General features: G+C 48.0%; 1 protein-coding gene and 1 pseudogene across 1 annotated transcript; both read right to left on the reverse strand.

The window, feature by feature from the left end:
• Window positions 1–18,821: 18,821 nt before the first annotated feature.
• Window positions 18,822–19,921, reverse strand: LOC147660682 (uncharacterized; annotated as a pseudogene).
• A 2,686-nt stretch (window positions 19,922–22,607) lies between these two features.
• Window positions 22,608–63,927, reverse strand: LOC147660683 (heme-binding protein 2-like). The gene is made up of 5 exons (XM_086951535.1): window positions 63,789–63,927; window positions 62,162–62,277; window positions 59,344–59,476; window positions 27,412–27,577; window positions 22,608–25,108 (listed from the first exon to the last, which is right to left on the reverse strand). The coding sequence occupies exons 2-5, from the start codon at window positions 62,234–62,236 to the stop codon at window positions 24,931–24,933; spliced, it is 552 nt and encodes a 183-aa protein (XP_086807661.1). The 5' UTR covers window positions 62,237–62,277; window positions 63,789–63,927; the 3' UTR covers window positions 22,608–24,930.
• Window positions 63,928–130,438: the final 66,511 nt, after the last annotated feature.

Below are 130,438 nucleotides of genomic sequence, written 5' to 3' on the forward strand. Positions count from 1 at the left end.
AGAAGGGCTGTTGTTCAGATTTTTTCCGTATACTAGTGGAAGGACACCATGTTTTTGGTGTATACTAGCATGCCACTAATGAGTGCATTTTTTAAAAGTTATGCCACAAATCAGTGCTTTATGGGTATTGTAGTATCTGTGCAATACATTAGTACACTGTGAGAAATATAGTATTTGCTTTACACCGGTTTATAAGAAACTGAATAAAAACTGCGATTGGTGTTGTGCAGATACGAGTGCTGGGAAACAGAGTCTGCAAGTCCCGAATTGAAACAAGGTGCAGCAGGCAGCGCAATGGTGCGGGCCTGAGCCCGGTACAAACTGAACATCGCCGCCGGCCTGCGACCAGGAAGTCAGGCAGGCCGGGCGGGACAACCGGAAACTGGAAGTAGGAGGGCGGGAGCCTACCCCACCTCCCACGGAAGAGCTGCAGCGTTTTTGAGCACCGGAGCAGGCAGGAGCCTACCCTGTGCCCCGGTGCCGAAGGAGGGAGGAAGAGTCCTGCTGCCGGGCCCTGAGGAGAGCCGCCGCACCAAGGAAGCCGGTGAGTGGGGCTTGTTGCTGCTGAGGGCGGGGGGCATGTGTGTGTGCGCGCGTGCGGCGGCGGGGGCTGTGTATGTGTGTGAGCGTGCGTGTGTGTATGTGTCTTGGAGTCTGTGTGTATGCGTGTGTGTGTGTGACTGTGGGGGGGGGGGGGGGGGGGTGCCTGTGTATGCGTGTGGCTGTGTAGGCGTGTGGCTATGCGCATGCGTGAATGTGGGTGCGCGTGCACGCAGTGAAATCCAGCCGGAGAGAAGCGCGTGGCACTTTCTTGTCCTCATTCCCCCGAGTCAGCTAGCTATAGTTCTCCACCTGGACGCATCCTTCAGATGCTAATTCCAGGCTCGCCCTAAAAAGGGAGGAAATCACATCATTGACGTAACCATAAATAAATGTAGGACAAGACGGCAAAATTATGTCATAAATGAGCGAAATAACATCATATAACAGTGTTCAATGATAAGTAGAATTAATTACAAAGGGAGACTCGAATTATGAATTAACGAGATCCCCAAAGTCAAATAACAAAAACGTGAAATCACAGTCCCTGTGGAAAAGTCCCAACATCACAATCTAAAGGTAGATTGTGTCTGAATTGTCTCATTGTTGATTTTAGGGCCTGTGGAAGCAGACTGTAGACGGTCAATGCAACTGCATTCCAATGTCATGAGAGTTCAGGAAATGTTAGTTGCTTTGGTGCTCTTCTGTACTTGTTAGATTACTTGCCATTTGATATCTTGTGCATTGTGGCCCATTTGTAGATAATGTTCAATTAGCCGAGCAGTCGTAGTTCCACAGCGTACTCTACTCTTTTGTTGGAGAATCCTGAAGCAAATCCATTGAGTGTCATTCCAACATAAATTTTGCTGCTTGCCGCAGGGGCACCAAATGAAATATATCACGTTTGAAGAATTACTATTCGTATGACAGGGTAGTATGACATTTGTCTTTGGGGATCTGGTAAGTCAAAATTTGAGTCTCCCTTTGTATATATTTGTACTTATTGTACATGGTTGCGTAATGTTATGTTGCTCATTTATTACATCATTTTGCCATCTTGTTCTACATTGATTGTTGGTTACACTGATTATGTGATTTCCTTTCTTTTTTACCCTTTTGTCATATTCTTTTTCTTTCAACCTTTTGTTTGAAATTTTTTTTACGCAAATACATTTCTACATTATGCAGCAATTATTCTGATATGCTTTTGTCTTTTTCTTTTACTACGTAATTGCTCCTTTTTATTGACCCTGTTGTGCTCTGTTAGGTATGTTCATGGCGTTATTTCAGCTATCCTTTTCCTGGCTCTTTCTTATGGGAAGGTTGAGGACTTCCCTTCCCAACTTCTGTTTGTAATCACCTATGTCCCTAGCAGTGCATGCCATCTTACACACACGTATGTTTCTTTAGGCTCCTCCCAGGCCGCAATACCTCCTGGACAGTCGGCACCCCCTTGGTTTTATGCCCTGGCTGACATTTGCATCCCCTTGTTACAGTGACTCTGTTTACAATTTCCAAGTACAATTACCCTTCGTTGAAGCCTAATCTCTCAGGGCCCCGCGAGCAGCATGCTTCCCAGGCAGGCTCCCTCTTTAATCGTTCCTGTCTGGTATACTCCATGTTTTTAGGTCTCGCCTGGCGTTAGCAGCACACATGCGCTGCTCTCGCCATGCAAAGGCTTCTTGGATCAGAACGATTCCAGAAGCTCCCTTTCTCCTCTGCCCGTGTTTTGCATTGGTGTGCGTCATTTTGCATCACCAATTATGCAAACCGGGTGTTACGATTGTCCAGGAGGCTTTTTAGTCCCTCCTGGTTACCACCCTGTCCACTTTTGACCCTGCCCACCGGGATTGGATCTTTTACTTGCCGCGGGAGACAGTGTCTTAATTAGCCACTAAGCACTATATTCTTTTGTTTGTGAGCCACTCTCACTGCAGGCACAACGTGCTTTTTTTTTTTTACGGAGCATTGCGCTTTAATGCAATTCAGATTTTAAATGCTGTACTGGGCTGTACAGAGCCCTCATTGCTGTGCATGCCCTATATGAACGGATATTTGTTTGTTGTGTAGTGTGCAGTACTGGGCTGTACAGGTGCCCTCATTGCTGTGCATGCGCTACATGAACGGATATTATAGGCTTTTGCTCTACAAGGTCTGCTGGCTGTTTGTTTAGCAAATTCATACAGCGCAAACTGAACTCGAGTAGTAGAGACCTTTACAAGACACCCAGTTACATTGCACAAGGGCACATTCACACATTGCCTTTTAGAAGCCACAGGAGATTAACTAATTTGGCCGGATTCACACATTGGTAAGCCAACGCCGTGACTCGAACAACACCAGTTTCCGCACGCGATCATCATGCATGATTAATCAATTAATCGCATGTGGTCATCATGCGTGATTAGTCAATTAATCTCCCCATGGTCCCCCTGTTTACTAAAAACGGGGTGCTAAGGAACATTCACATGCTCTATAAGAAGAGACCACCCAGATAAATCTGTTTTGTGTTCTATCTTCTTGCCGTGTTTTGTTTCTAATATTCGCCTCTTTCTGCTCTCCCATGTGCCCCCTTTGAGATCCTCCTCTGCTTCCGCATTCTGCCAGCACCCTCCTACCCAATAGTCATCCACCACCACCATCACATCCACCACCACCTTGTCCACCACCACATCCACCACCACGTCCACCTCCACCGCCAACACGTCCACCACCACGTCCATCACCACCACCACGTCTGCCACCACATCAACCACCACCACCATGCTCACCATGTCCGCCACCACCACGTCCACCACCACAATGTCCACCACCATGTCCACTACCACCACCAGGTCCACTACCACCACCACCATGTCCACCTCCACCATGTCCACCACCACGTCCTCCACCACCACTGCACCACCACCAACACATCCACCACGTCCATCACCACCACCACGTCCATCACCACCACCACGTCCATCACCACCACCACGTCCACCACCACCACGTCCACCACCCCCACGTCCACCATCACCATGTACACCTCCACCTCCACCATGTCCACCCCATCACATCCACCACCACGTCCACCCCCACCACATCCACTGCCAACACCACATCCACCACCCCATCACGACCACCACCACAATGTTCACCACCACGTCCACTACCACCACCATGTCCACCACCACCACCAAGTACACCACCACAATGTCCACTACCACCACCACGTCCACCACCAGCACCACCACCACGTCCAGCACCAGCACCAACACCAGGTCTACTACCACCACCACCACCATGTCCACCACCATGTCCACCACCATGTCCACCACCACGTCCACCACCACGTCCACCTCCACCATGTCCACCACCACGTCCTCCACCACCACCGCGCCACCACCACCACATCCACCATGTCCGTCACCACCACCACGTCTGTCACCACCACCACGTCCACCACCCCCACCACGTCCACCACCCCCACGTCCACCACCCCCTCATCCACCACGTCCACCATCACCATGTACACCCCCACGTCCACCACCACCATGTCCACCCCATCACGTCCACCACCACATCCACTGCCAATACCACCACCACGTCCACCAGCATCACATCCATCACCACCACCATGTCCACCACCACATCCACCACTACATCCACCACCATGTCCACCACCACGTCCACCACCACATCCACCACCACCACATCCACCACCACCATGTCCACCACCACCATGTCCACCACCACATCCACCACCACGTCCACCTCCACCGCCAACACGTCCACCACCACGTCCATCACCACCACCATGTCCACCACCACGTCTGCCACCACATCAACCACCACCACCATGCTCACCATGTCCGCCACCACCACGCTCACCATGTCCGCCACCACCATGTCCACCACCACAATGTCCACCACCATGTCCACTACCACCACCACGTTCTCCACCATCACCACCACCAGGTCCACTACCACCACCACCATGTCCACCACCATGTCCACCTCCACCATGTCCACCACCACGTCCTCCACCACCACTGCACCACCACCAACACATCCACCACGTCCATCACCACCACCACATCCATCACCACCACCACGTCCATCACCACCACCACGTCCACCACCACCACGTCCACCACCCCCACGTCCACCATCACCATGTACACCTCCACCATGTCCACCCCATCACATCCACCACCACGTCCACCCCCACCACATCCACTGCCAACACCAACACCACGTCCACCACCCCCACATCCACCACCCCCACGTCCACCACCACCATGTCCACCCCATCATGACCACCACCACAATGTCCACCACCACGTCCACTACCACCACCATGTCCACCACCAGCACCACCACCAGGTCCACCACCAGCACCAGCACCAACACCAGGTCCACTACCACCACCACCACCATGTCCACCACCACGTCCACCACCACGTCCACCTCCACCATGTCCACCACCACGTCCTCCACCACCACCGCGCCACCACCACCACCACATCCACCATGTCCGTCACCACCACCACGTCTGTCACCACCACCACGTCCACCACCCCCACCACGTCCACCACCCCCACGTCCACCACCCCCTCGTCCACCACGTCCACCATCACCATGTACACCCCCACGTCCACCACCACCATGTCCACCCCATCACGTCCACCACCACATCCACTGCCAATACCACCACCACGTCCACCAGCATCACATCCATCACCACCACCATGTCCACCACCACCATGTCCACCACCACCATGTCCACCACCACATCCACCACTACATCCACCCCCATGTCCACCACCACGTCCACCACCACATCCACCACCACCATGTCCACCACCACATCCACCACCACATTCACCACCATGTCCACCACATCCACCACCTTCTCGTCCCCCACCACCACGTCAACTGCCACCATGTCCACCACCATGTCCACCAACACATCCACCACCAAGTCCACCACATCCTCCACCACCACGTCCACCACCATGTCCACCACATGCTCCACCACCACGTCCACCACCACCATGTCCACCACCACGTCCACCACCACCATGTCCACGTCCACCTGTCCACATCCACCACCACGTCCACGTCCACCATGTCCACCACCACATTCACCACAATGTCCACCACCACATCCACTGCCAACACCTCCACCACCACGTCCATCACCACTACCAATACGTCCATCACCACCACCACGTCCATCACCACCACCATGTCCACCTTCATCACCACGTCCACCACCACCACCACGTCCACCACATCAAGTCCACCACCCCCACGTTCATCACCATGTCCACCACCATGTCCACCCCTACGTCCACCACGACCATGTCCACCACCACCATGTCCACCTCCGCCACGTCCACCACCATCATGTCCACCACCAACTCCACCACCATGTCCATCGCCTCCACCATGTCCATCGCCTCCATCATCACCACCACCATGTCCATCATCACCACCATGTCCACCACCACCACGTCCACCACCACCATGTCCACCACATAATGTCCACCACCACTGCCACAATGTCCACCACCATGTCCACCACCACGTCCACCACCACCATGTCCACAACTACCACATCCACCACCACATCCACCATCACCATGTCCACCACATCCACCACCATGTCCTCCACACCCACCACCAACACTTCCACCACCACCATGTCCACCACCATGTCCACCACCACCATGTCCACCACCACCATGTCCACCACCACCATGTCCACCACCACCATGTCCACCACCACCATGTCCACCACCACATCCACCAACATGTCCACCACCATGTCCACCATGTCCATGTCCAACATCATGTCCACCACCATGTCCACCACCACCACGTTCACCACCACCACGTCCACCTCATCCACCACGTCCACCACCACCACCCCGTCCACCACGTCTACCACCACCACGTCTACCACCACCACGTCTACCACCACCATGTTTACCACCACCATGTTTACCACCACCATGTCTACCACCACCACTTCTACCTCCACCACGTCCACCACCATCATGTCCACCACCACATCTACCACCACCATGTCCACCACCACCACATCCACCACCACCATGCCCTCCACCACCACCATACCCTCCACCACCACCACGTCCACTACCACATCCACCACCACCATGTCCACCACCACCATGTCCACCAACACATCCACCACCACCAGGTCCACCACCACATCCACCATCACCACCACGTCCACCACCACATCCACCACAACCAACACATCCTCCACCACGACCAACACATCCTCCACCACCACATCCACCACCACCACATCCTCCAGCACCACCACCTCCACTTCCACCACAACCACATCCACCACCACCATGTCCTCCACCACCATCATGTCCACCACCACGTACACCACCACCACAGCGTCCACCACCATCAGGTCCACCACCACATCCTCCACCACCACGTCTGCCACCACCACCACGTCCACCATCACCCTGTCACCACCACCACATCCACCACCACGTCCACCCCGACATCCACCACCGCGTCCACCACCACATCCACCACCACCACCACATCCACCACCAACACCACATCCACCACCATGTCCACCACCACGTCCACCACCATGTCCACCACCACGTCCACCACCATGTCCACCACCATGTCCACCACCATGTCCACCACCACGTCCACCACCACGTCCACCACCACATCCACCACCATGTCCTCCACCACCACCACGTCCACCACCACCACCCGTGACAGGTAAAGGTCACTGGAGGGCAGGGGTAATAGGAGTGTCAACCCCGGCTGTACATGGGACATTTAAGGATGCATTAGGTGCGAGAAGATGGGAATAGGGGCTAGAAGTATTACAAGAGGCGCAATGTCAAAGGGGCTCCTGTAAAAGCACTCGCAGCATCTCTACCTCACAGTGGCATACCTGCACGAGACACTTACTCAAAACAAGCATTGGCATAGCCAATAGGTCTTGCCTTTGGGACCTTATAAGTGTTTAGCCACGCAACACTTGATGTTGTACCAAGTATATCGTGCTGGATAACTAAACACTTATAAGGTCCCAAAGGCGAGACCTATTGGCTATGCCAATGCTTGTTTCATACATGGTCGGCTATTGGAGTTCCGTTTGTGTTCCCGGTGTGCATCCTGAGCCGGCATTTTACAATGATGTTAGGCCTGCTAGCTGCTGCAGTCAGTTTTTGAAAAGTTTTGAATTTCTTTCTTACTTTTCATGATTTTGGCTGTGTTTATTGTGTTTCATTTAATTTATTAGCTTTAGTGGTGCTTTCCAAGATTTGTGAATTCCTGTCCACGACAGGTGACCTTATGCAGTAATTCTCTGCTTACATTATCTCAGGTAGCCTTATCAATGTGTTCACATCTGAGACTACCAGTTTGTATTTTCTTGGTGTTCTGCTCAATCAGCCTTCATTTTTCTAATCTCTATAGGTGTAGCTGGTCTTTCTTGGCCGTGAAATATATATTTCTTCGTTTAACCAACTTTGGTGCTTCTTCAGCTGAAGCTTTCTGGAGAGCCTGGCAGTATTTTGATTCTCTCTTTTATGTTTTCTTTGTACACTTTTGGTGTTGTGTGTCTTTCTTTTCTTATAGGTTGCTTTCTTTTAAATGTCTTATTGACAACTGGTCCTGATAATCACCCAGGTCAAGTTTACCATAGCACATAACAAAAGAAATAAGCAAACCTGAAGGTGCCTCACGCGTGTCTTAAAAGCTGTTGCAGGAAAGCATGTCGTGTCTGCAGGAGTACAATATAATTTAAGAAAATAGTGCTCAAAGACTAAATAAACATATTGTGTAACCACAAAAGGGAAAAGACCAGTCCTCATGGGAGGCTACAAATGCAGACAAGGCATTGTAGGAGAGTAGGGTCTGCTTCCTATGGTTACCCCCACTTTTTGCTGTGCTTTACTGGTTTTTCGACTTTAGTATGGCTTTTACCCTGCTAATCAGGCCCACAGCCTAGCTGTACTCTCTCTAAATGTATACCATGTACTTTAGGTACATACCAGATTGGTTACTGGGTCAACCTTGTGAGCCCCTGTATATGGTACCTTAGGTACCCAGGGCATAGGTGCACCCTAGGCCTTCCAGGGGCTGTAGCATGTATTATGCCACCCCTGGTTAGCCTTCCAAACTGACACCACAGGTCTGTACTTACAGCCTGGGTAAGGTGGTGTAAGCACCCCTTACTTAGATATAGTATACCTATATCTACCGTATGTGTAGACACATAGTAACCTATAAGTCACTCCTATGGCAGGCCTTGACAATCCTGGAGGCAGAGTGCTTGGTTTTGTGTGAGAGGGTTCCCTAGCATGAGCTGAGCCCCTCTGCAGCTTTTGGAACCATTTCCTTATATCTGTTCTATGATATAGCCATACCATATACTCTTAAATGCATTATAATCCTTGCGGTTAATGCTAACTTTGGTTTGGCTTTATCAAAACATGTTGTGTAAGGTGTCAAACACTTTGGAATGCTACCCCCCACCCCGCCAGTTCTGGCAGCGGGGGTAGCATTCCACCCTTCTAGAGGGAGAAGACATGTAGTCACTGGTAAACCCGGTTAAAAGTTAAACAGAGCCCCAGCATCACAAAATGGATGCTGCTGCCACAGACACGAGTCTGCCCTCCTGACGCTGGACGAAACTCGGCAGGGGAGGCCTGGACAATAGGTTTCCTGTCCAGGGAGGTGCCAGCACCTCCCCAGACAGGCTTTAGTGTATTGGGGCAGGGTAGGTTGCATTCAGTGAATTCTTTTCAGGCACTGCCTGGGCACACAAGGTGCTCCATGCATTTCCCAGTTCAAACCGGTTGCTGGGGCGCTCAGCCCCAGCTCTGATGCGAAACTGGACAAAGGGGAAGGGGTGTAACCACCCCCTCCCCAGGTCCACCCATAGGAGGGACCTTAGAGTTAGTCCAACCCCTAAACTTACTATAAGTATAGAACCTCAGTGCCTAGGACTTTAGATTACCCTGGACAAAACTCTGCAACATATATCTTGGGCCTTCGACATTCCACATCGATTTGAAGACGGAAGAAATCTCCACTGTGGTCAAGGAGTGACCACCCTGTTCAAACCGGCACCAACTGCATCTTTGCCGGTCTGCATTTTCGAGGCTCCCGCTGGATTCCGAAGCATCTGCGACACAGGACACGGACTTCCAGACATCTCTGATGCTGACCTACGCTCCCAGCAAAGCTGAGACCTGTAGCAGACACGAGAGATGTGGGACCGGAACTCCTGGACATCTTGCATTTTTGCAACTGCACCTACTTCCCGAGGAATCCCAAAGTTTTAGATTGGGGTATCTGTAGCCTCTGCCCCAAGCACCTTTTGCACCGAAGCTCAGAGGCCTACACTCCACGAGTGTCCCAAAGGTCCGCTTTGTGCATTTCCGCTCGCAAAGGAGGAGTCCCTCAGACCTTGCTGGTCTGCACCGAAGCCAATTTCGACATCTTACGTGGGTTGCCATTGCCAAGGCTTGTTGGGTCCAAACCGGATTATAACACCGCAGTCAACTAGATCCTTCGTGGAAAAGCTGGAATCCAGCTCCTGGTCATCGTCGACGCCTCCTGGTCCTCGTGGCTGAAGAGACAAGCTTCACCTCTTTCACCTGAAACCACCCGACATCGGCTGGCATCTTCTCCTCGCCATCCTGGTCACTGGCTAGTGACCCAGAGTCTCTGCTTTCAGGTTCTTCACATCTCTGATCCACCCTTGGATCCACCCGGACAATTCTTCGCAGCTCTCCATAGGAATCGACGACGAAACCTGACACCAAAAGACACTTATGCACCCGGCTTCCCTGTATGAGGTAACACGAGTACTCCAGTGCTCCAGTGGGTCTTGACTCTCGAAGTGTCCTAGTCTAGAAGGGTTCCATCGTAGTTCACCTAGAAGTGCCCTTAATCTTTAAAATTGTAACTTGTTCGTTCTCCATTAAAAGTCAATGGTGATCCGCGGCCGAGTTTAGACACTGCACGCATCCCGTGGGCCTCCTGCATCCTAACCTTAGGTGGTTATAGGTAGCCCCAACGGTTCTACAGGCCCTAGGCCTGCTTTCTAACTCTAATGTGGTTCTTATACCACTATTTTAGTATATGGTTTGTAAGGCCCCTAGGGCATAACGTATACTGTGCAACTTATTGTATGCTAATTAAGTTCCTTATATTGTACTTTTCCCTCTGACTCCATAAAGAGTCCAGAGGGGTTGTGTTTCGAATAAATACGTATATATATATTTGATATATACCTGCTGTGATATGCTTTCATTTGATCATTCAAGAGATTATAATTGGTAAAATAACTAGCTTAACTCGCCTCTAAGTCTTAGCCCGAAGGCTGCTCTCCACAGCTATCACTAGGCTAGCTTTCTATAAGGTTGACTTTACAACCTACCATCAATAAGGGTCGTTTGGACTGGTGCAAGGTGCCCACTAGAATAGTGGACATCATATACTAGGCCAACTTCTCACAGGCATTACTAAGGCGGGACTAAAGCCTATTAACGAATCAGAAGCAACCATTTAGAGAGGACAGTAAAAGGAGCGAATTGAAAACATGGGCAGAGAGTGGACGGAGCTTTAAGTCTATACCTGAATACAGTATGCCTCGTAGAGCAGCTCATGCACTGCCCAGGCTCGACCTACCAAGCCGGCTTTAAGTGCCAGGCCAGGTCCTCCTTGAACCAGAACACAAGCAACCCAGGACCGGTTTCGCTCTTCTTATAGCTCATCAGCTGGGTATTTCTTGGCTCCTCTGGCACAGTGTACATGGGACCCACATTTGGGTATACCTGCCTCACTTAGGGCGACACAAAAGTGATGGATGGAGTCCTTGAATTAATCACAGCCACTGGTAATTACTCGGGCTGCATCCCAGTCCATTGTTATTTTGCACACAATGCTGCCTCGGTTTGGAGGTGGGGGGTATCTGTTCACGCTGCAGGACTTAGGCTACAATCTCAACAGTTTGGGTGGACTGCAGCCTGCCATGGTAGCTCATAGGGTTAAGATACCTGCTTTGGAGACCTGTGTGCTCATTGCACAGTATAGGCTGCAATCCTAAACAGGAGGTCCCCTTTTACACATGCACTTTTACTCTTTTCTGAGGGCACACTGCCTGCAGAAATTGCCAGTTATTGTATTTTTCCATCTCTTCCATCCAAAAAGGTCAATGTGTGTCAAATGACCAAAGCTTGTTTTTGTTTACCCCACAATGCCCTCTACTTGAACATTCAAAGGTTACTGGAGTGGGAGAAGGGAGGCAGCGGTGACTGGGTGGCAATCATTAACTGCCCACAAAAGACTGCTGCCAGGAGAGACATCCTGTGCTTGATTGAGCCTCTCTTCCTTGTGTGTACGGAGACATCCAGTCTGTGACTGTCCCAGAAGAGACCCCAGGGCAACAGACAGGACAAACCGAATCAACACTGTGACTACCACCTGCAAGAGACTCCCACCACTGGAGAGGCATCCAGCCTGTGACTGTCCAAGAAGAGACCTCACAGCAAGAGAGAAGACAGACTAAGTCCAAGCTGTGACTGCCACCTACGAGAGGCTCCATTGAAGAAGGCTGAGCGACATCCAGCCTGGGACTGTCCCAGAAGAGACACCTGGGCAATAGACAGGACAAATAGAGTCCACACTGTGCCTACAAGAGACTGCCGCTACTAGAGAAGGCAGAGGTATTTCCTCTCTGTGACTGCCCCCGAAGAGACCCCTCAGCAAGAGAGAAGATAGACTAAGGCCAGACTGTGGCTGCCGCCTACGATAGGCTTCCGCCATTGGAGAAGTCTGAGAGACATCTTGCCTGTGACTGTCCCAGAAGAGACCCCTCAGCAAGAGAGAAGATAGACTAAGGCAGACTGTGGCTGCCGCCTACGATAGGCTTCCGCCATTGGAGAAGTCTGAGAGACATCTTGCCTGTGACTGTCCCAGAAGAGACCCCTCTGCAAGAGAGAAGATAGACTAAGGCAGACTGTGGCTGCCGCCTACGATAGGCTTCCGCCATTGGAGAAGTCTGAGAGACATCTTGCCTGTGACTGTCCCAGAAGAGACCCCTCAGCAAGAGAGAAGATAGACTAAGGCAGACTGTGGCTGCCGCCTACGATAGGCTTCCGCCATTGGAGAAGTCTGAGAGACATCTTGCCTGTGACTGTCCCAGAAGAGACCCCTCTGCAAGAGAGAAGATAGACTAAGGCAGACTGTGGCTGCCGCCTACGATAGGCTTCCGCCATTGGAGAAGTCTGAGAGACATCTTGCCTGTGACTGTCCCAGAAGAGACCCCTCAGCAAGAGAGAAGATAGACTAAGGCAGACTGTGGCTGCCGCCTACGATAGGCTTCCGCCATTGGAGAAGTCTGAGAGACATCTTGCCTGTCCCAGAAGAAACCCCTCAGCAAGAGAGAAGATAGACTAAGGCAGACTGTGGCTGCCGCCTACGATAGGCTTCCGCCATTGGAGAAGTCTGAGAGACATCTTGCCTGTCCCAGAAGAAACCCCTCAGCAAGAGAGAAGTTAGACTAAGCCCAGACGGAGTCCAGACTGTGACTGCCTCTTATGAGAGACTGCCGCCACTAGAGAAGGCAGATGAATTTCCAGTTTTATTGTGCCAGAAGAGACCGCTCAGCAAAAGAGCGGAAAGACGGGGTCCCGACTGTGCCTGCCCAAGAGACTGCATGCATTAGAGAACACCTTCCAGTTTGTGCAGCAAAAAAATCAGAGCCCTTGTGGGAAAGAGAGCAGCGTGCCCGCTAATACTCTGTTCCTAGAGATTCCAGCTGGTGTCCGTACTCCTCTGCTAACCTTAACTCAAACCCAGAGCAACCAGTTCGCTATAATTAATTCTATGCCAAATATAAATACTTTTAATTTTCAAAACAAAACTGTACTTTTTAGAATCTGAATTAAAAAAAACAACGTAAAAAGACTAATAAAACAGCAGTAGGAAATATGCATGCAAAAAGCTCCTTCAGACTGAAAATAATATATTACGGTCCATCCAATCAGCACTCATCAACTAAAAGATCTCTCCGCTCACAAATAGCAAGTATAATCATTAAACTCAGTGGCGCTTATTTTATCCTTTCTGAAATGACAAAAAACAGCCGGTGCTCGTGGAATCTTGGGCCTGGCTGGTAGAAGCAGGTCTCTGCAGCAGGCACACCGCCTACCGACCTAGCCAAAAAGTTATAAGGTGTAAGATTTGAAAGGTAAACAGGGGACAAAGGACAATATACAGCCTGTTACATACACCCATGTCAGGTTTTTATAGTTGGCAGGCGAGGGTGGGTGCAACTGATGCACACCTCCGAAGGCCAATGTAATCCTTTGAGACGACACTCTTTATCCCGTTGAAGCATCCCCTTACATTGATGAGGGTTGGGTATATACATTGAAGTGGTTTTGGATGACTGTACCAGAGAAGACGACCACAAAAACCTGACTACGGTTTATGTAACGGGGTGTACATTTTCCTTTGCCCCCTGTTTACCTTTCTAAATCTTCCACCTTTTGTCGGCGGATGAAACGCCAAAGATCCAGCATGGACTATTAAGGTGTGAAACATGTCAACCTCATGACCTTTCTCACTCACTCACTTTTCATAAGTAGATCTAACCCTCCTTATTAGTGGAAGGTCAGACAGTTATTTTCTGTTTTTAACCATACCGAACGGATCCAAGAATAAAATACTATTAGGGGAACCGTTACAATATTTTAATTCACCTTCACACAGATCCCACTCCACCCGCACTTACCACTAGGGCGTAGTGCCAATATCGACCCGCACACCAGCCCCCCATCAAACATGTTGCACATAAATAAATAAACAGACAAGGCAACTTGTTGGTGGGAAGAAGTAGCTGCAGGTTTATTAGCATAAATGATGCCAAAACATGGTGGGTTATCTTACAGACGATCCAAAGGCAAGCCGCCCCTCGCAGCTTGCCACCTGATAGGCCAAGTAGCCCGGGGCCTTGGCCAGACGGTGCTTAGTGGTTGTGGTGAGAGGATAGCCCATCCCATATCCGGTGAACCATTGGTCCACCCTCTTGCTCACCCCCCCCCCCTACGAGGGGCAGAGCGTTCAAGCGACCCCCGGTTGTCCAGGTTACCAACCGCCCATAGGATAACGGGGCGCTGTCGCACCCCAGGGTCCACCGCACAGATCTCCCTGGGATATTGGGCCTCTGCAACCTTTGTGCTTCTGAATAGGGTACTCCTGAGTACCTTTCGCCTCTGGATGGTCCTGTAACTCCTCCACAGCCCTGGATGTGGCGACCGTCACAGCCAGGGCCCCCCACCTGAGCTCATCCTTCCTAAGCGCAGCCTGCTGAAATAAGGGTTTCCTGAAGGTCCAACAGGAATAAATCCATGCCTACCCTGGAGAGGTGAACTCCTTCCTCATCAAAGCATCCTGTGGATTTGGCGTGAAGTTCCCCATGTCTAATGAAGCCAAAGCCCATCAGCTCCGCGAATTTACGCATTGCGCAGTTAACCTTCCTTCGCGCCAATTCTACCGCTTGCCCAGAGCGTGCCCCGAGCCAAACCAGGCGTGGTGTGATCTCCGACCACAACAGCTCGCAAGGTCCTAATAAGTTGCTGATCTTGGAAATGGTCACTTTCATGTCCCTTAGTGGGAACCTTTTACATAAGATAGGCAATCCATTCCCTCCCAGGTGCAGGATAAGCACGTCTAAGGGATGGGGGTTCCCCTGCAATTCCTGTTTTAGAATGCCCAGCACCCCGTTCCAACGCAAGCCATTGATTCCGCGCCATACAAATTGAGTTTTGCTAAACCCATGATTCCACTGCCTGCTTTCAGCCCACAGAGCCAACTTGGAGACACCCTCGTGGCCCAGCACCCAGACCGTGGTTCCTGGTAAATAAAGAGAAGTGGTGAACGTAACTACTTTTATTAAACATGCATTTAAACCACACTGGCATGAAAACCACACTGCAAAATGATACATAACATAACTCAGTTTGTGGGACAGGGCCAAAGTGCCCAAAATTACAAGATACTGTCTACTAACCCTGGGCGGAGTTGGCGGAGTGGGGCTTCGCGGAGCTACGCGAAGTGGGCGAGAAACTACGCCCACCTCCGCACTCCGCGTAGCCCCACTCCGCAAACACCACTGGCCGCCAGCCCCGCCACCCGCCTCCCTCCCGCCCTCCCTAAATACTTTAAATTAAAGGAATCAATTAATTTAAAACGCACTTACCTTGCCCGCCGCTGCCCGCCGCGTCCCCGGGGCTCGCTATCTTCCGTCTTCCGTCTTCTTTACTAATGCGCATGCGCGGGCGGCCGCGCATGCGCATTTCTCACGAGAAAATGCGCATGCGAGGCCGCCCGCGCATGCGCATTAGCAAAGAAGACGGAAGACGGAAGATAGCGAGCCCCGGGGACGCGGCGGGCAGCGGCGGGCAGCGGCGGGCAAGGTAAGTGCGTTTTAAATTAATTGATTCCTTTAATTTAAAGTATTTAGGGCGGGCGGGAGGGAGGCGGGTGGCGGCCAGCTACGCTCCGTCTGCGGAGCGTGCGTAGTGCCGCCTGGCTCCGCCCGCTCCGCAAAATGCGGAGTAGGCGGCACTACGCACACTCCGTGCACGGAGCGTAGCTGGCCGCCCACCCCTACTGTCTACAGTCCCAGAACAAAACACTCATAACATTTGCTGCAATCTCTAAGAACTACATGCTGCTAACTGGTCTGAAGTACCTCTTTTAACAGTCCGAATTCCATCTCCCCACTTGCTTTATGCCCTCTCTTGTACCCCTTCAGAAAAAGCAGTGGTAGCTGCACCTATACGGAAAGAGTGTGTGCAAAAACGTTTGCCCTGTGTTGAAACACCTGCAGAAAACAAACATGCTTGCATGACATGTCCCACTTGATATTTAGTGAGCGGGGTGCCATCTGAATGCATGAGGAGATAACCATCACTAGTCGGGCGGATGGCTAGGTAAGCCGACAGGAGGCTCACTGGGCAAAACTTGGGCAAGCCTAGGCTTTGTAACCAAAACTCTTCCCCCCTTCCCCGCTGGTCAGTTTTGGATTGACGAAGGGTGATCTTGAGAGCATCACCTATTACTGACACATCCTGCAGTAACATGGCTACACCTGACGTGTCATTCTTAGATTTGGCCACCAGCTCGGAGATCCTGAAAGCGCCAAAGAAAGCTACGCTGAAAGCGGATGCAAACAAAGCCGCCTCGAAAACAGAGGAGGTAACCTGAGGCAAACACAAGATCATGCTTTGTAGTGTTGTGAAATCAATGGGCGATCTGTTCAGGCGCTTTGGATTCACCTCTCGCCCACCCATTTAAAGCTGCCCTGATAACAAAGGTCCTGGTCGGGTCAGCCTGCCTCTTCATCTTGGTGTTGTGGCTAATGGCTGCTAAGTGGCCTGTTATCCAAGAGTGGCTCTTTTTGTTATCTTTGGCCCACAGAATGAAGGCCTGAACTTTCAACTCTGCGGCTGCCCCAGAGTCCTCCCACGACCCCACAGTGGCACAGAATTTGTTCACACATGCCTAGTATCTCTTGTTAGTGTTCGGCGCCAACGACATTTCCCCCAGGGCCCTCATTCTGTTCACCACTTCAAAAGGTAGCAGAGGTGTGCTGGGAAGGGGGTGGCTTCCTCTCTCGCTCTCAGCCAAGCCTCTCGGAAACGTTGCCACTGAAAACGAGAGAGAGCGTCAGCCGCAATGTTCTTGGTACCCTGAATGTGTCGCGCCCTACATTTGACATTGTTGTAAAGGCAAGTTCGCACCAGTTCGCGCAGCAGACATAAAACTAGGGGGCAACTAGCAGAGTGAGAGTTGATGGCCTGTACTACTGCTAAGTTGCCTGACCACAGCAGGACCCTTTTGGCTGACAGGATAGCAGGCCATAAGTGAAAGGCCACTACGATGGGGAACAGCTCAAGTACAGTGATCTTTGCTGTCACCTTTTTCTTGATCCAAGCGTTGGGCCATTTCTCAGCGCACCACTCCCTGTCTGAGATGGCGCCAAAACCGTGCCTGCCGGACGCATCTGTGTAGAGGGCAAGGTCGGGGCTGCTAGCCCAAGGAGCCCTCCAAATCACAGCCCCGTTGAAGTTCAGCAAAAACTCAGACCACATGGCCAAATCGTGTTGAATGCCCTTGCTCAGCTTCACCATGTGGTGTTTCTTGAAGATATTCTCAGTAGCCCTAGCAAGTCTCCTGGCAAAGACCCTCCCAGCTGGGATAATTCTAGCCACAAAGTTGAGGAGACCCAAGATGCCCTGAATGCACCCCAGGGAGGCTTTGTCCAGCCCTACCAGAGCCTGAATCTTGTTTGCTAGGTCGCGCACCTTATCAGCAGGCAATCTGGACTCCCCTGCAATCGTGCCCATCTCTATACCCAGGAAAGTCAAAGTTTGCACTGGCCCCACTGTCTTACCAGGTGCAAGGTGTACACCCAGGTGGTCCGTAAGAAGAACGAAGTCTGCCAGAGCCTGGGAGCAAAGCTGTGTCCTGTCGCTTCCGATGAACAAAAAGTCATCCAAGTAATGAGTCACCCCTTCTACACCGTACGTGTCTTGGAGTGCCCATTGCAGGAAACAACTGAAAGCTTCGAAGTACGCACAGGACACAGCGCAACCCATGGGCATGCATTGGTCATAGTAGAACTTACCGTCTAGCTCGAAACCTAGCAGGGGATAGCTGCTCGGGTGGACTGGTAATAACCTGAAAGCTGATTCAATGTCTGCTTTGGCTAACCAGGCCCCTCTGCCCGCCCTCCTAACCAGGTCCAATGCTACGTCCAGCGTACAATATGACACCGAGCATGCTCCCTCCTCTAAACCATCATTGACCGAAGTCCCTTTAGGGTAGGAGAGGTAAAGAATGAGTCTAAAGGCACCTGGTTCCGTTTTGGGAACTACCCCCAGGGGAGATACAACAAAATTCTCAAGTGGTGGGTGCAGGAAAGTACCGCCTATTCTGCCCAATGCTCTCTCTTTTTCCACCTTCGCCCTAACCACTTCTGGTTGATCTGTCTGCTTCTAAAGGATATCGCCTGAGCAACGGTGTGATGTTGTCTATGGATCACGGGGGACACACCTACTGGCGCTTGCAGATGAAAAATTGGAAGGGGAGAGGGTGTAACTGGAGAAAGAGAGCGCCCAGAAAACTCGCTTAGCTGCAAAGGGGCGGAGTGTGAAAGCTTGGAAGGGGTAGCCAGAACAGGAGACATGCTGCCTATCTCAAAATGACTGTCCCCCTTTACTTGCTGGCTGTGGGCTCTGCTTAGAGTGGCATGAGGTTGCGAGGTGGGGTCCCCCACAAGTGTTACAGACATGTAAGAATTTGCATGTCTTACCCCAGGAGCAAGACCCATTGTAGAAGAGACGGCAAGTGCCCGGGGGGGGGGGGGGGGGGGGGATCGCTTGAAGCCACCTCTGTAACCATCCCCTCTGCGGCCTCCTCGAAAGGCGTGTTGACCCTTATCCCAAAACTGAAAGGACCCCCCTGTCGAAGACTGCCCACCGGAAAGACTACCTGGTGCGTTAACCGAGAGCTGGCCCCGTGCTCCCATGTGCTCCATCCAGAGCTGCACTTCTTTTTGATCCCAGTTCATCTCTGGGCATTGAGACATTTTCCTTCTGAATTTCCTATCGTAATTGATCCAACCGTTACCACCCCATTTCAAGGCCTCATTATGAATAATCCTAGAATATTGTACCAGGCCTGGGCCCTGTTCAGGAAATCTTTCCATGGTGACTGACGCTAAAATGGAAAAGGCTTCTAACCAATTAAAAATATTCTTTTCAGGCCATGGCTGATACTTTACCTTTTTGTCATCTTCCTTTGCCCCAAACTTCCTAGCGTCCATGCCTTGCTGACCCAACATAAGGAGTGTAAATATATCTATAAACTCCCTTTTCCAAATACCCTCTTTGGCAGCTTGTGATACCTGCCAAGCCAAGGAGTATCGCCCGGAAAGGAGCGGTGCAGTGGAGATCGCAGGAACAGGGGAAGGTAAGGGCGCGGGCAATGGGCTGGCAGCAGGAGGCACCCCTGCGGAAGCGTTTCTAGAGGCAGAGGGCATGCTGGGAACCAAGGGAGTGACCGGGCGGGGGGACTCCCCAAAGGCGCCACACTGCGCCCCAGTCACATTAGCCACTGTTGTGATCGCAGCCTGCACTGTATCCCCTTGCTTAGAAGTTTGCACAGATGACCACACAGTGGAAGCTGCCGGAGCAGGACTCACGCTAACAAAGCTACTTCCCCCACCTTGAGGCGAGCTAGCAGCAGTAAACCCCCCTTGGAAACGCCCCATAAAATTGTTCATGGTGTCCATCATTTTAGCCAGATCGTTTCTTGTTGCGAAATTACCTTGGGCAGCCTGGTTGTCCTTAGAGAGGACCGGGGGTGGCGGTGTAGCAATTGCCCCCTGCAACGGGACCTCACGGGGGGGTCGCCACCGTTTTGCTTTGTGTCTGCGGCAGAGATTCCTGGGGAAAATCCCTAACAGTGGGCTTTCTGATCCGTTTGGGCCTGGAGGGAGCGGCATCGGCACTGTTCTGGGTATCCGACGTTGGAGAATCACCCGGGGAACCAGAATCATCTGGCTCCGGCGTGTGCATCAAACTCTGTGCCCAAGCAAGGCCTTTAAGCTTTGCCATCTCCATAAAGTCTGCCCACTGTGCGTCCTAGGAGGTGCCCGGCAACGAGTCCTGCACCTGGGTAATTACTTGGAAGAGGGGGGGGGGACTTTGGCTGTCCATTCTCACTTCTGTTCGCCCTCACAGGATCTGGGGATAAAAAGTAGGATCAGCCACAGCACACACATGAAGAAAAGTACCCTGTCCGTCTTGTGTTACCAACTGGTGCGTGTCCCAGACCCCTCCATACTTACATCACAGCGTTGTGAAAAAGGCGGAAACGAAAAGTGCGATCGATGCGGAGTAAACTCAGCGAGAGAGGGCGAAAAAGGGGCTATGGAGGGAAATAGGTAACGTTAGTTGGTGCACTTGTAGGTGACAATCTTTCTGACATCACTCTGTCGTGCTCCCTCTCCCTTTCTGTGTGCATGCCCCCTCCCTCTGTGTCCACACCAAGGGCTGTTCCTTAACCATATACCTGTATCTGGCCCACCAATTGCCCCCTGGACCGATTCCTCGTCCTTTGCGCTGATTACTTTGCTTTGAATCCTGAAAGATAAAAGACATTGGCATAACGTTCCTTTCATTCCTTCAGCGGAACTCTTTAATCTGTATTGCTCCTTCAGCTTCAGGCGTTGTGCCACCATAGCCCAGCTTCCTTCCAGCCAGTCCTCGCCAGCCGTACACGTACCCATTTCCTGAAAGTACACACATGTTAGTGCCGACTTATACATAACATATGTCAGCCCTGACCGCCCTTATTTATTACTCCCTAAGCGCCCCAGGGCAAGTGCCCGATAAAAAAGGGAGGGGGGGTGGGAAGTTGCGGCCCTAGTGCCACTCTAAGAAAGGCCGCATCTACTTCATAGCAACCTCCCCACTTGGGAATGTGGTGTGCACAAGGCCTGAACGGATAACCCTAGGTCTGAGCGCCTGACGTGACTCAAAACGTCCTTCTAACGACGAACACAGCTCGCGGGAACTTCCCCCCGATCAGAATCAATTAGGTAACTATTGGGTATGACGCCCTAATTACCCCGAATTCTTCTGAAGCAGACTCCTACAAAGAAATCACCTTAAGCCTAAAAGTGAAGGAGTCACATTGCAGGCCGCCTAGAGGGAGGGGGAAGCCTAAATACCCAGACCCCCCACCCGCCGGAAGTGACGTGCCTGCAGCTAGCTGCTAGCAGCTGGCGACCTATAGGGCTGGTGCGCTTGCCATCTTGTGGCACTACGGTGTCCGCCCTCTTATGAGGGTCCCCTGCGGCGACGAGTAGGTCGGCCTGCATTTCTCTTAAAAAGATCTCCGTTAAAGAGCCCTCTAGAGGGGCCTGTGGGGTACTGCAGCACCAACCCCACGAGGAGCAAAAACGCCCTATGATGAAGCATGACACCTTAACATGTGTGAGGCAACTTTTCAAATTTGAGGAATTTCCCTGTTTACCTAACCAACCTGACACTTGTCTGTCTCAGATGAGTGATTCTCTACTTCTTTCCACTCTCTACATATTCCACAACAAAGTTCTCTGGAATCTTACAATAGGAACAGTTACCCTTCGGTGGATTCATTATATGATCTTGGGAGCATGGGTATTAGACCTCCCTTTTAAGCTCCCCGTCCCCCCTCTCTGCCTGGGGAGGCGGGTCACTGAAGCATAGAGTACTATTTCACATACTATTGGAAGCCTTTTGGCAAAAAGGCAAAAGAGGGCACAGCCCTTTCTATTTGTTCCAATTGTGTCTGAATATCCCCATTTTAAATGTTTTGGGGACAATTCACAAAGGCCTGCAAGGGTACATAAGAGTACTGCACGGATACTACATTATGTTCTCCAAAGTGCCTTTGTGAAGATGCTCCTTAGTTTTGTGAATGTGGCTCTGTTTAATCTTTCAAGAAACCAGAAGCATTTTCTGAAAAAAACCCTGCATTGGTGCCTCGTATCCAGGAGCCAGTGTACACCATCTCTCCTCCGAGGCCCCACTCTGCCCCTTCACTGCACCCCTACTTAATTGTTCATCTGCATGCTGGATTACTGCTTTTGTTCTGTTTCTGCCAGTACTTAATATTTCACCACTCTACGGTATGCCTGTGCCCATCCCTCTTCAATAGGCTGTTCTGTATCAGGCGGGACCTGCACACACCATCATTCGCCCATTGAGAAGATTTGCCAACCATGATTCGCTGGTTTATGATGGGCAGTTCTTTTTTTCGACAGTCCATGTGACTAGTTATGTGGACACAGTATACTTTAAGGCACCGCATTGCACTACTCACACAATAAGCTATGGACTTAAAACCTGACTTGCCCACCTGGGCTGCAAACGCCCAATCACCATAAGCCAGGCCACCCAAAGACTTTTCATTACCAAAGACAGACTTTGCACTCACAGACACAGCAGTTTTTAATAGAATACATGTTTTAGTTCATTATTCTGTACAGGAATGTTTTTAAAACTGTAACAAAGGAATATAAAAATTAGTATAGTAGACAAAATATAAAACAACTTTAAGGTTTTAGCATATGAATTTGCAGGCCAGTCTTTGCTGAAGTTGTACAACGTAGGGCCTGATTACAAGTAGGCCTGTCGGGTACAATAATTATAACATAACCTGTGTATTTGCAAAGCGCATATTGAGCTGGGTCTGGTGGCTCAGTGGACTAATGCGTCCATTACAGGGGCCTGTGTTCGACCTCATGGTCACCGGTTCAAATCCCGACGGGTCCACTCAGCCTTTCATCCATCTGAGGTTGATAAAAAGAGTACCATTGAGTTTGGTAACAATGAACATATGTTATTCAGTGCCAAGAGACCTCTGGGTGAACATGCGCTTCACAAATACACATGTTATGTTAGGTTACCCGTGGGCATCTTGGCTCTGAATAACAGATGTTTTATTGTTACCCAACTCAATGGTACTCATTTTATCAACCTCAGGAGGATGAAAGACAGAGTGAACCCGCCAGGATTTGAACCTGTGACCTTGAGGTCACACACAGACACCTATAACAGACGCATTAGTCCACTAAGTCACCAGCCCTGGCTTAATTATCACATCTGATAAAAAAACGACATTGATGTGTTTGAGATTTATCTGATGTGATTTATTCCAATGGTTTAGGCTTATATCGCCAACATCTACACATTCTGGTAAATGCTATGCATGTTCTACTTCTTACATTCTGGTGAGATTGTCCTGCCAGCATTTCCAAGATCATAATTTAACAGGCCCTTTGTAGTCTGGTCCTAACTTGCAAGAAAACTTCAGTCTATTCATATAGGCGTGGGTGCTGTGGTGCATCCATCTTTTGGAGGGATTCTATGGCAAGTATGTGTCAATGCCACTTGGAGGTAGTAGTTGCTGAAGGCTTGATTGACACTGGTGTTAAAAAAAAAAAGTTACTTTTACAAACTGCAAGCAAGATGCATAGAGCCTAAACCTTAATGCATATACAGTAGTTAGTACAACAATATACTTTCTAGGATTATGGCTGTAGTCTCAGTTTTCATGTCATATTAAAAAACCTATCTAGGTATCCCATGAAACACCAATCCAAAAAAGAGGAGCGAATTTAGGAATAATACTTGAAGGGATAAGGTAAAGTAGGCGTGCAGGAATTCAAAACTATTACCTTGTAGGTGTGAATTTCACAAATGGCCCCATCTGTGAAGCGGGTTGTTTGTGTGGAAGGCCGAACCTCGTCAATTTAAGCTCCCATGTTGGAAGTGATTTAAAAAAATAATTCTTCCTAGATATTTTCAAGGCATCATTACCCACACAAACCATGGGGGTAGACATCATACAATAAGTCAATCTTACTCCCCATTGAGACTGCCAAAATCCTGCTCGATTACACATGCTTAAGTAGTAAGCATTTTGGGTTTTATGTTGACCAACTGAAGTGGACTGTGACGTTTTTATCTAGAGAGCCCGTGACATATATTGGTATCAGATTCATTTGATTAGAGGTTCTGTAACTATGTAGAAACGTCTAGGGCTCTGAGTGTAGCACCAAAGTAGGAATGGAACAAATGATTTTCAATTATTTTTTTTAAGTACTTTTTTTTTCCAATAGTTTGAAACCGAGGTACAGAACAGTTGACGCACAAGTGAACGATTTTATATGCTTTAGGGTTTTTAGAACCATGAACACGGAATGCAGTTCTCCTCCTCCCGGGGTATATCCTAACATTGTTGAATACAAACCTTTTTTCCTCCTCTATCCTTCCGCTATCCTTCAGAATACAAATAACTGACTAACCTATCCCCCACTTAAAATGTATTTGCATGTTTCACTATACTTAATCAACACGAATCCTCTATGGGTCCCGAAGTAGCATGCTACTCACAGAAAAAAGCACTTCAACGCCTCGTCAGGGGTAGTAAGCGCTATACAAATGCAATTACAATACAATACAATCTACGATTGACCAATGAGTGAAATTATGAGAGGTTACATGTACAATAATAGTTATGTTTGTGAATGATCAGATCCCTGTGAACTTCAGTGTCCTTCATGACTGGATGAATGTTTTTTTTATTTTAAGTGTAACTCCCAAATCCAACTGAATTAGTAAAAACCATGAGAAGGAGGATGGGGAAGCGGAGACGTTCCACAAACAAAATCCTTTGCTCCCTTTCGAGCATGTCTCTGTGAAATTGAATTTGCCCCGCTCAGTCTTCTTGGCGTTGTTAGGGGATCGGCCTTTACTCCTTCTTGAAGTACCACACCTCATTGTGGCGGTTGAAGACCTTGAATGGGCTGTCATAGCCTGCAGAGTAGTAGAAGTCTTGATGGAAGGATTGCTCATCCTTTATCAGGCTCTGCATCAACCGCTGGGCCTCTTCTGCAAACTTCTCTGGAGACGCAAAGCCGCCAAAGGACCTACAAAGAGGACGAGAGCAGAGAGTAGGCTTGTAACTTGCACTAACTTTGCGACAATGCTAATAACTGTACCTGCTCTCTTCTGGGATGCTACACTTACTGTGTCCACTATTGTAAGGTGCACACCACTCCCTGTGTACATCACTTGATATTTTTGATCTCTTGTGGTACACATTGGGCCTCATGTACTACATTTTGACGCACAGCAGCAAAGCAAGCCTTCCTGCTGCACTGCCGTGCGTCAAAAGAAAAGGGCAGGATGCGCCCTATCTACAAGATACGGCGCATTCTTGTCCTTTTGCCCTGCGCTGGCGCACAATGAACTGCCATGTGCCAATGCAGTCACTCTTGCGCACTGGTGCAAGGGTGTCTGTGTTGTAGGGGGTGATTGTTTTTGTGCAGGAAGGGACATCTTTCCGCACAAAAACAATCATGAGAGGTGTTTACCTCTTTATATGTGTGCTGCAGTATGTAGCACCAAGCAAAAGGAAAAAACAATGAGAAGCTGCATATAAACAATCAATAATGGGGATTTGCATTCTGCAGCACACACAGAAGTAGCAAATTACCATTTCATGCACAAAAACAATCTTTAATGGTGTTTGCTCTTTCTAGACGTGCTGTAGAATGCAGCACACACAGAAAAGGCAAAAACAAGGAGAAATAAAAGTATTTCTCCCCGTTACGCCAATCTAATGCCAGCTTTTGCATGCCGTTTGTTTTTGGCGTTGCCTGGGCAGCGTCAAAAAGCAATGCACCGAACCATGCAATGGGTTTTGCGGTGGAACGCCCACAACAACACCCACTGCACGCCCCTTTCACTCATATACCTATGTTAAAGGGTACCATATTTGCAAAGCGGCGTTAAGTCACAAAAAGTGAATATGGAGCAGGGCATTGTGTCACCAGTACATTGATAAAAGTGACGTTCCAGTGGCGCAATCCCCTCATGCATATGCCCCATTGTTTTCTATATTTTCAAGTTGGCCACCACTTTGCGTCATCACTTTACGTCAAGTAACACAGTGGAACATCTTAAAAGTATAGAAAATATTCTTTGGGCAGAGATGGGGTGAATGAGAAGGGAGCAATGGAAAGTGAGCTCTAAAGAAAAGGATACATTATATACCATGCGCTCATACAGAGGGATAAACAACAACAGGAAGTAAAAACAAAAACCAGGCCTTCCATGGGGTCAGTGGTAGAAGGATATGCCCCATCTAATCACATACAAGGGTAAACAAAGTGGTGGGACAAACAAGATATCCAAAAAAGAGCAGGGAACCAAGGGGCATATTATCAAGGGGATTTATCTCCGCTTTTTTGGCTTTAAAAGCCAAGAAAGCGGAGATAAAATTATCTCCCTATTACCAAGCTGTCGCTAACACCAGTTAGCGACAGCTAGTAGGAGATAGCGACCATCTTGGGCCCCACTTTGCATGTCAGTGATATTTATCACTAATGAGATGCAAAGTGGGCGTGCCAAGATGTTAGAGACTGAAAACAGTCGCTAACATCGCTATCTCCTATTACCAACTTTTGGAGATATTCGCGCTAAGCGGGAATATCTCCAAAAGCTGACACCTGCCCTGAGCAGTTCTTAGCCATGTTATCCAATGGGAGGTGGATAACATGGCTAAGAGCATTTGCTCGATAATGCATGAATATCGCTGACTTTTCAGCGATATTCATGCATTTCGGCCGTTTTTTATCGCATTTGCGATAAACCTTGTTGATAGCAAGGTTTATCTGCGATAAAAATCGCCGATGTGCGGCGATAATTTTTGTCTCTAAACAAGTTAGAGACAAACATTATCGCTAGTTGTTGGTAATATGCCCCCAAGATTGTATACCATGATGTCTACGACAGACAGCTGAAGAAGTCTGCTGTAATACTGCAAAAAGTGAGGCTAATATGTAAGGCAGTGAACAAAAATAATCATACCCTGTGTTTTCCAATCCTGAGAGCAAAACAGAAGTCACACCAGGAAATGAGAATTTTTGAGTGTGCCAAACTGGGCAGAGGAAAAGGTGGAAGTGCTCAGCTCTCAAATGGGGAAAAACATACATAAACCAGTTCAAAAAACACTTCAGAAACTGGAAAAATGGGCATCATATTGCAATACTTTGATTTGCTTTACTTCCTGGTTCTTTTTTCTGGAGTCTTTGCCTTTCAGGATTAAAACGTTTTCAAAATGGGCCTAGCAGAAACATTGATGCCAGATGTCAATGATTTTCTGAATATATATTCCTATACATCCAAATCCTAACTTCCTACAACTAGAGCAGAGCCCTCTTCCTACCTGACAAAGATGGCGGCGCCCTTCCTCTCCTCGATGAAGACGTCTTCACTGGTTGGCTTTGGCGGGCATTCCTGGTGAACCGGCGGGACGAAAAACGACATGTGAAGGTCCGGACAGCCAGTTTTCACCACCATGGTCACTGGTACAGTCATCTCTATCTTGGTCTCTGGAAAGACAGGTTTGGTTTCAAACAAGGAAATGTGCACCCCTGAATCAATTAAGCAACCCTAACTGAAAACACCCTAAAGGAACAGGTGTGCCAGTCGAAGGGTATCAAACACCTTCAGAAAAGTACCAATGCCTGAACTATATACATGTCCAGCCATTTAAATTCCATTTTCTGTCCAGAGGTGAAACCGGCAAGGAATAGAGGAGGAACAGCCAGAGATGAAAAATAAGGAATGCTGTACCTCGGTTTCTCTAAGAGGTGGAGAGGTGTGGTGCAGCGGCCAGGGCAGCTGACTTCGGAGCACAGGATTCAGGATTCGATCCCCGGCACCAGCGGCAGCTCCACTCAGCACCATGCGACTGTGGGCAATAGCTCACTTAATTTCCACAACAGCCGCCAGCGCCTTGAGGACAGATGTGGGCATTCCGGGTTGTGAGAGTGCTTTGGGGACCTGGAAGGTGCCATAATAGTCAGTTACCTGGGATGTATGACGTTACAACGCATACCATTACAACTACCTACCATTACAACGTGACCATTACAACGCATACCATTACAACGCATAGCGCTTAGAGGTGCTGGATAGTGGTAAGTATAATTTACTATTCCAACTCCAGTCCCCGTGGACACTAGGGAAGGTGTTGGATAGTAAATTAAACTTATTCCCTATCCTAGAGCGCCCCCCAGCGCAATGCGTTGTAATGGTATGCGTTGTAAAAGTTGCGTTGTAATGGTAGGTAGTTGTAAAAGTTGCGTTGTAACAGGTGTATACCGTTACCTGCCAGTATGCTCACGCCCTTGTTCCTGGGCAAATGGCCTGTCCCTGTCCCTGTCACCTGTAATGAATCCCTGCCGCCACCACCAGTGCACAGCGAAATGAAAGCACTTAGGGGCATATTTACAAGAAAGTGGCAAAGCGTGTCCTTAAGCCAAGAAGGCTAACGACACGCTTTATCACTTTAGAAACGCACTATATTCACTAGAATATGGTGCAGCTCTGTATTTCTCCCTGCGGAGTAGTTGAGGGGAAGTTTGTATATGTGCAGGAAGGTCCCCCTTCCTGCACATAAACAATCTTGAAATGCCGTTTTGCAACGTCTATGTGTGCTGCATAATGCAGCACACATAGAAGTTGCAAAACGTTTATTTTTTTAAATGATTGTTTAAGTGCAGGAAGGGGGACCTTCTTGCACATAAACAATCATTGGCGTTTTGCTGTTTCTATGTGTGTTGCCCAAGGCAGCAAACATGGAAACAGTAAAAACAAGGAGAAATAAAGCATTTCTCCTTGTTTTGCCTGTTTAAGACAAGGTTTTCCCTGATCTTCATTTTGGAGCTGCCTCCTATTTACCCAGCTCTTGTAAATAGGGGGCTGTGTCAAAATCAATAGGTGTTGCAGTGGAACGCCCACCGCAACACCCCTTGCACGCCCCTTTCACGCTAAGTGTAGTGTGAAATGGGGCCTTACTTACAAGACATTGTTAAGCCACATTGTCTCTTAACACCGCCTTGTAGATAAGGCAAAGCTCCTATCGCCATCACAACGTCACTAAAAGTGATATTGTGATGGTGATAGGGGCTTGTAAATATGCCCCTGAGCTACCAACATTAAAAAACACACCATCCAGGACTCCTTGGCGCCACGGCTGCAGGGTTGCAACAGAACAAGGTGCTGCCTGTCAGAGCAAGACTTCCAGGAGCACCCAGTTAATTGAAGCAGCGTACTTAACTCAAAATACGGTCTTCCTGTTCTACTTCAGCCATCACTGCCTTCATCTGGGGTTGTGTGATTCTTAAAATACATGGAAAAGCAAGCACGGGCAAAGCCGATATGCCTGATGGCGGCTGGCAGTCTTTTGGCTTTGTCAATGTCTGTTGTTTGACGTTTCTTGCAAAGGTTTATTTTTGGGCCCTTATCAATCTGAGGGGAAAAAACAACTAAAATCAAAAATATATTCTGGCCTCCAATAGCACATACTGCCATAGTAGTCCCTGGCATTAAAGGGAACTACTTTGTGTGTGGGTGTGCTACTTGTCAAATATCTAATCCTGTCAATCACACTAAAGTTAACCAAATGATAGAGTGGGATGATCAACTGGCCCATACTGTATGCTACAGCAGGTGGTAGAAAAAAGTGAATGACGATAGCAGACCAATGCTTGAAGAGGACTGGCTGAAAGGCCTTCTAAGTAACTATACTATAGATGTAAATTTAGTGCAATCAAAATGTCTTAGCTAATGCCAGATCTAGTCAGCCTCGTGGTACACCCTCTTTTAGTTAGAAATGGGCAGCACAAGCAACTGTTTAAACAAGCACTGGCAAAGCCAACAGGTCTGCCTCACATTTTTAGTCCTGACCAAAACAAAAAAATAAAAAAGCCAGCAGAAATAAAAAAAACTAAACACAACCTTTTCTGTAGAGGCTGCATCTAAGAGATAAATAATTTAGTATGTGACGATTCAGTATACTTTTGATATGTAAAATAGTCCTACATGCATGACCATGCAAAAATGCCTTAGAAAGCGGAATTATACTTTAAGGCAGCCAATAGTATGTGGTGAGAGTGATACACTCCTATGGGCAAAGCCCAAGCCCACTCTATGAATGTTTTAAAGATTTGGTAGCAATAGGTCAGACAAATTAGATGTCACGCTAGACCTAGAAAGGGCCTATCGAATGATAAACGTAAAGCTGGTCTTCTTACCTAGCCTTACATCACCAAGAATCATTACCAATAAGTGTTCCAGAATGTGCTTTTGTTTTAGGAGTCTGATTGGTTTTTAAAACCTATTTGTTACATCACTGGATGGCCCTTTAATAGTACCAGGTTTATCCATACTGTACTGTTTTCTAGACGGTAATCCCTCTCCAATTATAAAATCAGGTTCTACAGACATGTAGCCATCAACCTCTTACACTATCAAAAGTGGAATTTTTTTGTAAGGTGTGTGAGGATGGCAATGCCCTGCAGAGTTCCTGAAGGTGGCAGAGAGGTAACCAACCCCTGCAGGCCTTTGAGAGTGGTAGTGTGCCGTTGGTGATTGAGAAATGGAGGGTCATATTTACAAGCCTCTATCGCCACCACAACATCACTTTCAGTGATGTTGTGATGGAGGCCTTACTTACAAGGCAGCGTTAAGCCACTTAAGGCTGCTTTGTAAATAAGGCCCCCTTTCACATTGCACTTAGCGTGAAAGGGGAGGGCAATGGGTGTTGCGGTGGGCGTTCCACCACAACACCCATTGATTTTGATGCTGCCCTCTATTTACAACAGTGGCGTAAATAGGTGGCAGCGCCAAAATTAAGACCAGGGAAAATCTAGTCTTAAACAGGCAAAACTAGGAGAAATGCTTTATGTCTCCTTGTTTTTGCTGTTTCCGTGTGTGCTGCGATGCGCAGCACACACAGAAACAGCAAATTGCCATTGATTATTTATGTGCAGGAAGGTCTCCCTTCCTGCACATAATCTAAAAAAAAAGAAATGAGATTTTGCATTTTCTAAGCAGCGCACATCAAAGTTACAAAACGTCATTTAAAGATTGTTTATGTGCAGGAAGGGAGACCTTCCTGCACATAAACAATCAATCAATCACTTATTTGTAGAGCACACTAATCACCCGGGAGGGTCTCAAGGGGCTGAGCCGGGGTGGTGGTGCAGCTACTGCTTGAACAGCCAGGTCTTGAGATGTCTCCCGAAGGTCATCAGGTCCTGGGTCTGTCGCAGCTGGGTGGGAAAGGTGTTCCATGTCTTGGCGGCGAGGTATGAGAAGGATCTGCCACCGGTGGAGGTCCTGTGGATGCGTGGGACGATGGCGAGGGCGAGGTCGGCGGAGCGAAGCTGGCGGTTCGGGTGTAGAAGGTGATCCTCTTCTTGACGGGGAGCCAGTGTAGGTCTTTCAGGTGGGCGGTGAGGTGGCTGTGGCACGGATGTTGAGGATGAGGCGTGCTGAGGGGTTTTGTATGCGTTCCCCTCAACGCAGGCAGTCTTGCACTATGGTGCATGGATGCCTGCATTGGCGCTAAGCTGCAAAGTTAAGCGCCAGCACAACAACATATTTATTGTTGTAAATATGGTGCAGCCCTGCGCTTCTGAAGTGGCGGAGTGCGGCGTGAAGCCAGGAAGGCTAACGCCGCACTCTGGCACTTCATTGTAAATATGTCTCGGAGTCTCTTGAATACGGGCGCTAACTTCTCCAAGGCACAGGGGCTTCAGCATCAGCAACATTTAATTTGAGGTACTTGTGAATGAGCGCACCCAAGTCAGGGATCTCATGGGCACAGGGACATTAGCAATGAGGCTTCCTTTGCATCTTCTCAGTTCAGCTGCATTCCCTTGCTTCTACTGCTGCACAGCATGACCGTAGGAGGGCTGGGAATTGCAATAGCACAGCCCATGGGGGCTTCCATTGTAGTTTATTTCTCCTCGTTTTTGCTGTTTCCATGTGTGCTGCGTTGCATTTTTTGCAAGCTCCATTGTTTGAGTGGAGTCTGAATATTCGTCAAAAAAGTGCTGGAATTCTAACATCTGTGCACGAAATGCAATCTTTGCCCTTTCATCAATTCACTAATTAAACTTTGCTTCAATGAATAAAGACCGCAAATCGCAAAGGAAACTTTTTTCTTTTTTACTTTTTACATAGTTGACAAGTGGCCCATTGTCCTGTGTGACACGTTGAGCTGGACCAGGTACAGCAATGCTGAATTCTGAGACTTGTTATTTTTAACAATGTAAGTAGGGGCTGGAAATCCCAAAACGGAAAGTGTTGCTGGCTAAAAATCCAGGACTGTCTGAAAGGGTCAAGTATGACAAAAGATCCTTTGATTTTTGTTAAATTTGTTTAATTTGCAAAGTAATACAGTAGAGGTTACTGCTTGATTGAGAGATTAAAAACAAATATAAACCTTGTTTACCTATTTTATGGAAGTACACCATTTCATTCATTGCATGCCCGAATATAAGCGTTAGTATATGAAAAGGGGGTCCCAGTTAGCACAAAATTAAACTGTACTGACTCAGAATTCTTAAAATAGACTATACAGAATTTCATAGACACAAGCTTAGAGAGATGCTATTTAATACACATCCTCATTATGCAAAATAATTACCATTTCTTTTAACAGAACACTTATGAAGTTCACATGCCCAGGACAGAGGGCGTGGGGAGGAAAGGAAAAAGGAAAGTGTAAGGTAGTGTAACAAATAAAATTAGTCATACAGAATTGCCTGTGGTCCTATACACATTTCACATTAAGTACCACACATGACATAATGTACATTGTCACAAATTGATTCATGTACTCAAGAGGCCTATCCTGTTATCAGCATACACAGTCACTAATGATCCATTTGTTAACAGGTAGGAGTAGACAAAGACGTGTCGACGTTTCGACCCCAGAAGAGTAGGCGACGCTATTGCCCTACAGCGGGGTCTTCTTCAGGACTAACAGTGTTGGGGTGTGGGGGTGGAGTGGGAGGGCACAAAGGAGATGGTGGTATCCTTAATTCCGTCTGGTATGGATGGTGGGCCAGAGGCTCCTGGTTAGAAAGAGAGCGTAAGCCTATTCACGCTAGAGCTCAGTTGTAACGATTTCCTTGAAGAAAATCCACTGTTTACATAAACCGAAAAACGGCTTCCAGTATTAAAACAAGGTTCCCCAAGTAAAGGAAAATAGATGGAAAGAATCCCCGTATTTTTCTTGTGCGTATTTTATTTTAACGCGCGGGCGTTCCAACGTTGACGGCAAATTTGCAGTCAACGTTGGAACGCCCGCGCGTTCACACTGGTATGCCGAGCACGGATTCATTCCGGTCCTAGAACGTCGCGATCAATACGTGGAACAGCTCCCGATTTATCAACGGAAGCGCTTAATATTTTGAGATAAAATACGCACAAGAAAAATACGGGGATTCTTTCCATCTATTTTCCTTTACTTGGGGAACCTTGTTACAACTGAGCTCTAGCGTGAATAGGCTTACGCTCTCTTTCTAACCAGGAGCCTCTGGCCCACCATCCATACCAGACGGAATTAAGGATACCACCATCTCCTTTGTGCCCTCCCACTCCACCCCCACACCATTATTTCATTAGTGACTGTGTATGCTGATAACAGGATAGGCCTCTTGAGTACATGAATCAATTTGTGACAATGTACATTATGTCATGTGTGGTACTTAATGTGAAATGTGTATAGGACCACAGGCAATTCTGTATGACTAATTTTATTTGTTACACTACCTTACACTTTCCTTTTTCCTTTCCTCCCCACGCCCTCTGTCCTGGGCATGTGAACTTCATAAGTGTTCTGTTAAAAGAAATGGTAATTATTTTGCATAATGAGGATGTGTATTAAATAGCATCTCTCTAAGCTTGTGTCTATGAAATTCTGTATAGTCTATTTTAAGAATTCTGAGTCAGTACAGTTTAATTTTGTGCTAACTGGGACCCCCTTTTCATATACTATTGACTACCCAGGTCCCAGTGCTTTTGGGTCAACCCGTATGTTATATCACGAATATAAGCGTTGACAATGCCATTTGCTGAAAAGTGATTAGGGAAATGTTCATCACAAGCTTCATTAAAGGGTAAGACAGGTGTGGCATGGGCTGCAGAAGTGCAAACCTTGGTAAGACCACACAGGCAGACGTGGACAGTGGGAGTGGGAGGGATTGAATGGGTGAGCGAGAATGTGTTTGTGAGGGTGTGTATGAGAGAAAGTGCATTGTGAGAGTGGGTGACAGCGTGTGTGTGTCTGAGAGTGTTATAGAGTGACAGTTTGTGAGTGTATGTGAAAGCATCTCTGCATGTGAGTGGGTGTGTATGTATGTTTTAGGGTATTGAGTGTGTTTCTTACCATGCCATGACATACTGGAGGTAAGTCTTGGCTTATTTAGAAGAGCAATAATGAAATGAGGCTGTTGGGAGGGGGGGTTATTTTTTGAAGTTTTCTGCCCTGGCAGACTGGGAATACTTCTGGGCATATGGGGGCATCGATGGAATGAGGACGCCCCATGGAAAATACAGGCCTTTAGAAAACAGGTGCAGTTTTTGCCATGGTGGTATATGGGGAGGCAACAATGGCAACATTCTGACAAGTTGTACGTAATTCTTGGTATAAGGCAATGTCGATGGCATATAGTTAGGGCCGGGGGCACCCAATACAAAAAGTTAGCCTTGGCATACTGGAGGTGATTCGTCACTCATGGGGCACACCGACCGAAAAATCTAACCATGGTACACTGAGGCACTTTCTGACATAGGTGTGAATACAGGGCAGTTTTTGAAATAATGGGTTTAGGGGCATATTATCAAGGACAGGCGATACATTATCGCCGCTTTTATCGACAGGAAACTGCCGATAAAGCGGCGATAATGGCCTTGATAATATGCTCTATGAATTCCAATCGATGCCCATGTTAGATGTGTTCACATCTAACATGGGCTTCGATTGGAATTCATAGAGCATATTATCAAGGCCATTATCGCCGCTTTATCGGGAGTTTCCTGCCGATAAAAGATAATGGCCTTGATAATATGCTCTATGAATTCCAATCGATGCCCATGTTAGATGTCTTCACATCTAACATGGGCTTCGATTGGAATTCATAGAGCATATTATCAAGGCCATTATCGCCGCTTTATCGGGAGTTTCCTGCCGATAAAAGCGGCGATAATGTATCGCCTGTCCTTGATAATATGCCCCTTAGCTCCTAGGAAGAGCCAGCTTCCTTTGTACATCATTAAAGTACTGGAATATGTCACGAGTTCTTCTCACGCTTCGTCTTCTTATCAAATTAATGAAGAAAATGATGCTAAAAAAATCCACCACTTGACCACATCTTTTTGAAAATGTTATTGGGATGGGCGAGTTGGGGTGACAGAGGAAGCACCCTCCTCCCCAAACCCTCTTAAGATGCCTAGCTCATTCACCCTGCTCAGTAGAATTCAAGACAAGCATCATGCCTCAACAGATCTACTGGTGGGGAGAGAGAGCAGTTTGTGCGCGCACAGCGGGCAGGAATACATATTTGGAAACAAAACGCACAGAACTGCATACACTTAAAATGGATCAAATTGCTTACATTTCATAACTAAATAAGCTTACCACTTTACCATCCTACCAACAATTCTTCCCAATTAATATTAAAAATTGGGTCATATGACCCGGGCCCCAGCAATAATTTTGTCATTTTGGCTCCCATGGACCTGAAGGTGTGTCAGTGTCACGGGAACCAGCCTATACAACAAGGGTTTTTACCACGCTCTAGTCTAGTCTAGTCTAGTCTGGAAATTTGTATTGCGCAGAACATATCACATCCCGTGAGGGAGTCTCATGGCGCATGCGGACAGTCCCAGAGAAAAAGAGGAGAGATCCTAAAAAAGGCAAGACCTAGCTGAAAAGCCATGTTTTCAGCAATTTTCGGAACCTCATGTGCTCGGTCGTTGCACGGATGTTCAGCGGAAGTTTGTTCCATAGGAGGGGTGCCATATGGGAAAAAGCACGTCCCCCATTTCTGACTGTTTGTACTCTAGATGGAGTGAGTAGGAACTTGGAGCTGGATCTCAGTTCTCGTCCGGGCTGGTACCAGGTCAATTTTTGGTTCCAGTATTTGGGTCCAGTGCCATGCATATGTTTATGAACTAGACACATGATTTTAAAAATGACTCTTTTTTTTATTGTGAGCCAGTGTAGGTTCTTTAGGCTTGGAGAGGAAGGGGATCGTTTTGGGAGTCCAAGAATCAGACGGGCAGCAGTGTTTTGAACAACTTGTAGCCTCTTTATATGGCACTCATTTATGGCAAGCAGGATGGAATTACAGTAGTCTAACCTATTTATTATGAGGCCCTGCACTAGAACTTTGCGAGCTTCTTTTGGTATCCATTTGAAAGCTCTGCGGAGGCTTCGCATGATTCCAAAACAGGTCCCGACAGTATGGTTCACATGGTCCTTCATGGATAATTTATTATCCATGTGGATTCCGAGGTTGCGAACGGATTCTTTTGGGACCGGACATTCCCCCAATTCCGGGGGCCACCAGTCTTGAGTCCAATGTGCACTCGCTTGACCAAAGGTCATTATTTCAGATTTTGCACCATTTAGTTGTAAGTGGTTCAGACTCATCCAGTTTTTAACCTTGATCAGACACTCTTTAAAACGTTCTTTTGTATCATTGATATCATGGTCAAGGGTAACAAGTATTTGCGTGTCATCCGCATATGATAACACGTCAAATCCATGTGCCCTAATGAGTTTGGCCAGAGGGGCCATATAAACATTAAAAAGCGAGGGACTGAGGATTGAGCCTTGAGGCACACCCCTGGTAACTGGCCGTGTACTGGCCAAAGTTTCATCAGTTTGTAGTGTGGTAGTTCGATCGGACAGATAACTGATGAACCACCTTAGAACCTGCCCCTTGACACCATACTCCCACAGTCGTCTGACTAAGATGTGATGGGAGATGGTGTCAAAGGCAGCCGATAAGTCTAAAAGTACCAGAATGCATGACTGATGTTTGTCAAGGGCACCTCTGATGTTGTCGGTCACCTCAATCAGGGCTGTCTCCGTGCTGTGAGCAGCGCGGAAGCCTGACTGTGAGGTGTCGAGTAGATTGTTCCTCTCAAGATAGCTTATCAGCTGCTCATTTACGAATGCCTCCAACACTTTCCCTGGAAAGGGTAGCAAGGAAATAGGGCGATAGTTTGAAAAGGTGTTTGCATCCGCACCAGGCTTTTTTAGTAGTGGTCTGACTCTAGCCGCTTTCCAGATTTGAGGGAATTCCGCTTCTATCAGGGATGTGTTTAGAAGGCAAGAGAGGGGATGGGCCAACACTGGGGCAAGGGTTGAAAATAGTTTGGATGTTAGATGGTCGCAAGGAGATCCGGATTTGATTTTATGCCCTAGGCGTAAGATTTTTTCATCATTTAACAATTCAAAAGTGGACCAATTTGTGGAAGAGACGACTTGGTTCATGTGTAGCTCTTTTTCAAGATGTTGAAGAGAGGTGTTTTCTATATTGAATGGTTGACATATTTTTGTGATTTTGTCGTCTAAGAACATTGAAAGGTCTTCCGTCCACTCTTGGGTTTTTGGGGCCTCTTGTGAACTTTTAACGGACGTAAGTTCTTTTAGTATGTGATGGAGCTCTTTGGACGAGTTTTTAGCTTTACTTATGCGTTTAGCTATATGGGTTTTTTTTGCCGCTTTTATTTTCCTCATGTATTCAGTGTGCAGGGTTTGATAAATTTTGCGATCATTGGGTTTTTTTGTTTTACGCCAGGTTTTTTCAGCATTTCTTGTTTGAGTTTTAAGATGTTTTAATTGGTCGGTAAACCATGGTGAGGTTTTTTCCCTACAGTGTACCTTTCGTAGGGGGGCTATTTTATCTAGTGTTTTATGGATGGCGGACTCCAGATGCATAGCTCCAAGGTGTACGTTTTCTTTAAAATTAATGTGGTCTATTTCGAAATTTTCTGAGAAAGAAACCTGGGTGATATTCTTCATGTTCCTGCATGCTTTTAGCTTTTTGTTTATTGTAGTTTTAGCTCTATGGCCACTTATGGAGAATTTTACCAGAAAGTGGTCGGTCCATAATAATGGGGTGGGGGTCTTTAATGTGACATTAGGTGAATTTGTAAATAAAAGAACAAGAGTCTGCTTTCACCATGCATTTTTTTATCACGTATGTTTTTACAACATATATGCCTTTACAACGTATGCCTGTACCACACATTTAAGGTATGTTCGGGGGCGTGCCCCCCCCCCACAAATACATTGTTGATATATATATATATATATGCAAAATATACAATGCGTGGTAAAGGCATACATTGTAAAAGCACATGCTTTTGAAAAAAGGCAGGGTAAAAATATTCGTAGTGAAGGCATGCTAAGTGTTTCCCTGTTTGGAATTTTCACCGGCCTCACGGTGAGTCTCTTCATCATAGCACACAATCCTGTACACACCGACACACCATGTGGCACTCACCTTCCTACCTTCCTGCATATGCCCCTCATTTTGGTCTTTGTTTCTTTTCTTTCTCCCCTTTTTCCAGACACCTCCGTATTACTCTGCAGCTCCATACAGGTATTTTCTTTCATGCCGCCACCACATTATTCTCACGCCCTTGGTGTTTTGACACTTGTGATTATGACCCCACACCCTACGGTCACAACCGATTGGCAGTCTCCCCTTTCGAGGCTACTCAGTCTCAACTGTCCAGCATTGATACTCTGTCTCTCCCTTCCATGGTCATACCCTATGCATCCAGGCAACTCTCCTAGCTTGGCATCTATCTTGTCCACACTTTGTACATGATTGTCCGCTCTAGTGTGTTTGAACTCAGGATTAATGTATTGTGTCAGCATGTACACCTACCCTGGTATGTCACTTTCACACCATTATTCACTACGTGCCAGGTTCATGTCACTTCATTGCCACAATGTTTTTCTCCTCCACGCAGTCACAATTTTGTTACCATGTCACCTGTACAGTCATCCATTTCACATTACTGCTTAGGGGTTCCACGTGTTAATGGTGAGATAATCCTACATGACTCAATAGTCATGGTTTCTTGGTTTGGCACTGACCAATTCCATATGTGTACATAATTTTATTCAATGTTTTGTATCTTCCCCAGCCCTGAAGAAGCCACGGGATAACTCCCTTGTGTGACGAAACACGTGTTGGCTGGTTGTTTTTCGTTGTTGCATCATTAAAAACATTTAATCATCACACTGGTGTAGACCGCAGATATTGTTATAATACGAGACTCTTCAAACCAGAATTTTATCCTAATTACATGTTCCCGGGACAGTGTTTCTCAAAGTATTTCCCTGTGTTGTTCGGTCATACAACCAATGTAACACATAACATTACACGACCAGACAAATACTCATTATCAGGGACATAAAATGCCATTTTGTACAATGTGAAGGAATGATCAACTTACCATACGCATGGGTAGTGCTGTGTCCCATGCGACTGTGTGGCATTCTTAATACACACATGGCGTCTCACTGTTTGTGTCAGTGCTTTTATGCCCATGTGAGTGATCCTGCCTAAAGGTTTACCTGAAGGCGTTCAGCTTTTAGGGTCCCATCATTGGGGGGGGGGGGAGTGGACTACTCACAGTTATAGCACCACAGGCTTAAGTAATACACTTGTATTCCTTCATATCTTCAACGTACTGAATGCCAGACAAAGAAATATATATATATACCCAGATTTACTAAACTTTCCTGTAATACAGCAATGGAACTTGCTGTGCTGTGTTACATGGAAGGGAAAGTGCAGAAATGCACCAGATATACAGAAATCCACCACATTTACTAAGATATTGTGCACTTCTGCTCCCTTCTTATGCTGGTGTCTCAACGTAGGCACCCTTGTGTCATGGCGCAAGTGTACCTGCGTTGTGGTCAAGATAGTTTTTGTGCAGGAAGGGATGCCTTCCTGCACAAAAACTATCTTAGCGGAGTATTCTTGAATACAATGAGGAAGTAACAAGGAGAAATGTACGTATTTCTCCTCGTTATACCAAGGTCGGGTAAGTGCACCATTTTGGCGCATACTCCGGTTTACTGATTTTAGGAAATCCAAGTCTGTGTCAAAATACATGGGTGGCTTAACGGGAACGCCCATGATCCACCCATGTAATGCCTTCTCAACACAGGGCAGCGCAGGGCACCCCCTTGCATTATTTTGTGATTAATAAGGGACGAATGATCACAAAAATATCAAGGTACGTGGCTTTATAGATGTCACTTAAGCGCTTATGTCAGCTTATGTGACACTAGCACAATAAAAGTGCTTAGAACTCTAGGTTTTGAGGGTGAAGCGGTCTTACAACTCCCTTACTCTCAAAAACTTTTGTGCAGATCTGCAGAACGTATATGTGCTCAGAGGCTACCAAAACGTATTTAAACACACTTTTCCATTGTAGCCAGGTCAGAGGGACACTGCTTGCGTGACCTGCAAGAAAACAGCTTCATGCAACCGTGGGTATGTCAGTGCTCTGGTCCTGGGCCCAGCTCGCCCCTCCTAAAGGCAGACACTGCAGTCCCAGTGGTTACCTGGAACTGGTTCGATTAAGCCTCCGGGGCCTGCAAGCGCCTGGATACCCTTTAGGAGGATTAGCCGTTCTTTATAAATCCTGATTGATTGAGTGATACTCTAATGGGTGTGGTGCAAAGTTTCAAGACCTGTCCTTTCCTCTTCATCCGCCATAACTAATAGGAACACACCTGCACTACTCAAGTGTGTGCATCCGCCTATTCCTGCAGGCTGCTGTTGTCTAAATTCACCAAAGCACAAAAACACAAGCTCACTGGCGATAAGGAACTCAATCCTGCACCCATGTTGCTCTTGATCCTCATTCCTGCCAGCCACAGCACTCCCAGCCACCCTTTTCCAGCTCCCTTTCAATAAGCTTGACTCAATTGAGTTTGAAGAAAATTCCCACTATCTAGTTACACTAGATGTGGTTTCGTTATATACTCAAATACCACAAATGGAGGGCCTAGAAGTAATCGGGAGTTTTCTAGAAAGTAGAGAACAACCGGCTAAAGTCCCATCAGATTTCATCATGGAACTGGCTACTTTCGCATTAAAGAAAAATTACTCTAATTTCAATGGAGAATTCTTCTTTCAAACTGGGCTGCCCTTTTGCCCCAGAATTGGCAGTTTTATTCATGTCAAAATACGAAGACAAATTCATCTATCAGAACAACAATCCATACTCAGAGTTTATTTTACACTGGAGTCTCTACATGGACGACGTCTTTATGGTCTGGTCAGGAGATGAACAACTACTTGTGCAATTCCACGAATGGTTAAATAACCGCACCCAGGAAATTAAATTCAGTTTGAATTTCTCAAGGTTACGAATGGCCTTTCTAGACGTCGAAGTGTATCCCACAGATGGTAAACTAGTTACAACACTGTATAAAAAACAGACTGACCGCAACAGAGCTCTGCATTACAGTAGTAACCATCCCAGAAATTTAAAAGAAAACCTGCCGTTCGGCCAATACTTGAGAATTAAAAGAAATTGCCACTTCAGAGACGAATATGAAATACATGCAAAGAATCTGACAGAAAATCTCCTAGAACGTGGCTACCCCAAGAAACTCCTGAGACGCTCAATGAAAAGAGCATGGTGGGCGCCAAAAGAAGTACTCCTAGAAAAGAAAGAAAAACCCCCAATGGAGAGGCTAGTATGTGTGTCAACTTTTTGTCCAAACTCAAATTTGTTCAAGAAAATTATTAATCAAAATTGGCATCTCGTAGAAAACCTGGAAGAGACACTGAAAAACAAACCCTTGTTTGCATTTAAGAAAGATCAAAACGTTGCAAACCATCTGGTTCGTGCGGCAATTCCAAAGAAAAAACAAGCTACAGTTAGAACGATGTTGGGATTGCCCCAGTACAAGGCCATCATAAATGTGGCACATGTGTCTGCTGTCCCAATACAGAGGAGGGAACGGTGTTTAAACACAAAACAATTTTTTGGAAGCACGAGGCTTTTACAAATTGCAAACCACGACATGTAATTTATGGAATCAGATGCCCGTGCGATATGTTATACATCAGGAAGACAGACCAAGAAGTCAGAAGCCGCATCACCCAGCACAAATCACGGATTAAAAACAATGTGCAGACGGCCCCTCTGGTGAACCATTGGAAATTAAAAAACCATACTGAGACAGACATCAGATGGACAGTTATATCCAAGGTAGAACAAGACCCCCGTGGAGGAGATATGGAAGAGAAACTTGCAAAGAGAGAAGCATAGAATTCATAAAATTCAATACAGCAGTAGAAGGCCTTAACGAAATCTCAGAATTATATAGACTGTCTTAGTCCCCCCCGCCAAAAGCTGTTGCAGGACCACTGTCCACAGTCCACAGCCTAAACCATGAAGTGCTACGCACAACTCAACCTCAATAAATCACAACTCGGAGACATGGCCCACATGTAACCGTCCCGGACTATGGTGACTAATAATAAATACTCAAAACAGAAGCCGCCACAATTTACAATCCTATACGTAAGGAGTTAGGAAAGTTTCCAGCATGGTCAACCGGACGACATGCAGCAATGAAAAACGACGAGAATAGAGTAAATAAAAAGCGGACAGAAGTTTGTGCATTAAGTCATGCTGAGTGAGATGCTTGATTTTTGGACTGGATTAGCGAGGAAACATAAGAGAAAACAAGCATTTACAATGCAATGGTTTCGCCTTTGGAAAATTTAGAGCTATTGGCATTGCAAATGACAACATTTGTATTTATGTGTTGGTTTTGAAAACAGATAAATAAATGGCATTGTCATTTACATTGCCATTAGCTTAATCTCTTGCAAATGTGACACCTATTGTACCCTGCGGACGAGCTCAGCAGACAGCAATTACTACCACACACACCCAGAGCCAGCCACACACACCCAGAGCCAGCCACACACACACACACCCAGAGCCACACACACACCCAGAGCCACACCCACCCAGAGCCACACACACCCACCCAGAGCCACACACACACACCCAGAGCCACACACACACCCACCCAGAGCCACATACACCCACCCAGAGCCACACACACCCACCCAGAGCCACACCCACCCACCCACAGCCACCCACCCACCCAGAGCCACACACACCCACCCACCCAGAGCCACACCCACCCACCCAGAGCCACACACACCCACCCAGAGCCACACACACACACCCACCCAGAGCCACACACACACACCCACCCAGAGCCACACACACACACACACACCCACCCACCCAGAGCCACACACACACCCACCCACCCAGAGCCACACACACACACACCCAGAGCCACACACACACCCACCCAGAGCCACATACACCCACCCAGAGCCACACACACCCACCCAGAGCCACACCCACCCACCCACAGCCACCCACCCACCCAGAGCCACACACACCCACCCACCCAGAGCCACACCCACCCACCCAGAGCCACACACACCCACCCAGAGCCACACACACACACCCACCCAGAGCCACACACACACACCCATCCAGAGCCACACACACACACACACACACACACCCACCCACCCAGAGCCACACACACACCCACCCACCCAGAGCCACACACACACTCAGGAGAGCAAGCACAGCGAGGGTGCAGGGAACTAAAAGTAAAATACTAAAAATAAAATATTCCTTACTCTCTGGGATTCCGCTGCCTGCAACATGGTTCTCTGATTTGTTTGGCTGGGATTATGAATTTTAAAAGCAACTCATATTGCCCAATGTATCCGGTCAGTTGGAACCCGTACCTTGTGTTACCTTTGAAGGTCAGCAGAACCAGCTGGCAGTATATGATGCCAGGATCAATGAAGGTCTTGTAAGCAAACAACTGTCTGGCAATCTGAACTTTCTGCATAGCAGGGAATTTGAGCAAATATTGAGAAACTAAACAAATGGCTTAGGCAGGTATGCAGGGATGAAAGAGCTGACATAAGCAGAGAGGTGTTTTGGTTGGACAGTGCTTTGGACCAGGTAAAGAGCCTTATGAAAAATGCAGTGGGCAATCGTGAGCCAATGAGGTAAAGACATAATGGACAGATGCAGACCAAATGGCCTTTGCATGGTGAACTTGTGAACACCCCAGCCCTGAGTACACTAATCCAGTGTTGACAATGTGAGGCGCCGGACCAGTCTTGTGACCTAGAGAGGCGCAACAATTGTGCCCTCAAGATGAACTACAGGCCCTGTCATAGGTGCATCACGTATAACTGTGATGGCAGAGTGCTGTGTTTTAGGATTATAGTCTGGCCAGATCTTTTTCTCTGTCTCACGAGAGCGTAATCTACTGATCCCTCTAGGGGGTGGTGTGGTATGTGTGTGATAACTGTATGGTAACAAAGCTCTATATCTGTGTGTAAGTATAAATAATGAAGCCAGTGGAATCCATTTTGGATGCTCCTGGACAATATGAGTTGAAAGTTAAAATAAATACACTTTAAAAAATTCGTTTTGCAAAATAAAAAATAGCTATTGAATAGCATTTCCCAATTTTGATCAGGAGTCTTCTTTTGGTTGAGAATTGAGTGTCTTAGAACAGAGTATCAGTATTGGCATTTTCGTTCTGTTGTCCTAGTTAAGCAAGGCACAGTTCTCAAATGCAGTCTGCTTTTTGTGGGTACTGCTCACGTTGGAGACAATCTGGTCGTCTTGCCCTGGACAGTCTATTCACCTGCAGGGGCAGTAACACCCCTTCTATCTCTCACCAGTCGGGCTTCTTAACATCAGGCAGACCCTCAGCTCGTTCACCAAAATGTGAAGCCTTCAGGTGATGTCCAGGGCTTTGAAAGGGGTGTGGCCTAAGAAGCAAAACTATAACTCTGTCCAAGAAGCATAGCTAACATATATAAGGGCATGGCTTAAAACAGGTGAACTAAAATCCTGTATTTATAATTGTGTGCCACTCTGTGAGTTTTCTGTTACTGCATCCAAACATATCGCGCATCAACAGGTACTGTGAGAAACCTTCACTACCTTCATCCTCCTCTCATCGTTGCCCATTATAACCACCCACTCACAACCTGAGCTCACACATACACCTAGAGGCAGCGTAATTCACAGTACACACTATATAAGAGCAATAAGCTGCATGAGAAAAATAACAGAAATATATTCTGAATACAGCAAACACTCTTAAAAGGATGCAGGATTAAATACAATATATGAAATGTTCAAATGAACTGCATCTCTTGCATGAATTACCTTAACAGGATTTACACTCATTGTTCAGAAATTGATCAGTGTTTCCCCTGTAAACTAAAGGCATGAATATAGGGTCGGCTAGGGGTCCATTTCAGGGTCAAGTTTGTAATTACTGCGAGGTCTGAGACATTTGGGTCGTCAACCCATTTAAAGCCCCGACTTTATCTCATTCTGTACCAGAGTTCTTGCATCTCTAAAGCATTCCTTGACTGTACAGCCACTCTAATCTTCGACAGTAAAGCACTTTATGATATTACATTCCAGCCAATGAGCACTGCAGCGGTGTACAAGAAGGCCGTTAGACCTCAGTGTTAAACTCTGGTTAAACATAAGAGAATTGTCCGAGGTGGGTGTTGTAAAAAAATACAAATTGCAACGTAATTTATTGTAACACGGCCAGAATTATACCATGTGACCAATAGATGACAACTGGTGCCTTAAAATGATGCACATCAGTGGAATGGTGATCACGCGTCAAGAAAATAATATGTAATAGTAATGTGGAAACTTAGATGGAGATAAGCAGCGGCCATTCAACATTGACTGCGCGCAGCTAGTAATTCCACTACTCCGAGCACCAGGTAAACCACTCCGTTTCTTCTCGAAAAAACAAGAGGGCCAGTGAGCTTCTGGAAACAATTGGGATAGGCAGTGTGCGCTTTACTAACAAAATAGGCATGAACAAACATAAAAGGGTCCCCTCTGCGCAGCCTTCAGGGCCCACTTTTGCCCTTGTCCGTTTGGAAGGTTATAAATATATAATCTGTTTTTTTTGGGAAGGCGGGGGTTTTGTGTACTGTTTGTTCTGTTCTCTGTAAATCACCTCAGGTGCGAGGCTTTTCACAACCCAGACACAAATGCTGGATTGTGATGGTTACCGTCCACTCACACAATCAAACACAGCATGACTGCCCCCGGGCCTGCAGGCACACTGGCCCCTCATAAATACCGCGAGAGGTGGGGGCGAGAAGGTTACAGTAAAGACCGCAGACACATGGGCTGTCCGGCCACACGCAAATTCATTTATGAGCCCAAAGAAGTACATGGAAGACAGGTTTCGACTTTTCACGAGCATCCGAATACCTCAGGGGATGGCTTTGTGCGACACAATCTCCGCGGCCGCACGAACCTCCTCACGGAAGAGTACTAGTATGACCCATTAAAATGTATGTCTCTTTAAGTTTGCTTGGGTTGTGAAAGTATCTATTATTAAATGTAGGCTTTATTTTTAGAATAGTTTTTGTAGAAGCTGAGTCTTTTCACAGCCAAGGAGAGGGTGCGGTGAAGCCCTTTTGCCCCCACCACACTCTCCTTCTAGATTTACATTTTAGCAGACTTTGTTTTAGTCCTGTTACTATTTACATATTTTATTTTCCTGATATGATTGTAAATAATGTTGCTTGTTTTTAGAAAGCCTTTTTCTGCTACACAATCCGTACTCTTCATTCAAGGCTAGGAACATGGATCGAGATATCCTAGTACATGCTTTGTCCGCTCAGAGACAGGTTCTAACATCAAGACACACCACTACATCAGAGCTGTACCACTAACACAGTGGTTTTATTACATAAACAGTGCTTAGTCCCTTAGTAGGTCCGTGGGTGATCTCCAGTCACAACGGTTCTGGGATGAAAGCTGTGTTCCATGCTGATCCTGCAGCGAGGGATTGCCAATCAAACTCCAAACCAATTCACTCAGGTATGGCGTCTCAGCCTATTCCAAGAGATCAGCCAGAGGATACACCCACTCTGCTCTCAGAAAAGGGGTAGCGTTAGGTAGGAATATAAATATATAGAAATAAGACTGTCACAGTTGGACTGTTTATTCTTTTCACCTGGTTCACAGTGCTGGTTACTTTTCTCTGTTTTATCTGCCTAATAATCGCACCACATTCTTTCTATGCAAGACTACGATTGTTTCAAGAAATGCATTGAAAACTTAAATTGTTTTCTTTCTGTGTTTTACCAAGCAAAAAGTTGAACTGCCTCAACTGCTCAGGGATAGACAGACTAGACAATGGAAACTTGAGAGCTTTGCACTGGATAATCATTACACCAGTCAAACTGAAGTAGAAAGCTGCAAAAGGCTTACTGTCACAATTGAACATTAAATGAAGCCACGCTCTCCAATTTAGTGTACACCTACAACTGCATGTTGTTGCTATATGTGTCGGAGCGTACCTGTAAAAACTAAGTGCCTTCTGGGAGTTACAACTCTCCCGAATGAGAAAGAAGGTGTCCCCGCGCGCGGTCCTTACCTCCCACTTGCCATCGGACCACCTTTGAAACCCGATTACGGTTGCCTGCCTTTTCGCCCCAAATGAAACTGAAAGCACGGCACAGCTGTTAGATGGCTAGTACTGATGATTGACAGACCAAGTTACGATCCCACTGAACGGCTGGCTCTGCGATTGGATAAGGAGAGCTAAAATACCCGGCCCCGTGAAAGAAACCTGGTCCCACCCTCTGCTCTGCCGGAAGTGATAGCACTCTTGACCCGGAACAGATTGATTAACTGTAATAGTAGTTTTATACGTTCAACTGTGGGGATTCAATCTTTGTAAGCTGTGGTCTTTTAAATGTCACTGTGCTCAGGCTCACTGACACCAGCAACTGCATGTTGTTGCTATATGTGTCGGAGCGTACCTGTAAAAACTGGGGGGCATATTATCAAGGGGGTTTATCTCCGCTTTTTTGGCTTTAAAAGCCAAGAAAGTGGAGATAAAATTATCTCCCTATTACCAAGCTGTCGCTAACACCAGTTAGTGACAGCTAATAGGAGATAGCGACCATCTTGGGCCCCGCTTTGCATGTCAGTGATATTTATCACTAATGACATGCAAAGTGGGCATGCCAAGATGTTAGCTACTGGAAACAGTCCCTAACATCGCTATCTCCTATTATCAACTTTTGGAGATATTCGCGCTAAGCGCGAATATCTCCAAAAGCTAACACCTGCCCTGAGCAGTTCTTAGCCATGTTATCCAATGGGAGGTGGATAACATGGCTAAGAGCATTTGCTCGATAATGCATGAATATCGCTGACTTTTCAGCGATATTCATGCATTGCGGCCGTTTTTTATCGCATTTGCGATAAACCTTGCTAATAGCAAGGTTTATCTGCGATAAAAATCGCCGATGTGCGGCGATAATTTTTGTCTCTAAACAAGTTAGAGACAAAAATTATCGCTAGTTGTTGGTAATATGCCCCTAAGTGCCTTCTGGGAGTTACAACTCTCCCGAATGAGAAAGAAGGTGTCCCCGCGCGCGGTCCTTACCTCCCACTTGCCATCGGACCACCTTTGAAACCCGATTACGGTTGCCTTCCTTTTCGCCCCCAAATGAAACTGAAAGCACGGCACAGCTGTTAGATGGCTAGTACTGATGATTGACAGACCAAGTTACGATCCCACTGAACGGCTGGCTCTGCGATTGGCTAAGGAGAGCTAAAATACCCGGCCCCGTGAAAGAAACCTGGTAACACCCTCTGCTCTGCCGGAAGTGATAGCACCCTCGACCCGGAACAACCCCCTCGCTCTTCAGCTCCCCCTCCGTCATTTCTGCTCCACGTAGTCTGGGGGTGGGGGGGGCAGGAACGGTTAGACGGACATCGGGAGGGGGGGGGGGCGGGAACGGACAGCGGGCGGGGCGGGGGGGGGTCGGGAACGGGATAAAAATAAAAAGGAAATAGAGAAAAAGACATTAAGAGCCAAAACGTCAAAATACGTAAACTTACAAAGTAAAAACACATTTATAAACAAAATGCTCCTTACCTGATTGCCTCGTGGGAACTCGAATCTTGCAGCCAACTCCAAAACAAGCACCACGAGCACAGGGAGGGAGGGGGGCGGGAACGGGCACAGAACAGCGGAGGGGGGGGGGGGGAGGATCACGGCGCACGCACATTTATAAACAAAATGCTCCTTACCTGATCGCCTCGTGGGAACTCGAATCTTGCAGCCAACTCCAACAGACACTTTGAAAAAGAAAAAAACAGGCCCACTCGAAAAAAAAAAATAACACACACCCACCACCGTGATGACGAACAGAAGTGGGTGGAGAGGGAAAAAATCTTGGGAACGCCCCCGAATCTGGTCCGGCCTTGACGGACAGATCTCTGTTCCAATGTCTAGCCTCCATTTATGGAGCTAGCCAATGGAACAGAGGGCGGGACTAAGAGTACACTGTAAGAGACATAAGATTTCTCTGGGGGCGGAGCTAACGCTCCGTGCCCCAGGCGAAACCTAAAAAATCCCCACTGGACTTTTCCCGGACTACAACTCCCAACCATCTCGGGAAACCGGCAGAAGGCGCAATGTCGTGACATCACACACGTGCTCTAAGTACAGAGACAGAGGAAACCGTTTTGATGAGTGACAACAAGACAAGCGAGTAGAGTGCACGCCACAGACAGTAAGAAAGAAAGCGAATGCCCGAGGAAGACCCGGTTTTAATTTTTGAGCTCGCGAACTTAGTGACCCATGCATGCGCTACAAAAAACTTGACAACATGTATAATTCACTTCCAGGCCCCAAACATTTCGACTGACGATCGTTCAACTACTTCCGATAACAGACAGAATCTGCACAACCTGTCATAGTTATGTGCTTTTATTTTGTTATGTGTAACCTTTTTTTATTGCAGGTGGTTGGTCCACGATGGTTTATGTACAATTTCCTCTCTAGGCCTATAATATGTTGGGTACGGGCTTGGTTTTCAGGCACAGCGATTGCTCTGCTCAGCCACCTCGTACTGGATGGGAGGCCAGATGCTCTCAGACGCCCCCCAATGGGTGTACACCGTTTGCGCGATCATCTCTTTGTTTTCAGTTGGGGTTGGGTTCTGGGGGGATGGGATGGCTTTTTGCGAGTTGGGGGCGCTGAAGTTGGGGGGGGGGGGTTGGAGGGTGGAGAGGTTGGAGGGGTTGGAAGGGTTCTTTGAGGGTATGGCAGAATTGTGTTGTGACTTAAGTATTCTTTGGTCCAAAAAACTTGGTTTCATCAGACTCACACTGTGTATACCAGGATACTGGCGTTTTTATTGATGATGATTTGTCAACATGACTAATCATACTAAGTTCCTCACCTGGAATGTGCGGGGACTCAACACACCTAAAAAGATAAGATCAGTTTTTGCATATTTGGATCGTGTGGGAGTGCACGTGGCCTTATTGCAGGAGACTCATCTCACTGCTGAATCAGCGAAAAAAGGTGGGAGTACACTGGGCGGGGGCTAAAGTCGCGTCCTCTTACTCTACCTACTCTAGAGGGATGCTAATTCTTATAAAAAAAAGGTGTCTGGTTTACTGTGATTCGCGTTGATACGGATGAACAAGGACGTTTGGGAGGCATGAGTGTATTGGTGGTGAATGTATATGGTCCAAACACAGACGATCCTTCTTTCTAATCCGATGTGTGGTGAAGAATCTCTATATTCCCCCAACCGCGCTCATTTGGAGTGGCGATTTTAATGTTTGCCTAGACTCAACAATAGATAGAACTGGCAGTAGTGAGGTGAGACCTAAACAGGTTTCGGAGGTGCTGCTGGGGATACGTGAGGCAGGAAACTTGCATGATATATGCTGACTTCGGCATCCTGCAGGTCGGGAAAGTACGTTTGTTTCCTTGGTCCATGGATCGTGGTCTCGTATAGACTTCTGGCTGGTTTCAGAAGAGGTTTTTACATGGGTTAGAGAGGTGAAACACAAGGCGCAAACACTGTCGGACCACTCTCCTGTAGTCCTTGACTTGCAGATCCCTACTTGTGAGAGGCCACACTTCACATGGCGACTACAGACCACTGAACTAACAGATCCTATATTTAACCAGACAATTACTGAGGCGATCAGGAATTTTTTCAGGGAGAATGAAGGCTCTGTTGACAGTGCAGGAGTGCTTTGGGAGGCTTTTAAAGGTCACCATTAGGGGGGCTTGTATTGGGGCACAGTCGGGAGTGTTGCGTGACATCCGGCGTCGCATCAAAAAGTTGGTAGTCGATGTCTCCACACTTGAACGAGAATATGAGGCCAACCCTCCTTCCGCGAAATTAGCTGACATGCGAATACTTGTCACGGAGCATAATGAAGCAGTTGACCAGGAGTTGTTACACTGCTCTCGAAGGAAGACGGCTCGCTACTATGGTGAAGGAGGCCACCCGAGTCGCTCCCTAGCGCAAAAACTGGCAGCGCCGCGCACCCAGGAACATATAACTGAAATGCAGGACATGGATGGGGTTGCTCACTACTCTACTCCGGAGATTAGTGCAGCCATTCTGCAATTCTACACCTGACTGTACGCTGCTAAAAGTGCCCTGTCACCTTAAGAGATTGGCACGGACCTAGATGATGTTGCGTTAGGTTGGCTCTCTAATTTACATCGAGAATAGTGCAGCCATTTGACGAAGAGGATGTTAAGATGGCCATAATGTCATTACCTACTTGCAAGGCCGCTGGTATGGACAGCCTGCCTAGCGAATTCTTTAGGTGTATGCGTCGGAACTTGCCCCTAGATTACTAGAAGTATATGCCAAAGCATATGAAATGAGAACGTTACCACCTTCTCTCAAGGAGGCTCTGCTGGTGACTCTATTGAAACCGGATAAGCCTTCGAATCAGTGCGACTCTTATAGGCCTCTCTCGATTAATAATATCGATGCGAAGATTCTTGCAAAAATGATCGCCACTAGGATACAACCTCTGGTTCCTCTCTTGGTTCTGCCCGACCAGTCCGGAATTGTCACTGCGCGTTCTACCCCACATAATCTCTGCACTATCTTTTCTACTTTACATTATTTTGACCCAGACTTCCAAGCAGTTGAAGTGCTGCTAGATGCAGCAAAAGCGTTTGACTCCTTGCAATGCCATACATGTTCACGGTTTTGGCTGGGATGGGCTTCCCTCCGTTTTTTTTATGGACCAGGATGCTTTATGAAAATTCAATCGCCCGGGTGCGAGTGAATGAATGGGTGTCGTCTCCGATCCCTATTTAAAGGGGGACACAGCAGGGGTGCCCACTATCACCAATACTATTTTCACTCGCACTTGAGCCCCTAGCCTGCAAACTCCAGCAACAGCTTGGTGCAGCTGCCCTGAGATTCCGACAGAGACGGCTGGCCGTCTCTCTGTATGCGGACGACATGCTATTATATGTACGGGAACCTGAGGTGTACTTACCAGAGCTGCCCAGGGAGTATATTATATTTGAACGGTTTTCTGGTCTGGGGATCAATTGGTCGAAGTCTGTGGTGTTTCCACTGACGGCGCACACTAAGGAGGTTGAACTGAAATATCCACTAACCTGGACAACGGACCCCGTGAAATATCTTGGGGTTTAGCTACATAGGGATCCAGATGAGGTGGTCTCAGAGAACTATGGCCACGCAGTCACGCGTATTACTGACCAGGCTGAGCGGTGGGCACACCTGCCTCTCTCCTTGGCAGATAGAATATCAATTGTTAAGATGGCCTTCCTACCTAAACGGCTTTACTTTTTCGTCAATATCCCCATCAAATTGAATAAGGCGCTATTCAAAACCCTTCGATCCTCATTTTTGACATTTGTTTGTGGCGGTAAGAAACCCAGGTGTAGGTGGGATCTTTTGGTGCAGCCATTTGAACGAGGAGGATTTGAGGCCCCAGATCTTAGACTGTACTACCTCTGTGCACAGGCGCAGTTTGCACATTATTGGCACTTCCCACAGCTGTATCAGCCTCATGTGGTGGTAGAATCTGATGCAGTCCTTCCAATGCCAGTGCAAGAGGCAACCCTGTTGGGGGGCACAGGTGGCCCACAGACTGAGATAAACCCTGTACAATGCACAGCGTGGGCCTGGCGTATGCTGGCGGAACAAGCTCAGTTATCCTACCTTTATGCTCCATCATTGCCTCTGACATCGCACCCCGATATCTCTGCGGCACGTGAGAGGCAGGCTCTCAGCGAGTTGGCCAAAGTGGGTATCTTGCAGCTGGGGGATCTGTATACGAATGGTCAATTTAAAACCCTGCAAGATGTGCAGAAAGGCACGGACCGTGGCTTTATGTTTGGCCGAGTGCGGCAAGCCGGTCTATCCGGACTACCCGGCGAAACCTACTATTCTACGGGCACTGCAGGCGATGCTGGCGGGAGAAGAGTGTCAGGGTCTAATAACTAAACTTTATAACGCGTCCTTGCGAGAGCAGGAGCAGAATGATCACCCCTCCTGTGTATTCGATGGCAAGCAGTTCTGGGGACTGCCCTCACTCCGGATGTATGGACGGCATGTTGTGCCCCCACCGGTCACCTCACGGCCAATTGGAACCTCAGGATAATTAATTTAAAATTTTTACACCAATTATATTATATCCCTGTACAGTTATATAGATATGACTTGCGAGAAACTGCAAATTGTGTGCGGTGTGGAAGTGCTGACGCATACGTTCTACATGTGGCATGGTAGTGTGCGGGTGTGTTTGCCTTTATGTCTGAAGTGACGAAACTGCTTACTGATATAAAATTGGAACCTGTGCACTGCACCCCGACTCTGCCAACTAGGATATGTAAAGCGCCTCAAGCCCTGTAATAGACGCATAGCTGCTGTGTCCACCTTGTTCGCCAAGAGTGCTGTGGCGCAATGTTGGGGTGTAAGAACCACTCAGACGATAAAAAAATGGCTTTGTGATTTGCTGCACTGTAAAACTCAGCTATTGACATACGAGGAGGATTACCTGAGACTTCTCGCCCCAAAGACTTCTGGGCTCCGCTCACTGCATACTTGTTGTCCAGACCGGACTTGCTGTAAACCTGAATAAACAATGCACTATTCCAATATGCACTCTGGCTAGTTCCAGGTTCGGACCCACACACTGTCCAAATTGCTGTTCTACTGTAGGTGTTCCCTGGTGTCCCGTGAGCTTTCATTGTTTGCTCATAATAGTAGCCCTATTGGAGGACTTTGCATAATGCTGTCATTGGTATTACTTTTGCATATGTGTAGCTGTTGAACCACATGTATTTCTTCAATGTACGGGACCTCTGTTTATTCTGCCTAAGGGAAGGGTGGGGAAGGGTGGGGGAGGGATGGGGTGGGGTTTGTTTCATATTGCTCAACTGTAACAGAACTTTGGTTCCTTGATGTCATTGTTTTGACTGAAATTAATAAACAAATAAGAAAAAAGAACAACAACAAAAAACATTGAAATGGAGGTCATTTTAGATGGATTAATTTTTGGCTTAAAAATCTGGAACCTCCCGTCTATATCAGGTGTATGCATGATGTGCCGATCAGAGGGCCAGTTGTATGAAGCATTTTACCAGTCCCAAACTGCCCATGTATAGAAGGCAAAATGTGACTCAGTAACTTGTTACGGAATAACATTTTGCTTTTGCAATTCGGTATTAGGAATGGGCGAATAGCAGTGGCATGTATGAATGTTTTGCGACCGGGAAGGCTATCGCAGATCATTCGCAGTTACCACCAACATCAAGTTGGTGGTAACCCATTCGTAAATGAGAAGTGTGAATGTGGGCACCAACATTTTTTAAGAGCAGGCGGTCATCCCACAGACCACTGCCTACTCTTAAAAAATTTTAAAGGTAGCTTTTTCTTTTTCTTTTTTTTTTTAAATGCATCCCGTTTTACTTTAAGGAAAATGGGCTGCATGACACACAAAAAATTCTTTATTCAAAAGGAAAAAACAATTGATGAACGGAATGTTGCACAATGGCAGAACATTCACCCCCAGTCACAGATCTGGGTTTAATCCATCGTTATTTTGCTCACCAGACCACCCCAGTTCAGACATTGCCATATGCAAATCAGTCTTGACCCTGTGCCTCTTGGGAACAGTCCAGCCCGAACTGCCAAGCCATGTCTTTCCTGGACCGGAACCAAGCATCCTTGGACCGGTTTCTGGCTATCAGCCGTCATCAGCCAGGATAGCTTGATTCCAGTGGCCTGGAGAGCGCGGGACTCTCGTCTGAGCATACCCGTCCCATTCGGGGTGACAAATGCAAAAACAACAATTGACGGACAGAATGTTGCACAATGGCAGAACATTCACCCCCAGTCACAGATCTGGGTTTCATCCATCGTTATTTTGCTCACCAGACACCCCAGTTCAGACATGGCCATATGCAAATCAGTCTTGACACCGTGCCTCATGGGAACAGTCCAGCCCGAACTACCAAGCCAAGTCTTTTCTGGACCGGAACCAAGCATCCTAGGACCGGTTTCTGGCTATCAGCTGTCATCAGCCAGGATAGCTTGATTCCAGTGGCCTGGAGAGCACAGGACTCACGTCTGAGCATACCCGTCCCACTCGGGTGACAAATGCAAAAACAACAATTGACGGACGGAATGTTGCACAATGGCAGAACATTCACCCCCAGTCACAGATCTGGGTTTAATCCATTGTTATTTTGCTCACCAGATGGTGGTCTGCTGACCCCAGCAGGCCATCATCCCTGTGATTGTAGCCATTCACAATGGGTCGCAAATTGCGACCTGCCTCATGAATATTGAAGAGACAGGTCCATTTGTGACCCACTGCGAATCGCTAACATTGGCAAACACTGTTGTACATCGCAGTTTGCAATTTCCTAATAGCGTATTGCAAAATTCGCTATTAGGAAATTGCAAGCGCGCAATTTCGTACATCTTGCCCTAAGCACCACATAAGAATTAAAATAAATTAAAAATATTGGTGAAGGAGGAGAATGGGGTAAAAAATGAGAAGGGGTTCTATGGAGAACGAGATTCTTAAAAAAAAAGTGTTAAGGGGAGGAATTGGATGGGGAATTAAGTGGGGAACCCCCTTAAAAAGAGAATAAGGAGAGAAAGCGGGGAAAGAACAAAGAAGGGGTGGGTGTGGGGCACCTTTAAAAGCAAACATTTGCAAAGCCAGTAGGTTGCGCCTTTGGGATGTCATGAATCTACTGGCACCTATGACAATCGGTAGGCCTGCGCATGCTCACACCTACTTAATGACTCAGGTTCCGGTTTAGTTACTGATCTAAGATGACGTATGCCACTTGGCACGGTAAACAGAAAATAATATCTTTAATTACGCTTAAGTGCATTTGTATAAGCAGAGCGGCCTGGTAGCAAGTGGGAGTTGCTGGGGCCTTAAGAAAGGCAAAGAAAAATATTAAAAGGACTGTGAGGGGCGATTGAATAGCAGGAAGTGAACAGGGAATGAAATAAAAATAATAATAAAGCCAGGTGGGGTAGAAGAGAGAAAGAAGGGACTGAAAAGCAGCACATGAGGGAGAGAGCAGGGAGAGACTAGCCCTAGAGGGCACCGGGCATTTTCCAAATGGGGCCGAAGGGTGGGGGGCCGGCTTTTGACCTGTGGGAGCCAGTTTTGTTACTGGGGCCTGGTTTTACAACAGTGCTGCAATATCGTCCCCCTGTAACAAAAGCGGCAGCGGTGCTTGACACTAGCAACTCCTCAGGGCCGGCACATCTACTCATCTAGTGCTGAATGAGAATGAAAAAGTCGTTTCCTAAAAGTAAGTAATGGAAGGTTATAGGTCTGCTTATTAAAAGCATGGTAAAGAGGCTGTGCTCCAGGGGAGGGACAAACATAAGAAGAGGAAGGAGAGCCATTGAATAAGAAGCAAGGAAATAAGACTGACCATAAAACCAACAAATGAAAGCAATGGGCATGTTGTACCTCGACTATATGTTTTTAGGATTGTCCACAAAAGGCAATTCCCAACCAAATAGCTAAAGCGAACTTGTGGGCAAAACCTAAAAAGAATGTTTAGTTAGGGGGAAAACTAACAGGGAATTTTTTTTTCACTAAGAAGGGCCTTTAACAGCTTGATTTTGTCAGCCTAATGGAAATCTAAGAGAAACATTCCTCAAAACAGGTTTGCCCAAAACAGTTGTCAGAACCGGTTTCTTAAAGTTGTGTTATATATACAACCAGTGAGTGATGGTGGCAGGATTCTTAGAGTGTGAGGGTTGAAATTTCAGGCAGCTGTGAGTGGCGAGGCTTTGAGGGTGTGTGAAGGGGATGGCACTCTTTAGCTTGGTGAGAGTGGCAATGCACTGAAGGTATGTGAGAAGAAAGAGTAATCCGGGGTAAATGGTCACAGTTCATTGAAGGAGAGGCCATGACATAACTGCAGCCTCTAAATGATCACCGCAGCAGAAAAAGTAAGGAATTTCTAGAAAAAAGAAGGAAGACCAGTTATTCCGCATTTACTAGATGACTGGTGAGATTAACAGAAGTAAAGGAGGAAAGTCTTCAACTAACACGAATGATTTCAAAAATAAAATTAGCTGTTCCTGCCGATTAACTGTGAGAGGATATAACATTGACTGGAGGAGAACTTATGATCGCCCACCAGATTGAAAGTAGACAATTTAAAAGAAGTGAAAAGGAAGATACCAAACACTATTCCATGGTGGCGTGTGATATATCCATTATAAACATGATTTGAACATCTTTCAGATATGCACCTTTATTTGTAATTTCCCCGAAAAGCTAAAATTATTGTTAACTGTCACAACCTTGCTCTCAATTCTTGCCTGTTGGAGGGACAGACTGAATCTAAATAGGTTGCTGTATGCCACACATGGACAGAGCTAAACGGCATTCAGGGCTGAATGCGAGTAAACCTGTGACTTTTGTGTGTGTGAGGGGGTCAGTGATGTGGAGGCGCGTGTGTGTGTGTGTGTGTGTGTGTGTGGCAGTACTCTGCAGGTGTGTGGGTGTGGCAATGCTATGCTGATGTGGGAGGGTGAAAGCTCCCTTCAGATGTGTGAGGGGGTCAGTGCTGTGCAGGCGTGTGTGTGGGAGGCAGTACTCTGCAGGTGTGTGGGTGTCGCAATGCTCTGATGATGTGGGCAGGTGTAAGAGGGTGACACTGCCCTGCAGGTGTGTGGGGACGGCAATGCCCTGGAGGTGTGTGCCCTTGTGAACCGCTGGAGAGTAGCACCCTGAAGGTGTGTGCTGTAACAGCACTGTAGGTATTTCAGGGTGACAGCTCTATGTAGGTGTATGAGTGTGGCAGTGCTCTGCAGGTGTGTGGGAACAGCAATACCCCGGAGATGTGTGCCCTAATGAACCGCCCGGGGTAGCACCCTGAAGGTGTGTGCTTAGGGCTCGAGTCAGGGTACCATGCGGGTGGACGGTATCCCCCCACTTATTTGACCGGGAGCTCGATAACTGGAGTAAATTCACTCTTTGGCCTCTCTGGGGCGAGATCGGAGCCCATTCAGAACGCTGCTCACGCACTGGCTTCTCTGATGCAATCGCATCTAAGGGATGAGTGAGGAGAGGCAATGAGTCTGATGGTGCAAGCCACCTTTCGTGACATCACATCCTGTCATGACGTCAGCGCCCCCCCACTTCTTTTTTTAGGACTTGTGCCCTGTGTGTGCTGTAACAGCACTGTAGGTGTATGAGGGTGCCTGCTATATGTAGGTTTTATGAGAGAGCAGTGCTCTGTAGGTTTGTGTGGCAATGCACTGCTGATGTGGGAGGGTGAAAGCTCTCTTCAGATGTGTGAGGGGGTCAGTGCTGTGCAGGCGTGTGTGTGGGAGGCAGTACTCTGCAGGTGTGTGGGTGTCACAATGCTCTGTTGATGTGGGAACGTGAAAGCTCTCTTCAGATGTGTGAGGGGGTCAGTGCTGTGTAGGTGTGTGTGTGGGAGACAGTACTCTGCAGGTGTGTGGGTGTACTGATGTGGGAGGGTGAAAGCTCTTTTCAGATGTTTAAGGGGGGGTCAGTGCTGTGCAGGTGTGTGTGTGGGTGGCAGTACTCTGCAGGTGTGTTGGTGTCGCAATGCTCTGCTGATGTGGGAGGGTGAAAGCGCTCTTCAGATGTGTGGGGGGTCAGTGCTGTGCAGGCGTGCGCGTGGGTGGCAGTACTTTGCAGGTGTGTGGGTGTTGCAATGCTCTGCTGATGTGGGAGGGTGAAAGCTCTCTTTATATGTGTGAGGGCGGTCAGTGCTGTGCAGGTGTGTTTGGGTGACAATGCTCTGTGAGGGAAGCAGGGCTGAGCAGGGTCTCACCTTTCTCGTTCTTGCCCTGGATGTAGTCGAAGAGCCGGAAGAAGGCCGTCCTCTGGGCCTGCTTGTGGGGCTGCTCTTGCACGACCGTGCTCACCCACGTTGCACCTTCGTACTGCCGCAACTCATAGTCCGCCTGCTCGACAGTAATGGGGTGAAGGGGAAAACAAAAGTTTGAATAACCAATCAGGTGTGTTAAAATAACATTAGGCTTTACTATTGCCTCGTGTTCTTCGCTTCCTCATCATTCATTTTTGTACTGGGGGGGGTCACTGGATTTCAAGTCCTTCACTTAGTATGGCGCAGTCATATAGGTGCTTCTTTTAGTCACCCAGTCACATAAGGGGTTCGTTTTAGTCACCAGCCTGGTCATACTAGTTATAACCTTCATGATATATGAAATGCAAATGAGTGTAAGAGCTATGGTGCGAACAAGCATTGGCGTGTTCCACATCCCACTGTGTCCTGTGCCACCTGCCCGAATCATTTCATGGGTATGCCCAGATACGGGTCCGTGCTCTCGGTGCCAACAGGCTAACGCTGTGCCTCACTGACGAGGTCGAAAACGGTCTCGACTCGAGCTGCTTCTGTTCCCACCTACAGGGGGTCCGCCCTGGCCATTTGGGTTGAAACGTGTCACACAGCTGGGGAAAAACAGCGATGCGACACAATGGATGCATCGTATTTACACTATAGGGCTCCATGTCGCAAGGATTGCACAGGCACATCAGGAATCCGGATGTATCTGGTGGCGCAGTAATTACGCATTGCTGGAGTGTGTCGGTGAACGAACGCAACTCCAGCGATGTGTCATTACACTTGGGGTGAGTCCCATGTAAAAGGCCCTGAGTCACTCCTTACGCCTGCTTGAAGCAGGCAAGAGGATTGTGGCAGAGTCAAGTCATAGGAGTGTCGCAGTGAAATCTCATAGATTTCACTGCGCCATTTCTACAAAACGTTTTTCACGGGGGAACACCCACGCTTGCTTACATTATACCTGATGCAGGTACAATGTAGCGCAGGGCTTTGCAACGTGACACATCTGCCTAGGTGCGTCACTTTGTAAATAGGGTGCAGTGTGGCGCATTGTTTACGCCAACGCAGCACCACAAAAAGTGGGTGGGGCTAGGGTTAGACTTTTAATTGGAAGTAGCGATTAGGGCTTCTGGTGTGATTGGTGGCTGGACTGGTTGTGGGACTAAGAGCAGGGTTAGGCTTTGTATTGGAAGTAGGGACAAGGGCTTCCTGTGCCATTGGTTGCTTTGACTTGGGACGGGACTATTGGTAGGGCTAGGGTCTCTATTGTACCTAGAGATTAGGGTTTTTGAAATGATTGGGTGCTTGGACTAGGGCTAAGATTGGCTGTAAGGTCCTGGTCTCCTATTGGTTCTAGATTTTTAGGGCTAGTGTTTTGATTGGATAGTGTTAGGGCTAAGGTTCCCATTGGCTGAGGAGGTCACCTGATTGCTAGGGCTATCAAAGGCCAGGCTTAGGGTGTCTCAGCCCGGGCGGAGAGGACAAGGGCAGTTGCCTGTTTGAGCCTGTTAAGGGCGGAGAGGACAAGGGCAGTTGCCTGTTTGAGCCTGTTAAGGACGGAGAGGACAAGGGCAGTTGCCTGTTTTATCCTGTTCAAAACTGACCAGGGCCAGAAATGCTGCCCAATAAACATACCTCCATTATGCATCTATATACTTTCAATGTACTTATGGATCTGTATAGTTATCACTTTCTTCTAATTAAGCATTTCCAATGCACTTCCCTATTTCTCAGCCTATCCTTTGCTCAATATATCCTCTACATCCACTCTCTCATTTAACCCCAAACCCCATACCACTACTATGATCCCCCCAAAAAACCTTTCTAGAGTCTCTCCTACTCTACCCCTCCTTGCATCATCTTACACCTCTTTTACTATACTGATCCCCCAAAACAAACCTTTCCAAACTCTTCCCTCTTTTCTACCCCTTCCCAACCCATCTCAATCCAAATAACTGACTAACATATCCACCTTGTGCATTAAAACCCCATCAGGGGTAGCAAGTGCTATATAAATACGAACCTCTTTCCCTTCACTATCCCACCACCTACCCTTCTCTACCCAAATAACTGAATACCATATCCACTACTCAAATTACTTCATATTTTACTATACTAATTTTCAACACTAATCCTTTATGGGTTCCGGAGTGGCGTGCTACTCGTCAGAAAAGAACTTCAACATCCATCAGGGGTAACAAGTCCTATATGAATTCAAACTTTTCTTCTCCTTTTATCGCTCCGCTATCCTTCTCACTCCAAATAACTGACTAATATCCACCACTGAAATTACTTTCATATTTCACCATATTAATTCATCACTAATCCTTTATGGGCTTCCTGAAAAGCATGTTTCAACACCCCATCAGGGGTAACAAGCGCTATATAAATACAAACCTTTTTTCCTCCTCTATCCTTCTACTATCATTCCAAATCCAAATAACCGACTAACCTATACACCACTTAAAATGTACTTGCATGTTTCACTATACTAATTCAACACTAATCCTCTATGGGTCCCGGAGTAGCGTGCTATCCGCCGAAAAAGCCCTTCGACGCCTCTCCGGGGTAGTAAGCGCTATATAAATGCAATTACAATACAATACAATAAAATCGTAAACACTGGGAGAAGTGTGGCGCAGCTCAGTATTAAGAGACTCTGGGCAATAGCTTACTTAATCTCCCGACGGCCCCCAGGTCCGTTAGACCCTTAAGGGTGATTAGTTAGCGCAGTACAAATACCGGATTTATTGTAATGCTCAGCTTCATTAATCCATCACCTCACCTTGTTCTCCAGTGAGGTCCACTTGGGCGCTTGCAGGTCCAGAGATAAAAAGGTCTGCTTCAACGACTTGATCATGTCGGCGGTTCTGGCTGCTGGACAAGAGTCACAACTCTGGGCTGTGGAAGGACGACGCAGTGCTTAGAAAACCGTGACTTTATGGCTTGAAATAAATATATTTTTCTGAAAATATTCATTTTTATAAGGGATAGCTCGCTGAGTCTCCTTTATATTCCTTTCTTGCACACTGCCCAGTGGTCATGAAGGTGTCTGGAAACCTATGAAATACCAGGCCTACTGGGTCCTCCTACTCCACACACAGCCCCTGCCATGCTGCCAGTGATAACAACACAACTACTAACCATCACACTCCACAAGTCTGATAATTCGGACTATTTCAGGCCCCAAAACTTTAAGAATGGCTTGGTCGGCAGGTAACAGTAATTTTTTTTATGTATATTGAATTAATATTTAACTGCTGTTGGTTTCACCTCTAAATTAGCCAGACAGCGCCACCTTGTGGCAGACTGTTACAAGCGCCAATGTTGAAAATGTAGTGCTGGTGCCGAGCACCAAAAACCACCAGCTCAAATTAAGCACTGTATCTTCCCCACTCCTAACTTTCATAGGAAGGGACAGCCTACTTTGCTAGGTATGGATAAGAAAGGAGAGCAAATTGATATGAATATGCCAAGCCCTGCCCATACTCAATAGACAATACCCATCAAGCCTTTTGGGTGGTACTCCAGTGCTGATGCACCAACACTCATTGTTGGCACTGGGGTTTATTTTTCATCACAAGACTTTGACCCAGAGCAAGAGAGAGAAATCCAGCACCAAATAACCGGTTAATTAAATTGATTACTTGTAACAGCTTCTAATTAGCCCTGCTTTAAAACACACTTTAAAAAAGTGCCTCTCACTGCTTTCAGTCGACCCTCTCTGAAAACCGGGAAATTTGTTGAAACACCGGGACCATTCTGGGAAATCTGATATGCCAGGTCACCCTAGGTATAACATGATGATGGATAGGACTACAAGTTCCACAATGCAAAGTTAAATCCGGGACTGAAAGTTCTACTCTCTCATGGACCTAAGGAACATGAAAGCTCTGGTGACATAAAATAATTACACACTTGCAGCATACCCGTTTCTGTCCCAAGAAATGCAACAATCTGGTTTTGTGCAGTGCCACTACCAACTTCTGTGCTATAATGCTCTCATGGTAGTACCCCAAACTCCATCCCTGGACTGTCACTATGTTCCATGGCAATAAAGTCACATGTGATATCTCTTGTAGCCAGTCCTGGGTTGCAGCTACCAACATGTTGCATTCTGGAACTTGTAGTTCACCCTATACGCCTGTAAGTACGGATGAAAAAAAATCCAGTATGTAAAAGATGTGGGCTAAAAAGTCATGCTGAAGATGTAGGAGACTTAGGAAACTTGGCTGCTCTGACCCTTACCTTGTATGAAGTGTCACAGTTCCCTTGTTCCCGGGAGAGCTACAATAGCCCCCCCCCCGTCCCTGTAGTTTCTTCCTCTCTGCAATGTTACATTACCCTCCACGCCACACCACAATCTTCTTTATTAAAATCTCGTCTATGGCTGACTAGCAGTAAACACTTACCTCTCCCTTCCACCTGCAGTAACGAGTCTTTGAAGCAGTACACGAACCACTCTTACGTCCACTAATTGTGGTAACTTTGCCTCGTCCCTTCTTCTCATTGGCCAGCAAGGTCGTTATGAAACGGCAATATTTAGCTCCGCCCACCTTTGCTTGCGATTGGGTGGCTCGTCCATGCTTCGAATAACACTCCTCTGTGTACTTGTTGCATAAACGGAGGTCTTTTGTTTGCTGGTGAGGGCTGGGGAGGACTGGAAGGCTGCGAATGCTGAGGAGGCGGAGGAGTGGTGTTGTGGTGCCTGTTTCTCCGAAGCCCTGCAGAATACACAGCCCCATTGTGGAAGGAAGCGACATGAACACTTTACATAAACAAGCATTGGCAAAGATCAATAGGTCACCGTCTTGCCTTTAAAAAGTGCACACTATGGATTTACCCATGCTTGTTTTCATTCGCCTGATCAAAATCCGCATAATTGTGACAAGATTTTACCTGGAGGAAATCATGTGTGAAACAGTAAACACTCCAGCGTGCTCACAGAATATTGTGGGGCACATTTATGAAGAAGTGACGAAGTGAAGCCACCAAGTCACCGTGATGCGCTGCATTGCATGAGGGAACAAGCATTTACAATGCAATGGTTTTGCCTTTGACAAAGTTAGAGCGATTGGCATTGTCAATGACAATTTTTTTTATTTATGTATTGGTTTTGAAAACAGATAAAATTAATGCCATTGTCATTTACAATGCCAATAGCGTAATCTCACGCAAATGGACGATGGTTACAAAAAAATTTGAAAAGTGCTCTATAGAATCAGGAGGAGTCGGGGAGGGATAATGAATAGAGATAGAGCCAAGAAGGAACAAGCATTGGAAATGCAATAGGTCTCGCAGCATTAGAGTTAGTGCTTTTAGAATTGTTTATGGTTTTTTTTGTAAATCTTTAGCATTTTTGTTTCCTGTAGCCAATGCTAAAGAATTAAAAAAAAGCCATAAACAATTCTAAAAGCACTAACTCTAATGCTGCGAGACCTATTGCATTTCCCCCCCAGCTTTTCGCACGTTATTGCCACAGGCACATTGCTCCCACAGAGACAGCACATGGTGACCCCCCCCCCTCTTTGCACACAGAGCACACGCATGAAAACACACACAGATCACAGGAGGGCCATTGCCATGTGAGACACTTCCAAGTGCTGATGGTATAATCCACTTTACATGCTGGCGCTCCTTTTATGCTCGTCCTAAACATAGAACTGCAAGTCCCGGCATGCAACCCACCGCTCGCTGCAAATCCTATAAAGGTAAAGATAGAGCACGTGACAAGAGGTCACATGACGGGTATGCACACAAAAACAATGTCCCTCAGAAACAGACTCTCATACCCCCACCCACAAAGGACGCAACTACCTGGCAACACAGTAAACATATGGTCGCAGCTGCCGAGGCAGTATGACTGAACGTCATTATTGTAGCTCGAACTTGCTGTACCCTTGCATTCGCTACTGTTGGGAAGCGCCCTGATGCCTTCGAGCCATGTCCGCGCTATATAAAATTGTAAGAAATAAACAATACGCCCAATGCACGCGGGACACTCACCCAGAAGATGATGTTGAAAGCGAAGAGGGAGTACTTGACGCAGCAGCTCACTTCGGGCCCCCTGTATGGCTGCTGCTTGCTTGACATAGTGCAGGGTGAGATGCAGGGGGCAGGGGGAGGTGGGCGGACACAGGGGGCAACCAGCGGGCACATACAATGACCAGTGAAGAGATCGGGGGCACACGGTAATGTGGGCAGCAGCAAAGCTCCGCGGAGACTGCAGGGCCCTGGGTCGAGTGCCAGGCTCTGGGGGAAATAGCTGGGCTACAGGAGGAGTGAGAGTGTGTCAAACTATAGAAGCTGAGAGTGTTAAACTGCAGGAAGGGAGATTGCCGGGCAATAGAGGAGGAGGGTGTCAGGCATAGAATTTTAGATTGCGAGAGACGTCCGTGTCAGGCTTCAGGGGCGAGTGTCATTTTCTTGCTGGGATGTGAGGCTTGAGGCGAGAGTGTCGGCCTCTAGAATAGAGTGTTACTCCATCGGCGAACGCATCAGGGAGTAAGAGAAGGCTTGCCTATAGTAGAGTGGTCCAGGCTTGGAGAGAAGGAATGTGAAACTCAAGAGGTGTTGGAGTGGGGAGAACTAATGCGAAAAGAGAGCACCGGATGCGAGGGAGAGGGTGTTGGGTTCGAGGAGTAAGGGATGTCAGTCTCTGTGAGCACCTTGTGACAGACTATAAAGGCAGGGGTTGGCAGTCCTTAAATAAAAGTGCATTGTCGTCTCTCCGATGCGCCACATGCTCAGTGGCAGTTTTACGTTGCGTTTTTTTGTGGAGAGAGCACTGGCCTCAGCAGTCACAGATTTTCAGGAGAGCAACATAAGCACGTGTGATCTTGGGCAAGTGCAAAATACAGGGCGAGGAGTGGGCTCCGCAGGCAGCACGCAGTTTCTGGGAGTGAGGGTCCCGCAGGCAGCAGGCTCTAGAAGAGGGACAGATGCAGGAGGTTTGTTCAGACGAGAACAGTCACAATCCGAGCTAAGCAGGCGTCAGTCACCGTGGGGTTGTCAGAGCCAGGAAACACTTACAAAGGGGGCACGCACAAGCAGGGAACAGGCGTTCAGGGAACAATCACAAGAAACAGCCACTGCCTGATAGGGGACAGTCACTAATAGCCTGGGAGTACTTAGGGGCATAGGGAGGGTTCGCAGTCAGAGCAGTAACAGGGTAGGAGCGTTACAGACAAACAGCGGCTAGGGGGCAGACTCTCGCAAGTAGGGAGCAGTCACAACTAGGGAGCAGTTTCTAGCAGGATGTCACCGCGGGAAGGTAGCAGGCACATGGAAGAACCACAGATAAGATGCAGTCGCATGTAGGGCCCAGGCACACACATGTAGGATCCCATTAAGGGCACTCTCTTGGGTGGGGACGAGGCCCAGACAAGAAACAGTCGGACAGGAAGCAATCGCAGGAGCAGGCTCATGTGTGCAGCAGTTACAGAGCGCACACACACAACTGGAGACCAGTTACAGTCAACGAACAATCGCAGGCAGGAGCAGTCACAGGCGGAGAGAAACGATGCGGTCACAGACATGGAGCAGTAACATGTAAGGGAGGGGTCGCCTGCAGGAGGCAGTCGAATTCGGAGAGCTGCTGCAGGCACGCGGTACTCACAGGCAGGGCTGGCGCAGGCAGGGGCTTCACTCGAGGAGGCTGCGGGGACCAGTGGAGGGGGGAGGAGAAATGCGACACGGCGGGAAGGGGAGGGACAACCAAACAAGACGGAGGGAAGAGAGGGGAGGGGGGAGGAGAAATGCGACACGGCGGGAAGGGGAGGGGGCGGAGCGGGTAAACCAAGACGGACGTGCACGCGCTTTTAAGCTCAATGCGCATGCGCATTGAGCTGCGCATGCGCATTGAGCTTAAAAGTCACGGGCACTGCAAGGAATCGCCACGATTCCTTGCAGTGTGGATAAAGAGTGGATAAGTCCCAATACTCTCGCCTTGCTCGATGCGCATGCGTATCGACAGGCGAGACCTAAAAACAAATTAGGGTGAGAGAGAGTGGTGCATTGGAGAGAGTTAGCAGTGTGTTGAAGGGAGAGTGAGTGACGGGATGAGAGAATGAGCAGAAGAAAGAGAGGCAGTGAGAGAAGGAGAGTGTGGTGAAAGGGAAGAGTGAGTGATGGGATGAGAGTAAGAGCAGAAGAGAGAGAAGCAGTGAGAGAAGGAGAGTGTGGTGAAAGGGAAGAGTGAGTGATGGGATGAGAGTAAGAGCAGAAGAGAGAGAGGCGGTGAGAGAAGGAGAGTGTGGTGAAAGGGAAGAGTGAGTGACGGGATGAGAGTATGAGCAGAAGAGAGAGAAGCAGTGAGAGAAGGAGAGTGTGGTGAAAGGGAAGAGTGAGTGATGGGATGAGAGTAAGAGCAGAAGAGAGAGAGGCGGTGAGAGAAGGAGAGTGTGGTGAAAGGGAAGAGTGAGTGACGGGATGAGAGTATGAGCAGAGGAGAGAGAGTCGGTGAGAGAAGGAGAGTGTGGTGAAAGGGAAGAGTGAGTGACGGGATGAGAGTAAGAGCAGAAGAGAGAGAGGCGGTGAGAGAAGGAGAGTGTGGTGAAAGGGAAGAGTGAGTGACGGGATGAGAGTATGAGCAGAAGAGAGAGAAGCAGTGAGAGAAGGAGAGTGTGGTGAAAGGGAAGAGTGAGTGACGGGATGAGAGTAAGAGCAGAAGAGAGAGAGGCGGTGAGAGAAGGAGAGTGTGGTGAAAGGGAAGAGTGAGTGACGGGATGAGAGTATGAGCAGAGGAGAGAGAGTCGGTGAGAGAAGGAGAGTGTGGTGAAAGGGAAGAGTGAGTGACGGGATGAGAGTATGAGCAGAGGAGAGAGAGTCGGTGAGAGAAGGAGAGTGTGGTGAAAGGGAAGAGTGAGTGACGGGATGAGAGTAATAGCAGAAGAGAGAGAGGCGGTGAGAGAAGGAGAGTGTGGTGAAAGGGAAGAGTGAGTGACGGGATGAGGGTATGAGCAGAGGAGAGAGAGTCGGTGAGAGAAGGAGAGTGTGGTGAAAGGGAAGAGTGAGTGACGGGATGAGAGTATCAGCAGAGGAGAGAGAGTCTGTGAGAGAAGGAGAGTGGTGAAAGGGAAGAGTGAGTGACGGGATGAGAGTATGAGCAGAAGTCCTGCATCCTGGGAGCTGCAGAGCCAGGAACTGCCGGTGGCACCGCTGACCCCTTGCCACTCCTCGGGTTCCCCGCAAAGCTCAGCCTGGGATGCGGCCCCACCGGTCGGCACTGCTGCTGCTGGCAGCGATGTTCCTGCATTGCGAGGCAAAGTTCGGAGAGAGGAGTGAGGAGTGAGTCCCGAGGGAGGAGACGGTGTAATACTTGACTTGACTGGGCAATGGAAGGGACAAACTCAAGCTGAACAGTCCAAATAAAAGCAAGAAAATGTGAGGTACAAAGCCACTGGCAAGCAATGGGTGAAATGCATTCTCATGGACGCTTTCCGAAGGTCCAAAAGATGTAGGCTTCGACCAAAAAAAAAACAAAAACACAATAGGTACGCCTGTCAAAGACACTCACCTAGCCAACAGAAAGCGTGTGGGGCCACAACACACAGGGCCTCTTGGTAGTTGTGTGACTACTGTTCGAAACAGAATGAGGGCATTCACACCCACCTTTCACTGCTGCTCTCTTCCTTTGAGCCTGTACACTGCTCTGCTGTCTTTTGGGAATGTTTGCGCTATGCAAACACAACACATGTACACACAGTAAAAGTGGCACACAGTAATGTACTCCATTTAGGGTTGAATTTATATATAAGTGCAGGGGCCTAAAGATTTTTTAAGAGCCCGCCACTGGCACTTACAAATGCCATGTTAGAAAAATACCAAGGCTGTCTAAACTGGATTCCACCTCACACCTTTCTTCCAGCAAGCCACACTGCCTGTCTCTTCATCTCACTTCGCAGTTTCTTTTCCATCCATGCTTTCTCATTTATCACAATTTCCCTATTTTTTCTCTTCCTCCTTTCTTCCTCTCCTTCCGGTCTCTCCTACTCTAGATGAAGTCCGAGGATGAAAAACAAGCCTTGGTCCTTAAAAATGAGGGACAGAGGGGCGTGGCCAAGATGGCGGCTTAGGCAGACGTGAAATCCGGAGGCTCCCCGTCCTGAACCCCCAGGCCCTGCCTAAACCGCTCTTTCCCCTATAGCCGGACACGGACCATCGTCCCCAAGAGTGGGGGACAGCACACGGACGGCACATCGGCCGCCGGACGAAGGTGGAGAGCCCCGATCGGCCAGGAAGGTGGCGCCGGCTCGGGAGAGACTGAGAGCGGCCCGACTCCCGCGCAGAGAATGGGACCGGGAGATCGGCGTCGGCCCCGCAGCCCCAGCGGAGGGCGACGGAGCAGCCTTGGGCGCCCAGGGGGACCCACCGCGACTGAGCACTGGAGCGGCGCCCGAGCAGGGAGTGAGCGGCCCGCACAAGTGGGTGCCGGGCAGCCCGGCCGGCGACAACTGGGAAAGGCCCCGGCTGAGGCCCTGTGCCGAGCGGAGGGAGCGCACCTGGAGGGACAGCGGAGCTGCTGCGGACGGCGGAGTGCTGGTAGCGCGGAAGGGGGCCGGCCAGGCCTCGCGATCCATGGAGAGCTGAGGGCCGAGGGAGGCTCTTTGGGACCCGGCGGGAGCCGCCAGGAAAGGCCCCGGCCGCGGCCTACACGCCGACCGCGAACCCGGGCCTGCACAGTCTGAAACACGTGGCCTGGAGGCCTGAGGTGAGGCCGCCCGTGACAGTGGGGGCGAGGGAGCTGCGGCGCCGGTGGCCTCTGGAGAGCGAGAGGGAGTCTGGGCCCCGCAGTTGTCCCTTGTGGAGTCCCATTGGCCCTACGGAGAGTTGCTGACAGAGCTGGACGGGGGCATTACTGGAGCTGCGGCAGGAGGGGGCCCCCCTCGACGACATCGGACGCCTCACCACTGTGGCACCTCCGGTCTGGGCGGCCAAACTCTGGGTAGCATCGTGAGCAGACGGAGGACGTTGATCGCTCCCCCACACCCGCGATCAGGGCTCCATAGATCGGGGTGAGGGGGCAGGCAGCGGAAAGGAGAGGCACCCCAGGTCACCAACGGACCTTGCCCCACGCCTTGAGGAGAAACCCCCAGCCCCCAAGAGAGCGGCGAGCACAGTGGGCCAGGAGCTTCTGAGGGGGCCACTGGTGAGGACGCTGGTCTGGGAGCCATACCCTACAGGGGTCTCTGGTCGAACTGGGCTCCTGGCACTCCATCGACTCCTGCCGGATAGCCTGCATACCTGACGCGAAGGAGGTGGCCCGGGCGGGGGTGGCTGGAGCGAGGGAAGATGGCGGTCAACAACCGCAAGGGGAACCGCACCATCACGGACCTGCTGTCGAAAGGGAATCCCAAGCCCGAAAAGAGCCCAGACAAACAGACTCAGGGGCCCCAAGCTAAGAGCGCAGATCGGGACGGTGGGGAAGCCCCGGCGACCAAGGCTTTCATGGAGGCGCTTTTCAACTCGCTCAAGGAGGACATTCAATCCCTTCGACAGGATATGGCGGGGAATATCGGGAGCTACGCCGCGATGTGGATGACCTGGGGGAACGAGTGGCAGCTAATGAGCTTTCTGGACAAGCTAGGAGTGAAGAAGTGGAATTCCTCCGGCAGGAAATTGTTCGGCTCAATGATCAGCAAACCGACCTCCAGTCCCATACAGAGGATCTAGAGAACCGCTCCAGGCGGAATAACATTAGGGTTCGGAACGTGCTCTCCTCGGCGGAGGGGGGAGATGTTGCAGGCTATCTCCAGGGCTTGTTCCGGGCTGTCCTAGAGGTGGGGGATGACTTCGAGATCCGTATTGATAGGGCACATCGGGTGGGCCCGGCCCGTAGATCACAGGGGCCTCCGCCTGACATCCTGGCTTTTCTGCCCGACTACGCATTGAAGGAACGCATATTGAAGGCGGCACGCCTCAAACAGCCCTTTCACTACCAGGGCCACGCTCTGGAGCTCTTTCAGGACCTCTCAGTGATCACACTGCAAAAGAGAAGAGCCTTCAAATCCGCCACCACATTTTTGCGCAACGAAGGGGTCCAATATTCCTGGGGACACCCCTTTAGACTCATCTTTCGCTGGAATGGGACCCTCCATCAGTTGCGTTCCTTCAAAGACACTTGCTCAGTGCTGGGAATCCCATACGAGGAGCCTCAACTCGGCCAGGAGGGGACGGGAGGCGCTACGGGGTCCCCGGCCACTTCCTCTCAAGCGACGAGCGACGGCTGGCAGAGGGTTCGGCGCGGACGCTCGGCACGGAAACAGCTCAAGCTTGACCTGAAAACAGTGGAGCTGGAGAAAGCCGCGGCGATTCAAGAAGTCTCCAAAGATACGGGGCTGGTTCATGAGGTCCGGTAAGGGGGTTCTACATAGAAACCTGCATCGCGAGGGATGGGGAGAAGGGCGGGGAGTCTCGAACCGTCGAGCCGCCACTGCCCAATACCCACTACAAGTACTATTTGACTGCAGTTCTGAACTGGTAGGATGGGGTCGGGAGTTCTGGCCCGGACATTGGCCCTCCAGTATGGGTTAATTGTTTTGTTACTTTGTTGGGGGGGGCTGGGGGGGAGGTTGTGTGGTGAGGTACTGCTACGGGGTGGTTCTCGGGGCCTACTGCTGTCTATGGAATGGGGGGTGGCCAAGGGCTTGTGCCGGTGCGATGTTGACAGTGTGTACTTGGAGGGCTGTCCCGGCGCCTCTGCCGGCAAAGGTGGATTGTGGGGAGGGGAAGCGCGGATGGTGGAGAGCGCCTGGTGGGGGGGGGGGGGGGCGGGGAGGGCGCCTATGGCAAGTTGGTCCGGATCGATCCCTAAATGCCTATAACAATTGGGACATGGAATGTTAAGGGCCTCAACTCCCCACAGAAGCGCCAAAAAGTATGGAAGTATGTGCTAGACCAACACTTAGATATTGTGGCGCTGCAGGAAACACACCTCCTGAAGTCGGAGGACCATCGCCTCAAACACAAAAAGTATCCTCTTATATATAAAGCCTCTGCGGCCACTAAGCAGAAAGGGGTAGCGCTGATGTTTAGTCCGGCCGCACAGTTTGAGCCTGCATGCACCCAGAGTGACAGAGAGGGGAGGTGGATTATGGTCAAGGGCCGTCTGAAGGGAAAGGTGTGCACCCTGGTGTCAATTTATGCCCCCAACACGGGTCAGAAGAGTTTCTTGCTTGCATTACTGGGCAAAGTGACAGATTTTGCAGAGGGGCCCGTTCTACTTTTGGGGGATTTCAACCTGGTTTGGCACCCTACATTAGTGTACCCACACTAGGAGAGCGGACTTGGGCATATTTCCGGACTCTATTCAATCACGGATGGAAGACATGGGACTCCTAGATAGTTGGCGGGTGGCGTACCCGGACACACGAGACTTTTCATTTTACTCCCACGTGCACCACACCTACTCACGCCTGGACTACATATTCCTCAGCCAGTCCCTCTGGGGTTCTCTACAGGACGCAAAGATCCTCCCCATCTCTGTCTCGGACCATGGGATGTATACTATCTGTTTGACCTGGCTGGGTTGTGCCCCTAAACCAGCGCGGTGGTACTTCCCGGAAGCGTTGGTGAGGGACAAGGACTCTTGCACGCAACTTAGGGAGGCCATCGGGGAGTTCTTCTCCCTCAATAACCCGGAGGAGACCTCGATATACAACACGTGGGACACGTTCAAGGCAGTCATTAGAGGTAAATGCATTGCGCTTAACTCGGCCCTTAATAAACAGCGCGGTCGAGAGAGGGAAGGCCTGGAGCGGGAACTGTCAAAGATCGAGCAGACACATAAGCAGACCCCCACCAGACAGATGCAGAGAGCGCTCACGGCCCTTAGAGGTAAATTACGAGCCATATACAACAATAGAGCGGAGTTTACCCTTCTCAAATTGCGCAGCCTAGCCTACACACAGGGGGACAAGGTGGGGAAACATCTGGCCAGACAGTTGAAGGATAAGAGAGAGAGGGAATATATCGGGGGCATACGGGATAGTGCAGGGGACCTGCAGCACAGGGATGAGGACAAGGCTGATCTTTTTGGGGAGTTTTATGGGTCCCTGTATACAGCGGACACTCCAGACGCGGACTGTCAGGGCGCCTTCTTGAGGAACCTACCCGTTCCTCAAGTGTCCCCGGAGTGGAACAACCTCCTAGTAGCCCCTATCACCCTAGAGGAAGTGCTAGCGGCGATCAAATCCCTTAAGGCTCACAAAGCTCCGGGGACAGATGGTTATACGGCAGCCTTTTATGAGGCCTTCACCACTGAGATTGCGCCCCACCAGGTCCGCCTGTTCAATTGTATGGCCTCGGAGGGCACTTCCACGGCCTCCATGTGCAAGGCGATGATATCGGTCATCCCCAAGCCAGGCAAGGATCCCTCTCTCTGTGCCTCATATAGGCCAATTGCCCTCCTTAACGTGGATGCCAAACTCTACTCCTCCATCCTGGCCACAAGACTGGGCGACCTTATGCCCCTTATCATCCACCCCGACCAGTCTGGCTTCATCAAGGGGAGGCAAACACACGACAACACTAGACGCATCATCCACCTAATAGAGAAGGCCAACAGATTCAAAATCCCTGCAGTGTTGATTGGGCTAGATGCTGAAAAAGCGTTCGACCACATGGACTGGAACTTCCTGCGGTCCACATTGCAGCGATTTGGATTCTCCCCTCACTTTATTACCATGCTCCAGGCCAACTATAGACACCCGCGCTCTAGGGTCTCCATTAACGGGGTGCAATCGGCCCCCTTTGGCCACTCCAGAGGGACGAGGCAGGGTTGCCCCCTGTCCCCATTACTCTTCGCCCTTAGCATAGAACCCCTGGCTATAGCGATCCGGGAACACCAAGGAATAGAGGGTCTACCCTTTACTGGCGAGGCCCACAAAATCTCGCTATTTGCGGATGATGTCCTCCTCTCTCTGTCCAATCCGCTTGGTTCCCTACCACACTTGCAGGAGGTGCTCGCCTCCTTCGAGGGTGTAGCGGGCTTCAGGGTCAACCTGACCAAGTCCTCCATTCTCAACCTGACTCTTTCTCCAACTGAGGCCTCGCAGCTCAGAGCGCTGTCTCCACTCCACTGGGCGCCCTCCTCGTTACAATACCTGGGGGTCCAATTGACTCCCAAGATCAGTCACTTATATTCGGCCAACTTCCCAGAGCTCATCACCCGACTCCAACGAGAACTCTCTCGCTGGAAGCCGCTCTTCCTCTCCTGGCTGGGTCGCATACACGCCGTCAAAATGACCCTTCTGCCTAAACTATTCAAAATTCAAATCAAATCAGTTTTTATTTGTTTTGGTACTCAACTGAGGACCACAAATGTAACACAATTACAGGGAATGAAATCACAATTATTAATATAGTATTAAAAATGATTTTAGAAATTTAAAAAAATTGTAACATACCCATTCATTGGGTGGTTGTTTACATACAAGTAGCAAATTCTTTACTTTTACAATTCTGCATTTTATATATATTGGGTCAAGAAATCTAGACCGTGCTGCAACTATGTGTGGATGAGGACAAACAAATAACATATGCTCAATGTCCTGATCTCCTCCATGACAGAGTTTACATTTCGGAGATTCATCCGCTGACCATCTTGCAGTAAAAGTTTGCAGTGGTAAGATGCCTAGGCGCAACATTGTTATTGCCCTTCTTACCCCATGGGTGAGGGAAAACCCAACATATGGCTGAACAACCTTATATTCCAATGTTTCAATGTAGAGTTTGTACGAAGTTAGCTTGTTACAATGAGCACAATCAAGGTCGAAGCTCAATCTTGGAGTAAAACATTTTAGAAAGAGCTTCAACTGAGAGGTAGACCAGGTGAGCAAGATATCTTTACTGAGATTAGCCATTTTAAATGCTGCAGTCATATTCCTATAAAAAATATACTTTGTAGCTTTTGTTTCAAAGGTCTCGATCTTTAACAAAGAGCGCCATGTCCCTTCCTTGGCATGCAGAATATAATAAGCCCATCTTATGACGTTGGCAACGGCTGTAGCGTAGGTGCTTGTTAAAGAAAATTCGAGCCTAAGTGCTTGAACTGGTATAGATTTGGAAACCTTGAGGATTTTTTTCAAAATTTTTCCTTCATTGAGATCCATGTAAGACCATTGTTTCATTGGAATATGTTCAGTAGCGTAAGAAAGAACCGGTGGAATTTTTACTCTATACACTTTCATCAGAGTAGAAAAGTGTCTGTTTCCTGTGGCAGAGTATAATTTGGAGAGTGCCCCAGCATGTATTTCTGATTTTCTTTTTAAGTTGTTTAACTGTTTTGCGTTATGTAAAAATCCTGCCAAGATAAGTATATTCATCCACTTCTTCAATTTTTACCCCATCAAGCTTCCAGCTGTATTTTACACGTTGTTTCTTACATGAGAAAGCTACCACTTTAGTTTTTGTTAAGTTTGGGATTAAGAAGTGAGATTTAGAATATTCATTTAAGATGTCTAGGAGCTTTTGTAAGCCGAATGGTGTTAAATCCAACATTACTATGTCATCTGCATATAACAGAGCATGCACACCTTGTGTAGCAATTTTAGGAGGTATACTTGAACTTTGTTGTAAATGGCTCGGTAGATCGCTGAGATACAGTGAAAATAACATCGGCGCTAAGAACTACTCTATCTGTTCCAGGCACTTCCCATAGAGCTGGAGGAGGATTTCTTTACGCGTCTTAAGACCATGCTCCTGAAGTTTGTTTGGCAGGGGTTAGGGCACGCTTCTCCTTTTCCATGCTACGGCGGCCGCAGCGTGAGGGGGGGCAGGTCTCCCAGACCTTCGTCTCTATTATAAGGCAGCTCAATTGCGCATCCTGGTTGAGTGGGCGCAGATGGAGTCGGAGAAACACTGGCTCCACATGGACCGCAGCGTGGCGGGCAGAACAATCTGGGATCTGGTTTGGCGCGCTAAGAAAGACAGGCCCCTTAATGCGTACATCAGCACCCCAACGCGCACCACCCTAAGAGTGTGGGGCACTGTGGCTGAGAGGGAGGGCTGGACATCCTTCCCGTCGCCGCTCACCCGGATCCATTTCACCTCTTCCTTCCCTCCGGCACGCCGAGAGGGGCCTTTCGATGCCTGGAGGTCGGGGGCTGTCTCGCACTCACGCACCTGTTCCACAACTATGACCCACTCACTTTTGACAACTGCAAGAGGGAGTATGGGGTGGGGGGCGGGGAAAGGTATCGCCACGCACAACTCCTTCACTGGGCCCTGAGCCCAACGGTTAGGGAAGGTGCCACCAGACCGCTTACTCCGCTCGAATTATTCCTGCTCAAGGCCAAGTCCATGAAGGGGGCAATCTCGACACTGTATAAGCTCTTGCTCTCTACCGAGACTGCACCACGGCCGCACTACATGGCATGGTGGGAGGGTATGGCGCACCGGGACATTGAAGAGGAGGATTGGAAGCACCTGTGGGCAGATATATTCCGCTTTAATCGCTCCACAAAACTGAGGGAGGCACACATAAAGGTAATGGCAGACTGGTACCTGTACCCGACTAGACTGGCTAAGATCTACCCAGGGACATCCAAAAGGTGTTGGAGGGGGTGCGGACTTCTGGGCGACTTCCAACACATATGGTGGGACTGCCCCACCATCAGGCCGTTCTGGGAGGAGATCCTTGCTCAGATGAAATCCATTTTGGGGTATCCGGTCCCGATCACGATGACAGAAGCCCTTCTGGGCCTTCGGGACCCCCAGTTGGAATACCAAACCAGGGCAGATAAAAGGATCATGTGGTTGTGTTTGGGGGCAGCTAAACTAGCCATTGCAAAAGCCTGGAAACAGAAGGAGGCGCCAGCGCTGTCATTATGGCATTCTCGCATGTGGCAACTGCTCAGTCTGGAACGCATGTCCGACATTTCCCGTGAGGACTTTAAGAACTTTACATACTGATGGGGGCCACTGGTCTCGTTCTTCTCTAAGGGCCTCCCATCTGCAGTGTGCCCCTCTACGATCAGGGCCTTACACTTGTTCCAGCTGTAGATGCAGTACACAGTCCTTGAGGGACGACCCCACACACTAGAGTACCTACACCACTGGGGGGGTGGGGGGGAGTTTGGGGGAAGGGGGGGAGGAGGGTTGAGGGTTCTGGGGTTCATGGTTTTGGGTTAAATTGTCCACACTTAGCGGTCCTGGCGCCCTGGGAACGCGAGAAGGGCCAAAGCTCGAGCTGGGATGGCTAGAACGTAGTGGTTGAGCGGGCCAGGCCTACCAGGGAGCATTATGATGTGCCATGGCATTGGGGGGCTCTCCCCTCTGGACTTTGCTGAGACTTGACCCTGGCAGCCCGAGCGATGCTTGTTCTAGACTTACGGTGCATCTTCCAAGGGTGTCCTGAATCGCGGTTAAATGTTGTCCCTTCATTGGGCTATGCTTTGTATGTAATGCTCCTAATCTTATAGGCCCTTGCGTGGGCATGATGGCGGTTTGTGCCTTGCATTTCTTTTTTGAATGTGGACAACAATAAAATCTGTTTACAAAAACAAATGAGGGACAGTGTCCACCACCCGTTTAAAAAAACCTGCACAAACTCCTTCTTTTGAAATAGTGGGTTCAACTTGCTGCTGCTTAAGCCCTGCCGATAGCCTCACAGTGCATGAGACAGCGCTCCACATAATTATTACATTCATTGTCCAGGACTTTCTATTGTACTCACCCTGCATCAAAGGTCAGCCAACAAGTGGTAACTGGGTGTCCCAACCTCCAGCCTTACAGTCTACTCTGCCAACACATTTGGCCACTATTTACTTTGGCACAAGTGAATCAGGTGAAAGGCAACCCGAGTCTCTTATACACTCATTCCTACTATTGAAATGCAGAAACAAATATACAGGATAGCTCTATAGATACATGATCGATCCTTAGTTCTTTTTTTTGCATATTGAGAGGAACCTTAAAACGAATCTTCTGTGTATAGTATATTTAAGAGCATCTGCCTAACTTTCCTCATGCAACAGCCGGCTTGGCTTGAATACCTTATTTCGAGAACTGAGAAATTGATAATTTGAAGTTAACTCAATTAGATGGGATGTAGTGATATTGTCTTTACGGTTGCTAGGCTTTGTGGTCACCCACAAACTGTGGAAAGGCATGACCAATCGGAACAGAAAACATGACGCATAGTGTATACCCCGGGGGACCGCACAGTGCATTCCGATAGAGAAGCACTCTAGTAGGCCCCTGCTTGTGCCCCAGGGGCACTTAAAGGTCACGCAATGGAAACAAAGTGAAGCAAGGAGAGGTGGCGTAACACATAAAGCTGCCGACCTTGGAGGTGGAGAGCAGAGTTCGATCCTCAGCTTAGGCTGTATTAGTTCTAAATAATTAAAAGAAGATCCCTGGCTGGGCTGTATATTAAATAAACCCATCAGTAAAATTTCGGTCTAGCAGACTTAGACTATAACCGGACCAAAGAGCCTTATCTATCATAGGCACTCTCCCCCTTCTCTGCCCCACAAGTTCTCACGTTATCCCTGTGGCCCAAAGAAGAAGAGAGTGGGGCTTTTAATTAATATGTAATGCTTCAACCAAGCAGTGCCACTCGTGAACACAAAGAGGCACTTTTGAATAAACACCTCGGTAAAATTACTATCTAGTAGGCCCGAGACTAGAACCCTGGTCTGCAGAACTAGAGAGGCCCAGGTGAGCTACGGAGCTTCTCCCACATGGTGGAGTTAATAGGGGCGTGAAGAGTATGCTGCCACCCGTCCGCCGGAGGGGCCCCCCGCTCCCGATGCCACTGCTAGGCAGTACACATTAAAGCTTTTTAAAAAAAAGTTGTATATAGCGCTAACGAGACCAGAAGGGGTTAGAGCGCTTTACATGAGCACATGTTGAGTTAGAGACGGACACATTCATGTTGTTAGGCACGGGGAGATTAAGCATCCTGCCGAGACTCGAACCCGGTTTCCCAGCCTCCACTGTCAGTGCCTGAGTTTCGCAGGCTGTGCTGCCACCCATCCGCCGGAGGGACCCCCCCCCCCCCTCGCTCCCGATGCCACTGCTAGGCAGTACACATTAAAGCTTTAAAAAAAAAAGTTGTATATAGCGCTAACGAGACCCGAAGGGGTTAGAGCGCTTTACATGAGCAAATGTTGAGTTAGAGACGGACACATTCATGTTGTTAGGCACGGGGAGATTAACCCCTTAACTGCTGCCGACGGCCGACGGCCAACGGTCGTCACGAGCATTACCTCCCCAGTGCTGCGCACGACCGTTGGCCGTCGGGCCAGCATTCGTTCTTCGAACGTTCAGCACTGGGCGCTGAACGTTCGAAGCTCTGATGAGGTTAAGCATCCTGCCGAGACTCGAACCCGGTTTCCCAGCCTCCACTGTCAGTGCTTGAGTTTCGCAGGCTGTGCTGCCACCCGTCCGTCCGCCGGAGGGCCCCCCCCCCGCTCCCGATGCCACTGCTAGGCAGTACACATTAAAGCTTTTTAAAAAAAAGTTGTATATAGCGCTAATGAGACCCGAAGGGGTTAGAGCGCTTTACATGAGCACATGTTGAGTTAGAGACGGACACATTCATGTTGTTAGGCACGGGGAGATTAAGCATCCTGCCGAGACTCGAACCCGGTTTCCCAGCCTCCACTGTCAGTGCCTGAGTTTCGCAGGCTGTGCTGTTATAGGAAGTGGGTCCTACCCAATAATACATGGCAGCCGGGGAATTCATGTTGTTAGGCAAGGGGAGATTAAGCATCGACGGCGGGTGCCGGCAATGCCGGACCAGATTAGGGGGCGTTCCCGGCTTTTGGCTGACGTAGCGTGATGTAGCCAAAAGCCAAAAATTCTCGGGAACGCCCCCGAATCTGGTCCGAGATTGACGGACAGAGCCTTCTCCCAATGGCTAGCCTCCATTTATGGAGCTAGCCAATGGGAGAGTGGGGAGGGTCTAGTCCCCACACACAGAAATCATCAGGTTTTTCCTAGCGCATGCGTACTTTGTACGCATTGGCTAGGCAAAACCTAAAAAGGGCAGGAATGCGCTGGCACCCCCTTAAGAAGCGAGTGCCAGTACAGGCACCAGGGTGCAAGGTTGTCTGTGTTGCATGCTGGATTGTTTTTATGGAGGAAGGGACACCTTCCTGCACAAAAGCAATCATCCTGGGATTCATATAACCAGTGGCGGCTGGTGACATTTGAAGGTGGTAGGGCGTAAAAGTTTTGCATGAGTGCCCCGGAGGCGAGAGCGTGTAGCAAGTGAGTCCAGCCACCATTTGGTGGGGTTCGAGGAGATTCTCCTCAAACCCCTTCCCTCACCCCCGAAAAAAGAGCAGGCAAATGGTGCATTTAAGTAAATTTGAGGAAGCAAGAGAGTTGATAAAGCAATTGTGAAAGTGTAGTTATGGCATAAATAAAGAGACCCTGAGCCATAATCCCTATTAACAAGCCCTAATCCTTAGCCATAAACACCAACCATGAGCCCTAAACCATAAAATGAAGCCTTAAACCCCATCGCCCAGCCTTAAGTCCTAATACCTAGCCATAAACCCCAACTCTAAGCCACAAACACTAGCCCAAAACCCTTATGCCTAGACCTAAACCCGAGCCCAGCTCTAAAGGCTATCCTCGAACCATAAACCCCATTCCTCACACCTAAAACCCCCTCCTGTGGCTCTCGTATGCAACATACCTCCCGACCCGCCAAACCGTGTTAGAACTAGCTGGAACACCCCCAAATTCGACACCCAAATCACGTAAAAACGAATAACCGCGACTAGGCCTCAAAATCACGTCCAACTCACAATCACAAAATAAGCACTTCCACTGCTTCAATCTTCATCACACTTGCAGGGAACATAGTTCCAGCGATTCCCAACAACCTCACCAAGCCACAACTTCCTCGATCTACCGGAACGGGTACGACTTTTCTCCCGAACTTACCCCACCCCCCACATTCAAAAACATCCAAAATTCAACCAAACTTGCCTCAAACCTTGCCAATTCCATATTACTCAGCAAAAAGGCGCCCGGCGTCCTTACCTGAGTTTCTGGGCTTCCTGTTCTTCATGACCGATATGATGACCAGGAGGCTGCCACTCCCGTGCCACTGCAGCCAGCTTGACTCCCGCCGGGCGCCGTTTTCAAAACCTAGTATCGACCAATCTAACCCCGCCAACTACCGACCCATCTCCCTTCTACCATGGCTCAGTAAGCTTCTCGACTTCCTGGAAGCCAATAACATACTAGATCTCTCCCAGACCGGCTTCAGGCCCAGTCACGGAACGGAGACGGCATTGATTGCAGTGACGGAGGAGGCAAGAAGGATCTTGGACGATGGCGGGTCCACGGCCATCGTCCTACTCGAATGTCTGACATAATATCGACAGACAGAATATCGATATGCAAAAATATCGGAGCAAAAATATCGACAGCAAAAATATCGGAATCCTATCTTCATTAAGGTAAGTACAAAAATATCGAAAAAATAATATCGAAGTACAAAAATATCGGAATCAAAAATATCGTTTTTTTAAATGTATTAATAATAATGTAAAAATAAATTTAAAATACATATAATTTTACAACTATTAAATAAAAATATTAAAACAAAATTAAAACTAATACATATACATTTAAAATAAATAAAACACTTAATAATTTAAAGTAATTTTAATTTTTTTCATGTAATTTATTTGATTTAATGTAATTTTTTTTTGTTTTTACCCTGTACGCCTGTACCCCAAAAACCCCAAACTGACCCTGAACCCTAAAAATATCCCTGTACCCCAAAAACCCAAAACTGACCCTGAAACCTAAAAATACCCCTTTACCCAAAAACTGAAAACTGACCCTTATCCCTTAAAATACCCCTTTACCCAAAAACTGAAAACTGACCCTGAACCCTAAAAATACCCCTTTACCCAAAAACTGAAAACTGACCCTGAACCCTAAAAATACCCCTTTACCCAAAAACTGAAAACTGACCCTGAACCCTAAAAATACCCCTTTACCCATGAACTGAAAACTGACCCTGAACCCTAAAAATACCCCTTTACTCAAAAACTGAAAACTGACCCAGAACTCTAAAAATACCCCTTTACCCAAAAACTGAAAACTGACCCTGAACCCTAAAAATACTCCTTTACCCAAAATTAATTAATATAATTTAATTACCAATTAATTATTAATTAACAATAACAATAAAGTAAATATATTAGCACATTTGCTGTAATTAATTTAATTTAATAATTAATATTATTTTTCCCAATTAATTAATTAAGAATAACAATAAATTATATATAAAAAACATTACTATAATTAATGTAAATAAATAATTAATATTAATTAATTACCAACTAATTAATAATTATAAATATGTCAAAAAATATATGTATTAATTGACTAATTAATAGAAATTAATTACCAATTAATTATTAATTAAAATATGTACAAACATATATCAATTAATTAATTATTATTAAATTACTTCCCACCCTATTCCCCTATAAACCCATAACCCGCTACAGAACATATTTATCAATTAATCAATTAATTAAAAATAATTAAAAATTATTTCTCAATTAATTAATTAATAATTCCTACTAATTAATAATTAATTTAACATAATTAAATTACTTCCCACCCTATTCCCCTATAAACCCACAACCCGCTACAGTAGTAAAAGACAATATTTAATTAAATTACATTAAAAATAAATAATAAAACATAATAAATACAATATAATATACACTAAATTTATTTAAAAATTGATATTAGTAACATCAAAGTTATTAATTTCGATATTATTGACATTGATATTTACAACTTCGATATTACTGATATCATACCAATATCGATATTTAGACTGTCGATATTACTTACCTTCGATATTTTGTCCCATCGATATTTAAACTTCGATATTTTTGTATATCGATATTTTGTCTGTGTACCGTCCTACTCGACCTAAGTGCTGCCTTTGACACTGTTAATCATAATATCCTTCTCCATCGGTTAGAAGGAATAGGATTGTCAGGGACTGCACTCAGATGGATGAAATCTTTTCTGACAGATAGATCCTTCAGGGTTTTTGAGAGGGATTTCACTTCTGCCAGTAGACTTCTTAATTGTGGAGTGCCTCAGGGCTCCTCCCTGAGCCCTACCCTTTTTAATGTCTATCTACGCCCCCTAGCTGATGTTGTCCGCCCATTTGGGGTGAAGATCGTTACTTACGCGGATGACACGCAGCTAGTGGTAGCGCTGGACCCCCCCCTTAACTCTTATCATAGTTTACACAAATGCTTGGAAGCAGTTGCTACCTGGATGTTTGGCTCTTGTCTTAAACTTAACGGGAACAAAACAGAGATAATGCTCCTTGGAAATAACATCTCAAAAACCATTGACCCTATCTGGCCTCTCTGTTTAGGGAGTCCCCCGCAACCCAAGGAGCAAATCAAGAGCCTAGGCATCTGGCTTCGCAACACTCTTTCCTTTAACCATCAGGCCACCAAGCTCGCTGCCACCTGTTTTGGGCTGATGAGACTGCTTCGTAAAATCCTTCCTCTCCTTCCATTCCACTCGAGACGAATTATGGTTCAAGGATTAATCCTCTCCCGCCTCGACTGTGGAAACGCCTTATATCTTGGAGCACCTCAATCCACACTCAACAAACTCCAGGTCATTCAGAACTGTGCGGCAAGAATTCTCCTGGATATTCCCCGCCGAACCTCAGTAAGAGCCAGACTGAGAGATCTTCACTGGCTCCCGGTGAGATCTAGAATTGAATTTAAGAGCATGTGCATCGCACACCGCTCTTACTGGGGAACAGGTCCCTCCATCAACTCCCCGATTGTGAAAGCCTACCAGCTCACCCGTCCCCTCAGATCTGCGACCTCCCACCTCGCCTCAGTACCACGCATCAGGAAGGCCAAATGCGGAGATCGCTCGCTTTCCTACAACCTAGCCAGGATCTGGAACTCCCTCCCCTTCCATATCAGGTCTGAACCCAACCTTCTCACCTTCCGGAAGATTCTTAAAACCTGGCTATTCAGCAAAACTTCGGTTTAAAACCTCACCAAGCCCCCCCTATTCCAGCCTCTCCAGCTCAGCTCAAGCTCTTTACAGCGCTGGGACGCCCCTAGGTAGCCAACGCGCTTTACAAATCCTCATTCCATTACATTCCATTTCTTGCTGGCAGGACTGCACGCACACAGGACTACAGTAGCCAATCCTGACGCTGCCCTCTTTAGAGGAGAGCATCAGGATTGGACTGAGCACAAAAAAAACGCCGCCCTTTTTTCAAGCACTGGGGTATGTGGCATAGGCATACCCCGTACTCTGCAGTGCTCGCTTTCTAAAAATCCATTTAGTTTGCTTGCTGCATAAAGGCAGTCGGGCAAACACCACATGCGCAGTGCGCACTATGCCGGCACTCCACCGCCACCCAGTGTCAGACAGTGCATACTGTGACACATAAATGAAGCGCTTGACACCGCGGCCGCAGCAGGGCAATAATTATCGGGTAATTTATTCGAGCGGCGCGTTACTTTATAAAACTTTTATTAACGCGCCGCTCGAATAAATTGCCTGATAATTATTAGTGGGGCAACGCCCCACCGCCGAAATGGAAAAACCGCCACTGCATATACCTCTTTCTATGTGTGCTGGAAGAAACAAGGAGAAATAGTCATGCCTGCCCTGGGAAGGTGTAAGAATTTGACGCATCCCAATATGGGAATGCTTCAAAATCAATGGGAGTTGCGTAACTCCCAATTTACGCTGTGTGGCTTTATTCCAGGTTTTTAAAGTATCCCAGAGCCACGTAAAGTGGCTTTGCATGGCTTCAAAAATCTGACTAGAGGTTTGTGTTACGCATGTACTACGTTACATGGTGCAAATGCAACGCAAGACTCTCATAAATATGTCCCCGAGTCCACTGTGGGAACACGTAGAGCTGTCCAAGAAAAACTAGCAGGGCACTGCAACACTTCTTCACAAATCCACCCACAGCAGGGAGACCTTTCACAGTGATATCTGTCAAAGTTAGTGTGATTTGGTCTAAGTTCAGTAAGATACATATCCTGAATGGAAATCTGAAAATGTGCAGTTCTATCACAAGCAAATAAGTACTATCCATGTGTTTACTTTTTGCTACACTAAAAATGCCAACTCCAGGGGCCGTAATATGTATACAGGGCAGTGCTTAATTTGAGCCGGTGGTTGCCGGCACGTATTTTTCTGCATCATTTATTTACCAAGCGCAAGAGAGGGAAATTACACGGATCAGAAAGATGAAGGAAAAGAAAAATGGCAAAACCGTTCACAAAAGGTGGAAGTAGTAACCTCCAGTGTCTGGCAGAGGATTAAAGTGGTATGAGGTGGTTTTAAAACTAACAGTATTCCGCGCGCCAATGTTTAGTTCTGGCTGTGGGCTTGCGGGCACGAATTTCAGGCACTAGAGACTATAATATCCTCAGGGCAGCTGCGGCCTCGTCATGCCCTCAAGCAGCGCATTCAAGAGAAATATGGAGTGGCTTTTAGTGCAGGCGGCATGAGAGAGAGAGATCCCCTTGCAGGTAGATGCAGTGTGTGACTGAACCCCCCTCCAGGGGGATGTCTAGGGGGGTCCATGTGACCACCTTTCTCCCCTCCCTTGGGCTGCATTTAGAAGGCGTACTGAAGGTGCACCACCTTTTAGTGGTACACTGAAAGTCAGCCTCCTAAAGGCATGTTTGTCTCTGAGCTCGCGTCCATCCCTCTCGGCGACGGCAATTGAGCTCGCCGGGGCCCGGGTAAATTTACTGCAACTGCACCGACTGAGGCAGCTGAGCCACACGGCCGAGGCAGCCTGCATGCTCACTCAGATTCCCCCGCCGACTAACTTCCTGTCAGTTCCTGGCGGCAGACGTGATGCAGGAGTACCGCACATCCGGATTTTATTAATCCCGGCCCCCTGGTGACACCGGTGATCATGATTGGCTGCACGTATCGGGACAAGGGCAGGCAGCCCGCACCGGCACAGAAGTGGTTCTCCGATACATTGTAGCGCTGGCTCTCAGAGAGCTGCGTACTGCTGTTAACTGTTTGCTGGGACACAGGCGGCTGGCACCTCGAGCAGCAGAGAGAGCCACACCGTGACGGGCACAGTGACAGGCACCGTTGGCAAAATGCGTGACATTTCATTTCAGTGCGGTGATGCGGATCACAGCACCGAAATGCGTGGGCGTCACACGTGTTGCGTGACGCTTGGCAGGACTGCCCCTTACACTACGAGATCCACAATGCAGAGGGAGCTGCAGACACCGCCCACTGGGGCAAGGACTTCCATGTGTGTCTCTGCAGCAAGTGAACTCGGGGCAGCGAGTCCGGACAATCATCCCTTTAAAAGGTGGAAGGAGTGTCTCAACCAATCCCATTGAGACGCTCCGCTTCTTCAAGTGGACTGTGAATTTTAACAAGCATTTACAATGCAATGGTTTCGCCTTTGGAAAAGTTAGAGCTCTTGGCATTGTAAATGACAACATTTGTATTTATGTGTTGGTTTTGAAAACAGATAAATAAATGGCATTGTCATTTAAATTGCCATTAGCTTAATCTCTCGCAAATGTGAGACCTATTGTACCCTACGGACGAGCTCAGCAGACAGCAATTACTACCACACACACACACCCAGAGCCAGCCACACAGACCCAGAGCCAGCCACACACACACACACAGAGCCACACACACACACACACACACCCAGAGCCACACACACACACACCCAGAGCCACACACACACACACACACACACACACCCAGAGCCACACACACACACACACCCAGAGCCACACACACCCAGAGCCACACACACACACACACAGAGCCACACACACCCAGAGCCACACACACCCAGAGCCACACACACACACCCAGAGCCACACACACACACACACACCCACAGCCACACACACACAGCCACACACACGCCCAACAAGAGCCACACCCACCCACCCAGAGCCACACACACACTCAGGAGAGCAAGCACAGCAAGGGGGCAGGGAACTAAAAGTAAAATACTAAAAATAAAATATTCCATGTCGCAATTAAAGTTACCATCACCCAGTCACTGGTTAATGACTGTAAAAACAACATCATCACCTATGTACCGAAGGGAGGAGTAAAGAACCTCAGGATGCCCTTCAGTGTAAAAGTCTTCATTGGCTTAGGGTGCAGGTGGGCCTTACTTGTGTTTGAGCCCGCAGGCTCTAAAGCAACTATGCCCAGATGTGGGAGTCCCTCCTCAGGGGACTCGGTACCAACCATGCCCAGGTGGAGCCCTTGTGGGCTTTAAATCAGAAATGCCCCTGGGAGCCTCTCAGGCTCTCACTCAATTATGCCCCTTGAGCCTCTCTCCTTGCTCCGGTCCTGCTCCGATCGGGTCACTCTGCTGCCGGCATGCGGGACTCTCTGGCTGCCGGTCTGCTTCCTTTGCCGGCATCTCGCTGGGGCCCTCCTCTCGGTGGGGGAGCATCGGGGAGAGACGCTGGCTACATTCCGGTGGTCGTGCTTTGGCGGCGGTGGGGGTAGCCTTGTGTGGTCGCATGCTGTGTATTTAGAGGGCTACTGTCATGTTTTCCCTCTGTTTATAATCTTAATAAGGACCCAGGAGTCTTTCGTGTCACACACTTCTGCTGTTTTCAGAGCAACACAACTCTTTGTGAATCAGAAACGTTTTGGGTCTTTGCCTCGGCATGTGTGCATATAAGACATGTAAAAACAGCTGGGGTTTTGTTGTGGGAATGTCTGAAGAAGGGAGTGTGCTTTTGAGGGGACGGTGGCAATGTCGAGCAGATCGCTACGCAAGGGGTGTCTGGTGGTAGGCTAGCAATTCTGTTGGGATGTTTATGCTGGGGTGTGAAGTCATTCCAGCTCCTCACAGGGCTGTGCTGGGGGTGCTCTGAGGTCACGTCCGCGTGATGGTGGCTGTGACGTAAGGACGGACTGTGCTGGTGGGACGTTCTGGGCATGCCATGACGCTGGAGAACGCTGTGCAAGGTGTGCGGAAGGCTGTGCCAGGAGGGTCTTGGGTCAAATACTGGAAGACGGGGCTGCCTGAAAGAAACTTTGGGCGGGTCTGCCTGTACAGGGGGTGGAGTCATGCAGGCAGGAAACGTACAGTGAGTGGACTGGCTGTGCAGGGACTTTTGTCCTTTGCGTGTGTGGAATGTCGTGGGGCTGTGCGGGGAGGGAGAGGTCTTAGCCTGCATGGAGTTGCCTGGAGGATCGTGCTGTGCGTGCAATGACAGGTTACGTACACGAGGGCGTGGGGATCCCCATGCAGGGGCTGTGCAAGGAACGGACAGGGTCGAGAGTTAGGGCTAGCGCCAAGTGAAGCCTACGCAGTACTGATGGACTTCCTTGTAGATGGATGACTGGCTACATTTATTTTAAACAAAACAAATGCAGAAAACGAAACGTGATAAGCATACAGCAAACATGGGGGAAGTGGCGGCACACGCTGTTTATGGAATGTCGTGGGGTCGTCACTCGTGCAATGTGTGTGGGAGGGCTAAGCATGTAGGTTATAGGGGAGTTTGGACTGTGCACTGCAGTGACTATTCTGGATAAAGTTCTATTGATGGAGGATGGATGGGGTGGTCCTGGACCCATTGTGGGTGAGGCAGTGGAAGGACGTTGGACGTGCACGCAGAGCAATGGTGGCAGACAGCAGTGTGTTGTGGGGGAATGCGTCAGGAAATGTCGGATGTGGATGTGCTGGAGGTGTCCATGACTTATGCAGGGGTGGGTGTAAGACTGCAGGGGGAGTGGGGCCATCAGCGGAGAGCGTCGTCCTCTCCAAGTGACAGTTATTTTTGACGACACAATTAGAATCCTGAAATTCCGTTTCCATTGTATTCGAGGTGTACCTCAACATTTCTAAGTGTCCAAAAATATCTTCTCTCGAATAGGCTGTTCACTGAATGTGGATGCGTCTGTGTGGGTGGAGTGTGAAGGCGGCTTGTGTAGAGGGTGTCAGTGTATGCTTAGGGAGTTTAAGTGTGGTTGTGTGTGCGCAGGGGGCATGGGGCTGCTTTTGTGAGTTGTGTAAGGGTGTCAAGTAAATGTGTATGCAGGCTGTTTGTGTGCACCCTGTGGGTTTGTATGTTTACAGGTGGCAGTCTTCACAACTTTGGATACGTCTCGTGGGGCGGAAGGGGTGCGTGCCCTACTCTGTAGCCTCATCAGAGACACGGGATGGACATTCTGAGCTACTTGCCAGTGGCCGCCGAAGCACTGTCAGCGGCTGGCTGCGGGGCGCAGGTTGTGACTGGTGGTCATGTTGATGCTTTCGGTGGAGTGAGGTCGGTTGTGGCTCTGAGTGCCAGTTGTGGGTGTGCCGGCAGAGGAGGCTGGGTCTGCGCAGCTTGTCTGGTGTCTCAGAGTGCAAGCTTCCGCTATGCCGGCTGTGGTGGTGGTTGGCAGTGCTACTTGTGTGACTGCGGATCGTGGTGATTTCGTCTGACTGCGCAGACTCGGGCTACTGGGTTATGGCTATGTGGGATGAGGAACTGAACGCACTGGGTTTGCATGCGGTGGATGTGTTTGGATGTGTATATTGCTGCAGTTTTAACTATGCAGGTTGTGCCTAGCGGTCCGTGTGGTTGCAATACACTTCGATTGTCCTCCGCTAGCATCCTAATTAGGGGCGCCTGCCGCTTTTCTAACACTGTTCTCATTTTCGGGGGGAGGGGTCGAATATTGTGAAGGGGATCATTGGCCAAAGACCAGCGAGCATCCCGCAGTTTCACGTCAGGGGCTCAGGTGATGCTGGCCGTCTTAGGGGGCTTTGTAGCTACTGTGGCCCAGCTGTCCCACCTACAGGCCTGCAGGCTGGACCATAAGGTTTAAGCTTTGTTGTGAGCGCTGGGCTCCCTGCATGCGACCACTTAGCTGTTAGTGCCCCCGTTCCAACTGTGAAGCTGCATAAATGCCAGTGTCTTTCATTCTGTGCTGCTGGTAGTCCGTCTGGAGCTGTGCCGTGTTCCAGTGAAGCAGTGTGATGCTTCTGGCAGAGCGCACACCTGTTGCCTCTGGCACAGATCGCCGTCATATTTCAGTACTGAAGTGTGTGCACATGGTGCAGTGTAGTGCCAATGTCGATGGAAGGCCGAGATGTCTCCTATTCTGTCGCGGCAGCAGTGAGAGGTCGTTCTCTAAGCCAGTGGGGCCTCGTGGCCCGTATCTGGTTCGTGGCAATAACAGTGAGGCTGCGTTTGTCAAAGGAGGGACTCCCCGTAGCTTGCGCTGGGGTCAGGGGAGGGTGCAGCAAGTGTTCTCGGTAATGCGCCACGCACAGGCTGGTTCAGCTGTTGCAGATGCAAACGTGCCATTGAGCAGGAGTGTGCACGGCCATCATAAACAGGCCGCCGTAGTTTGAGTGCGCATTCCTCTTGTGTGTGCATTCCTGTGTCGTGTGGACGACTCCTGTGCACATAGCTGCCTCTTTCCAGATGTGCGTGTTGGGCTGCATACGTTTGTAGTTATGCATTTAGGCATTTATGTATGCTTGTCCTGTGGAGGTCAGGATACCCCACCTCGGGAAGTTTGTGTTTGAGCGTGAGCATGTTTTCTCGCTTTGTGCTTTGCAATGTGATATATATAGAGCACAATCTGTGGGTGGGTCGGTGTAGGCTCTGCAACTGATTGTGTAAGCCTGATCCGAAAGCCGCCAGATCCCGCAAATAACCTCTCTGCCCGCATCCACCGCTGACGGTAGCGGTCTCCTCTCCAATCCCTATGCACCTTTGTCCCCGGTCCCGCGTGTATGAAGGGGTTGAAGGAGGCCAGGATACAAAGCAGGGGCTGAAATCACTCTCCACCGGGCGCCATCTTCAACGAAATGCCCAAAACAAACCTCTAAAAAAAAAAAAACACCGCCCACCGCCGAAATGACGTTGTCGAAGGGGCAGGATGAGAATAAATCGCCGGAACGCCCACCAATCGCTTTGGTAAATGACGGACGCCTCTCTCTTCTAATGGCTAGCCTCCATTTATGGAGCTAGCCAATGACACAGAGAGGCGGTGACCGAGCCACATAATGTTCTCATTAGATTTCGCCTGCGCGAAAAGCTGCGCAGTGCGCAGCTTTCGACAGGCGAAACCTAAAAAGAGCAAAGGCATCTGAGGAAGGCACGGAGTGCTGAAATGCATCATGCTGCTCATTTTTAAACTGCAATTAAAGGAGTTTGGAACCGCTTACCTGTGTGGGCTCTGGTCTTTCCGAATGTAAGGGTCGTTGGTTTTGGAGATATATATATATTCAATGAAAAAACCATAGGTTATAGGCCATATATAGTTAGGAATTAGCATTTACAAAACCTTATTTTACTCGCATAAAACCATTGAAATTCCATATATAGTTAGCTAACTATAAGCGCTAACTATATATCGCGCACCCGCAATCCACTGCTGATGATGTCACATATTACATCATTCATGACATGGTCAGTGACATCACTGATGACATCACTGATGACATCTCAAATGACATCACTGATGACATCACTGATCACAACATCCAGTGATTGTATGTGTCTGTAAAGTTTAAATATGTTTCACATATTGAAGAATGAGTGGATGTATAAGTGTCTGGATGAAGAATTTAGTAGGTGCATGACTGACTGTATGAGTGAGTGATTAAATGTGTCTCACTGAGTACATGGGTTAGTGACTAAACTGTCTTAATTCGTGCATCAGTATGTTTGTTGTTGTGTAAGCTGCTGCATGTGTTGATCAGTAGCTATAAGAGTGGCCATATGGGTTATTGATTGGTTGCCCAAGTATTTGAATGGGAGGCTGAGTGTGTGTGTGGGTGGCTGGGAGGTGCGTGACTCTGTGCATAGATGTGTAAGCAGTTGATTCACTAGGAGTATGAGTTCAAGAGTGCATGTGGAAACAGCTATATGGGCGGTTGACTGTGCATGGGTGTGTTGGTGAGTGAATGGATTTCTCATTGCTACATGTGCAAGTAAGTACGTATGTAAAACACAATACATGTGAGAGTTGAGATATATAAATAACTGAACATAAGAGCCAGTGAATGTGTGAGTGGCTGTATCGATCACTGTGAGCTTGTATCAGGGATTATATAAGAGAGTAAATATGTGTTATTATATGTTTGAATAAGTAAGATGTGTATAACTGTATAGTTGAGGAAATGGAGGTGTGATTGATTCTTTGCATGACTGACTAGGTGTGTGAGTAACTCCATGGATGAGTGACAGTCTGTGAGTGTCTGTTTATACTGAGTGTATGTAAGGTTATATTAGAGTCTGAAGAGGTTCATTGTATTATCACATGAGTGATGTGATCAGTGATGACAAATGAGATGTCATCAGTGATGTCATTTGAGTTGTCATCAGTGATGTCATCAGTGATGTCATTTGAGATGTCATCATTGATATCATTTGAGTTGTCATCAGTGATGTCATTTGAGATGTCATCAGTGATGTCATCAGTGATGTCACTGACCATGTCATGAATGATGTAATATGTGACATCATCAGCAGTGGATTGCGGGTGCGCGATATATAGTTAGCGCTTATAGTTAGCTAACTATATATGGAATTTCAATGGTTTTATGCGAGTAAAATAAGGTTTTGTAAATGCTAATTCCTAACTATATATGGCCTATAACCTATGGTTTTTTCATTGAATTTTCAAGGTTTTGTAAATGCAAATTCCTAACTATATATCCACTATAACCTATGGTTTTTTCTGTGAATTTCATTGGTTTTTTAATAGCAAATATGAAAAGCTTTAAAATGTCAAGTACGTGATAGATAAAAACATTTTCGTATTTATGCACGCTGATGTGCTTTGAACGCTGCCCCCCCCCTCCCCCCCTCCCCTCTTTTGCCTTAGTAGTACTCTCTCTTTGCAGATACTGAAGGGTAGTTAACGCAGGCCTTTACCCCCGTTGTAATCCGTCGTGCCTCCTTGTCTCTCCATTTGATTGATTGTTGTCCAAGCATTTACTGTTTTAGAATTGGTTCTCTTTGGATCATTCTCTATTTACAAACAAGCACAAAGTCGCAATACTCTGTTTAGTCTTTGCAGATAGTGAAAAATCGTGTAAAAAAATAAAAGTAATCGAGCAAAATCAGTAGGCCACTAATTGGATCTCTTTTTGACCTCGCTAAAATAGAAACATTAGGAACAACCCTTCTTGAGAAATACGAAAATAGTGAGATGAACTGAGCTCCACACCATGAGGGCTGCAAGACAGCTCGGCTCCATCACCCATCCCGCACAAAATAACGACAAACCCTATGCAAATATTAAAAATATAGACAACACACCAGCAAAGAAACAGGGTAAAACATTTTATTAAAAAACTATTTACATAACGTTGGTTTATAAGATGATGTCAGTAGTGGACCGATGTGTGAATAGATCGAAAACAGCACAAGGCTCCAAGATCCGGATAGCAAGCTCCTGGATGTTGGGTGCCATAGTTTAGAGTTCTGAATTTCAGCCTTTTTCAATGCCTGTGCTTTGTTGAATCAAAATGGCGGCTTGACACAAAGCTGACTCAAGCGTTGTTACTGATGCTATGCAGACCAAAACTGGTTTTCAGTTTGTACATTTTTCTAGATTTTTCAATCCAAGTTTGGTTGACTTTGTAGAACGATGGCTTCAGATTTTCAACATACGGTGTGGTGGCGCTGACTGGGAGGGGGCGCTTCGCTCCTGCCCCCTCCCCAAGTAAGATTTTCATACGTGAAAGTACGTTAATGGTTTTGGTCCCTGAGATGCTTCGATGTCACTACCATTCTCAAATAGCATAAGTTCTGGATGTTGGGTGCCATAGTTAAGAGTTCTGAGCAGTGCTTGTAACACTGTCTGAAGCTTATTTCCACCTACTGCAGCTTCACTATTCTCAAAGTAAGTGAGTGTCGTTTGTGGACCTGACTGCATTAGAAAACAATGTGATATGTTACCTTCCTAAACAGCTTGACGGAGGCCCCTGAGGGGCGGTGTGATGGCCATGGACTCGGAGAAGACGCTTGGCTCCGACACCCTCCCCAAGTCTTATAGCACTGGTGTAGCCTGAGATCGCCCCCGACATAGGCGGCCGGCTCCCGGGGTCCGGCGGAACTTTTTGCCTTTTGATGACTCTTCAATTCTGGACCTTGTCCCACAATCCGTTTGACCTGAAGACAAGCTGTAGTGGGGCGCCCCTTTATCGTTTTAGTTGCCATTCCGCCCGCTTTTGCTACACTGTGCCTCTTCCGCCATTCAGCTGTTTTCCGCCCGCTCTTGCGACTACAGCGTCTCGCTCACCATGTAGTTGAGATGCGCCCGCTCTTGCGGTGCAGCGATAGGCGGCTGCCACAGGACTCTCAAAATGGCGGCCGGCTCTTCGGTTTTGGGCCTGGTCCACTAAAATGGCCCTGGGACACCTTGGAACTCGGACGCTTGTCTGCTAGGGCTTGGGTCCCATTCTCGAAAAGCGTCCCCTCAGCCGTGAAGATTCTACAAAAGTCTTGGGGGCCTCCGACTCCCGCAGGCTTCTGGTGGGGAGCGGCTGCCATGATTGCTCGTGGAATGGCCACGACGGAGCTACGAGATGGTAGTGGTCTCATGCTGACGCCAGCTTTAGTCTGAAACATCCAGAAACACTGTAGACTACCAATTCGATCAGTTCCGGTAGCGCCCCAACATGACCCGGAAGAGAAGAACTTGCCCTCCCCTCTTTGACTGATGGTTCTTGTTGCCTGTCCCCTCTGTTGTCATTTAACAGAACTTTTTGGACTGCTGAAAGGGGTTGTGTTCTGAACGCTGGTTGGTGGAGACATTTAGACTATATTCTTGACCTACGTTGTCGCGTAATGCGTTTTATGACACGCCGCGTTAGCGCACCCGGAAGTGATCCGAGGCGCGGCGCGCAGCGCGTAACGTAAGCATAACAGGTCATGTGACTTGTTAATAAAACTTTTCATTGGTTCATTTTACTTTTGTTAATTTAATGATGAAAAGCTTGGTCATATGACCTAAAAATTACGCTTTTTATTATTTTCGAACAATATTTTTTTTTCAAACATATGTTATAATATTCCAGGCTAATGTACTTTCCCGGAAAATTTACAACTGTCTTGCAAGTAAAATATATTCCTTTTTCGAGAAAAAGGGCGTTTCTTCCTTCCATGACGGAGCCGTTGAGTAAAAGAGATTCGGCCTGCTGTCTTAGTCGCCGATACGCCTGATTATCAGATTCTTATCGATCACTTTATGTTGCAGACATGAAAAACACAACTGCCCTTGACCATTTATCTTTACTGCGTTCCTACATATTATACCTTTTATCCGTCATGTAATTGGACTGCTTTATTTCACTTGCCTTTTACTGATTCGAAAACAGTCACTAAAAGTAAAAACTTTACAAATGAAAATACTACTACCGTGTTTTGTTTTAAAAACCTTTATTGTGAAAATGTCAGTATACAAATACGGGCCTATAACCACGTGGGCCGGCCACGGAGCAAACTGAAATCGTATATGATGAGGAGACATTTACACTGTAGAAGAACGTAACGAGCGGGCCATTAGGTGACAAGAACAAAGGTGTCTAACAGTTGCGGAATCGGTGGACGTACATTTTGTAATTAAAATACGACAGGGCCACTTACAATAACATTTTCTAGATATACATTTGCGGGCAAAGAGTTACGAGTCCCATTTATACCGGCGCCATTTTGGGCGAGGCCGGGCAGGTCCAAGATATAGTCAAAATGTCTCCACCAACCATCGGCCAGACCAGAACCCCTTTCGGCCCTTTATGCTACAAGATGGTGTCTTCCATTCAGAAAATATTGGTGGCAGCATTTTGAAAGGAAACAGAAACAGCCGTTCTCCTAGTGAGTTTCACATTGTTACATTTAGGAAGAATGTTGAAGAGTAGTATGTGGAAAATCTGAAGCCATTTTTCTACAAACTCTCAATCAGACTTGGATGGAAAAAAAAAACCTGAAGAATGTACAAACTGAAAACCAATTTTTGTCTGTATAGCACCAACAGTAACGCTTGAGTCAGCTTTGTGTCAAGCCGCCATTTTCATTCAATCAATAGCGTCCCCCTGCACACATTCAGGGACCTGGTCGTGTCTTCAGATGAAACGCATTGTAGGAAAAGAAGCAGAAAGGAAAAGGAAAAAAGTTCCGCCGGACCTAGTGAAGCTGCAGCAGGTGCAAATAAGCTTCAGACAGTCTTACAAGCACTGCTCAGAACTCTCAACTGAGGCACTCAACATCCAGGACTTGCCATTCGGATCTTGGCGCCTTGTATTTTTGTTTTGTTTTTGATGGAGGGGAAACAACAAAAAACAGGCATTGAAAAAGGCTCAACAGTGCAGGGCGCCTTGTGCTGGTTCCGACCTATTCACACATCGGTCCACTACTGACATCACCTCATAAACCAACGGGGCACCCCACGCCGACTTTCGGCGCAGCATTGTAGGATGGCCACACCAGTGCGGCAATTTGCTGGACACCACCTCGGTGCCATCCAGATCTCGGCGCGTTCATTCAATCAATAGCGTCCCCCTGCACACATTCAGGGACCTGGTCGTGTCTTCAGATGAAACGCATTGTAGGAAAAGAAGCAGAAAGGAAAAGGCAAAAAGTTCCGCCGGACCTAGTGAAGCTGCAGCAGGTGCAAATAAGCTTCAGACAGTCCTACAAGCACTGCTCAGAAATCTCAACTGAGGCACTCAACATCCAGGACTTGCCATTCGGATCTTGGCGCCTTGTGCTGGTTCCGACCTATTCACACATCAGTCCACTACTGACATCACCTCATAAGCCAACGGGGCACCCCACGCCGACTTTCGGCGCAGCATTGTAGGATGGCCACACCAGTGCAGCCACTTGCTGGACACCACCTCGGTGCCATCCGGATCTCAGCGCGTTCGAGTCACTGTGCCGGAAGAGTGACCGGAACTCAGCTGAACACGCCGTCTTTCGGCGCAGCATTGTAGGATGGCCACACCAGTACGGCAATTTGCTGGACACCACCTCGGCGCCATCCGGATCTCGGCGCGTTCGAGTCACTGTACCGCAACAGTGACCGCAATCCAGCTGGACACGCCGTCTTTCGGCGCAGCATTGTAGGATGGCCACACCAGTGCGGCAATTTGCTGGACACCACCTCAGTGCCATCCGGATCTCGGCGCGTTCGAGTCACTGTACCGCAACAGTGACCGCAATTCAGCTGGACACGCCGTCTTTCGGCGCAGCATTGTAGGATGGCCACACCAGTGCGGCAATTTGCTGGACACCACCTCGGTGCCATCCGGATCTCGGCGCGTTGTGCTGCCTTCGGCCTATTCGCACATCGGTCCGCTACTGACGCCGCCTCACGTGCCAACGGATTTTCTACGCTTTTTGTAGCCCTATGTCGCATAACAGGTCATGTGACTTGTTTATAAAACTTTTCATTGGTTCATTTTACTTTTGGTTTCCTAAAGATGGAAGGCTTGGTCATATGACCTAAAAATAACACTTTTCATTGGTTTAGAACATTTTTTTTTCCCAAACGATGAAAGCCCCACCTTGTTTCTGGATCATTCAGACTGAAGCTGGCGTCAGCATGAGAGCACCACCATCTCGTGGCTCCGTCGTGGTCATTCCGCGAGCAATCATGGCAGCCGCTCCCCACCGGAAGCCTGCGGGAGTCGGGGGCCCCCAAGACTTTTATACAATCTTCACGGCTGAGCGGACGCTTTTCGAGAATGGAGCCCAAGCCCTAGCAGGCAAGCGTCCGAGTTCCAAAGTGTCCCAGGGCCATTTCAGTGGACCAGGCCTAAAACCGAGGAGCTGTCCGCCATTTTAAGAGCCATGTGGCAGCCGCCTATCGCTGCACTGCAAGAGTGGGAGCAACTCAACAACATGGTGAGCGAGACGCTGTGGCCGCAAGAGCGAGCGCAACTCAGCTAGATGGCCGCCACCTGGGGAGGCCCGTTCACGCCGGCTCCCACACGCCCCCCCCCGAGCCGCCGCACGCCAATTTTCGGAGCAGCATTGTAGGATACCAAAACCAGTGCGGCAGTTTACTGGACATCACCTGGGTGCCTGTCGTACATGTTGTGTCAGCCATGTGACACTGGACACAGACCGCTACTGACGAGGCCTCCCCCCGCACCACCCGGGACGCCCCACGCTGTTTTTCTGTGCTGCATTGTAGGATCCCTAAACCAGTGCGGCACCCAGGCGACATCACCTGGGTGCCGTCCAGAACTCTGCACGTTGTGCTGCCTTGGGACTATTCGCACAACAGACCGCTACTGACGAGGCCTCCCCCCGCCCCACCCGGGACGCCCCACGCCAATTTTCGGAGCAGCATTGTAGGATCCCTAAACCAGTGCGGCACCCAGGCGACATCACCTGGGTGCCGTCCAGAACTCTGCACGTTGTGCTGCCTTGGGACTATTCGCACAAAAGACAGCTTCTAACCATTGTTGCTTTTTGTGTTGAGAAATGTTTAAATGTTTTTAGTTTTTGTTCCGTTTGTTAAAGTTAGTAGTTAATAAAGTTTTATAACCTTACTTTGTTGGAGTGTTATCTATTTTTTTAAAAACGGGTGAATGGGGCCTTGAATCGGGTTATTGTCATGTGTGGGCTTTGGAAGTGTGCTGCTGCAGGATCGGACATTTCAAACTCAAATGCACGTTCTTTTTCTTACCTTTCCGAAGCATGGAGCGCAATAGCAGGCAGAGAAAGGGTGATGCACGTGTTGAACACTACCTGACCTGGCAAGTTGCTGGCAGTGCCCCCCCGCCCGCTCCTGAAAGAGGGCACACACACACCGCCGCCCCGAGTACTTCACAAATCTTTAAAAGACCATGCGCTTGTTCATGAGGCTTAAATGGTTTATCACCTCTTCTAGAACCCCTGCATCGACCCTCTGACGTTTCATGGAAAAATTACCATGTAACACAATACCAAGCCCTGTCAGCTGAAACCCCCAAGGAATCGGGCATATTATCAAGGGGGTTTATCTCCGCTTTTTTGGCTTTAAAAACCATGAAAGCGGAGATAAAATTATTTCCCTATTATCAAGCTGTCGCTAACACCAGTTAGTGACAGCTAAAAGGAGATAGCGACCATCTTGGGCCCCGCTTTGCATGTCAGTGATACTTATCACTAATGACATGCAAAGTGGCGTGCCAAGATGTTAGCGACTGGAAACAGTCCCTAACATCGCTACCTTCTATTACCAACTTTTGGAGATATTCGCGCTAAGCGCGAATATCTCCAAAATCTAACACCTGCCCTGAGCAGTTCTTAGCCATGTTATCCAATGGGAGGTGGATAACATGGCTAAGAGCATTTGCTCGATAATACATGAATATCGCTGACTTTTCTGCGATAATAGCAAGGTTTATCTGCGATAATAATCGCCGATGTGCGGCGATAATTTTTGTCTCTAAACAAGTTAGAGACAAAAATTATCGCTAGTTGTTCGTAATATGCCCCCGGGTTTTTGCTTGCAGAAATCGGGAGGCGGGAGACTAGCACTGAAATCAGTACTCACACGCCTGAATCAGGAGGATTGGCATGTCTGAATTCTCTACAGCTGGGGCCATAAACTACATCCGCAGGGTTAGGTGATAGCCTGGAACCAGCCTGGCATCTAAAATGGCTGCCGTGCACGACAAAATTGTGGCATTCGAAAAAAGGCAAGATGGCGCAGCCGCTGGAAGAGATGTATCAACATATATCAGCCTCCTCAGCCACCCTCAGGAAACATAGGGGATTAGGATATGTCTCCCGCACCCCCTTATACCTAGTACTTTAATTAACGAAGCACAAAATGGCGAATTCCCGTTTCGCTACCAGTTTGCGGCCCAGTTTGCGGCCCGTGAAGCGCTTCTACCGTGAAAAATCATTTTTTTTTTATTTTCCCCACGGGACCCTTTAATAACCCCAACAACATTCCTAGGGGGTCAAGAGGGGGATACCTTGCCCCCTTTCATTAAATTCCCCCTTAGTTTTTCACCTTTTCTTCTCTCTCGATCCTACCGAGAGACAAGATGGCGGCCGCTCCGGACTGTCACGCAGCAAAAAAAAAAAAAAAGCTCACGCACAGCCGCTGGAAGAGATGTATCAACATATATCAGCCTCCTCACCCACCCTCAGGAAACATAGGGGATTAGGATACGTCTCCCGCACCCACTTATAACTAGTAATTTAATTTACGAAGCACAAAATGGCGAATTCCCGTTTCGCTACCAGTTCGCGGCCGCGCTTCTACCGTGAAAAATCATTTTTTTTTTATTTTCCCCACGGGACCCTTTAATAACCCCAACAACATTCCTAGGGGGTCAAGAGGGGGATACCTTGCCCCCTTTCATTAAATTCCCCCTTCGTTTTCCACCTCTTCTTCTCTCTCGATCCTACCGAGAGACAAGATGGCGTCCGCTCCGGACTGTTTAGAATGTTGACAGACACCGGAGAGCCAATCAGCTTTCTGCGCGCAAAGTTCCGATAAGCGAAAAGTAAGCGGACCGGATCGCTGCCCAGAGCGCTGTTACAGATATATATCTTGGTTTGAACGTTAATTTCTCAAAAACTACTGGAGCACATATATTGAGACCTAGCAAAGGCACATCGGGCTAACAGTCCCTACAATTTTGCCAAGTTTCGTGCAAATCCATTCAGCCGTTCGAGCTAAAAGTGAGTCCAACCGCCCTATGGAAAAATGAATGGGAAAAACGCGTTTTGGGACCCCCCTTTTTTCTCAGCCCCCCCTTGACGAAACCCCACCAAATTTTCAGGGGCTGCTCAGAAACAAAATGTGCCATTTTCCTGAAAATTTCAGCCGATTCCGTCCACAAACGCCAAAGTTATTAGACATAGAATTTTCAAAAGTCCCATAGGGAAAAAATTCTAACTATATATACCTACTGGCGATAGCCAGTAGGTAATATATCTATACTACTATTATAAAGAGAGAACACAAACCTTTGAGCCAGGTAAACTCGGGAACCACAGTGCCAATCCACACACCCGATACATCGTAGAAATTGTCAGGGTGTGCAGATGGACATAGGCTATAATTTTTTTTTTTTAAACGTACATCTAAAAATATAACTTTACAAAAAAAGTAGTGCCCTGAAAGTAGCGCCGGCCGCGGCGCTGCGCTGGCCACGACGTGCGTGATGACGAGGAGGAAAGGCAGACATGGAGCGGCGGTAAAGTGAGGAGCGCGGGGAGAAGCGGCGGCTCTGGTGCGTGATGAAGAGGAAGAGCGGCGGTGAAGTGGGGAGCGCGGGGAGGAGCGGCGGCTCAGGTAAGGTAAAGGGACACATTGGACTCGGGGCGGGAGCGGGTGCGCACAGAGGGACGGGCGGGAGCCCTTACTGCACGCAAGCCTCAAATGTTGCCCCCAGCGGCGGCTCAGGTAAGGTAAAGGGACACATTGGAGTCAGGGCGGGAGGGGGTCGGGGCGGGAGCGGGTGCGCACAGAGGGACGGGCGGGAGCCCTTAGTGCACGCAAGCCTCAAATGCTGCCCCCAGCCCCCTTCTGCCCCAGGCAACGCTGGGGCGGGCTGCTAGTATGTATGTATATATATATATATATATATATATATATATATATATATCTTTCCTCCTTGCCTCGGAAATTAGTCACCGCCTCCAAACCAACGGGTGTCTATATATATATATTTCTTTTTTTTTAAACATGCCATGTCCTAGCTTCCTACTTTAAAACGGGCTAATCAAGTTTGAGTCCTGCAGACTTAATCTGCGATGATCCTAGTAAAGTGGCTCAACAAGTGCCTTAAAAAACAAGCATTAGCAAAGGCAATAAGTCGTACCCATGCAAGATCGAATGTCTTTGTCCAGGCTTTTTCGTAGCCAGAGCCAGTGCAGAGTGCAGCATGGATGAATGTAATATATAGATGACCTTTTCATTATTTGGAGGGGGTCGGAGGAACTAGCCATACAGTTTATCGAGAAATTGAACATTAACCATTTAAACCTTGAATTTACCGCTCATATGAGCAAGGAATGGGTTGTCTTCTTGGATACGGAGGTCTTTATATCTAATGGCGCCGTATCTACTAGGCTTTATCGTAAGCCCACTGCGGGAAATTCACTGTTGCATGCATCTAGTCACCATCCCCAGCACTTGATCCACAGTATCCCCTATGGGGAGATGCTAAGGATAAAGCGCATCTGCAGCAGTGAGCCGTGAGAATGAATGCAAACTAGCCCAGGAGGCTTGCAAAAAGAGATTCCTTTTGAGAGGTTACAAAGCATCAGTTATAGATAAGGCTATCCATAAAACCAGAGATCTTACTAGGGAACAGGCGTTAACCCCAAAGGAAGTAATTCCAGTTAAGGTTGAACCACAGTCATCTAAGGTTAGGGTCATCCTGACTTTTAACAAACAACATGGTGCTATTAGAAAGATCTTTAAGCGACATTGGGGTTTACTCCTAAGGGACCCAATAATTGGGGGGGATTTGACCCAACACAATCGGTTGCCTCAACTGACCTTTAGAAAAGCTAGGTCCATGGGGACTTGTCTCGTGAGAAGCAACCCTGAGATCAAATCGCCTTCTAATTTGTTATCTAATCAAAAGGGGTTTTTCAAATGCCTGATTTGCAAAGCATGTAAACATGCGAAAAATGTGAAAATGTATAACACCCCATTTTTACCTCGACCAGTAAAAATGAAAAAAAGAATTACCTGCAAAACAGAATATGTTGTATATTTATTTATTTATTATTTTTTTTTATTTATGTATTTATTTATTTCGGCCACCTTAGCCATAAAAGACACATGCATAAAAACACAGGATCATAACAATATACACTTACAGGTTTTATAAAAAAAGAAATTAAAAAGGTTATATCTTTAAGTACAGAATTCATTATAAGCATCCTCATAAAAACATTAACCCCTTCCATGCTCATGATGAGCTCAGCTCGTCATGAGGCACACTGGAGCTGTGCTCATGACGAGCTTAGCTCGTCATGAATAAAGCCAAATTGCAATTTCCAGCACAGGAGGGGAATTGCCTTAGCAGCCATAGTGTTAACAAAGACACCAAAGCTTCATCTAATTTTTTGTCTGGTTGCTAGGCATGTACCAGGTTAGGAGGGATATTTCGAGGAACAGCAAGGATTTAACTGCTCAAAGTATTTGACCAAACTTCCTGCGAACAATGTACACAGAATAAAGAAATCTACTGATGCTAAATACAATGGATTGGGAAGTATTAGTTTTAATAATTCTATATGCTGTGATACAAGATCTTGTTCCTAAGAGGGAGCACAGGGGTTTAATCCACCTTTTTCGTGCTTTTGAGTATGCTTGACAGATAAACAGCATATGGACCTCATCCTCCGTATGTTGTATATGTTTTAGAATGTCCATGTGCACTACGATATGTGGGCAGCACAAAACTGCCCGTGCACAGAAGAGTTCTTCAACATATACGCGCAATTGTCAACAAAGACCAAGCATATCCTGTTGTGAGGCATTTCGAGGTAATTCATGACAGCGATCCGACCCTTCTAAGCTATTTTGCCATAGACTGTATACCATTGTCCCGTAGAGGGGGCAATCGGGAAAGTGCACTACGCACACTTGAGACCAAGTACATTTTAGAGCTAAATACTAAATCCCCTTTTGGACTGAACGCAACTGAGGATTTATATACATGTTTATGAATACTTGTAACTAAATATGATTGACGATTTTAGCTCTTATGAATTTGTTGACCGCTTAATACCTGTTCTCCATTTAGAAACTTTGATGAAACTGTGCACTATAGGATTTTAACTTGATGATTTATTTTTGTTTTTCACTTGGGTGTCATTTTAATTTATGTTTAGTTTATGTTTACTTTTATTTAGCAAATCCTCCCATTGCCTTTGGCTCAGGGTGTTTTTTGCTAGTAGTTCGGCCATTGCTCTTTTCTTTAAACTATGCTTGGCCAGCTGTGCTTGCCCACTTGGGCACCATTGAGAAGTCATGAAAGGATATGATGTATTCTAAATTTGTGAATAGCAGCAACTATACCAATATATTTAATAACATTGTAATCATGGTATAAAGTGAGTAACTGGGGAAATGTTGGGAGAAGCCCTTAAGTACGGGCACAACAGCCATTGAGATCTCTCTGATAAGCATGTATATAGATTTGAGGTCTTATAATTTATACTTCGCCCAGTTTTACCGTTTCTATATTTCAATGGCGGAATCAGTGTTTATTTAGCAATTTTATAAATATTTCTATTTAAATATTTATAATTTTAAACACAGATATATATTTTTGGTTTTATATCCATTTACCGTGGTTATTTACTACAAATATTACATTATTAACAAATGTTTGTTTATGCTGCTATATCTTTCTGTACAGACAAAACCAAATGTAATTTTATGGTGCATTTATGCCGACATTACATATGTATAGTCTTTCTTTCATTACAATCTTTGGCATGGCACAGCTGTTTGTAATTCAAGTAACACTAGCACTTTAAAAGGGCGTTTTACTGAACGCTACGCGTCATGTGATCAAGGTCCAGGTGGGACCGAAACGCGTCATGGCGGCTTTGATGCAGGGTGTTTGGAAATAAACTGGCACGAAGAACTTTGGGTCTGCGTGTTCATTCCTTTTTCTACTTGCATTGAAAAGTTTTGGGTGAAGTACGAATATATATATATATATCGTATATTTAAATCATGCCATGTCCTAGCTTCCTACTTTAAAACGGGCAAATCAAGTTTGAGTCCTGCATACTTAATCTGCGATGATCCTAGAAAAGTGGCTCAACAAGTGCCTTAAAAAACAAGCATTAGCAAAGGCAATAAGTCGTACCCATGCAAGATTGAATGTCTTTGTCCTGGCTTTTTCGTAGCCAGAGCCAGGTACAGCAGTGCAGCTGCTGTGCAGCATGGATGAATGTAAAACATAAAAGTGCGATGACGCGTTCAATGCTTGCTGCTTTACAGTGCTTTTTTATTTGATTTTAAACCATTCTGCACAGCAGCCCGCATCTGTACAACATGGCAAAAAACATTGACTAAGCCATTAGATCTCATATAGGCGAGGCCTATTGTCTTTATCAATGTTTAGGGAAAATAGCACTATGATATGGCTAGTGCTGGCTGTGTCTGATTGATTTTTGTTTTCTGGCAGGAGGAGGTGTGGAAAATGGCAAGCAACAATGCGGTGAGGGTCAAAAAGACTGGGCAAGCAACAAAGAATGGGAAGGGTGGGGTACGGGACAAGCAACAATGGGCTAAGGATGTAGGGGTACAGGACAAGCAACGGTGGAGGTCGGTGGCAGGGGGACAAGGCAAGCAACAATGGGGGAGGGGCAGAGAGAATGGCTCATGTAAACTCAGTGGGAGATGAAATCAGGGTAAGCAATAACGATGAGGAACCAATGTGGGAGGGGCACGGGGACTAGGCACGCAACAACGGTGCAGGTGAAGCAGGGGAAGCAACAATGCCCGTGGGAGACAGGGCAAGCAAGCACAAGAGATCAACAACGCAGGAGGGAGACAGGCAAGCAACAATGTGAAACGGGATTGAGGAGGAGGGAGACAGCCTGCAAACAAATGTACTCTTATCAAGTGCTACAATTTAAATAAAAAAGTACCTCTGGAAGCATGCGACCAGTGGATGGACACTGACTGCCGAACGTAAGAAGCACTTGGCCCACGCTACACTGAAGGGACAAACATGAAGAGAAAAGAAACTAGCATTTGCTGACCAATGAAAAGCCAGGAAAAGAGAGTGATGATGAAACAAACAAATGGTGACTTATGGGCAAGCTCTAAGCCCCTTGAATTTAAACGAAATGTCCCGCAAGCAACAACGCATGCATTGTCTCGGTGAGAGACCTAAAAATTGATCTGATTTGCTGTGATATATTCTAGTGCTCACGTAATGTGCTCCAATGCCCTTGGGTTAAACTGACGCGATATAAATTGAAAAAAAGTGCCCATTGTAAACGCTCCTTCCGCATTACATCCGGGATTCTGTAATTTCATCTCAACTTGATTTCCCACAAACAATACTGTTCTATGTAAATTCACATCCTATTTGGTGTACTCCAGCTGAAATCAAAATGTACGCTGGAAATTGACCCTGGCTCTTCAGAACTAGGTGGCACATTATCAAGGAACTGAGTTAAAATTATCGCCGTTTTAGCGTCAGAAAACTGCCACGAAAGCGGCGATAATGGGCTTAATAATACACCCTTGAGAATTCCAATAGAAGCCCATGTTCACAGCAGAACAGGGGCTTCTATGGGAATTCACAAGGGCGTATTATCAAGCCCATTAACACCTTCGACGCTCATGACGAGCTGGGCTCGTCATGGCGTAGCCCGCTCGCACGCTGATGACGAGCCCAGCTCGTCACGCAAAGTGCGATTTTGAAAAACCCAGCGCGCTAGCGGAATTCCGCTAGCGCGCTTGCGGTTAACGCCGCTTTAGCAGCAGTTTTCTGCCGCTAAAGGGGCGATAATTTAAACTCAGTTCCTTGATAATATGCCCCTAGATTCAGAGTGAACTTAAGTCATTGGCTTTCCACTCAGTAATCCCAAAAGGCGCTACAATTCATCAGTACCTTTATCCGTACCACAAATGTATATCTCTCGACATGCTTGATCCATCTTTCACCTTTATTACATATCTGCTCTGTAATAAGTATGCAACAATTTGCCAAAACAATAAGCAGCGGTGCCTGACATAATAAAATATCGGCAGGGGGAGGGGGGGTGTTGGAGAGGTGCAGAGGGGTAGAGGGGCCAGTGGGAAGCATGCCGGGGAGCGCACCAAGAGGTGGGGAGACGATATTAATGGCACTTACCTGGTACTGCGGTCCGCCTCGCGCCCCTCTGCTGCAGTTCCTGGGAAAGCATCTGATTCCCATCTCATATGAGAGCAGCGCGGGGATTGGCCTGAGCGGGCTGAAAAGACAATCCGCTCAGGACAGGGGTCTCTGGGGTGTCTACAGTCTGGCTGTTCAATACAGCCTGGCTGAAGAAACCTAAGTGGGTATGTGTGTCTGGCCGGCCTGAGAAGGCGGGCCAAACACAAATGCGCACTTAAGAGTGCACAAAGAACTGCTCCTCCCCCTCCCATACTCTGGCCCTGCCCCTCCCTGCAGAAGGTAGCTCAGAGTTGGAAAGTGAAAAATAAAACAATACTAAGATATCATTTTACTTTTCACTTGCTGGCTTTGAGCCAGTGAGGCAATGTTCCTCCGCCATTGCGGGGGAGCGCCCATGCCGACAGGTCCGGCATTAGAATGCCAACACATAAACAGAGTGTTAGATCTGTCGGCCCTTTGGGTGGTCCCTACTATTATTTATTTATTTTGTCCCTTTTTGCCTCCTAGTACTTTTCATTTTTATGTTCACTGGAAATGTTTGGTGTTGTCCTAGGGGTTAGGTGCTACCTTGTCCCTATAACTTTTTGAGGCCTAGGTGTTCCCTTATAATGGTGAAAATTTAGTCACACAAAATGGTGGCTGGTAACTGCCACAACTGATTACCTCAGAGGTTGAGCGACAGGACTTCAATGGGAAGGTTCTAGAACCTTCCAGCTTGTTCCAGTAGCCTGGGCCCAGTCCATATAAGGGTCAGAACCAGGGCGGCCATTTTAGGAGTGCCCAGAGCGTTGTAGTAGAATCTGGTGAGGAGTGAAGCAACAGTGTGGGGAGGAAGGTGCCTTGTTAGGGGTTAGATCGTCCCTTGGGCCGGATGCTCAACTTGATGACGTCCCCCCTACCTACTGACTGAGCCCTACTGCGGTTATAGTGCCACTAACTCTCTGGTTTTATCAGTACCTGAGGGGAAACAGGTGTTACAACGCAACTATGATAGTACATAGCAGATGCTTTTACAACGCATGCCTTTACAACGTAAGTATAGGTAAGTATATCATTTTATTTAACTTTTTTTTAATTTTAAAAATATTTAAAATAATTAAAATAAATTAATTAAAGTTATTTATATATATATATATATATATATATATATATATATATATATATAGTTTGGGTTACAGGGGTATTTTTAGGGTTCAAGGTTGGGTTTGGGTTTTGGGGTACAGGGGTATTTTTAGGTTTCAGGGCTGGGTTTGGGTTATGGGGTACAGGGGTATTTTTAGGTTTCAGGGTTGGGTTTGGGTTTTGGGGTACAGGGGTATTTTTAGGTTTCAGGGCTGGGTTTGGGTTATGGGGTACAGGGGTATTTTTAGGTTTCAGGGTTTGGTTTGGGTTTTGGGGTACAGGGGTATTTTTAGGTTTCAGGGTTGGTTTTGGGGTACAGGGGTATTTTTAGGTTTCAGGGTTGGGTTTGGTTTATGGGGTACAGGGGTATTTTTAGGGTTCAGGGCTGGGTTTGGGGTTTGGGGTACAGGGGTATTTTTAGGGTTCAGGGCTGGGTTTGGGTTTTGGGGTACAGGGGTATTTTTAGGGTTCAGGGCTGGGTTTGGGTTTTGGGGTACAGGGGTATTTTTAGGGTTCAGGGCTGGGTTTGGGTTTTGTGGTACAGGGGTATTTTTAGGTTTCAGGGTTGGGATTGGGTTTTGGGGTAAAGGGGTATTTTTAGGGCTCAGAGCTGGGTTTGGGTTTTGGGGTACAGGGGTATTTTTAGGGTTCAGGGCTGGGTTTGGGTGTTGGGGTACAGGGGTATTTTTAGGTTTCAGGGTTGGGTTTGGGTTTTGGGGTACAGGGTTGTTTTTAGCGTTCAGGGCTGGGTTTGGGTTTTGGGGTACAGGGGTATTTTTAGGGTTCAGGGCTGGGTTTGGGTTTTGGGGTACAGGGGTATTTTTAGGGTTCAGGGCTGGGTTTGGGTTTTGGGGTACAGGGGTATTTTTAGGTTTCAGGGTTGGGTTTGGGTTTTGGGGTACAGGGGTATTTTTAGGTTTCAGGGCTGGGTTTGGTTTTTGGGGTACAGGGGTATTTTTAGGGTTTTTTAAATACCTAATCTATTTTTTAAAATATATATATATATATATCTACAAAATAATTATTTAAAAATAATTTAATTTATTAAATTAATTTTAATTAATTACATTTTTTAATAAAATAATAGACTTACCTATACTTTTACGTTGTAATGGCATGCGTTGTAATAGCATCTGCTATGTAATGTCATGCGTTGTAAAGGCATTCGTTGTAAATGCATCTGCATTGTAAAAAATGCGTTGTAACGGTGTGCGTTGTAATAGTTTGCGATGTAACGTCATACATCGGTACCTGAGAGGAACTTGTTTCTAAAGAACTGGTGGGGTATCGTGAGAAGTTCATACAAGAATTCCACGAAGAAAGTAGTTAACTGAAGAAGAGCCTGAGTAGTTTTCCCTTCCCCTGTCTTCAGTGGTCCTATCAGAACTGCTTTGATACTGAGGGGAAGAGGGGAAAGGCTCCGGTAATATCTCCGCTACTGACCCCTAGCACTACCGGTGGTGAAAGAAAGTGAATCCGATCCTACCTGGACGCAGCGGTTGCCGCGGTTCCTCTCCTTAGATCACCGCTGCTTAGTTACTGGCCCCCACTGTGGAGATTCCGTGCGGGAGGGCCCTGGGTGTCATCAGCGGTGAAACAGATCAAAAAAGGCGGTGTTGCGGAAGCCAGCGGCGCTGACGCGGATGCGCTGAGGAGAAGGGGGCGGGTATCAGAAGAGGCCGGCCTGCGGAAGCACCTTCCCTCGACGACGACGAAGCTGTAGGAAGCATCAAGGGGGCGTGAGGAAGTTCCGGCCTAGCCTGCTGTGAGGTGGTTGCAGCGCTGGGGCCGGGGAGCTTCAATGAATAATTGCGGCGCAATCAGTGGTGAAAGCTGACCGGGACGAGTTGTCCAGTACCCAGTAACATAAAGAAGTGAAGTTTGGGGCCAACGAGCAAAGCGGGCCTCGCTGTCATATCAGAAAAGGGTAGTGGGAGGGGAGGATCCGAGCTAAATGGCTTCCCCACAAGAGCTATCCAACTGCGGATGCCTGGTGAGACTAAATCTTGCGGCAAGGCTCTGGAGGAATTCCTACCTAATAATCTGCGCTGCTAATGGTAACTCAGACAAGCGCAATTCAGTGGTGTTAATTCCATTCCTGCATAACGAGATTGCCTGGGGAGAAGCGGGTATTGGAAGAAATTGATAGTACTGACTTGAGGAACCGAGTAAGGGAGCGGAGCTAGACGCAGGGCATCTTGGTTGAAAGAGGGGATTGATTCATTGGTGCAAAGTGTGTGAAAACTACAAATTTCACTTGGGCAACCTGCCAATTGGGTGGGGAGACCGCGAACTATTGGAATATATGAACTGACAAAACAACATGCCTATCTTGTTTTAGATGCCAATGTGAACTCAGATATTGTTTAGATAACTGTGTCTTGTTTACTGACCTGCTGTAACCTAATGTCATTAACCCCTTCGAGGCTATTGACGAGCTGGGCTCGTCATCGCGCTTACCTGTCCTGCGCGGATGACAAGGCCAGCTCGTCACGTAACGCGGTAATTTTGAATTTGCCGCGCACAGCGGGAAAAGCCGCCGCAGCGATGCGGTTAATAACACTGATTTTTCTAGGGCCAGGTACAGATGTGGAGGAGTGTAGAGAATCTGATTATTGATTAATTGCTTCCATTGAAACTGTGGCCAAGAATTACCGCTGAGCTTCCATCAAGGAAGGAAGGGGAAGGTGACCTTATTGTTAATTGGGACTGTGAAAGTGCTAACTGTCAGATGTAAAGTAGATCTATAAATGAAATCTTAACACTGCTAAGAAGCCAAGAGTAACTACAAGAGAATTTTATAAAACAGCCCGTATTTTTCTAAACTGGTGTGGTGTCATTTATTTTGGGCGGTGGAGCGCTGAGGTACTGTGAGTGAGTGATGTAAGCACAACACAATTGCCTTTGGAGTGTTGCTATTTCCCCTCTGTGCCAGGCTACCCTATGTGGACTGGTAACCCCAGGTCCAACATATTTGGTTATCAGTGGTGGGATAGGAGCTTGTGCTTACATCCACTTAGTAGTAACGCAGTGTGTACCACAGGCCTACACCTGAAGTTTTCTCCAAGCGGACTCCCTAATTAAAATTTTGTTTTTCCAAATTCTTTCCTGGTGGTGGGTGGAGGAAGCCCTCACGTAATACCCTTCCTTGAATTCTTCCAAGTGGCTGTTTGATACCCTGTTGGCAAAATGGAATTTGATTTGGAAGAGTTGGAGACCTATACTGCGGCACAACTCAGAGAATTTTGTCAGAGAAAGGGGGTATTTTTCAAGCGAGGTGCGAAAAAGAGTGAACTTCAAACTAGCCTGATGGCATGGGTGGAAGCTCATTCAGAAGGGGAGAAGGGAGAGGGAGAGAGAGACCAGGACACTGACATCGGGGTAGATGTATTGTACCAACCTGAGGGGGAGAAACTACTGACAGGTCCCAGAACACTCTCAAGGGAGGGCAGCAGTGTCTCTGTGAGGAGCTTAACTGAAGCTGAACTAGTGGACCGGAGAGAAGAAAGGCAGTTAAAGTGGGAGTTTGCGAGATTGGAGAAGGAGAGGGAGGAACAGAGGCTGGCTCATGAATTGAGTCTCTGAGAGTTAGACCTCAAGGCCCTGCAAATAGGCACTCCCAGTACTCCTATTGGTGGCAGCAAATCCAAAGACACAACCAGGGAACCCAGACCCTAGTTGCCAAAGGACGTAGTCGCCAGCTACAGCGCGGGGGATGACATTGCGAAATGGTTGGCTGCCTATGAGGTCTCCTTAAGAGCCCATGGGATATTGGAAAAACACGGGGTGGTTTGTACAAATACATGCCTCCTGCTGGAAGGGATACACTTTTGGCCCTGGAGCAGGGAGAGCAGACCCACTAACCCACCATGAAAGTGGCGCTGATAAAAAAGTTTGGGCTGATTCCCGAAAAGTACCGTCAGAAGTTTAGGAGCAGTCACAAACTGGCCACACAGAATTGGGTGGATTTCCTAGACTATGCAAAGAAGGCCCTAGAGGGTTGGGTGCAAGGCCGCGAGGTGGGGGACTACGAGGGGTTGTATGATCTTATCCTCAAGGAGCACCTACTCGAGAAATGTTTTCCCGAGCTGCGACAACACCTCGTGGACAGCAAGCTGACCAGCCCCAGGAAGCTTGCTGAGGAGGCGGAAATCTGGGCTAGTACCCGTGTGTCCTCAAAGGGGACTGGAGGGGATTCCCAAAGGACCGGACAGGGCGCGCCTCAGAAGAAAGAGGGGGGAGATAAAAAGAGGGAGTTCTCAAGAGGCCCCCAAAACAGTTTCCAGGGAAAGGGAACAGGATTGATTCCCAAGGCTAACCTGCCAAGAAACCCTCATCCTGACCATAGTCAGCAGCCAAGGGTTGTCCGCTGCTATGAGTGTCGTGGGGTTGGGCACTATAAAGGTGATGTCAAGTGCCCAAAGAGACCACCCCCTCCCACTGGAGGAAAAGCCCCGGGAATAGCTAGTGTCGTGCTCGGGGAGGAGTTGCCCTTAGATAAGGGGGGAGTGGGCGGGAGTCATCTTAGTGTCCCTGGGAGATCGGGAGATGGTTCCTAAGATCCAGGTGCCCTCAAATACTACCAAGTATGGGCGATGGGTCACCATCAATGGCCAAAGAGGGGAAGCTCTGAGAGACACAGGAGCCAGTATGACTATGGTAAGAAGTCATATGGTGTCTCCAGAGCAGGTGATTCCACATGTACTCCACCCCGCCGCGATGGCTGACGGCAGAATGGGTCACTACCCGGTTGCCGAGGTTCCATTTGAGTGGGAAGGGGTTGCAGGTCTACTTCGAGTTGCCGTAAGCCCTGCCGTGCCAGTTGATTGTTTGTTGGGGAATGATATGGAGCACAATGCTTGGAAGGAGGTGGAATACCGGACTCATTCTGAGATGCTGGGTACACCTGACTGGGCCTGTGCCAGCACAAGGTCCGCGACTACCCGGAGGGGGAGTTCGCCAGGGCTGGAGCCTGAAACCAAGGCACAGACAGCTGACAGGAAGTGAAAGAACCAGGGACAGGAGAAGCCTGCCTCGACATCCAAGCCTCGTGAGATGGATAGGCCACCTGAGGTGGTGGACCTGGAGTCCACGGGGGGATGTTGTCTCACTGGAGAACCTACCAATCCCTGCCGAATGGCATGTGGAGGGGGGGGGCCTACCAGGGAGGAGTTTTGTAAGGGGCAGATGGAGTGCCCTACCATTGAGGGACTGAGGCGACAGGCCGAAGCCCAGGCACATTTACTGGGAGGATGGACTCCTCTACAGTGAACCCAAGGCACCAGTGCACGGTTCGTCACGGGCCTTGGTTGTCCCTCAACGTTACCGAGCCTTTCTTTTAGAACTGGCTCATGAGATACCCTTGGCAGGACACTTGGGTCAGGACAAGACCTTTGCCCGGCTTGTCCCCCACTTTTATTGGCCTCAGATAAAGGTGGCGTCCGACACTTACTGCCGGACATGTGTGTCTTGCCAAGCCAGTGGAAAACAGGGGTGAAGCTGAAAGCTCCCCTGGAACCACTTCCTGTCGTTAGTACCCCCTTTGAAAGGGTGGGCATCGACATTGTGGGGCCATTGGATCCACCAACTTCAGCTGGTCACAGGTTTATCCTGGTTCTGGTGGATCACGCCACACGGTACCCAGAGGCAATTCCTCTGAGGACCATTACTGCACCTGCAGTGGCTAGGGCCCTGATGGGGATCTTTACCCGAGTGGGTTTCCCAACGGACGTTGTGTCCGACAGGGGGACCATCTTCATGTCAGCTTACATGCGGGCTATGTGGAAGGAGTGTGGGGTTACCTACCGGTTCATCACTCCTTACCACCCACAGACCAATGGTCTGGTGGAAAGGTTCAACAAAACCTTGAAAGGCATGATCAGAAGTCTGCCTGAGAGCCTGCAGAGGAAATGGGAAGTCCTCCTACCCGGTCTGTTGTTTTCCTAAAGGGAAGTGCCACAGAAGGGAGTGAGCTTCAGCCCCTTCGAACTTCTGTATGGGCAACCTGTGCGTGGACCTCTCAGCCTGGTGAAAGACGGATGGGAAAAGACTCCCAGGAAGCTTCCCCAGGATGTGGTGAGCTATATGCTGGCCTTCCGGAGCCAAATGGCTAAGTTGTGGAAGCAAGCTTCTGACAACTTGGAAGCCAGCCAAGCAGTGATGAAGGAGTGGTATGACCACAATGCTCACCCTGTGGAGTTGGAGCCTGGCCAGAAAGTGTGGGTGATGGAACCTGGAGAGCTCAGTGCCCTCCACGGTCGCTGGACAGGCCCCTTTGAGGTGATCGAGAAAAAGGGTAAGGCCACTTATCTAGTGGATCTTAAGACCTCCCGGCAGCCCCATCAGGTGCTCCATGCCAATCGCCTCAAACCCCACCATGAGAGGCCCGAGGTCATCTTGATGATGGTGATTGATGGAGTAGAGGAAGAGGAAAGCGAGCCTCTCCCTGATCTTTTTTCGTCTCAGGAAAAGGATGGGTCGGTGGAGGGAGTGATTCTCTCACCATACCTGACTCCTGAAAAGCGGAGGGACTGCCGCCAGGTATTGGAGCAATATTCCTTGCTGTTCTCCCTTGTCCCGGGAAGGACCCACCTGTATACCCATGATGTGGACACAGGAGACAGCCCACCTGTGAAGTCTAAGATCTACCCGCTGTCAGACAAGGTGAAGGCCAGCATCCACAGTGAAGTCACTAAGATGCTGGAGCTAGGAGTAATTGAACCTTCAAGTAGCCCTTGGTCCTGGTACCAAAATCTGCCCCACCGGGCACCACTCCAGAACTAAGGTTCTGTGTGGATTACCGGGGACTGAATTCAGTGACCAAAACCGATGCCCATCCGATCCCTAGAGCTGATGAACTCATTGACCGGCTGGGAGCTGCCCAATACTTGAGTACCTTTGACCTCACTTCAGGGTACTGGCAGATCTCCCTTACAGATGGAGCAAAGGTAAGGTCAGCCTTCTCCACGCCTGAGGGCCACTACCAGTTCTGTGTAATGCCCTTTGGGCTCAAGAACGCTCCTGCCACCTTTCAGAGGCTGGTGAACGAGGTCCTCTCCGGGATGGAGGCCTTCTCCGCTGCTTATCTGGATGACATTGCCGTCTTCAGCAGCAGCTGGGAGGACCATTTGTGTCATCTACAAGCTGTTCTCCAGGCCCTTAAACAGGCTGGCTTGACACTCAAGGCCAGTAAATGTAAGACCGGGCAGGGGTCGGTGGTGTACCTAGGCCACTTGGTGGGCAGGGGAATGGTGCAGCCCCTCCAGGCGAAGATTGAGGCTATCATGGCCTGGGAGCCCCCCAAGACTCAAACTGAGGTCCGAGCTTTCCTGGGCCTCACCGGTTACTACCGTCGCTTTGTGAAGGGGTATGTCACAATTGTGGCACCCCTAACTGAACTCACATCCAAAAAGCAACCCCGACAGGTAGTCTGGACAGAGGCTTGTCAGCAAGCCTTTGACACCTTGAAACAAGCAATATGTGCGGCTCCAGTCCTGAGAGCTCTGGATTTTTCTAAGGAATTCATTGTCCAAACAGACGCATCAGAACATGGCATTGGGGCAGTGTTATCGCAACTCAATGAACCTGTTGTCTTCCTGTCCAGGAGACTGCTTCCCTGGGAACAGAGGTGGAGTGCAATTGAGCGGGAAGCCTTTGCGGTGGTATGGGCTCTGAAGAAGTTGCGGCCATACCTGTTTGGCTCGCACTTCCTGGTTCAGACTGACCACCAACCCCTTCGTTGGCTGATGCAAATGAAGGGAGAAAATCCCAAGCTGTTGAGATGGTCTATCTCCCTACAGGGAATGGACTTCCGGGTGGAACATCGGCCTGAAGTGGACCACACCAATGCAGACGGTCTCTCTAGGTATTTCCGCCTTAGTGATGAGAACTCCCAAGGGGTTGAATAGCTCTCCCCACTTTCAGCTGGGGGGACACGTGTTAGACCTGTCGGCCCTTTGTGTGGTCCCTCCTATTATTTATTTATTTTGTCCCTCTTTGCCTCCTAGTACTTTTCATTTTTATGTTCACTGGAAATTTTTGGTGTTGTCCTAGGGGTTAGGTGCTATCTTGTCCTTATAACTTTTTGAGGCCTAGGTGTTCCCTTATAATGGTGAAAATTTAGTCACACAAAATGGTGGCTGGTAACTGCCACAACTGATTACCTCAGAGGTTGAGCCATAGGACTTCAATGGGAAGGTTCTAGAACCTTCCAGCTGGTTCCAGTAGCCTGGGCCCAGTCTATATAAGGGTCAGAACCAGGGCGGCAATTTTAGGAGTGACCAGAGCGCTGTAGTAGAACCTGGTGAGGAGTGAAGCAACAGTGTGGGGAGGAAGGCGCCTGTTAGGGGTTAGATCGTCCCTTGGGCCGGCTGCTCAACTTGATTACGTGCCCCCTACCTATTGACTGAGCCCTACTGCGGTTATAGCGCTACTAACTCTCTGGTTTTATCAGTACCTGAGAGGAACTTGTTTCTAAAGAACTGGTGGGGTATCGTTCATACAAGAATTACACGAAGAAAGTAGTTAACTGAAGAAGAGCCTGAGTAGTTTCCCTTCCCCTGTCTTCAGTGGTCCAATCAGAACTGCTTTGATACTGAGGGGAAGAGGGGAAAGGCTCCGGTAATATCTCCGCTACTGACCCCTAGCACTACCGGTGGTGAAAGAAAGAGAAGTTCGGGGACCACGAGCAAAGCGGGCCTCGCTGTCATCTCAGAAAAGGGTAATGGGAGGGGAGGATCCGAGCTAACCGGCTTCCCCACGAGAGCCATCCAACTGCGGATGCCTGGTGAGACTAAATCTTGCGGCAAGGCTCTGGAGGAATTCCTACCTAATAATCTGCGCTGCTAATGGTAACTCAGGCAAGCGCAATTCAGTGGTGTTAATTCCATTCCTGCATAACGAGATTGCCTGGGGAGAAGCGGGTATTGGAAGGAATTGATAGTACTGACTTGAGGAACCGATTAAGGGAGCGGAGCTAGACGCAGGGCATCTTGGTTGGAAGAGGGGATTGATTCATTGGTGCAAAGTGTGTGAAAACTACAAATTTCACTTGGGCAACCTGCCAATTGGGTGAGGAGACCGCGAACTATTGGAATATATGAACTGACAAAACAACATGCCTATCTTGTTTTAGATGCCAATGTGAACTCAGATATTGTTTAGATAACGGTGTCTTGTTTACTGACCTGCTGTAACCTAATGTCATTAATAACACTGATTTTTCTAGGGCCAGGTACAGATGTGGAGGAGTGTAGAGAATCTGATTATTGATTAATTGCTTCCATTGAATTTGTGGAATATTTAATGCAAACATAAGGGCCAAGAATTACCGCTGAGCTTCCATCAAGGAAGGAAGGGGAAGGTGACCTTATTGTTAATTGGGACTGTGAAAGTGCTAACTGTCAGATGTAAAGTAGATCTATAAATGAAATCTTAACACTGCTAAGAAGCCAAGAGTAACTACCAGAGAATTTTATAAAACAGCCCGTATTTTTCTAAACTGGTGTGGTGTCATTTATTTTTGGCGGTGGAGCGCTGAGTTACTGTGAGTGAGTGATGTAAGCACAACACAATTGCCTTTGGAGTGTTGCTATTTCCCCTCTGTGCCAGGCTACCCTATGTGGACTGGTAACCCCAGGTCCAACACAGAGGCATTCACGAATGCTGTTCCCATGCGTTACATGCACGAGTTCTGTACACCGCATTAAACCTTCCCCTCTTTGCTTTGCCAGCGCTGGGGATAAAACGCAGCTAAAAAGAAATACTTTCTACATAGAATGCATGTAGGACATGAATGAATTAATTGTTTCACACAGAGCAATTGTTGAGTGTACATTTTTCAAAAGTAAAATAATCCCTCTTGCGTTCCAAAGGTAGCACTTCCTAAAAGGCGCAATGATATAACAAATAGCCAACAGAATGAAGTGACAACATTGTACTGCTCCGGGTGGAGCCAAAGCTCACTTCATGTGTATTAAACAGTACTGGCAGTAACACATTGTGCTGAAGGGTGTGCTATCAAGCAAGACTGGACAACAGAAGAGGGCCCCCCACTCTATTTGTGTCAACCTGGGATCTTTTATTAAAGTTACTGGAAGAGGGGGGGGGGCAGCAAAAGCCCTGTGATTACCAGAATGATATGGAGTCAAACGAGGTTTGTTATAATCTGAAAAAAAGCTGTACTTTTAATTGCAATAATTGCAAGTGCTTGCTCTCTGCCAAGCAAATATGCACCATAGTAGCCAATATCCGTACCATTATCAGTACCAAGTTTGACATGCTTCACCATAACACAGTCAGGGTCAGCTTAACTACTTAGTCATGCAGTGCAGTGCCGCAACCGCAAATGCTGCACTGTGCGAGAAGAAGAGAGTAGGAGAAAGCCACATTTACAGAAATATGGCACTCCCCTCTCCCTAACACCAGCGCAGAAATGTACAGCTGTGCACCATAGACATCTTTGCACAATACTGCAAGGGTGTCTCCGTGAGTCTAACATAGGTTTTGTACTGAAAGGATATATTTCCGGTACAAACTACAATGCTTAGACTAACTTTTTTAAACCTTTTCCCACTTTGTATGTGAGCTGTACAGTGCAGCACACATGCAAAATTGGTAAAGAAAGGAGAAATAAAAGCATTTCTCCTTCACAGTGCCTGTTTCAAATAGGTGCTTTTATCTGACGCTGTACCTTTTCTACATTTTTAAGCAAATGGGACTAAGCATAGGAAACCTTGGGTGGTTGCATGGGAACGCCCATGCCCGCCCATGGTATGACCCCTTGGCGCCAAGTAATGCAAAGCACCGTTATGCGCTGCTTTCAAGTAATTTTCCAACGTAAAAATGATTTTACGCTGGAAATGTGCACAAAGATTTACCATAGTTTTGCATCACTTTTGTGACACAAACAGGGCATTAAATCTTAGTTAACATACCTCTCAGTTTAAGAATCACTGTACACTCCATTATCGCAGGCGGAGCATTTTATTTCTTTAAGCTGAACTATCTCTATATAAAGCTTTACGTTCTCAAGAGCTTCACTGTGCAAACTTCAGCAAAATCCATATTGACAAAGACAACTTATTGTCTAATACAACTATGTAGATAAGATGACAATCTACTCATATTTGCCTGATAAAGTCTAGGATCGACACCTGTGCGTTCGGTGCAGTGGCAATAACCTCTTCTGTACAAAATATTCAGATTACCATGTGGTTTGTCAAACCCCCTCCCTCCTAAATATAGGGCTGCTTCAGCCTTCATGGGGAAATGCTGGTTTTAGGCGTACTTCATTTTCACAAAGCAACGAGAACTGGCATTATTCTATAGGAGTTGGGATCCTAAAATCCCAAATTTTAAGATACTGACAAAAGGACATCTAGTCCCACAGAAATAGAGTCTGTGAAAGTATGAGTCTTATGTGGCATATATAACCTTAGTTTTAGGGTACCCCATTCCCTCAAAGTACCAAAGTAAACTGAACTAGCAGTAAAATGCTTTTAAGCCTTCTACACGAGGTACTCTGGATTCCAGGTTCTCTACTTGGAACACAAAATGTACTCAATCCGTCAAACCCTCTTTCATGCTTACTTGTAGAATCAGTCAAAATCATAATGAATATCTCTTCAATTATTGTTGTTCTAAGGGGGGTCCTGGTGGTTCATCAGTAGTGAACACCAGGTTCACTTCTCACCTTAACTGTATTGCATCCTTATTTAGGTCAAAATTCAGGAAACTGTGACCCCTCACATGACAGTGACACGAGAAAGATCCTGGGGAGGTTTCTGATGGGATGTGAATGTTCCCTGCATGGTATAAGGATGTGTTTCCCTGCCCCGTGTGAATGACTGCATTGAGCTGGTACCCTAATTTGGGATTTGTTTGACCCTGGCATCACATTAATCTAGCCTCCCGTACAGGTCTCTGCCGTATCTGCTCCTGCGGGCTCTGCCACTGGGTGGGACAGCCATGCAGGACTTCCTATAGAGTCCCATCTTACATCAATGAGGAAGGAGATCAGAAATGGGTTCTTGGTCTCGGCAGAAAATCAATCCGAGATAAGGGCCGCTTGCGATGTACTTGAGAAGAAGGTGGATCGGCTGTATGACAGAACGGAGGTATTGGAAGGGTCCGTAGATGTGCTCAAGGCAAGTCTGGGATCAGCTGAGCTACAAATTCAAACACTACGTAGGGAGGGGGGTGCAGTTCGAGGGAGAGTGGAGCCCCTAGAAAATTATTCTAGGAGGAATAACCTCCGGCTTTTGAAGATCCCCGAAGGGAAAGAAGGGAACGACATCAAGACTTTTGTGGTGGCATTATTAAAAGGCACCCTAAACCTAGAGGAGTACACAGACTTCTTGGAGAAAGATATACAAAGGATTCATAGGGACCCCTTCTGTTTGAACCCTGGGAGGGTAAAACCAAGAAAGATACTCGTCAACTTTCTTACTTACTCATTCAAGTAGCTCTCCTATACAAAGCACCAACGGCAAGACTACTTGTTAATAACTCTTTGACAGAGGCCTTTAACATAACAATAGGCACAAGGCAGGGTTGCCCGCTTTCCCCCCTCCTTTTTAATCTTTATATTGAGCCCTTTGCTCAAGCTCTAAGAGAGGCGAATAAAATTCCGTCGTTTAGATTTGGTGGGTGGGAAAGGCGGGTAACGCTCTACGCAGACGATATTCTTATCATGACATCTGACCCTGACCTTCCATTTCCCACGGTTATCAAAAAAGCGGAGGAGTTTGGTAAAATTTCGGGGTATGAAGTGAATGCCAATAAAACTGACATCATGGCTTTGAACACCACCACTTCACACCTTGCCTTGACCACCTCCATGCGATATCTTGGGGTCAGAATTATTCAGAAGATGGGGAAAGTTGCAGAATACAATCTAGATCGGGTCTCAAAGGAATGCCAAAAACAACTAAAGTCCTGGGTTCATCTCCCCTTATCCATCCTGTGGAGGACACATCTAATAAAAATGTCCATCCTCCCTAAATACACATTTCTTTTTAATTCCATCCCCCTGGCATTTGACACTAAACTGTTGGACAAATGTCAGCGCGAGATAAACTCATTTATATGGAATTATAAAGCTACAAGAGTTGCATGGAAGAAGTTGAGGCGAAGAAGGGAGAAAGGAGGGTTGGCTTTACCTGAACTGCAGTACTTCGCTTGGGCCTTCCAACTCTCATTCTCTAGAATGCTCCTAAAAACACCTATAGACTCATCTCGAAGGGTAATGTTCCGGGCTATGCTAGAGGGTGCCGATATACCAGCGGCCGGCTTTCTCTTCAAGTTTGGGGACCAAAAATTCTTTAAGAAGGTGAAATTAAAAAGCCTACAATCCTTGGCTAAGAGTTGGTCAATAATTCGGGAAAAAATAGGGATAAGCTACTTTTCAAATCAGGCACCTATGTGGGATTCACCAGGCACTCCACCTTGTCTTAAGGATAGTTTGGCGAAACCCTTAAGGAATGCCGGGATAGTGATCTGGGGAGACTTGTTTTCAGGGGGTTCTATGTTAACTTGGGATGATTTGCTGAACAAAGTTGGGCTGGGCCTTTCTAGGTTTAAGTATATGCAGTTGAATAGCTGGGCCCAAGCACAATGTAGGAAGGGGGTCCCCCTGGGTAAAATCAGTAATTTTGAACATCAGCTGGTGATAAAACCACGGGGCGGCAAGGAGATCTCAACTTGGTATTGGATGCTTTTGGAGGTGATAGATGGGTATTTTAAACTTCCGGATGAGCTATAGGGTGGAGAGATTGAGATCCAATGTGAGCAGCTGTGGATTGACTCGTTTAATCTCCTGTACAAAACAGTGAAACCAGCTTGGCTGAGGCGAAATCATCTCTTCAGTTTGCATCGGGCTTATTTGTCTCCCCTAAAGCTATCCAAGTACCAGATGGAAAAAAATGCAATAAATGCGGCCTGCCAGAGGCAACTGACATTCATATGTTTGAAGACTGTCCAGCTACAGCCTGCTTCTGGGAGGAAGTGAAGGTCTCCTTGGATTCTATCCTTAAAATCTCCTTGAATATTACTCTCCAATTAATTATCTTTGGCATTGATGACAAAATCCTTGGTCATGCAATATCTCTCCTCTTTTACGCTATCCTTTTGGCAAGGAGGCAAATTTGTATGTTTTGGGTCGATTCAGCTGCCCCAACACATGCCGGTTGGCTGACGTCCCTTTATCAGGCTCCAGGGTGGACATGGCCAGATCATGTAGCAAACAAAAAGTAGCCTCCTGGGAACTGTTGGTACAGTGGAGTTAGGATTTCCGTTTTTTTGTTTTTCCCCCCCCCAGGTCCTTTGATTATGCCTTATTGCTCCATGGACCTTCGGATTTGGGTTCCCTTTGGGAAATACTGCGGTCTAATAGGTGGTAAAACACCTCTATGGAGTCATCTAACTAGTCCTCAAAATGTTGGTAACTTCTTCCGCCACTAAGATACATTTGTCTTGCAGCGATTGGGACGAGCCTAGGGGTCCAGGGGCGTATGCCCACGCAGGCAAGAAATGGTGGCTGGGGTTTTCCACATTTATGGGTTAAGGCAAATGAGGACAAAAAAAATAGAGTGGTGGGTAGTGGTAGCATGCCATGTTTTGATAATAGTTTGACCAGACCATTTTTATTTGTCACCATAAAGGCCCGCTCTCCCAGTCATGTTAAGTTCTGCGTCAAGGCACTTCCCAAGTCATTAGACCCTCTGTGGATCAGCTCGAGATGTGGGACCTCTTCATCTCAGGACTGCCACTTCCTGCGAGCATAAGAGATGTAGCAGGCGCATGGCGAAATACAGCTTAACGCCTCGTATGAGAGGGAATTGAGGATTACCTTCCAGTGCTTTGCAATCCATCATAATGAGCAGATATGTCCAAGACTACCGAGTGAGCTGAGCAAGATTCAACAGGACGGAATTCAGCTGTGAGTGGGTAAGAGACTGAAAAGACTAAGGAGCCTATTTATGAAAAAGCCGTGCAGGCCAGCAAGTCCCCTTGCGACAGGGAAAGGTCAGGAATACGCCGTATTTTAAGCAATAAGGTGCATTTCAGCCTTTTTCACTGAGCTGACGCTCTTTTGGCAGCCCAGTGCCAATGCAGGCACCCTCGTACCACGGTGCCTACGTTGTATGCAGGATTGTTTTAGTGCAGGAAAGCACACCTTCCTGCACCAAAACAATGCAGAGGCATATTCTTCTATCTATGAGTGCTACAGAATGCAGCACACATAGAAAGAGATAGTACCAAGGAGAAATAAAGATATTTCTTCGAGTTACACCTCTCCTGGGAATGCTTATATTTTTGGTGCATTCCTAGGTTTTCCAGTTCTGGTATATCTGGGAATGTGTAAAAATCATGGGACTTGCATGGTAACGCCTACACAACACGGATGGAATGCCTTCCCAGGGCAGAGTAAGGCAACGCAGCAATTTGCGCTGCGTTGCCTTACTCCAGATGTATGGAGCCACTCCGGGCCATGCAAAGTGGCCTTGCATGGCTTCATGAATCTGACTTAAGGTTTGCGTCACTCTTGCAACATGTTGAGTAAATAAACCCCAAAGAGCAGATAATGTGTGGGGGCGACTGCACTGCACCTGGGCTACTCCATTTCTTCCCGTGAGATAGAGGGAACTATCCTGAAACCAAAGAGAGATTGGGCACAGCAAGGTGGACACAAGGCCTCCTGCCTCTGCTGAATGCCCCCTAGAGACATTGACTTGACTTTAGCTGCTCGGAGTGTGTAGTATTGAGTATCATTGTGTAATAAAGTACCTTCTTGGGGAGATAAGCACTAAGATGAACATTCACTTAACTGATTTGTTAAATCTGATCTTGTCGAGCACCCCCCACACTACCTCCCTGAGAAGCACAAGACTTCTCGTCCTCACTACCTGAGAGTTGAGTGCAGAAATGGATGTATTTGGCACCGTTTTATGAACCAGAGCAGGATGGATCAAAGGACATCAGAAGGAAAAGACCAACACCTCCACAGTTGTCGACTAATAACCCCCGCTGGCCCACTTGGCCCAGCCAAATGGGGTAGCAGTTTCTAAAACTAATATTCGACCCGAAACAACCTCATACAGGTCTTTTTGAGAGTTATGGTATACATCTCTTTTTAGTGTTCTCATTCATTCTAATGTCTCTCACTAAATACCTCACAAATAGCTGTGAGACACCAAGAGTTGTGGATATTGCACCTGGAACAAGCACAGATGGACTTTAGGTTTAGGTGTTTTGCCTCATGGTGATTTTGCCACCCTCTCCCCTGATTCTGTGTTTCCTTTCTTCCTTTTTAATTTTTTTTCCACTAATGGTACCCTCCCATGGCCCGATTCTTATTTCTTAATGAGGGTTGCCAATGTGCCTCTGCTTTCCTTTTCCAAATTGTTTAATTAAGCAGTGTAATGCAGGTGGCCGAAATGTCCCTCTGCACTAAAGCCACATACCAGTCAGTGACAGCTTCAACATCCTATGATGCCCCTACAGGACAGTGTACAGCTCCTGGCTGGCCCTAGACTGCCCCCCAGTGAAAACACACAAACAGCATTCACACAGACCAACCCCAAAATCAAAATGTAAACACCAAAAATACAAATCAAAAATAGACATCTGGTCTGAAAAGCATACTCAGTCCAAAGTAGACAAGCATTTGCAATGCAATAGGTCTCACATTTGCGAGAGTTTGAGCTTTGACATTGTAAAAGACAATGCCATGTATGTATGTGTTTTGAAAACCTGCAAATGGTGCGTAGAAACGCTCTTTGTACTTCTAGTAGTTGCTTACGAGAAGCAAGAATGGCAGTAACTGCTTTTCATGAACAAGGAAAATAAGACCTAAAAATAAAGCACAGATCATCTGCAGATCAACCCTACTGCATCCTATGACTTTGCAAAAGAACTGTAGCCTACTTGCAGACTTGGTTCGCGGCATCACAGGGCAGGTAGGGTGAACCGGAACACAACTATGATGGTTGGAGGTCTTCTGCCTCTGGTGTCTCTCCTACATTGGACATGTAAACTGGCCCATGTACAACCCTACCACACTTTACCCTCAGGGGAGCAAGGGCAAGCAATACGTGGCCTTTCAGGGACTTACAGCCTGATTCATCATACTCCCGTTTTGCGAGCCCCTAATAGCGATTCATAGCGAATCGCTATTAAGGACTCGCAAAACGGGATTCATGTAGGAATATGCAAAAAAAATGCGATTCCTACTAATTCCTTATTTGCGATTAGCAAATTGCTAATCGCAAATAAGGAATAACTCCCCATTCATTCCTATGGGCCAAAAGGCCCATAGGAATGAATGGGGAGTATTCAATCAATCAATCAATCAGTGACACTTATAGAGCGCGCTACATACCCGTAGGGTCTCAAGGCGCTGGGGGGGGCGGAGCCGCTACTGCTCGAACAGCCAGGTCTTCAGCTTCTTCCTGAAGGAGAGGTGGTCTTGGGTCAGGCGCAGGTCGGTCGGGAGGGAGTTCCAGGTCTTGGCGGCCAGGTAGGAGAAGGACCTTCCTCCTGTAGTCGCTCTTCGGATGCGGGGGACGGTGGCGAGGGCGTGGTTGGCTGATCGGAGGTGGCGTTTGGGAGCGTAGAAGTTGACTCGGCTGTTGAGGTAGCTCGGGCCTTGGTCGTGTAGGGCTTTGTGTGCGTGGGTGAGGAGGCGGAAGGTGATTCTTTTGTTGACGGGGAGCCAGTGAAGGTCTCTCAGATGTCCGGAGATGTGGCTGGTTCGTGGGATGTCGAGGATGAGTCTGGCTGAGGCGTTCTGGATCCGCTGGAGTCTCTTCTGGAGCTTGGCGGTGGTACCGGCGTAGAGGGCGTTGCCGTAGTCCAGTCGGCTGGTGACGAGGGCCTGGGTGACGGTCTTCCTGGTCTCGTGGGGATCCACCAGAAGATCTTCCGTAGCATGCGTAGGATGTTGAAGCATGCCGAGGAGACGTTGTTGACTTGCCTGGTCATGGAGAGGGAGGAGTCCAGGATGAAGCCCAGGTTGCGTGCATGGTCTGTCGGTTTGGGTGCGGTGCCCAGGGCGGGAGGCCACCAGGAGTCGTCCCAGGCGGAGGGAGAGGAGCCCAGGATGAGGACCTCCGTCTTGTCCGAGTTCAGTTTCAGGCGGCTGGTCGTCATCCACTCGGCTACCTCTTTCATCCCTTCGTGCAGGTTGGCTCTGGCGGCGGCGGGGTCGTTGGTCAGGGAGAGGATCAGCTGGGTGTCGTCGGCGTAGGAGATTATGCTGAGGTTGTGTTTGCGTACGATGGCCGTGAGGGGGCTCATGTAGACGTTGAAGAGGGTGGGGCTCAGAGATGATCCTTGGGGGACGCCGCAGATGACTTCGGAGGCCTCTGACTTGTACGGTGGTAGGCGGACTCTCTGTGTTCTTCCGTCGAGGAAGGAGATGATCCATTCCAGCGCCTTGTCCTGGATTCCGACGTTGCTGAGGCGCCGTACTAGGGTGCGGTGGCAGACCGTGTCGAATGCCGCGGAGAGGTCTAGGAGGATGAGGGCCGCTGTTTCTCCGTTGTCCATCGGGGCTCGGATGTCATCGGTGGCGGCGATGAGGGCGGTCTCGGTGCTGTGGTTGGCTCGGAAGCCGGACTGTGAGGGGTCGAGGGATCCGTTCGTCTCGAGGAAAGCGGCCATCTGCTTGTTGACGGTCTTCTCGATGACTTTGGCTGGAAACGGGAGGAGCGAGATGGGGCGGTAATTCTTGAGGTCGGTGGGGTCCGCTGTTGGTTTCTTGAGTAGAGCGCTGAGTTCGGCGTGTTTCCAGCTCTCAGGGAAGATGGTGGTGTCGAAGGATGTGTTGATGATGCCTCGCAGGTGGGGTGCGATGACAGCGTCGGCCTTGTTGAAGACGTGGTGAGGGCAGGGGTCGGTCGGTGATCCGGAGTGGATGGAGTTCATCGTGCGGATGGTGTCTTCGGTGCTGATCGGGGTCCAGGCGTGGAGGGTGGTGGTGGGGGGTGGTTGTTCGGTCATGGTGTGCGTTGGTTGGTTGTTGAAGCTGTTGTGTATGTCCGCGATCTTGTTGTGGAAGTATGAAGCGAGGGAGTTGCAGAGGCCTTGCGATGGGGTGATGTCGTTGTTTCCTGCGCTGCGGTTGGAAAGCTCTTTCACGATGTTAAAGAGTTCCTTGCAGTTGTGTGCGTTGTTGTCCAACCGGTCCTTGAATGCTGTTTTCTTGGCGGCGCGGATCAGCTGGTGGTGTTTCCGGGTGGCAAGTTTGAAGGAGGTCCTGTTGTCCGGTGTCGGTTCCCTTCTCCAGACTTTCTCGAGGGCTCGGCAGTTCTTCTTGGAGCTCTTGAGTTCGTCGGTGAACCATGGGGCTTTCTTGCTGCCGGGTCTGCTGGGCGGGGTCCTTAGTGGGGCGAGTTCGTCCGCGCAGTCGCTGATCCACTTCGTGAGGTTGTCGGCGGCCTGGCTGGGGTTCGCTGAGCTGGCAGGAGGGTGCTGGCTCAGGGAGGTGGCGAGCTGGTCTGCTGTGATCTTGTTCCAGCTTCTGCGGGCGGCCTGTTGCTGGTGGTGGTGGGTCGTTGTTTTCTTGAAGGTGAAGTGGACGCAGCTGTGGTCCGTCCATTGAAGCTCTGTGGCGTGGCTGAAGTCGATGTCCTTGCTGGATGAGAAGACAGCGTCGAGTGTGTGTCCGGCGAGGTGGGTGGGGGTGGACACCAGTTGCTTGAGTCCCAGGTTGGCGAGGTTGTCGAGCAGGGTGCTGGTGTTGCGGTCGTTGTTGTTCTCCAGATGGAAGTTGAGGTCTCCCAGGAGGATGTAGTCAGCGGAGGGGAGGGCATGTGGGCTGACGAAGTTATTTGCGATTAGCAATTAGCTAATCGCAAATAAGATAGCGATTGAAAGGGTGCCAGGGGTGTCCAAAGGACACCCTGTAGCACCCCTTAAATGCTAATATGAACAGGGGTTGCGCACACACATGTCCAAAGGACATGTGTGTGTGCAACATGCAACTCAGAAAAGTGCTTTTAAAAGCATTTTTCTGAGTTATCGCTATTTACCACGAGGTTTGACCTCGCGGTAAATAGCGGCCCGAAACTGCGATTTCGCAATTTTTAAATGGATGATGAATTGCATTGAAGGAATCTCAAATAGAGATTCCTTAAATGTAATCCATCGCAAATTTGCGAAAACGCAATTACCGATTTTTGCATTTGGGATGATGAATCCCAAATGCAAAAATCTCACTCGCAAAGGGCCAGATTCTCAGAATCTGGCCCTTTGCGAGCCGAATTCAGCTTCATGAATTAGGCTGTTAGTTTTGGGAGTGGGGTAGAGCCTCAGAGCTGAAGCAGTCAGACAACAGACCGAATTAGTGAATGGCCATCCCAGTGCCTTCCTTTTAAGAAAAGGAGAAGTAGTTTTGTCACAGAACAACTCAATAATATACATAAGGGATAAGCAGCACTGCAGGGAAGGTATTCTACAGATGCTACAGTAGTTACTACACAAAAAGAAGCTTTTAATTTAAACATAGAAAGAGCTGTGCATGGTGAAAGACGGCAGCTTCCCAGAATTCTGTGACCCATAGGCAGATCCACTGAAATGATGCAGCAGGGGAGCACTGCGGTATCTTCCGATTGTAGGGACAACTGTCCTATTGCTGCACCCCTCCCCTGATGTGTATTGTGGTTCTTCCCTTTCGCGTGACCTCTCAGAACGCTGCCACACCGAAGGTTCTAAGTCGAGCTCCCTGCGAGGAGACGGCGGGCACCGGCGGTGGAGCTGTGGCTGAGGTCCTTATCTGATGTAACTTAATAAACTCTTTGCTTCAAGAACATTTGCCGGCTTCTGGATGTTGATGTAATGTGTGGACGTCTTCTTAAATGTTACACTGGCGACAATGGACGGGCGCAGAAGCATTGATGTGGAATAAGTGACCTCAACACGCCAAAAAGCAACTTCGAAGGATTGTGAGATCAGCGATTCTGTGAGTAATTACATAACACTCGCGAGTCAAAGTAAGTGTGAAACGAACACATCATTAAGGCGTTCTCACGTCACGTATAGTAGCTGACAGGAGCCAGGTGGTACCGGTTACCTCTGGGGACTTCTTTACGACTCACACTGACCTCTTGGGCATCCGCATTTGGTGGTCTGCACGGGAGAGAGAATAGCTAATTAATTTTTTGTGGAGAAGTCCAATGAGTACACTGGCCCTCACGTCAGCACTGTTGTGCAGTTTATTTGGTTGCGTCATTTACATATCCTGTGGCAAAGAGAGAGTTTTGGAGGAGTACAGAGTTACATTTCCGTATAAGAGTCCTCGTAGCAGCATACGTTGTAAGTGGTTGTGTGGGAGGAGCAGTTTGTGTGGAACTTTCACAACCGCAATATACTTGCCAGGGGATAGACGTCAGCTGAAGTGAGCGGATACATCGCGCAAGAAATCATTGTCCACACCTTCTTTTAAGAGCAAGAAAGGCCACTTTTATTTTAGGACAGGTGCATCATCAATTTCATAAACACATCCATTATTTATTTATTTACATAATCCAACTCTACAGTGAGCCTACGAAACCTAAATCCCAAAACCCCGAACAAACTCCTGCCTACTACCCCTAGCCTACCCAACGCTACCCTTCAGGATGGCCAACCCGCTCCAGGCTGCCCACCCCCACTAACAAAAACCCGCCTCCAAAAGAACAAAGGCACCCATCCTAACAGTGGCAAACCTACCTAAACTAAACAGCGCCTAGAGCACTGCAAAATAAAAACCCATAAATAAAGAAAAAGAAAAAGAAAAAGAAAAAGAGGGAGGGTGGGTGGGGCAAAACAACCTCCCTTCACGCCTCCCGCCACGCAGTTCCTAACCGCCCGCCTGACTTCCCCTTTTTACCCCCTCTGCTAATCAGCCCCCACCTGGCAATGCTCCTCGCGCGAACCTGCCCAGGAAGAGACCGGCTCGCGCCTGGCTCTCCCTGGGCCCCCCCTCGCGCAAGAAATCATTGTCCACACCTTCTTTTAAGAGCAAGAAAGGCCACTTTTATTTTAGGACAGGTGCATCATCAATTTCATAAACACATCCATTATTTATTTATT

The sequence above is a fragment of the Lissotriton vulgaris genome, unplaced genomic scaffold (assembly GCF_964263255.1).
Source record: "Lissotriton vulgaris unplaced genomic scaffold, aLisVul1.2 SCAFFOLD_763, whole genome shotgun sequence".
Taxonomy (NCBI): Eukaryota; Metazoa; Chordata; class Amphibia; order Caudata; family Salamandridae; genus Lissotriton; species Lissotriton vulgaris.

Coding starts and splice junctions, on each gene's coding strand:
- LOC147660683 (XM_086951535.1), bottom strand. CDS start 62,236: ATGATCAAGTCGTTGAAGCAGACCTTTTTATCTCTGGACCTGCAAGCG. Junction 59,477..62,161: donor GGACCTCACTGGAGAACAAG/GTGAGGTGATGG, acceptor ACTGTCGAGCAG/GCGGACTATGAGTTGCGGCA. Junction 27,578..59,343: donor CCAGGGCAAGAACGAGAAAG/GTGAGACCCTGC, acceptor CTGTCTTTCCAG/AGACCAAGATAGAGATGACT.